General features: G+C 50.0%; 1 protein-coding gene across 1 annotated transcript; it reads left to right on the top strand.

Annotated features, from left to right (window-relative positions):
- The first annotated feature begins 15,513 nt into the window (after positions 1-15,513).
- acat2 (acetyl-CoA acetyltransferase 2) lies at positions 15,514-68,479 on the top strand. The gene is made up of 9 exons (XM_072265947.1): positions 15,514-15,606; positions 22,480-22,614; positions 28,857-29,038; positions 29,633-29,750; positions 45,096-45,239; positions 46,510-46,632; positions 46,734-46,888; positions 58,986-59,096; positions 64,245-68,479. Exons 1-9 carry the CDS (start codon positions 15,555-15,557, stop codon positions 64,413-64,415), a joined length of 1,191 nt encoding a protein of 396 aa, XP_072122048.1. The 5' UTR covers positions 15,514-15,554; the 3' UTR covers positions 64,416-68,479.
- Positions 68,480-106,954: the final 38,475 nt, after the last annotated feature.

The raw sequence follows: 106,954 nt of genomic DNA, 5'->3' as shown, positions 1-106,954 counted from the left end.
GGACCTCCTCCGACTCCAGGCATATGTTTCCTCTGCTATTCTTGATCAGTCTAGTCATCCTTCTGTTCTTCACATACGTGTAGAATGCCTTGGAGTTTTCCTTAATGCAGCTCACCAAGGCCTTCTCATGGCCCATTCTATCTCTCTTAAGTCCATTCTTCAGCTCCTTCCTGACTACCATGTAGCTCACTAGAGCCCTGTCTGATCCCTGCTTCCTAAATCTTCTTTCTTCCTCTTGACTAGATAGATGTTCCACATCTCTTGTCAACCATGGTTCCTTCACCTACCATCCTTTCCCTGCCTCCATGGGACTCCATGCTAGTGCTCCCTAAACAACTTCCACATTTCTGTTGTGCATTTTCCTGAATACATCTGTTTCCAATTTACACTTCCAGGTTCCTGCCTAATTGCATCATAATTCACCCTTCCACAATTAAATACTTTCCCATATAGTTTGCCCCTATCCCTGCCCAAGACTAGGTAAAGGTCAGGGTGTTATGCTCTCTGCCCCAAAAGACTCACCCACTGAGAGATCTGTCACCTAACCAGGTTCACTGCCTCGTACCAGAACCAGTATGGCCTCTCAGTCTGTGTCAGGAATCCTTCCTGGACACACCTACTTTCACAAATTCTGCCTCATCTAAACATTTTGCATATGGTGGTGTCAATCAATATTAGGGGAGTTAAAGTCACTCATGATAACAACCCTGTTACTTTTGTGCCTTTCCAAAAGCTGCCTCCCAATCTGTTCCTGAGTGTCTCTGTTGCTGTGGGAGGAGGTGTTAATAGAATACTCCCAATAGAGTGATTGCTCCCTTCCTGTTTCTGACTTCCACCCACACTGATTCAGTAGACAATCCTTCCACGACTTCCTGCCTTTCTGCAGCTGTGACACTATTTCTGATTAGCAATGCCACGCCCCACCTCTTTTACCCTCCTCCAGATCTGTTTTGAAATATCTAAACCCTGGATCAAGCAGCATCCATTCCTACCCTTGTGACAACCACATCTCTGTAATGGCCACAACATTGTAGTTCCATGTACCAACCCATGCTCTTGTTCCTGATACCTTTTGCATTATATATATATATAATATATATAGCTCGAACTGGCAACCTTCAAATCACTAGACGAATGCCCTAATCTTTTGCATTAAATTTTACACATATTTCAGACTATTCAACTGACCATAATTATGCCCTTCCTACATGCTGCAATTATCTTTACAACAACTGCCCCATCCTCTGACCTATCACACTTGCCCCCATCCCCCTTCCAAATGCAGGAGGAGAGAGAGCAGCGCGCCGTGCGTGCGCAGCCCTCCAGTGAAAAATGATATCATATTTGTTAAATAGGAGCCGTGGACAATTCTGATTTGATGGAGATGGACGTGAAAACACAGAGGAACATCTGGAAAAATTTCTGAAACGCTGCTGTCGTTACTGCGCGGTCGGGAATCTTTTGGAGGGTAGTCCTCAAAATCCCTGGCTTTGCCTGCTGTTGGCGACCGAGAAGGGGGCCAAATCATTCGGATAGTGATGGCACTCAGTACTCGGTGTCGGAGAGCTGATCAGAGCTCGAAGTTTTCGGATGACTCAGAGTCGGATTGTGGTCGGGCATGGCAGAGAGAGTTTTTCTTCCCTCTCCCGTCTGCGTGAGATGTGGGACATTTGAGTGACTTTGAACATTACTGTGCTCACGGACTTCTTCATCAAGTTATGGTATTGTTGCACTGTTGTAACTATATGTTATAATTATGTGGTTTTGTTAGTTTTTTTCAGTCTTGGTTTGTCCTGTGTTTTGTGATATCACACCGGAGGAAATATTGTATCATTTCTTAATGCATGCATTACTAAATGACAATAAAAAAGGACTGCGTGTCTTCATAATCTAAAAACGTGTTAAACCCCTCCCCAACATCTCTAGCAAATCTGCCCACAAGGATACCAGTTCCCCTCGAATTCAGTTGTAACCCATCCTTTTTGTAAAGGTCATACTTTCCCAAAATACTGTCCTAATGATCACAAATCTGAAATCTCATCCCCCAGCACCAATTCTTCAGCTACAAGTTCATCTACCAAATCATCTTATTCTCACCCTCAGTGGCAGCAATCTGTACTACTCTTGATGTCCTGGTTTTTTAGCTTCCTACCTAACTCCCAATATTCTCTCTTCAGGACACCATCCCTTTTCCTACTAGATACCAATATATACCATGACTTCTGGCTGCTCACCCTCCCCCTCTAGAATGTTATGGACCTCATCTGAGATGTTGCTGACCCTCACACGTGCTCCCCTAGCTAATGAATACACTATCACCACTGCACCCCTCTTCCAACCCACCTTCACTGCTGAGGCACAAAGCCAGACTCAGTGCCAGAGACCCGGTCACTGCAGCTTTCCCCTGGTAGGTCATTCCTCCCGCCACCATATCCAAAGCAGTATGCTTGTAATTGTGGAGAACAGCCACACGGGTACTCTGCACTATCTATCTATTCCCTTTCCTCTCCTGACTGTCAGCCAGCTACTGTCTCCTGCAACTTTAACAGTGTCAACTGAGTCTGCGTCCCTTATACTTACAGGCATTGAGTTCCATAGTTTAAATTGCAGCTCAAATCTTGTTTATTTACCCTTGCTTTTAGCTAACATCGATCTGTCTTTTATTTTCACGTCTGCTCTTTATCCCACTGTAAAGCACTGAACTACATTGTTTGTATGAAAAATGTTCTATAAATAAAGTATTATTATTATAATTATTCCTTTATATGCTACAAAAGCCCCCTCTGAATTCAGCTTCCTAAATCTTATGTATTGATCCTTATCCTTTTTGGTAAAATTTGCCACGTCTTTCTTGTCATGCAGGGTTTTGGGACCTTATTAACCTTGTTTTTCTTCCTCAAAGGAACATGTTGATCCTGAATTCTAACCGGCTAGACTTTGAACAACTTCCCCACGTCAAATGTGGACCTAGCCAATAACAGCTGCTCCCGATCCACTCTCACCCATTCCAGCCTCATACTGTTAAAATTAGCTTTTCCCCTAAACAACCCACCGGGTTTCTCCACAATGTGTATTCTCTGTCGAAGTGACAGGTGACTGCTACTGCTTTATGACCAACACTTTGTGGTGCACTGGTGTATTGGTCTTAGCTCAATTCTGCTCCTCTGATCTAAAATATCTATTCATAAAATGCCTTCACTTTTACCCATCAAGGGACTTCTACCATCTTGTTGGTGATCCACATGCCACTGCTAACCATCATTAAGGTGGCACTGGACAAATTGTGCTCAGCTCTCAGCTCTCCTCAGACGGCAAACTCTGATGCCCTATTCACCATCGCTGGGGATTTCAATCAAGTAGATTCAGGAAAGTAGTCTCCAGATACCACCAGCAGGTCTCTTATTCCAGACCATCAAGCATGCCTACCACTTCATCCCTCACCCTCAATTCAGCCAGTCCAATCATTTGTCTGCTGACTGAAAGAGCATTAACGCAGTGCTGTGAGGAGGCTGAGATTCTGATCCAGGTCTGCCTTGGCATTATTTATTTTATTTAGAGATATAGCTCAGAAAGAAAGCTTTTGGTATGCTGGCCTACACTTGGTGGACATGAGTTGAGAGTTGAGAGTTAAAGGGCAAAAGTTTAGGGGTAAGATGAGGGGGAACTTCTTTACTCAGAGAGTGGTAGTTGTGTGGAACGAGCTTCCAGCAGAAGTGGTTGAGGCAGGTTCGATGTTGTCGTTTAAAGTTAAATTGGATAGCTATATGGACAGGAAAGGAATGGAGGGTTATGGGCTGAGTGCAGGTCGGTGGGACTAGGTGAGAGTAAGAGTACGGCATGGATTAGAAGGGCCAAGATGGCCTGTTTCCGTGCTGTAATTGTTATAGGGTTATAACAGGCTGTCCTGGGCCACTGAACCACAATGCCCAGCAACCCACCTATCTACAGACTAATAACAGAACAATTTACAATGACCAATCAACCACCTGGGATCAATAACATACTTATTATTATTTTAAAATTATTATTATTAACCTACTGACAGGTACATCTTTGGCCTGGGGGAGGAAACCCACGAACTTCAAGTGCAGACAGGGAGAATGTACGAACCTGTTACTGACTGCTCTATAATTGAACTCTGAACTCTGGAAAACCCGCACTGTAATAGCGTAACGCTAACCGCTGTGCTACGGTGACACCCCACTGATGACGGACTACAATATATGCTAGACCACCTGAATGAGAATACCTTGGTCATCACCAGTTAGATCTAGAAATGTGTTATTGTCTGCGTTCCAGTGAGTTGATCCTCACCAGAAACGTTGGATGAACAGAGAGATCCTCTCTCTGCTTAAGTCCTGATCTGAGGCTTTCAGGACAGATGACTCCATAATTGTACGAGAAAGCTAAGTATGATCTCTATAAAGCCATCAGGAAAGCTAAGAGAGAATATCAAACAAGTTGGAGGCTCAATTTAATTGGGTAGGTGATAGATGTGTGACTGTGACTTGCCCAGACTATAACCTCTGGAGTGATTTCTGGCAGTGAATCACCTCCACTGAATGAGCTCAATGCTTTTTATGTCTATTTTGAGCAAGTAAACGAAGTAACACACCCCTCCCCTCCACCGGCCCTGCCTCCCATCATGACCAAAGTAACACATTTTGGATAAGGCCCTTTTAACTTGGAAAACTAAGGGAATAATAACTTTTTCAGATTTGTTTTTGGGGGACTGTTTCATGTCTTTTTCTCAGTTAGTGGATAAATATGATTTATCTAATGTACACTTTTTTAGATATTTACAAATTAGGAATTTTTTATGTGGTTTGTTGCCAAATTACCCTTCTGCTTATCCACCTAGTATGACAGATGCTCTTTTTCAGTTTAAACCATTTCAAAAAGGGTTGATAGCTATAATCTATAAAAGGTTATTGAACTCACGAATTATATTTAATGACATAATTAAACATGCTTGGGAATCAGAATTTCAAGAGTCATTTTCAGATAATCAATGGAGTAAAATTTTTCATTTGGTTAATAACTCATTTACAAATGTTTGTACTTGTGCCCGTCATTCCTTGATACAGTTCAAGGTGGTGCATTGGGCCCATGTGTCAAAGGATAAACTAGCACGTATTTTTTCCAATATCAATCCTATTTGTGACAGATGTAATAGTGAGGTGGCCACTTTAACTCATATATATTGGTCTTGTATAAAGCTAGATAACTTTTGGAGAGATGTTTTTAAAATGCTAACAGAAGTCTTGGATCTGGATCTACAACCTAATTTGCTTACGGCAATTTTAGGGATTATCCTATTTGAAGCAGGAAATATTCCTGTTTCTGCTCAACGTATGATATCCTTTTCAACTTTATTGGCTAGGACAGCCATTTTAATGAAGTGGAAGGATTCTAATCCACCCACGGTCTTTTATTGACTTTCCTCCATTATGTCCTGTTTATGTTTAGAGAAAATAAGAAGTTGGACATTTGATACATCCATTAATTTTGAGCAAATCTGGCGACCTTTCATCCAATACTTTCATTTAAATTGATTTATTACTCTTCCAATTTTTTTTCGAAGTTTTAGATTTGATCAGAAAGTCTTTCTTTTTTTTTGGTCGTATCCTCAAAATGGACTGCTCAGTCCCTTTTTTTGTGTTTCTTTTGTTTTATAGTGTAATGGGTTTTTTTCTTCATTTAAAATTTGATGTTTTTTCCTTCCTTTTCATGAATTGATAAGAGGAGAATTGCTGGTTTCTTTTTTTATCATATATTTTACACTAGTTTAACAATATGTATGATTTTGATAATGTCTATCTTAATCTCGGTTTGTATTGTTATTGATATATATATATTTGAGATAATTCTCCTCTTGTTTGTACTTATGTTTCTTTTAAATCAATAAAAAGACTAATAAGGAAAAGAAAGAAAGTAACACACCACTCCCCCTCCACTGGCCCTGCCTCCCACCATGACCAAAGTAACACACCCCTCCCTCTCCTCTGGCCCTGTCTCCCACCCAGTGGCGTATCTAAGGTATGGCAGGTATGGCACGTGCCCTGGGCACCAGTTGAAGGGGGGTGCCACTGAGCAGTTTCTATAAAAGTCAGACAAGCCATCCTCGGATAGTGAAAAAAGAATTTTCTTCAGATATATGATCTGTCTTTGATTACCATGGGTGAGAAGAACTGGGATGGCCTTATTTCAGAGCATTGTGTAGGAAGATGATGAAACGTTTCTTCACGAAGAAAAAGGAAAGTGGAGCTGAAGGACAGAAGAGACAAAAATTGGAGGCGGAGGAAGCCAAGAAGTCGAGCAAGTTCTTCATGCCCTTCTTTGAAAAGCCCGGAACAAGTAGCTTGACATGTTCCATGGAGTCGCCTGCACCTGCTACAAGTTTGTTCGAATCCGAAGGTGAATCAAGTACAAATGCGTCACAAGCCGAGGAGGAAGTCAAGTCAGATAAATCAGAGTATGACGAGATTAAGCGTGAGGCTGCCACAGAAAACATGGACATGACAGGAGGGGAAGACGACAGTGGTGGTGGTGATGTTGAGTTTATCGACTAGAATTTACTTGACGAGATTGAACCTGACGACACTGAACCTGGTGAACTGGATGGTGTCAAAGAGCCTCGAACTGTCATACCAGAAGTGATTGAACAGCATGACATTGGACTTCTGAAGTTCGACAAGGATAATGGAAAAGCAATTCTGCCTGACGTGTTGAGAACAGAAATAATAAAGCTGGGTTCTAAATATTTCCAGAACAGTGAGGGGCCTTTCCTACCAACAAATAACCAACTCAATGAATAAAACTTGGTTCAAGAGGAAATTGGGAAGTGGTCGTGGTGAGGAAGTGACTGGCTCATGGCTGGTCTATTCCCCTTCTAAAAAGTCTACATTTTGTATCTGTTGTCTTCTCTATTCCCGGTCAGACCATCAATCCTCATTGGAGCAGGAAAGTGGATTCAACCAGTGGAAAGCACCTGAAAGGATTTGTGTTCATGAAAATGCCAAGAATATTGAAGTTGAAAGATGTCAGAGACGAAAGAAATGAATGGCTGATGAGAACTCGAGAGACGCTGGGTTAACAGCTAAGGAGGAAATGGAAAGAGTCATGAAGGGAACACTCGACCGTCTTCACAGAGAAATGGACGGAAGGTTCGCTCGTTTGCACAACACTGACACCAAGTTTGGGTTCCTTCTCGATGTCAAGGGACTGTGTTACGGCGCCAATAGTAACGACCCAAAGAAGAAGTGCAAAAATTTGGGCAAATTGTACAGCTCTGATGTTGATAGACAGCAGCTATATGAAGAAATTTTGGATTGCAGAATGTTGCTATCAAGGTGGGTCAACAGGAAAATATCAAAACCTGAAGAGCTTCTTGAATTTATTGTTCAGTATGGAGATGAGAGCATCTTCCCCAGTCTTCGCATTGCTATTCAGATAATGCTAACCATCGCAGTTTCCATCGCCAGCTGTGAGAGATCATTCAGCAAGTTAAAACTAATACTTTCGTATTTGAGAGCCTCCATGGGTCAAGGCAGACTCTGTGATCTTGCTCTGCTGAGTGGAGAAAGAGAAGAAACTGAAAAAACTGACTTTGACTCATCTTAGATCAATTTGCATCAGTGAAAGCAAGGAAGGTGCAGTTATAATTTTCATGTAGTGCCATAATTTGTTAATTAAAAGATTAACGAGCTTGACTTGTATTTTTGAGCTGAATTATGGTAAAGTTATCTAAAAGGTGGGTGTCAGATGTTTGGACAGGGGCGCAATTTCAGTGCTTGCCATAGGTGCTATTTTCTGACTGCTCCCACCATGACCAAAGTAACACACCCCTCCCCCTCCACCGGCCCTGCCTCCCACCATGACCATTCCTTTGGTTTGACAGATGATGCAAGAACTTGGGAGCCTAGATGCCCAGTCGCAAGACTAACTTCTTCCCCATTGCTATCTGACTCAAAGTGATGGAGTGCCACAGCAGTGTAGCTGTATGTGCATTCCAGAGTTTGGTGTTCAGTTTGGCGTTCTGTAAAGAGATTGCATGTTCTCCCCATTGAACTTGCTTGAAGTTCCTCCAGGTAATCCGGTTTCCTCCCACAGTCAATGTACTGGTTAATTAGTCATTGTAAATGTCCTGTGATTAGGCTAGTGTTAAAAAAGGTGGGTTGCTCGGCAGGGCAGTTCATTGGCATAGAAGGGCCTGTTCCATGTTGTATCTCAAAATAAATAAGAATTAAATAATACAGCATGGAAGCAGGCGATCTGGCCCAGTTTAACCATGCCAGCCCTGGTGCTAGCCCCACTTGCTTGCAGTTGGCCCATATCCCTCTAAACCCCTCCTAACCCTTTTAAATGTTGTTATTGTACCTTCCTCAATCACTTTCTCTGGCACCTCAGATCTCTTTCAGATCCTTCACCTCTCAGCTTAAACATATGTCCTTCAGTTTTGGTTCCCCTTCTATACTCTATCTATACACTTCATGATTTTATACACAGCTATAAGGTCAACTCTCAGTCTTCTGATTGATACAGGCCAGCATGCAAAGGATTTCTTCAACCTGTCTAGCTGTGATTAGTGCATTGCTCATCCATGGTAGCAATATGGGTAGAAAGCATCGTGAAAAAGGTGCTTTAGCACTCTGGCCTTCATCAGTCAGGGCATTGAATATGGGGGTTGGGACATTATGTTGCTGCTGTATATGTCAATCATTGGTAAGGCACACTTGGAGTACAGTGTACAGTTTTGGTCACCCTATTATGAGAAAGGTACAGTATTGGGAAGGATACCGACAGGGAGACATTCACTAGGCTTTGGAGTGCAAGAGAATGAGTGTTTTTCCAAAATATAGATTGAGAGGTTTATAAAGTCACAGAGAGCATAGATAAGATGGATGGTGCCAGTCATTTCCCCAGGGTAGGATAGTCCACAACTAGAGGGTATAGATTTAGGGTGAGAGGGGAAGGATTCAAAAGAGACTTTTTCACACAGAGGATGGTGAGTACATGGAACAAGCTGCCAGAGGAAGTGGTTGAGACTGGTACAATAGTATCACTTAGGACTCACTTGGTATGTGGTGTGGTAGGGTTTAGGATTTGGGCTAATGGGGAAGAGCTGGTAGGGCACTCTTGTCAGCCTGGAAATGTTAGGCCTAGGAGGCCATGCCTGTGCTATTTTGCTCCACGACACAGGTTAAAGTTTTAGATCGAACTTTGTCTGAGTTTGGAGCTATTAGACCGGATCTTACAGAGGTTGATTGGTTGGGACTGTTTGGCGATAGAGTGATGATTGGTTAGTGTGAGCCTTTTAAAAACGTGGTATCAAGAGTACCGGGGCAGCATGTTCCGACTAGGTTGAAGGGCAATATTTGCACATTACTTGGAGATACAGTGTGGCCCTTCCTGTCCAGCAAGTCGTGCCTCCCAGCATCCCAGCTATTTAACACTAGCCTAATCACAGGACAATTTACCAATTGACCAACTAACCGGTATGTCTTTGGACTGTGGGAGGAAACTGGAGCACCCGGAGGAAACACACACAGTCACAGGGAGAATGTACAACCTCCTTACAGAGGGTGCCAGAATTGAACTCTGAACTCCGATGCCCCGAGCTGTAATAGCATCGCACTAACCGCTACCCTACCTTGGTGCCAGTTCCACTCAAACTACAGCTGCTCCAAAATGGCCGATCACCACTTTCACATCTCCTTCCTTGTGGTGCTGTCACATTCCTGGGATCAGAACTCTACCTCTTCCATTATTGTCACTTCAGGCATGGTCCTGGAGGATAGGAAAATTGCAAGTGTTACTCCACTCTTTAAGAAGGGAGGAAGACAAAAGAGAGGAAATGATGGGCCAGTTAACCTAACTTCAGTGGTTGGGAAAGTGTTGGAGTCCATTATTAAGGATGAGGTTTCAGGGTATTTGGAGACTAATGATAAAATAAGTCAAAGTCAGCATGAGAAGTCAAGGAAAATCTTGCCTGACAAACTTGTTGGGATTCTGTGAGGAAGTAACAAGCAGGGTGGAAATAGGAGAGGCAGTGGATGTCATTTATGTGGATTTTCAGAAGGCATTTGATTATAGTGCCTCATATGAGGCTGCTTAACGAGATAAAATCCTATGGTGTTACAGGAAAGATACTGGCTGGATAGTGGAATGGCTGACAGGCAGGAGACAGTGAGTGGGAATGAAAGGGGCCTTTTCTGGTTGGCTGCCAGTAACTAGCAATGTCCTCAGGGGTCAGTATTGGGACCACTACTTTTCACATTGTTTGCCAATGATTTGGATAATGGAATTGATGGCTTTGTGGCAAAGTTTAAGTATGATACGCAGATAGGTGGAGGCTTAGGTAGTGCTGAGGAAGTTATACGATTGCAGTAGGACTTAGACAATTTGGAAAAATGGGCAAAAAAGTAGCAGATGGAATACGATGTTGGGAAATGTATCATAATGCATTTTAGTAAAAGTAACAATAGTGCGGACTATTATCTAAATGGGGAGAAGGTTCAAATGTCAAAGGTGCGGAGGGACTTAGGAGTCCTCATGCAAGACTCCCAGAAGGTTAATATACAGGTTGAGTCTGTGGTAAAGAAGTCAAATTCAATGTTGGCGTTTATTTCAAAGGGAATAGAATATAAAAGCAATGAGGTAAGCAAACCTTTATAAGGCACTAGTCAGGCTGCACTCGGAGCGTTGTCAACAGTTTTGGGTCTCTTATCTCAAAAAGGATGGGTTGTCATTGGAGAAAGTCCAGAGGAGGTTCACGAGGATGATTCCGGGAATAAAGGGGTTAACATATGAGGAGCATTTGGCAGTTTTGGGTCTATACTCACTAGAATTTAGAGGAATACTTGGGGATCTCATTGAAACCTACCGAATGTTGAAAGGACGAGATAAGGTGGATGTTCCCTCTGGTGGGGGTATCCAGAACTAGAGAACACAGCCTCAAAATTGAGGAGTGAGCATTTAGAACAGAAAAGGAGGAATTTTTTAGCCAAAGATGAGCGATTCTGTGGAATGCTCTGCCACAGACTGCAGTGGAGGCCAAGTCCATGAGTACATTTAAAGCGGAGCTGGATAGATTCCTGATAGGTTGGGGCATCAAGGGATTTGGTGGGAGGGCAGGTGTAGGATCCGGGATCAGCCATGATGAATGGCGGAGCAGACTCAATGGGCTGAACAGCCTAATTCTGCTCCTATGTCTTATGGTCTTCACATTTGGTTTTGCATGGCCTCAGTCTCTGCACCATTCTACTGCATTGTGCTCAATGGTGTGCTTCTTATTACCATGTTCCAGCTTACTTGGTAAGCTTCACACGAACAAGGAATTTCACTGTATATGGCAATTAACTAATATCACTAATATCTGTGTCAGTAATATCTGTTTTATTTGAAGTGAAAGAGCATAAAACAAAAGGAGAAAACAGGTGAGCAATAATCTTCGATTAACACATCATAATAAAATTCGGATCAATTTGTTAAACTAAGAGTGGAAAACATAGAAATGATGTTTCATGGATGTCTGTGCAGAGTATGAATTCTCAGATTGTATACTGTATTCATTCTCTGATACTAAATAAACCTTTGAACCAAATATTAGTTGTGATATTGGGTGTTTCATACACAGGAATTAGAGTAATGGGGTTAACATGGCAGACATGGGAGACGATAACTTCATGTAGACTGGACAAATTGCATTTGCTGTTATAAGGAGAAAACTGAATTCGTGGAATGTTTATGAGAGATATTTTATTGAATTCTCTTTCCATTATTGAACATTAAACATTCAACATTACAGCACACAAACAGGTCCTTTGCCCTACAATGTTACGCCAAACTAATTAAACTAATAAATAAATAGCTAATTAAAAGAAGCAGCACAATATTGTAGCAGTTAGCATAATGCTATTACAGTGCCAATGACCTGAGTTCATTTCTGTCACTGTCTGTAAGGAGTTTGTACATTCTCCTCATGACCGTGTGGGTTTCCTCCGGGTGCTTCAATTTCCAAAGACATATGCGTTAGCAGACTAATTGGTCACAGGGGTATAATTAGACGGTGCAGGCTCTTTGGGCCGGAAGGGCCTATTAATGTGGTGTATTTCTAAATAAACTAGTCCCTCTGCCTACACAATGTGAACCAACAAGCTCACGGACAGCTTCTATCCCGCTGTAAGAAGACTATTGAACAATTCCCTAGTACTGTATTACATATTTTGACCCTCGTTTTGTCTCTATCTATATTTGTATCATGTCTCCCCTCAGCCTCCGACACTCCAGAGAAAACAACCCAAGTTTCTATTGTGACAGGAACACACATAGATTAAGATGTTAGCTGTCCTGTGGAATCAGCAGTTGGTCTGCCACCTGTCTTCAGGAGAGAGAGAGATAAGGAAAACAATAGAGCAGCACTTGGAGATGTGTAATGAAGGGACGGGAGAGAGAGCTGTCTAGAGCGGCTCCCCCTTTGAACCCTGAACTGTTTGAAGTGATGGACAGGCGATACTCCAGCAGGGGGATAAAAAGGGACAGGTTCGCTAAGGCAGCACACACGACACCCGAGATAACGAGACCCTGGAAGCAGTGCGCCTCTCACAAGTCGGTGGGAAGCTTTTGGACGGCTGATCGCAGGATCAAGCCTTAGACGCTCAGGGTGGAAAGGCACGATCGGCGGGAACCTGGTGTGTGTCCACCCCTGCCTGGGTGCCAGGTTCAGCGCAGGGAAACAATCGTATCTAGAAACGGAGGGGTCACGGTCGGTGGCTTCAGATGACATCACAAAGGACTCACCCGAAAGCTGACTGCGAAGGTCTGTGTGTGGAAGCTGTTTTGAATATTCATTCGTTTTGCTCTCTCTCCTCCCCCCCCCCCCCCCCACACTGTCCATCTCCCACGGCAGCGATTACTGTGAACTGAACTGAACTTTGCGTCATTTTGAAACTGGTCATTTACTCCTAGACAACGATAGAGTTGGATTGATCCTGTGATCTTAATTCTGTGTACATGTATGTTTATCATTGCTGAACTGTTGCATTCATTATCCTTTTAATTAGAGTACTGTGTTGCTTGTTTCTTTAATAAAACTTTCTTAGTTCTAGTAATCCAGACTCCAACTGAGTGATCCATTTCTGCTAGTTTGGCAACCCAGTTACGGGGTACGTAACACTATAATCCGGGCAACGTCATTGTAAACCTCCCCCGCACCCTTTCCAAAGCCTCCACATCTTTCCTTTAATGGGGCAACCAGAACTGAACACAATTTTCCAGACATGTCATAACCAGTTTCATAAAGCAGCAACACAACTTGCTCACTCTGGAAATCATTTCCTCAACAAATAAAGGCAAGCAGGCCATATAATTTCTTTAAAGCCTTATCATCTTGTTCAGCCACTTTCAGAGAGCTATGGATGATCCTAGGATCCTCTGTACATCAATACTGTTAAAGATCCTGTTATTAACTGTACTGTCTCTTTACATTTGAGATTTCAAAGAGCAACACCTCTCACTTGTCAGATTAACCTCCCTCAGTCATTTCTTCAACCATATCTGCAATTGATCTATATCCCACAGTATTCTTAGGCAACCTTCCACAATATCCACAACACTAACCTTTGCATCATCTGTGAACTAGTCCATCATGGGTAGAGCACTCCCCACTATTGAGCACATCTACATGAAAACCTGTTGAAGGAAAGCAGCATCCTTCATCAGGGACCCTCACCACCCAGGACATGCTCCTTCTTGCTGCTGCCATCAGGAAAAAGTTACAGGAGCTTCAGGACATGCATCACCAGGTTCAGGACCAGTTATTACCCCTCAACAATCAGGCTTTTGAACCAAAGGGGACAACTTCACTTGTACCATCATTAAGATGTTCCCACAGCCAATGAACTTACTTTCAAGGACTCTTCATCTCATGTTGTCAATATTAGCTTATTTATTTATTATTATTATTATTTCTTCTTTTTTGTATTTGCACAGTTTGTTGTCTTCTGCACTCTGTTTGAACACCTAAGTTGGGCGGTCTATCATTAATTTGGTTATGATTATTATTTTATAGATTTATTGAGTATGCCCACAAGAAAATGAATCTCAGGATTGTATATGTTGACAAATATGTCCTTAGATAATACATTTTCCTTGAAGTACTGTTTTCTATTGGCAAGCTAATTCCGAATCCGAAGAAATCAAACCACCATAGATCCTATGCCTGTGTTTCATTGTATTTGTGACAATAAACTTAATTTGAATTTGGGCAGAACTGATGGTGATTTGGAGAGAAGTAAAACAGAATCATTGTAAGTGGGCACTGGTTGGTTGGTGCAGACTCTGAGATGAAGAGCCTGTACTTGGTGAAAAAGGCGAATGGTATGCTGGCATTTATCGCGAGAGGATTCGAGTACTGGAGCAGGGAGGTACTACTGCAGTTGTACAAGGCCTTGGTGAGACCACTCCTGGAGTATTGTGTGCAGTTTTGGTCTCCTAATCTGAGGAAAGACATCCTTGCCATACAGGGAGTACAAAGAAGGTTCACCAGATTGATTCCTGGGATGGCAGGACTTTCATATGAAGAAAGACTGGATGAACTAGGCTTGTACTCTTTGGAATTTAGAAGATTGAGGGGGGATCTGATTGAAACGTATAAAATCCTAAAGGGATTGGACAGGCTAGATGCAGGAAGATTGTTCCCGATGTTGGGGAAGTCCAGAACAAGGAGTCACAGTTTGAGGATAAAGGGGAAGCCTTTTAGGACCGAGATTAGGAAAAACTTCTTCACACAGAGAGTGGTGAATCTGTGGAATTCTCTGCCACAGGAAACAGTTGAGGCCAGTTCATTGGCTATATTTAAGAGGGAGTTAGATATGGCCCTTGTGGCTACAGGGATCAGGGGGTATGGAGGGAAGGCTAGTGCAGGGTTCTGAGTTGGATGATCAGCCATGATCATAATAAATGGCGGTGCAGGCTCGAAGGGCCGAATGGCCTACTCCTGCACCTATTTTCTATGTTTCTATGTTTTCTATGTACTGTGCCACATGGGTCTGTAACACCACCAACAAACGACTGGCCTACGATTGACCACTGCAGGTCATATGCAAGCAGCCATTGCATTGAAGATATATTTCATTATATTGTGTACAGACACATTAGGAATAGGAGTAGTCTCTTGGCCCCTCGAACCTTTGCAATTCATGGTTGATTTGATAATGGTCCGGGCATCCCATTTCAATCTACCTGCAGTAATCCTTTCCCCTTTCTCTGTGTAAGTCAGCATTTTAAACTGTTGTTAGATTCCGCTCCCACCCCCTTTTCGACGAAGGCTCATTTCCACACACTCCTAGGGTAAGGGGTGCCCAGTCTTTGCTTACACCAGTCACCGAGAAGGGATGCTCGGAGCTGGGGCGGACTTGGAGCGCCAGCGCCACGGTGCGCACGCCTCCTCTGATGGACAGGCGGGAGGCGGGAGGCGGGAGGCGGGAGGCGGGGCCGTGCTCGGCACTCCGGGGTGGGACAGGCGCTAACCCAACCCACTCCGCTTCAGCACCATGAACGAACAGGACGCTGTGGTGATTGTTTCGGCTGCGCGCAGTCCCATCGGTGAGTAGGCCCGCCGTCAGCAGGGGCCGCGGCACCTCGGCTCCCCGGCTCCGGCTGCTACCCTGCGCTGCCCGACCGGCCACTTTACCCGCTTCGCTTAGGCCTATCGTCACTGCTCAACTGAGGGAAATGTCAGCCAATCAGACCCTGCGGCATGGCTGGGATGTTGGCAGGCCGCGCGGTGATTGGCTACGATAGATCCTGCTGTGCAGTGATTGGTTGCGCCCGATAGGCAGTTTGAGAGTGGAGCACGGTGATTGGCGGAGAACTGAAGGGGTGGCTGTCAAGCTGGTGTCGGGGGTAGTGCCCGCCGCTGGCAGCTGACCGGGGGCCCGGTTGGATCCGGGTCCGGGGACTGCGGGGCAGGACGAAGGCGGAGTACTCTGGGTGCAGGCAGACAGTGAAGGTTCTCCGTAGGCGCTGATTGAGACGGGTGCTTTGCCCTGGATGCAACAAAGGAAATAGGAGCACGGTTAGTCCACTCGGCCCTTCCACTGCCACCATTCCATATGATCCTGCCAGGTTATCTACACTTTAATTTGTTTTTATTTTGAAGTACAGTATGTTAACAGGCCATTCTGGCCCAGTTACATCCATGTGACAAATTATCCTACTAACCCGTTGGTCTCAGAATGTGGCTGGAAACTGGAGCGCCCATGGGAAACCTGTGCAGTTACAGGGAGAATGTACAGACAGCGGCGGGAAGTGAACACGGTTGCGCTACGCTAACGCTGTGCTACCGTGCCGCCCCAAATTCAGCCTCTTGTTCCATCGAACGCTTGAAAATTTAATGACAGGGTTTCTATTAGCCTCTGTGATAAGGAATTCCACAAGCTCACCATTCTCCAAATGAAGAAATTGCTTGTTTCTGTCCTACATTTCTGCCCCCTTATAGTAAACAATAAATTCAACGGATAGACAAGGAAATCTGCAGATGCTGGAAATCCAAACAACACACACACACACACACAAAATGTTGGAGGAACTCAGCAAGTCAGGTAGCTTCTATGAAAGAGAGTGAACAGTTGACGTTTTGGGCTAAGACCCTTCATCAGGACTAGAGAAAAAGATGAAAGTCAGAGCGAGAAGGTGGGGGAGGAGAGGGAGAAGTACAAGGTGGTAGGTGATGGGTGAAACTGGGACAGGGGGAGTGTGAAGTAAAGAGCTGGGAAGTTGATTGGTGAAAGAGATAATGGGTTGGAGAAGGGGGAATCTGATAGAAGACCATGGATGAAAGGGGAGGTGCACTAGAGGGAGATGATGGGCAAGTAAAGAGATAAGGTGAGAGAAAGAAATGGGAATGGGGAAGGGGGGCAATTACTGGAAGTTCAAGAAATCAATGTTCATGCCATCAGGATGGAGGCTACCCAGATGGAATATAAGAAGTTGCTTCTCCAACCTGAGTGTGGTCTCATTGCGGCAGTAGAGGAGTCCAAGGATTGGTATGTTAGAATGGGAAGTAGAATTGGAGTGCGTGGTCATCGAGAGATCTTGTTTTTTCTGGGCAGATGGAGCATAAGTGCTCAGTAAAGCGGTCTCCCAATCTACATCGGGTCTCACCGATATACAGGAGGCCACACTGGGAGCACTGGATACAGTAGATAACCCCAACAGACTCTCAGCTGTTGCCACACCAGGAAGGACTGTTTGGGACCATGAATGGTAGTGAGAGAGGGGCAGGTGAAGCACTTGTTCTCCTTGCAAAGATAAATACCAGGAGGGAGATCTGTGAGGAGGGATGAATGGACAAGGGAGTCGTGTAGGGAGTGTTCCCTGTGGAAATTTTGGTGGGGGAGGAGGGAAAGGTGTGCTTGGTGGTGGGATTCCTTTGGAGATGCTGGAAGTTAAAGAGAATTTTGTGCTGGATGCGGAGGCAGGTGAGGACAAGATGAACCTATCCCTGATGGGATGAGGGCAGATGTGCACGAAATAGAAGAGATGCAGGTGAGGGCATCATTGATGGTAGAGGAAAGAAAGCCCCTTTCTTTGAAGAAGGAGGACATCTCGTTAGTTCTGGAATGGAAAGCCTCACCCTGAGAATGGATGCAGCGAAGACTGAGGAGCTGAAAGAAGGGGATGGCTTTTTTTACAAGTGATAGGGCGAGAAAAGGTATAGTCCAGATAGCTGTGAGAATCAGTGGGTTTATAAAAGATATCAGTAGATAAACAATCTCCAGAGATAGAGAGAGAGAGATCAACAAAGGGGAGGGAGGTGTCAGAAATGGACCAGGTAAATTTGAGGGCAGGGTGGAAGTTGGAGGCAAAGTTGATGAAGTTGGCGAGCTCCGAATGGGTGCAGGAAGCAGCACCAATGCAGTCATTGATGTAGCGTAGGAAAAGTTGGGAAGTGACACCAGTGTAGACTTAGAACATAGACTATTCCATGTAGCCAACAAAAAGGCAGGCGTAGCTAGGAGCCATGCGAGTGCCCATGGCTACACCTGGTTTTTGGAGGAAGTGGGAGGAACTGAAGGAGAAATTATTGAGAATGAAGACCAGCTTCCCCAGATTGAAGAGAGTGGTGGTGGAGGGTAGCTGGTTGGGTCTGATGTCTAGAAAGAAATGGGGAGCTTTAAAGCCCTCCTGTTGGGGGATGAAGATGTATGGGGACTGCACATCCATGGTGAAAGTGAAACGATCAGGGCCAGAGAACTTGAATTCATTGAAAAGATCCAGAGTGTGTGGAGTGTCATGGATGTAGGTATGAAGGGACTGAACCGGGAGGTATAAGACTGCGTTGAAGTATGCAGATGCAAATTTGATGGGGCAGGAACAAGCAGAAATAATGGGTCTACCTGGACAGGCAGGTGTGTTGATCTTGAGTAGGAGGTACGGGGTCAGGGAACTATAAGGTTACTGGCAGTTTGGAGATCCCCAGAGTTCATACAGTCAGTGATGGTGTGGGAGACAATGGCCTGGTGCTCCTTAGTGGGATCCTGTTCGAGGGGTGAGTAAGAGGAGGTGTCTGAGAGTTGTTGCCTGGCCTCAGCAAGGTGGAGGTCAGTTCAGCAGTCTGCTACAGCACCCCGCTTAACTGCGGGTTTGATAGTAAGGTTAGGATTAGTGTAGAGAGGTAACATCCTCAGTGTGGAATTGTGTGAATTTCGGAAGGAGTGAGGTTGGAATTGGAGACAGGAGTGGTGAAGTCGAGACGGTTGATGTCTTCTTGGCACTTAGCAATGAAAAGATCCAGAGCAGGGTGTCCGGGAAGAGGAGGGGGGTTGAAGATGAGAGAAGAGGATGCTGGAAATCTTGAGCAGCAAGAGCGAACCAGTTAGTAGGTTACTTACTCATTGTAAATTGTCCTGTGATTAGGATGGGTTAAATAGGTGGGGTGCTGGGCAGTGCGCCTTGTTGGGACAGGAGGGCCTGTGTGTGCCGTATTTCTTAATAAATACATAAGCCCAAAATGTTGGAGGAACTGAGCAAGTCAGGCAGAATCTATGGAGGGAAATGAACAGTTGACATTTTAGAAGGGGGTTGAATATTGATAGCTCAGGTTGAGGTGTTTGATGTTGCAGTGATTGCTGAGCTTGGCAAGCAACTTGCAGACTTTTCAACACCAGTCAAGGTGACATCCTCAGTGCAGAATTGTGTGAGTTTCTGGGAGTGCTTGTGTTTATGTAGATTTCCATTCACTTGCCTTGGTCCTTCAGTTGACTTTTCAACTCTATTGGCTCGCATTTCCTGGGCTTCTAGGGGTTCGTAGATGGTTTCGACTCCGATACGATTGTTTGCAGAGTTATCAGAAGAGAACCACACTTCTAAAAATTCCCGTGCCTGCTTCATGTTTCCCTGCGCCAGAACCTCCGCGGTGTTTCAGTTAAAACGGTGGCCTTCTTGGTCTTCATGTACCGAGATCCACAAAAGTTTGTGTTCCCATAAAAGGTGTCACTTAGAGAGCGATCCCAACAGAAAGTAGAGAGCGGTGCTGTTCCCATAAATGAACTGCCGGTGCAGAAACATTCTTTCTTGGAGTAGGACAGGGGTCGGCAACCTTTTTGCCTCTGTGGGCTGGATTGCATATTAATGAGTGGACGGTGGGCCAGATAAATGCCTTAAAAAACTTGAAATATGGGAATTATCCATTTAAATACATCTAGTTATGTTTTGCCTCAAATTAATGAATAACGCATGTTAGAAAATTATTTGTGCTTAAGGTTGCCTACCCCTGGATTAGGAGATCAAAACTACACTCCACACGAACTACTTCTCGTCAACTTGATTTCTGTGTTCAGTAAGAGTGCTGATTCTGTCCCCTGTGAAAGACGTTTTCTGTGTTAACTGCTTCCTGTGAGTGATTGGTGTAGAATCTGTTGTTGCTTATCATCTATGTTAGTGATGTAGTGAACTGATCATGTTGTAAACTGGATCAGCAAATTTGCAGACAACACCAATCCTGGGATCTAGTGGTCAGCAAGGAAGGCTATCATAGCTTGCAGTGAGATCTGAACCATTTGGGAAAAGGGGCTGAAAATGGCAGGTAGAATTTAATGCAGACAAGTGTGAAATATTACGCTTTGGGAGGACCAACCAAGGTAGGACTTATAGTGTATGGTGAGCAGTAGGCACTAAAGAGTGTGGTAGAACAGAGGGATCTGGAAATACAGGTCCATAATTCCTTGAAAGTGGCATCACAGGTGGATAGGGTTATAAAGGAGCCTTTGGTGCATTGCCTTTTATAAGTTTATTGAGAGAAGCAAGGGATGAATTGAATGGGGCCTTGACTAGATGTTTTGGATCTTCTCGAGCTACAGACAAGGTCCCAGAGGACTGTCAAGTCCTGTTAAGGAAGGGTATTCCTGGAAAGTGTAAACCTGTGAGTCTCACCTCAGGTGGGGAAGTAATTGGTGCAGATTTCGAAGAATAAGCAATTGGAAAGCTATGGCCATTAGGGGCAGTCAGCATGGCTTTACGCAGAGCAAGTCAGGTCCTAAAACTTGATTGAGCGTTTTCAGAAAGTGGCAAAGCTGATTACATAAGAACATAAGAAATAGGAGCAGGAGTAGGCCATTCGGCCCATTGAGCCTGCCCCACCATTCAATAAGATCATGGCTGATCTGTCCGTAAACTGAGCTCCACCTACCTGCCTTTTCCCCATAGCCCTTAATTCCCCTACTATGTGTCACAGAAAAATCTCAGGAGCAGCAGATGGAACAAATCAGGCCGACTCAAAGAATTGTTTCAAACTAAAGGACTTTATTTATACGTTATATAACAGAGAGCCTCTTTTCCTAAAAGCGGTGTTCAGAAGCTCTGGTTAGCTTTCAGACATGCATCATTATATAGACACAGCGTACGTAACTAAAAGCACTTAACAATAACATTGCTTGACTGTGAACTTAGGCCTAAAATCTGTACAATTTGCTTTTCCACTCAGTTTAGTGTCATCAGCAAATTTTGCTACACTACACTCAGTCCCCGCTTCCAAATCATCAATGTAAACGGTATACAGCTGCGGACCCAGTACAGACCCCTGCGGCACCCCACTCACCACTGACTGCCAACCGGAGAAACACCCATTTATACCAACTCTCTGCCTTCTATTGGTTAACCAATCCGCTATCCATGCCAAATCACTTCCTCCGACTCCATGCACCTGTATCTTATTTATAAGTCTCTTGTGCGGCACCTTATCGAACGCCTTCTGGAAATCCAAGTATACGACATCCACCTGTTCCCCTCTATCCACTGCACTCATTATGTCCTCAAAGAACTCCAGTAAGTTTGTCAAACAGGACCTGTCCTTTCTGAATCCATGCTGCGTCTGTCTAATGGAACCGTCCCTTTCTAAATGTTTTGCTATTTCTTCTTTAATGACAGCTTCAAGCATTTTCCTGACTATAAATGTTAAGCTAACTGGCCTATAGTTGCCTGTCTTTTGCCTACATCCCTTTTTAAAAATTGATGAAGGTGGAACTGTGTATGTTGTCTTCATGGATTTTAGTGAGGCATTTGACAAGATTCCTCACGGGAGGCTCATGCAGAAGATTATGCATGGGATCCAAGGTGACTTAGGCATTTACAAACAGAGTTTGCTTGCCTTTAGAAGACAGAGGGAATTACTTTGGCTGGAGGCCTGTAACTCGTAGTGTTCTGAAGGAGTAAGCACTGGGACCTTTGCTGTTCGTGATATTTATACTGTAAATAACTTGGATAAAAATGTGGATGGGCGGGTTAGTAAGTTCACAGTCAACACAAAGATTGATGGTGTTGTGGATAGCGTAGAAGACTGGCAAAGGATACAGCGGGATATGGATCAGTTACAGATAAGGACAGAGATGTGGCTGATGGAGTTTAAGGTGTTGCGCTTTGGGAGGTCGTATGTGAGGGGTAGTGCACAGATAAAGGCAGGACTCTAAACAGTGTTAATGTCCATAGCTCCCTGAAAGTGGGTATGCATGTTGATCGGGGGTAAAAAAGATATATGACATACTGGCTTTATTAATTGAGATATTAGTTCCAGAGTTAGAAAGTTGTGTTGAAGCTTTATAAAACTCTGGGACTCTGTCTCATCAGTATGGTCCACTACGGTGGTGTCACCTGCACACTTAATGCAGTTAGAGGGAATTTGGCCATACAGTCACAAGGATTAAAGGGTAAAGTCGTGTTCTGAGGACACATTGAGAATAGGCTGGTTGGGTGGTCATTGGCCGTTTTTTGTGAATCGGACACATGTGGACAACACTCCACATGATCAAGTGGAGTTCGGCGTTGTAATTGTCCTGAAACTCCTACTCCACTTTGAACTTGGAGAAACTGGTGAATAGGAAGTAGAGAAGCAGTTTCATTGTAAAATCCAGGCCCTTTATATTGCATTTTCTTCCAGTATCTGAGTGAATTTGGATGCTATGAACTTGTTTGTCTTTCTAGGTTCCTTCAATGGCTGTCTATCGAGTCTGGCTGCCCATCAGATCGCATCAGTGGTGATAAAGGAAACCCTGAAGAAAGCAAATATACAACCAGAAGATGTGTCTGAAGTGATTTTAGGGCATGTTTTTACTGCAGGTACAGTACAGCAAGTGGGTCGTAATGAAGGTGGGGTTGTACCCAAGAACCCAACAGCACATTTGAACTGAAAGAAAAATGAATAATTGCAAATGCTGCAAATCTGAAGTAAAACCTGAAAATGCTGAAAACACTCAGCAAGTTAGGCAGCATTTGCAGAGAGAGAAGCAGAGGCAGCATCAGCAATCCTTTGTCAGACTGCGAATTAGAAAAGGTACTTGAAGTTGTAGAGAGAATGGAGGCAGGAAAAAGGAAGATTATTGCGAGGACGTGTCGTCTGGTCACGTGGATTATCGGAGTAGACAGAAGGCGATACGAGAAACAATGTGCCGCTAACAGTGGGGCTGTGGGGCATGGCCACTGGACCATGCTGTATTCAGGAGCCCGAGTCACAGAGAGGTGGCTTACAGTAGGAAGTCAGCTTTCTGGTGAGTGTAACGAGTGTGGGAATGGGTCTCTGGTGAGATGGCAGAGAGCAGGGGATCCTAAGACCATAAGGCATAGGAGCAGAATTAGGCCATTTGGCCCATCGAGCCTGTTCGGCCATTCCATCATGACTGATTTATTCTCCCCCTCATCACCATTCTCCTGCCTTCTTCCCATAACCTTTGACGCCCTTACTCATAAAGAACCTGTGAACCACCACTTTAACTATACCCAGTGACTTGGCTTCCACAGATGCACCAGAGGGATGTCCGTCTAATCTGAGGCCATGCCCTCTGGTTTTATACTCACCCACTATAGGGGACATCCTCTCCACATCCATTCTGGTTAGGCCTTCCAATGCCTTATTAAGCCACATCCTTGCCTTTATATTCTATTCTGTTCAAAATGATTATTCCTCCATAAAGGTAGGACAGTCTTTTAAAGGCAGAGGTAATACTGATACATCGGAATTTATCTCACCCTCTCAATCTGCAGGGTGAATTCTATCATATGATCACTACTTTCTAAGGGCAGTGGCTCAGAATCTGGTTCAGAATTGCCTTTTCCCTAGTGAGCTCAAATAGAAACTGCTCTAACAAACTTCTCGTATGCATTCTACAAATTCCCTCTCTCGGGATCCAGTACCAACCTAATTTTCCCAATCTACCTACATATTGAAATCCCCCACAACATGCCCTTTTTACACGCCTTTTCTATCATCCTTTGTATTTTGTACCCCTCATCCTAGCCGCTGCTCGGAGGCCTGTGTATAACAGGGTTTTTTGCCCTTGAAGTTTTTTTTTTACTCACAACAATTCTACATCTTCTGATCTTATGTCACCTCTTTCTAAGGATTTGATTTCACCCTTTTACCAACAAAACTACCCCTTCCCCTCTGCCTAACTGCCTGTCCTTTCAGTACAATGTGTATGCTTGGATGTTAGTGCTCAACTGTGATCTTCCAGCCACAACTCCGTGATGCCCACAGCATCATACCTGCCAATCTCTAACTGCACTACAAGATCATCTACATTATTCCATATACTGCATGCATTCAAATACAACACCTTCAATCCTGTAATCCTCTCACTTTTTTAATTTTGCCCCCATGTTACACTTAAACTCTTCTCACTGACTACAATTTTGCCCTCTCAAAAGGGATTCTGTTGATAACAGTTGTTCTGTCAGTCACATTTTGTTATGCTTTGAGTTTTGATAGGTTTCTCCTCAGAGCTGCAGGCGGTTTATGAGCATCTGTGACTGATCCAGTGTAGTGATTGCGAAAAGTACCACGTTGGTCAAACGGGAAAAAAAGTATCGATGAAGCTACACGAGCGTCAGCTAGTGAGCAGAAGGCATGACCCACTCTCGTTAGCGTCAGTTCATGAAGATGAAGAAGGACACCATTTCAACTGGATGACAGCCAGAGACTTGACTCAAGCAAGAACAAGAAAAGAATGAGAATTTCTTGAAGCGTGGTTCTCTACAGAAGGAGCCATTAGCTAGCACATTGACATAGATCCAGCATATGAATCCTTACAGAGAAAAGAGAAATAACGACATCAACAATCAACAAATTGCCAGTAATCTCAGGACCTGAATAGTGAAGCAAAAACTTCCAATGTACCTCCCTCGAAGCTAGCCAGTCAGAATCTTCTCCTGCTAAACTGTCCAGAGTGTTTTGAACAAGCCAACCAGCCTGTGATGTCTAATCAATATCTATCTGGACCCCAGAGGAGTATGTAAGCCAGCATTTTGAGGAGAGAACACCCTCAACTGCACACCTAGTAGTTGCTTACTAGAACTAGGGGACATAGGCTCAAGATTTGGGGGAGTAGATTTAGGACAGCGGAGGAACTGCTTTTCCCAGGGCATGGTGAATCTGTGGAATTCTCTGCCTATGAAGCAGTGGAGGCTACCTCAGTAGATGTATTTCAGGCAAGGTTGGATAGGTTTTTGCATAGTAGTGGAATTAAGGGTTATGGGGTAAAGGCAGGTGGGTGGAGATGAGTCCATGGTCAGATCAGCCATGATCTTATTGAATGGTGGGGCAGGCTCGACGGGCCGGATGACCAACTCCTGATCCTATCTCTTATGTTCTGATGATGGCTTCTCGATTGGAGCGGAAATGTCTGCAAACATTTTGCCAAGCTCAGCGTTCAGCCAAACTTCCAAATAGCCTACCAATATTCCGTAATATTTCAAATCTCTATTCTTTGTTGTTTTGGACTGGAGTACTCCGATAGATTCAAACTAATTTGAGTAAATGGTGAGACTGGAAGGGTTTAGGAGAGATGTCTTTCTTTAAGGTACCACAGGCAACCTGGAGGACTGGTTCCACTACCCGTTCTCTCCCCGGACACAAACAGCTCCAACCTTTGAACAACTTGTTCCTCACTGGTTTTCTGATTGTTCGGATCTTCCGTCTGATAAGTGTGAAGCGTGAATAGGGTAAATGCCCACAGTCTTTATCCCGGGGTTGGGGAATCAGAACTAGAGATTTAAGGTGAGAGGGGAGACATTTTGGAGTGCCTAGGGGCGACTCATGTAGCAGCAGAACTCTCAATGGATACGATTAAATATTCTCGTTTCAGCCTGATGCAGCTAAGAAGCACAACTGCTTCCAAGGTCAGTACAGTCAACAAAGATGTCTTAATGAGTTTAAATGAACTTCCGCTGCTTAAAACTGACAGAAACAATGCTGATTGTGGACAGATTTGTCCTCGTGGGATTCCACGCAGGAAGGCATACAAGTGTGTTTAAGGAAACGGGGTTTTAACCTCCCAATACCGATTATCTCAGAGTTTTCAAAGGTACATTTAATGTCAGAGAAATGTATACAATATACATCCTGAAATTCCTTTTCTTCGCAACCATCCACGAAAACAGAGGAGTGCTCCAAAGAATGAATGACAGTTAAATGTTAGAGCCCCAAAGCCCCCCCAGCTCCCCCCTCCTCCCGTGCATAGGCGGCAGCAAATAACCAACAATTATCTTGCTGGCAAACGTGCAGTCTCTGGTGAATAAAGTCGATGATCTCAGAGTTAGGAAGGATGCTGAATCAGAGGGACATTAGGATCGTGTGTGTCCTTTGTTTCACAGAATCCTGGTTAACCCCTTCTGTACTGGCTGCAGCGATTCAGATCGACGGGTTTACTGTACACCGTCAGGATAGATCTATAGAGTCTCTCAAAAGCAGAGGTGGAGGAGTATGCCTCATGATCAACTCATCTTGGTGCACAAATGTATCAGTGCTGTCCCAATTCTGCCCACCAGACCCGGAATATCTAGCAGTTAAGTGCTGTCCTTTTTACCCACCATGGGAGTTCTCCGGGGTCACTCTGGTAGCAGTATACATTCCACCTCAGGCCAATGTCAATCAGGCTTTAGATGATCTGAGCAATGGGGTCAACATACATGAAACAGTGCACCCTAACGCCGTCACCATTGTTTTGGGGAATTTTAACCAGGCCAGTCTGATAAAATCACTAAGCGATTACCATCAACAGATCACTTCCAATACCAGAGGAAGCAACACACTGGACCATTGCTACACCACCATCACAAATGCCTACTGGGCTATTCCATGCCCTCAGTTCGGGAAGTCTGATCCCCTGGCTGTACTTCTACTCCCTGAGTATAAGCAGAGACTGAAGACTGCAGCACCAGTAGTGAGGACCAAGAAGGTATGGCCAAAGGAAGCACAGGAGCGCCTACAGGAATGCTTTGAATCGGTGGACTGGACTGTATTCAGGGATTCATCTTCGAACCTGGATGAGTATGCTGCAGTTGTTACCGACTTCATTAAACCCTGTGTGGATGAGTGTGTGCCCACAAAGACTTACTGTACATTCCCAAACCAAAAGCCGTGGATGAACCAGGAGGTACGTTGTCTCCTGAAGGCTAGATCTGTGGCATTCAAGTTTGGTGACCCAGGCCTGTACCAGAAAACCAGGCATGATTTGCGGAGGACTATTTCAAGGGTGAAGAGACAATTTCGAACAAGGTTGGAGGCGACATCTGATGTACAACAACTCTGGCAGAGTCAGACATTACTTCCTACAAAGCGAAACCCAATAGCATGAATGGCCTTGAGAGGTTGGTCACGACTAGACTGAACTCCTGCCTCAGCAAGGACCAAGACCCATTGATATTTGCCTATCGTCACAATAGGACAACGGCAGATGCAATCTCAATGGCTCTTCACACAGCTTTAGACCACCTGGATAACACAAACACATACATCAGGATGCTGTTCATCGACTATAGCTCAGCATTTAATACCATCATTCCCACAATCCTGATTGAGAAGTTACAGAACCTGGGCCTCTGTACCTTCCTCTGCAATTGGATCCTTGACTTCCTAACCGGAAGACCACAATCTGTGTGGATTGGTGATAACATATCCTCCTCGCTGACAATCAACACTGGTGCACCTCAGGGGTGTGTGCTTAGCCCACTGCTCTACTCTCTCTATATCCATGACTGTGTGGCTAGGCATAGCTCAAATACCATCTATAAATTTGCTGACAATACAATTGTTGGTAGAATCTCCAACGGTGACAAGAGGGCGTACAGGAGTGAGATATGCCAACTAGTGGAGTGGTGCTGCAGCAACAACCTGGTACTCAACGTCAGTAAGATGAAAGAGCTGATTGTGGACTTCAGGAAGGGTAAGACGAAGGAACACGTACCAATCCACATAGAGGGATCAGAAGAGGAGAGAGTGAGCAGCTTCAAGTTCCTGGGTGTCAAGATCTCTGAGCATCTAACCTGGTCCCAATATATCGATGTGGTTATAAAGAAGGCAAGATGGTGGCTATTCTTCATTAGGAGTTTGAAGAGATTTGGTATGTCAGCAAATACATTCAAAAACTTCTATAGATGTACCATGGAGAGCATTCTAACAGTCTGCAGATGGTTGTAAATCTATTCAGTTCCATCCTGGGTACTAGCCTACGAAGTACCCAGGACATCTTCAAGGAGCAGTGTCTCAGAAAGGCAGCCTCCATTATTAAGGACCTCCAGCACCCAGGGCATGCCCTTTTCTCACTGTTACCATCAGGTAGGAAGTACAGAAGTCTGAAGGCACACACTCAGCGATTCAGGAACAGCTTCTTCCCCTCTGCAATCCGATTCCTAAATGGACGTTGAACCCTTGAAAATTACCTCACTTTTTTAATATATATTATTTCTGTTTTTTGCACATTTTAAATCTATTCAATATACGTATACTGTAACTGATTTACTTATTTATTATTATTTTATTTTGTTTTTTTTTCTTTTATAATATGTATTGCATTGAACCGCTGCTGCTAAGTTAACAATTTTCACGACACATGCTGGTGATAATAAACCTGATTCTGATTTAATAGGACCTGATGGGCAATACATTTTTCTTCCACCCAGAGGAAGGTCCATTTATGGAATGAGCTGCCAGAGGAAGAGGCTGAGCAGAACATGTTAAAAAAGACCTTGGACATGTACACGGATAGCAGTGGTCCATGGCATATAAAAGGTTGTGAACCCTTGGTTTAAAGGGGTTGGGACCAATGCTGTAAGACGGGATTAATTCAGAGGGAAATCTTGGTTGGCAAGGCCCAGGGCCTGTTTTTGTGCTGTACATGGTCATGACTCACTGTGGCACCCACTCTAGTTTTATTAAACACTTTGTTGGCACTGCACTTGACCATGGAGATTTACTGTTGTATTTTGTCCAATGCAATGATAATTGGGAATCACCTGTTGCATGTGAGGCACTCTGCTTTGGTCAGTTCCTGCAGTTTTCCTACCTCTAACCTTCCTTTGTTCTGTAGGCGAAGGACAGAACCCTGCCCGCCAGGCTAGTGTGGCTGCAGGGATCCCCTATCAGGTCCCAGCGTGGAGCTGTCAGATGGTGTGTGGTTCTGGACTGAAGGCGGTGTGTCTGGCTGCTCAAGCCATCCTGACAGGGTGCTCTGACATTGTGGTCGCTGGAGGCATGGAGAGCATGAGCAAGGTATGGGCACCCTCAGCTCTGAAAATTAACCTTACACATCACTGGAGCATCCCCTGTGCTGCCCCTCCCGAGTCGGTAGTGACGGCTTTGGAGAGTGGCGGGAGCCTGGTGCTGAGGGATTGACGGGGGGTTGGCGTCAGTAGTTAGTGTGACAATTGACTTTCCTAAATAAATTTTTGAAAAATGCTGAGAGAAGTATATAACCCCTCACCCCACCACTGCCCAGCAATGTGAGGCAGAAGGTGGTGTTTCAGCTACAGTGAGGTACTGCTTTGTAGAAGGTTGCCTAAAGTTCAAAGTAAAATTTATTTTCACCACATGTATGTATTCTGATAATAAATTTTACTTTGAACTTTCTACAGCTGGAAGCTCTGGGATTTGGGGCAGAGAGCAGACAGACATGAGGGTCAGGTGGTGATCACAGACTGAGAGCAGTTAGCCGGCATACAGTCTGGGTACCAGGGTCATGGGGTTACTGTCTGCAGACACTCCTGTGCTGCATCTCCACCCTTTCATTGAGTGCGTCACAAGCATCTGTACCAGACAGACCCGTGCCAGTGTGGCTGTAACAACTGCTGGACTTTTCGTCCCCAGGCTCCACACATGGTGCAGATGAGAGCTGGACACAAAATGGGCAACGCCTCCCTTCAGGACAGCATTCTGTGCGATGGGCTGACGGATGCATTTCACAGTTACCACATGGGAATCACAGGTAAGCTTGCCACCATATCCTCTAGTCGTGACTGCTGTCTTGGGCACAAACACAACTTTAACACCTTGGCAGTGACTCATTGGAAGAATATAAGAGGAATTTAATCTTGTAAAACACTGCTGTCTCTCACTGCTCAATCCCGTTTGAGGAATTTGACTGTATAATCCAAGCCAGAATTCACTGCAGCTTTAAGGGAATACGCTGGTCTGGAGGTGCCTCCTGTCTCTAGTCCTTTAGTGTGACGATTGGAACTGCACACAGCACTCCTTCTGTGACTTCCAAGCTTCACCAAATCTTGTACCATATCCCTCTTCTTGTATACCCTCTGCTCCAGAGAACGAGGCAAGTCTTTGATGTCCCCTCTTTACCCCATTATGTACCTGTTACCTTTGGACTTTAATGCCAAGCTCCCTCTGTTCCTCAATACTTCCCGGGGATCTATCATTCCCGTGTATCCCTCACCCTGCTTCGACTTCCTAAAATGCATCACCTCACTCTTATTAGGATTCAATTCAATCTGCCAATGCTGTGACATTTTTGTCAAGGATGAGGTTACAGAGTACCTGGAGGCACATGACAAGATAGGCAGAACTCAGCATAGATTTCTTAAAGGAACATCCTGTTTGACAAACCTATTACAATGTTTTGAGGAAATTACAAGTAGACTAGACAAGGGAGATGCAGTGGATATTGTATATTTGGATTTTCAGAAAGTCTTTGACAAGGTGCCACACATGAGGCTACTTAACAAGATAAGAGTCCATGGAATTATGGGAAAGTTACATACGTGGATAGGGCGTTGGCTGATTGGCAAGAAACAGACAGTGGGAATATTCTGCTTGGCTGCCAGTTACCAGTGGTGTTCCACAGGGATCAGTGTTGGGGCCGCTTCTTTTTACATTGTACATCAATGATTTAGATTATGGAATATAGAAACATAGAAACATAGAAAATAGGTGCAGGAGTAGGCCATTCGGCCCTTCGAGCCTGCACCGCCATTTATTATGATCATGGCTGATCATCCAACTCAGAACACTGCCCCAGCCTTCCCTCCATACCCCCTGACCCCCGTAGCCACAAGGGCCATATCTAACTCCCTCTTAAATATAGCCAATGAACTGGCCTCAACTGTTTCCTGTGGCAGAGAATTCCACAGATTCACCACTCTCTGTGTGAAGAAGTTTTTCCTAATGTAAGTCCTAAAAGGCTTCCCCTCTATCCTCAAACTGTGACCCCTCGTTCTGGACTTCCCCAACATCGGGAACAATCTTCCTGCATCTAGCCTGTCCAATCCCTTTAGGATCTTATACGTTTCAATCAGATCCCCCCTCAATCTTCTAAATTCCAACGAGTACAAGCCCAGTTCATCCATTCTTTCTTCATATGAAAGTCCTGCCATCCCAGGAATCAATCTGGTGAACCTTCTCTGTACTCCCTCTATGGCAAGGATGTCTTTCCTAAGATTAGGGGACCAAAACTGCACACAATACTCCAGGTGCAGTCTCACCAAGGCCCTGTACAACTGCAGTAGTACCTCCCTGCTCCTGTACTCAAATCCTCTCTCTATAAATGCCAGCATACCATTCGCCTTTTTCACCGCCTGCTGTACCTGCATGCCCACTTTCAATGACTGGTGTATAATGACACCCAGGTCACATTGCACCTCCCCTTTTCCTAATCGGCCACCATTCAGATAATAATCTGTTTTCCTATTTTTGCCACCAAAGTGGATAACTTCACATTTATCCACATTAAATTGCATCTGCCATGAATTTGCCCACTCACCCAACCTATCCAAGTCACCCTGCATCCTCTTAGCATCCTCCTCACAGCTAACACTGCCACCCAGCTTCGTGTTATCCGCAAACTTGGAGATGCTGCATTTAATTCCCTCATCCAAGTCTTTAATATATATTGTAAACAACTGGGGTCCCAGCACTGAGCCTTGCGGTACCCCACTAGTCACCGCCTGCCATTCTGAAAAGGTCCCGTTTATTCCCACTCTTTGCTTCCTGTCTGCTAACCAACTCTCCACCCACACCAATACCTTACCCCCAATACCGTGTGCTTTAAGTTTGCACACTAATCTCCTGTGTGGGACCTTGTCAAAAGCCTTCTGAAAATCCAAATATACCACATCCACTGGTTCTCCCCTATCCACTCTACTAGTTACATCCTCAAAAAATTCTATGAGATTCTATAGATGGCTTTGTGGCTAAGTTTGCTGACGATACGAAGATAGGCGGAGGGGCCGGTAGTGCTGAGGAAACGGAGAGTCTGCAGAGAGACTTGGATAGATTGGAAGAATGGGAAAAGAGGTGGCAAATGAAATACAATGTTGGAAAGTGTATGGTTATGCACTTTGGCAGAAGAAATAAACAGGCAGACTATTATTTAAATGGGGAGAGGATTCAAAGTTCCGAGATGCAACGGGACTTGGGAGTCCTCGTACAGGATACCCTTAATATTAACCTCCAGGTTGAGTCGGTGGTGAAGAAGGCGAATGCAATGTTGGCATTCATTTCTAGAGGAATAGAGTATAGGAGCAGGGATGTGATGTTGAGGCTGTATAAGGTGCTGGTGAGTCCTCACTTGGAGTACTGTGGGCAGTTTTGGTCTCCTTATTTAAGAAAGGATGTGCTGACGTTGGAGAGGGTACAGAGAAGATTCACTAGAATGATTCTGGGAATGAGAGGGTTAACATATGAGGAACATTTGTCCGCTGGACTGTATTCCTTGGAGTTTAGAAGAATGAGGGGGGACCTCTAGGGTTAGGTTGAGAGTATGCGGGCAGTGGGCAGATCAGCCCTCTTGTGCTTTTTGATCTCCTCACTTGAGATTCAATTTCACGCAACCCTGCCACTTTGATCTGGTGCATGCCTTCATTAACCAGGTCCAACACTTGCTTTTCTTGGATCTTGCCCCTCCTGACAAGGGCAATCGGGTTTGTGGGGGTGTGGCCAGGATTAATCGGGGTATGCCTAGGGTTTGTGGAGGTGTGCCCAGGGATAATCAGGATGTGCCTGGGTTTGTGGGGGTGTGTGCCCCCTTGGACGTTAGGATTAGGTTTGAGTGATGGGCTGGTGGATGTATATGTGTATTAGGGTTAGGGTTAGTGTTAGGTTGAGAGTATGCGGGCAGTGGGCAAATCAGCCCTCTTGTGCCTTTTGATCTCCTCATTCAGATTCAATTTCACGCAAACCTGCCACTTTGATCTGACCCACGCCTTCAGTAACCAGGCCCAACACTTGCCTTTCATGGATCTTGTTCCTCCTGACAAAGGTAATCGGGTTTGTAGGGGTGTGGCCAGGGTTAATCGGGGTGTGCCTAGCATTTGTGGGGGTGTGGCAAGGGATAACCAGGATGTGCCTAGGGATTGTGGGGGTGTGCGCCCCCTTGGACTTTAGGATTAGGTTTGAGTGATGGGCTGGAGGATGTATATGTGTGACCGGGAGAGGTAATACTGCAGAGATTTGAGTGGTGAGGTATCAGGTGCTATGGGGATAGGCTCGTGTGGTGAAGCCAGGTTAATCTGGCCTATGCCTTTCATTATCGTGGTCTGACACCACTTGGTTCAATGAACCGGGTGTGCACTGGGACACATCATCAGTAATGCATCCTCGGATCATCAGGTGTTTCGGGTCTTTAATCATTAGACACCCTCCCCGAGGTGACCCAGCCGGAGTTGATCAAGCTCGGCTTGTGTTTTCCCATGGACCAGGATAATGAGGGGCATGTGATTCTGAGGGTAATGATATTTTTAAACATGATTACCTGGCACCTGTATGCCTGGGATTGCATGGGTTAAATTGACAGTGTTTACCGGGCATTCGGTGTCTCTGCACCTGAGTTTAGTGGTGACTTGTTTTCTGTGGACCCAGCTTGAGTTTAACTTACTGGTTCTCTCTCGCCTTTTGGGTATCTGGGCTTTTATATTGGTGTTTCATGGACCTGGAGAATGAACAGCGTGTCACTGTAAGGCTAGGTTGAGAGTATGCGGGCAGTGGGCAAATCAGCCCTCTTGTGCTTTTTGATCTCCTCACTTGAGATTCAATTTCATGCAACCCTGCCACTTTGATCTGGCGCATGCCTTCATTAACCAGGTCCAACACTTGCCTTTCTTGGATCTTGCCCCTCCTGACGAATGTAATTGGGTTTGTGAGGGTGTGGCCAGGGTTAGTCAGGGTGCGGCCGGGGTTAATCGGGGTTTGTGGGGGTGTGTGCCCCCTTGGACGTTAGGATTAGGTTTGAACATTGGGCTGGTGGATGTATATGTGTGTCTGGGAGAGGTAAGGCTGCGGAGTTTTGAGTGATGAGGTATTAGGGTTAGAGTTAGGGTTAGGGTTAGGGCTAGGGCTTGGGTTAGGGTTATGGCTAGGGTTAGGGCTAGGGTTAGTGTTAGGCTTAGGGATAGGGATAGGGCGAGGGTTAGAGTTAGGGGTGGGGCTAGGGCTAGGGTTAGGTTGAGAGTATGTGGGCGGTGGGCAAATCAGCCCCCTTGTGCTTTTTTATCTCCTCACTTGAGCTTCAGTTTCACACAACCCTGCCACTTTGATCTGGCCCACGCCTTCATTAACCAGGTCCAACACTTGCCTTTCTTGGATCTTGCCCCTCCTGACAAAGGTAATCGGGTTTGGGGAGCAGTAGGCAGGTAGTGCAGGAGTCCCCTGAGATCATCTCCCTCCTAAACAGAAATACTGTTTTGGATACTATTGGGGGAGATGTCTCATCAGGGGAAGGCAGCAGCAGCCGAGTTCATGGCACCATGGGTGGCTCTGCGGCACAGGAGGGAAGGAAAAGGAGTGGGATAGGGGATTCGATTGTAAGGGGAATAGATAGGCATTTCTGCGGCCGCAAACAAGACTCCAGGAGGGTATGTTGCCTCCATGGTGCAAGGGTCAAGGATGTCTCTGAGTGGCTGCAGGACATTCTGGAGTGGGAGGGTGAACAGCCAGTGGTCGTGGTGCACATAGGTACCAAAGATATAGGTAAAAAACAGGATGAGGTCCTACAAGGTGAATTTGGGGAGTTAGCAGATAAACTAAAAAGTAGGACCACAAAGGTAATAATCTCTGGATTACTACCAGTGCCGTATGCTAGTCAGAGTAGAAATAGGAAGATATATCAGATGAATATGTGGCTTGAAAAATGGTGCAAAGGGGAAGGATTCAAATTTCTGGGGCATTGGAACCAGTTCTGGAGGAGGTGGGACCGGTACAAACAGGACGGTCTGCACCTGGGCTGGACTGGAAACAATGTCCTAGAGGGAGTGTTTGCTACTGTTGTTCAGGAGGATTTAAACTAATGTGGCAGGGGGATGGGAACAAGTGCAGAGAGACAGAGAGGTATAAAATGAGGGTAGAAGCCAAAAGTAGTAAGGTGAAAAGTAAAAGTGGCAGGCAGGCAAATCCAGGGCAAAAATCAAAAAGGGCCACTTTTCAACATAATTGTATAAGGGCTAAGAGTGTTGTAAAAGGCTTTGTGTGTCAATGCAAGGAGCATTCGTAACAAGGTGGATGAATTGAATGTGCAGATAATTATTAATGAATATGATATAGTTGGGATCAGAGAGACATGGCTCCAGGGTGACCAAGGATGGGAGCTCAACATTCAGGGATATTCAATATTCAGGAGGGATAGACATGAAAGAAAAGGAGGTGGGGTAGCATTGCTGGTTAGAGAGGAGATTAACGCAATAGAAAGGAAGGACATTAGCCGGGAGGATGTGGAATCGATATGGGTAGAGCTGCATAATACTAAGGGGCAGAAAACGCTGGTGGAAGTTGTGTACAGGCCACCTAATAGTAGTAGTGAGGTTGGGGATGGTATTAAACAGGAAATTAGAAATGTGTGCAATAAAGGAACAGCAGTTATAATGGGTGACTTCAATCTACATATAGATTGGGTGAACCAAATTGGTAAGGGTGCTGAGGAAGAGGATTTCTTGGAATGTATGCGGGATGGTTTTCTGAACCAACATGTCGAGGAACCAACTAGGGAGCAGGCCATTCTGGACTGGGTATTGAGCAATGAGGAAGGGTTAGTTAACAATCTTGTCGTGTGAGGCCCCTTGGGTAAGACTGACCATAATATGGTGGAATTCTTCATTAAGATGGAGAGTGACATAGTTAATTCAGAAACAAAGGTTCTGAACTTAAAGAAGGGTAACTTTGAAGGTATGAGACGTGAATTAGCTAAGATAGACTGGTAAAGGATACTTAAAGGGTTGACAGTGGATATGCAATGGCAAGCATTTAAAGATCGCATGGATGAACTGCAACAATTGTTCATCCCAGTCTGTAAAAGAATAAACCAGGGAAGGTAGTGCACCCGTGGCTGACAAGGGATATTAGGGATAGTATCAATTCCAAAGAAGAAACATACAAATTAGCCAGAAAAAGTGGCTCACCTGAGGACTGGGAGAAACTCAGAGTTCAGCAGAGGAGGACAAAGGGCTTAATTAGGAAAGGGAAAAAAGATTATGAGAGAAAACTGGCAGGGAACATAAAAACTGACTGTAAAAGCTTTTATAGATATGTGAAAAGAAAAAGATTGGTTAAGACAAATGTAGGTCCCTTACAGACAGAAACCGGTGAATTGATTATGGGGAACAAGGACATGGCAGACCAATTGAATAACTACTTTGGTTCTGTCTTCACTAAGGAGGACATAAATAATCTTCCGGAAATAGTAGGGGACAGAGGGTCTAGTGAGATGGAGGAACTGAGGGAAATACATGTTAGTAGGGAAGTGGTGTTAGGTAAATTGAAGGGATTAAAGGCAGATAAATCCCCAGGGCCAGATGGTCTGCATCCCAGAGTGCTTAAGGAAGTAGCCCAAGAAATAGTGGATGCATTAGTGATAATTTTTCAAAACTCTTTAGATTCTAGATTAGTTCCTGAGGATTGGAGGGTGGCTAATGTAACCCCGCTTTTTAAAAAAGGAGGGAGAGAGAAACCCGGGAATTATAGAACGGTTAGCCTGACATTGGTGATGGGGAAAATGCTAGAGTCAGTTATCAAAGATGTGATAACAGCACATTTGGAAAGTGGTGAAATCATTGGACAAAGTCAGCATGGATTTGTGGACGGAAAATCATATCTGACGAATCTCATAGAATTTTTTGAGGATGTAACTAGTAGAGTGGATAGGGAAGAACCAGTGGATGTGGTATATTTGGATTTTCAAAAGGCTTTTGACAAGGTCCCACACAGGAGATTAGTGTGGCAAACTTAAAGCACACGGTATTGGGGGTATGATATTGATGTGGATAGAGAACTGGTTGGCAGACAGGAAGCAAAGAGTGGGAATAAGCGGGACCTTTTCAGAATGGCAGGCAGTGACTAGTGGGGTACCGCAAGGCTCAGTGCTGGGACCCCAGTTGTTTACAATATATATTAATGACTTAGGCGAGGGAATTAAATGCAGCATCTCCAAGTTTGCGGATGACACGAAGCTGGGCGGCAGTGTTAGCTGTGAGGAGGGTGCTAAGAGGATGCAGGGTGACTTGGATAGGTTAGGTGATTGGGCAAATTCATGGCAGATGCAATTTAATGTGGATAAATGTGAAGTTATCCACTTTGGTGGCAAAAATAGGAAAACAGACTATTATCTGAATGGTGGCCGATTAGGAAAAGGGGAGGTGCAACGAGACCTGGGTGTCATTATACACCAGTCATTGAAAGTGGACATGCAGGTACAGCAGGCGGTGAAAAAGGCGAATGGTATGCTGGCATTTATAGCGAGAGGATTCGAGTACAGGAGCAGGGAGGTACTACTGCAGTTGTACAAGGCCTTGGTGGGACCACACCTGGAGTATTATGTGCAGTTTTGGTCCCCTAATCTGAGGAAAGACATTCTTGCCATAGAGGGAGTACAAAGAAGGTTCACCAGATTGATTCCTGGGATGGCAGGACTTTCATATGAAGAAAGACTGGATGAACTGGGCTTGTACTCGTTGGAATTTAGAAGATTGAGGGGGGATCTGATTGAAACGTATAAGATCCTAAAGGGATTGGACAGGCTAGATGCAGGAAGATTGTTCCCGATGTTGGGGAAGTCCAGAACGAGGGGTCACAGCTTGAGGATAGAGGGGAAGCCTTTTAAGACCGAGATTAGGAAAAACTTCTTCACACAGAGAGTGGTGAATCTGTGGAATTCTCTGCCACAGGAAACAGTTGAGGCCAGTTCATTGGCTATACTTAAGAGGGAGTTAGATATGGCCCTTGTGGCTACGGGGGTCAGGGGGTATGGAGGGAAGGCTGGGGTGGTGTTCTGAGTTGGATGATCAGCCATGATCATAATAAATGGCGGTGCAGGCTCGAAGGGCCGAATGGCCTACTCCTGCACCTATTTTCTATGTTTCTATGTTTCTATGAGGAAAAACTTCTTCACACAGAGAGTGGTGAATCTGTGGAATTCTCTGCCACAGGAAACAGTTGAGGCCAGTTCATTGGCTATATTTAAGAGGGAGTTAGATATGGCCCTTGTGGTTAAAGGGATCGGGGGTATGGAGAGAAAGCAGATACAGGGTTCTGAGTTGGATGATCAGCCATGATCATACTGAATGGCGGTGCAGGCTCGAAGGGCCGAATGGCCTACTCCTGCACCTACTTTCTATGTTTCTATGTCCACATAGGCAACATTCACTGCCTTGCCTTCATCAACTTTCCTGGTAACTTCCTTGAAAAACTATAAGATTGGTTAGACATGACGTACCATCCACAAAGCCGTGTTGATTATCCCTAATCAGTCCCTGTCTATCCAAAACTTGCATATCTGGTCCCTTAGAATACCTTCCAATAACTTAACCCCTACTGATGCCAGGCTCACCAGCCTCTAATTTCCTGGCTTGTTCTTCGAGCCTTTCTTCAACAATGGAACAACATTAGGTTTACTCCAATCATCTGGCACCTCACTCGTTGCTAAGGATGGTTTAAGTGCCTCTGCTCGGGTCCCTGCAATTTCTGCACTATTCTCCTAAATGCAAACTTATCAGTCTTTACCTTCTGTGTTCATATCTAGTCATGAGTGTACAATACAAACAGTGAGAGGTCTCAGCACCACTCCTCACGGCACACCAGTCTTCATAGATTTCTAGTCACAAAAACAACTCTCCACCATCACCGCTGCCTCCTATTACCAAACCAAGTTTGGATCCAGTTTGCCAACTTGCCTTGAATCCCATGGGATCTAACCCTATGGCTCTCGCTTCTTTTTAAAATACACTCTATATATCATCCTAAAGGTCTTCTCCTTTTCAGTACCTGGTGGTGTTCTATGATTCCATTTCTTTCTTTATCCAGCCCTTGATATCATCCAGACTATCCTGGCTTGCTGTCGTTTCCTTTCGCCCTAATGAAATACCGTAGCCCTGAGCTCGTACTATTTCCCAATTAAGTGCTTCCCATTCACATCGTGGTCACTCTCCAGAATGCTCTCCCACAATAACGCTACATTTTCGAAGGTTAGGTCCAATACCGATCTTTCTTTTGTCTACATACTGGCTCCCAAATCTCTCCTGTATGCATCTCAAAAATTCCACCTCCTTTGAGCCTTTCACACTCTGGTGATGGTAGTTAATCTCACCTGTACCCCTGCACCTCTCTTTGTGAATGATCTCCCTCAATGCTTCTGTTTCTCCTGACCCCAAAAACAAAGTGATTGACACTTCTTTGTTCCTAAGTTCTACCCTTGCACCTTATCTGAAGAGCTTTGCCACCATGATGGACCCAGTCTGTGTTGCAGTGCCACTTCTCCTCTACAACCCTCCTGCGTTGCCTGGGGATTCCACACCCCGGCATGTTGAACCACCAGTCCTGTCTCACTCACTGCAACAATATTTCATTCTCCTGTCCTGCTACCTCTAATACTGTCCCCGGCACTGCACTGAACCGTAAACACTTTAAACCACTCTTTGTACTGCTGTTTACATTGTAAATACACGCAGGTATTTATGTATTTACGAACATTTTATTCCTTATCCATACTTTAACCTCTAACTTCGTTTTTTATAAAATTCTTCATTATTGATAGTTGTTGAATGTTGTTTCTGTTACAAGTCGCACCCTGACCAACACACCATGGCAAATCCATAATATATGTAAATATATATGGTGGATAAAGTTGATCCTTGATATTTCATCCTCTTGTATTAAATAAATACAGTATCTATTTGCATCCCTCCCATGTGCCTGATCACACCCAGACAAGCTCTCTCTGTAGGAACAACTTAGTTTCCCGTCAGTATCTACCCTGTTCGGTGTGACCTTGCTAAGCTAATTTAAACCCTCTCCAGCTGCATGAACAAACTTTGCCGCAAGGGCTTGGGGATCCTCCTCTCCACTCCAGATGTAATCTGTCCAGTTCCCTGTGATCCAGAAGCCTAAAGCCCTCTCTCCTACACCTCACATTCCTGTCACCTCTCCTCTTGCTCCTATAGTCAGTAACGTTTGCACTGTAACTGATCCAGACATTAGATCCTTAAAGATTGTCTTCTCTAGCTCTCGATATTCCTGTGGCAGGATCTCCTGTCTTTCTTTTACAACCTACAGTACTGTGTGAAAGCCTTAGGCACGTATATTTGGCTAGGGTACCTGAGATTTTTGCACAGTACTGTATTTGACAATGTGGAGCAGAGAGCGAGTCTGCAAACCTGACCAGAGCAAAGGATGTTGGAAATGGCAAGGGTGGAGCCACAGGAGGGGTGTGGGACAGGTGGCATAGAAGGAGTGCCAGGGGCATTGGGTGTGGTGAGGGTGCAGACACATCGAACTCTGAGACACCAGGCAAGGTTATTTGATTCCAAACAATTGGTTTATTGATCATTACACATCGTCTCTCTGGTGTTTCCGCTCCCTCCCCTCTCCCTTCCTCTTTTCCCAACCATAATTCCCCTCTCCTTGCCCCCTTCCCACTCTCACTCCACAATAGAGACCCATATCAGAATCAGGTTTATCATCACTCACATATTTCATGAAATTTGTTTTTTTTGTGGCAGAAGTACGGTGCACTGCATAAAGTTATTACAGTACTGTGCAAACATCTCTGCCATCCTATCTACATACATATATATATACACACACACTTAAGACTTTTACACAGTACTGTATGTTGTTAGTACCATGACCTCTGCTGTTCACCCTCCAGAATGTTATCAGATGTCTCTGACCCTGACACCATGGAGGCAACACACCACCGAGAGTCCCACTTGCAGCCAGAGAAACATCTGTTATCACTGAGTTGATTTCAACTGGGATAATTATGAGGTGATACATTCTAGACAGTCAGACCAGGCTAGGACTTGTACAGTGAATGGCAGGGCAGTGATGAGTATTGTGGAACAGTTTCACTGAAACTGGCCACAAAAGTAGAAAGGCTGGTGAAGAAGGCATTCAACATCATCTGGTCTTCATCTGCCAGGGCAGTGAGTTTAGGAGCAGGGATGTTATGTTGCCGTTATACAAGTTGTTGTTGAGGCTGAACTTGGAAGTTTATAAAATCATGAGGGGTATGGATAAGGTGGGTAGTCTTTGGTCTTTTCCCCAGGGTTGGGGAGTCCACAACTGGAGGGCACAGATTCAAGAGAGGAGAGATTTAAGAGACCTGAGAGGTAACTTCCTTTCTCAGATGTTAGTGAGTACTTTGAATGAGCTGCCAGAGGAAATGGTCAAGGTGGATACAACTGCAACATTTAGGTATGTCCACGAAGGGAAAGGGCTTGGAGTGTTCTGGGTCCAATGTGGGCCACTGGGACTACTAGCAGGGAGGATGCAGTGGTTGGCATAGACCTGTTGGGCCAGAGGGCAGGCTTCTATGCTGTATTACTCTGAATACTCTAACTTTAGAACTCTCTTGGTCTTTCTCTTCCCCTCCTGTGGAACAGGGACGCTATAGTGTCACAAATTTGACTATTACTGCCTTCCCCAAGGGGCCATTCTCTGTACCCCATCGCAAAAGTGTCTTTTCATCTGCTCAGAGGGGTGGGAGCCACAGTGGACACATGCATTATCTGCAGTTCCTGACCTGCTTGGTGATCACCCATCTCCATTCTGGGCAGTGATCACCGCACCCCGTGTACTCAGTTCGAACTCAGCAACTCCTGAGTCTGTCAGGAGCAGCAGCCGGACACACAATATCGCCCTGACAGAGCAGGAGGAAGAAACTGCAGGGCAGAGATTCCTGTCATGGATGACCTTCGGTAACTAGTTTCAGAAAGGGCTAATTCCTCAGAGCACAACCAACAACTATCTGAAGACAGAAGCATTTCTGCAGATGCTGGAAATCCAGAGTAACACACACAAAATGCTGGAGGAACTCAGCAGGCCAGGCAGTATTTATGGAGGGAAATAAGCAATCAACATTTCTAACCTACTGTAAGATCAATTTAACCTTTCCTTCCCACAGAACCCATTTATTTTTCTTACATCTATGTGCCTACCTAAAAAGTCTCTTAAATGCCGCTATGTATCTGCCTCTACCACCATTCCATGCACCCATGCTGTGTTTAAAAAAACTACCTCTGACATACCACTATACTCTAATCACTGTAAAATCATGCCTTTTGTCATCTTTTACATCTCTCAACCTCCTTTGCACCATAGAGAAAAGCCCTAGCTCTCTCAGTGCTCTCGTAGGACATGCTGTCTAATCCAGGCAGCACCCTGATATATTTTCTACATCCTTCCCTCAGTGAGGTGACCAGAATTGAACACGATATTCCAAGTGTGGTCTAAGCAGAGTTTTATAGAGCTGCAACATTACCTCATGGCTGTTGAACTCGGTACCCTAACTAATGAAGGCCAACACACTATACAACGCTCTATTAATTTGCACAGCAACTTTGTGTGAACTAAGGATGTGGACTGTTAGATCCCACTGTTTTTCCACGCTGCTAAGAACCCTACCATTAACCCCGTATCTGCCTTAAAGTACAACCTTCCAAATTGTATAACTTCATACTTTTCCAGATTGAACTCTCATCCCAGCTCGTCATCCTGTCAATGCCCCATTGTAGCCTCTGATACTCTTCGATGCTATCCATAACACCACTAACCTTCGTGTCATCTGCAAACCTACTAATCCACCGGTCCACTTCCTCATCCCAGTCATCTATAAAAATCACAAAGAGCAGTGGTCCCAGAACAGATCCCTGAGGAACACCACTGGTCACCAAACTCCAGGCAGAATACATTCCATCTCCAACCACCTTTTGGCTTCTGCAGGTAAGCCAATCTGTGTCCACAGAGCCAAGTTTCCCCGGATCCCGTGCCTCCTGACTTTCTGAATGAACCTACCCTGAGGAATCTCATCAAACTCCTTACTAAAATCCATATACACTGGTCTACCTTCATCATTATGTTTGTCACTTCCTCAAAGAATTCAGTTGCATGTGATAGCCATTCTGACTATCCCTAATCAGCCTTTGTTCACCAAATGTTCGTAAATCTTGCCTTTAAGAATCCTCTCCAATAGTTTGTCCACCACTGATGTAAGACTCACTAATCTGTAATTCCTATGATTATCCCTACTACCTTCTTGAACAAAGGAATACCAGTTGCCATTCTCCAGTCTTCTGCTCCTACTGCTGTGGTCAGTGAGGATGCAAAGATCATCACCAAAGGTGCAGCAATCTCTTCCCTCGTGTCCCATAGTTCCTAGAGTTTTCCCATCCTGCCCCAGGGACTTATCTATCCTGATGTACAGTATTTAAAAAGTTCTGACACATCTTTTTTTCTTAATGTTTGACATGTTGTGGCATATCAGTCTGTCTTACGCTGCCCTCACAAACATCAAGGGCCCTCTCACTGGTGAATACTGAACCAAGGTTTTCATTAAGGACCAGCCCTACCTCCTCCGACTCCAAACAATTCCTCTTATCCTTGATTGGTTCTTCCCTCGCTCTAGTCGTCCTCCTGTTAACATGTACATGTAGAGCACCTTAGGGTTTTCCTTAATTCTACTTGCCAAGACCTTCTCACGCTTCCTTCTAGCTCTCCTAAGTCCATTCTTCAGCTCCTTCATGGCTACTTTGTAACTCTCTGGAGTCTGGTCTGATCCTTGCTTCCTAAACCCTAGGTAAGCTTCTTTCTTCCTCTTGACTAGATGTTCCACATCTTTTGTCAACCATGGTTTCTTCACCCTACCATCCTTTCCCTGCTTCAGTGGGACAAACCTGACAAGAACCCCCAGCAAGTGCTCCCTAAAGGTCTCCCAGTTTCTCATATCTTGCATGAGCAGCACTCTACTGACCCAAGCTCCATCTCACTACTCTAACTAGACACTAATGGATAAAGAAAGAGAGACTTGATAGAAACCTCACCCTAGCCTCCTCTCTCTTGCCCAGGTCTCTTGAGCCAGAGCCTCAGTTCCCCAGTCTAACTCTGTCCCACTCCAACAATAGCTGCTCCGCTTAAACCTCAGTTCCCCAGTCTAACTCTGTCCCACTCCAACAATAGCTGCTCCACTTAAACCCAACTTCTTTTTATTGGCCCTTGCCAAATGCCTAGTAACCCACTCAATCTCCAGCTCTGCAGAAAGTCGCACAGGTCCTGCTCGCTTTTTAGGTCAGCAGCTTTTCTCTCCATGAGTAACTGTTCCTGCGATCTCAAGCTTTGCAGTGCTGGGTGATTAGGTCACAGGGGGTTCATTACATCTGAACTGAAGATCGGACAAGAGGGTGACAGTCTGATCACCACAGGCGACTAGCTAGTCCGCTTGTTATGTACCTGACATTAACAGTACTGTTCAGGAACGGGCACTTTGACCCATGATCTTGTGCTGGACTAATTGAATTAACAACCTTACCCATTCTGGCTGCATATGGTCCATATCCCCCCATTTTCTGCCTACCCATGTGTCTGTCTCAGAGCCTCTTGAACACTGCTATAGTATCTGCCTTCACCACCATCCCTGGTAGCACATTTCAGGGACCCATCACTGTGTGTGTGTGTGTGTGTGTGTGTGTATTAAAAAAAAACAAAAGTGGCCTGCACATCCCCTATGAACTTAGACCCTCTACGTCCTGTCCACGGCCTCCATATCCTTCCTATAACAGGGCATCCAGAACTGAATTCAGTACTCCAGATGCAGCCAAACCAGAGCTTTATAAAGCTGCAGCATAACTTCCAGGTCCTTGAACTAATAAGGAGAAGCATGTCAAATGCCTTTCTTACCACGCTATCAAAATTGTGCGGCCATTTTCATGGAGCTGTGACTGGACCTGAACATCCCTCTGGTCATCAACACTGCCATTAACCGTGTACTGTCCCTCTACATTTGAAATAGCTGGTGACTGAGTAACTTTTTGTTTGCTAGTGTTTATTATATCGTTCTTTCATTCCTCAGCGGAGAATGTGGCCAAATCATGGAGTGTGAGCCGGGAAGCCCAGGACAGGTTCGCTCTGCAGTCTCAGGAGAGAACTGAGACAGCACAGAAGTCTGGATTTTTTGTGAAAGAAATTGTCCCCATCTCTGTGCCATCCAGAAAAGGTACTGACTCAGTTCATTGTGCAGTAGCTTCGATCTCCATCAATGATCAACAGCCGTCTGTGGGTTCAGAGATTTAAAATGCATTTATTATCGGAGAATGTATAAATTATACAACCTTGAGATTTGTTTGCTTAACAAGCAGTCGCAAAGCAAGGAACCTGAAGGAATTCAATTTTAAAAAAAGACCAACCTCCCTTCCCCGTGCCCACAGAAACAGGAAAAAAAACAAATCACGCAAATAGAAGTGATCAACAACAACAGCATTGCAAACCAAATTGAGTCCTTAGATCCAAATCCCTGGAGCAGCCCGGAGTAGGCCCAAATCCTCGGTGTTCGGTTCATCATATTAGCGGGATTCAGAGAGGGGCCTAAACTGCAGCAGAGATGCCCTCCATCTCCACGTAATTCCCCACCTGTCCAAACTGCTCAGGGACCTGTCAGTCTTGCAGGCTTATTGGCTGGGCCTGATGTTCGGGTGGCTGGAACTTTGCTAGCTCTGACACACTTCAGGCAGCAGGAATTTTTGCTGTGCTTTATCCTGCCTCGGTGTGCAAGGATGTGGCTCAGTGCTCAGAGTTACAGCCACTGTTTGCAGATTATCTGTCCAGACCGCGCAGGTACACAGTAAGTGCAGATGCACATAGAGCTCCATACAGACATTATGTTGAGTGCAGTAACCCTCTGAACACTGATCTTTACTGCGGAAAATACTATTCCCGTCAGACTGTTAATCAAACCTTAAGTGTTACTTCATTTGAATGAAAACCCCAACTGTAATCTTAATGCAACAGCCCTTTGTGTTTTAAACATCTTAACTACATTTATAAAGATTTTATAGAAGTATCTTTTCTGCAGGGTTGAAACATCTAATACCAGGGCGCATGCATTAAGGTGAGAGGGGTTAAGTTTAATTTAATGTGATTCATAAATTAAATTAATAAGTTAATAAAAGATTATTTATGTAGTTATAAAATCAAAACCACACTTCAGCCTCTATTAAACCAAACATGTGTAGGAGATCTTTTGTTGATAATGAGATTTTTTCCCCTCTGGTTCTTGACCTAAAGCTCAGTTTTCCATCCGTCTTTCATCTATTTCTACGAGCTGTGTTCAGACTTGTTAACGGGTTGTTCCTCATAGCATAAGTGAAGTAAACATGATCTGTACAAACCCGGTTTTACGTCAGAGATTCTGCCACAGATATATACTGCTTGCTTTTGTCCCGGTTACTTGCTGTGGGTTTGCGGTACTGTCCTTACTCTGTCTTTAGGCACGATCGAGGTGGTGGATGATGAGTTCCCCCGTCATGGGAGTAGCTACGAAGCCATGTCAGCTCTGAAGCCATGCTTCTTAAGAGATGGGACTGGCAGTGTCACTGCTGGTAATGCCTCAGGTGAGTGAGCAAGTTCCCTACCCACCGTCTCCAATACAGTGTCTGCCCCCCCCCCCAAAGAAACTGAACTGATTTTATTGGCTCCTGTTCCTACATTCCAGGAATAAACGATGGGGCTGCAGCTGTGATTCTGATGAAGAAATCAAAGGCCCTTGAGAAAAGTCTGACACCTTTGGCACGCATCGTATCCTGGGCCCAGGCAGGTTTGGATCCTGCAGTTATGGGCACAGGCCCTATCCCAGCCATAAGGAAAGCGGTAAGACAAGTTTTCATAAAGCTGGAGATTGGTTTAGTATGGGAAGGTGACACTGAGGTAAAAGATCACTCCTGATTATGTGGAGTGGAGGAACAGACGGGAAGAGGCAAATAGCCTTCTGCTTCTGCCGCAGGAAAGGTGCCAGTCAGCTGGAAAGAGTGCAGGAGATTTACAAAGATGTTAGAACATGTAACAGGCCCCTCTCATCTCCAATATTGTGCCAAGATAAATTAGTTAATAATCATGTGCACAACTAAACCGATTATTTCCACCTACACAATATCCATATTCTGTTGCTGCAAATTCACGTCTCGATAGCCACTATTGTAATTATCTTCGCCACCATTCTAGGCACCCACCATTCTCTCAAAAACATGTGTTGTGATGGAAATGGGACAGGTTCCTTGGGTCTCAAGGCAAGGATTCTGGACATGCATTTTTAACAATAAGGAGTTTAATTACAAGGGGAGAAGAGCTTGGGGACAACACAAGCGGCTACAGTATTCACAAAAACGCGCTTAGAATAGACGAGTGTGGGAAAAGTCGGTCGGCAGTACAATACATGGGAAAACAGTGTGGGGACAGAGTACAAGTACATATACAAGCAAGGGAAAAGTAACTATGATACCTGCCCCCCTTGACTATGGGCAGACGTGGCTCTCTGCTACAGGGACAACAATAAATGCTCCTAAAACCCTATTCAATGCACAGCTCACCATGTGTCTCCAGTGCTGTTCTGCAATCTTCAGCCTGGAATTAAGCAGGGTGGTCCCTCGAGGATGGCAAAAAAGAGACCGAGCCAAGCACATGTAGCACCCTTTATAGGTCGGGGGCTGGAGGGTCCAGCCCAGGTGATTCACCGGGGGTGGGGGGGGGCGCGTAACGGCTTGGTGCTAGACGGGTTAATCCAGTTAAGGTAGCCAGTGGTTAAGTGTACATTGATGAGTTGGGAGGGGTGAAATGTTGACTGGCATGTGGTGTGTCTTCCGACTAGGTAGAGGGCAGTGCTGAGCCGTGACAGGCACCGCTCTCTGGCTACAGCATGCCCCACATATCTTGTTTGAATTTAACCCCTCTCACCTTAATGCATTCCCTCTGGTATTAGACATTCAAACCCTGCAGAAAAGATACTGGCTCTTCGCCACTCAATCTGACAAACCTCTATCAGATCTTCCCTCAACCTCCATCGCTCGAGAGAGAACAGCCCAAGTTTGCCCAGCCTCTCATTTTAGTACATGCCCGCTAACCTAGGCTGCATCCTGGTAAACCACTTCTGCACCCTCCCCAATAAAAGGGACGGCCAGAACTGTATGTAAAACTCCAGATGCAGCCTAACTAGAGTTTTGTGAGATTGCAACATAACTTCCCAACCCTTGAGCACATTTCCTTGTGCATGCCATAGGCCATTTTTACCACCCTTATCAGCCTGTGTAACTTCTTTCAGGTTGCTATGAACTTGGACCCCAAGATTCCTCTACTCATCCACACTGTTAAGGGTCCTGATATTAACAAAGTACTGTCCCTTTATTGTTTTCCCAAGGTGTAACATTTCCCACTTGGCTGGGTTAAGCTCCATTTCTCTGCCCATATCTTCTTTTGATCTCTATCTCACTGTAACATTCGCCCATCTTCTACTCTATCCACAACACCACTAATCTTCGTATCCTCTACAAATTTACATTTTTATCCAGGTCATTTGTATATATCATAGACAGCAGAGGTCCCAATGTGGATCCCTGCAGAATACCAATATTCACAGACACCTAGCCAGCACAAGTCCCATCGGCCATTACCTCTGGACAAGCCAATTCTGAATGCAAACAGCCAATTCACCATGGTCTCATTCATCTGTAATTTCTGGATGATTCTACATGAGGGAGCTTGTCAAATACCTTACTAAAATTTGCATAGACAATCTCTACAGTTCTACCTTCATCAATCATCTTCACCATCTTCCCTAAAAGCTCAATCAAGTTAATAAGATCCAACTTGCCCTGCACTAAGCCATGCTGACTATCCCTAATTAGCCCCATGGTTTTCCAATTGCTCATAAATCCTAAATCCTCTTCAGCAATTTCCCAACCACTGATTCAAGCCTCGTCAGTCTATATCTTCTAGGATTATCCATGTTTCCTTCCTTGAATGATGAAATAACATCAGCTACTTACCAGTCCTTTGGGACCTCGTCTGTGGCTAGAGAGCATACAAAGGCCCAAGGAATCTCATCACTTGTGTCTCATTTTTCTCATTTACTGTATCTGGGATATACCCCATCAGGCATTGAGGAATTATGCATCTTAATGTTCTTCAAGAGACCCAATCCTACCCCCTCCTTTATCTCAACACACCCTATCATATTCCACAATGATCTCCCTGCCTTCCACGTCCTTTGCCGTGACGTAAAATAATCATTTAGGACCCCACCACATTCTCCAGCTCCAGGCACATGTTCCCTTCTTTATCCTTGCTCTTGATATGTATACAATGCCTTGGAATTCTCTTCAATCCTTGTTGTCAAGGACTATTCGTGGCCCCTCCTAGCTCTCCTAATTTCCTTCTAGAGTTATTCTCTGGCTGCTTTATTGTACTTCAAGAGTGCTGTTTGAACTTACTTCCTATACCTTACTGACATCTCCTTTTTCCTCTTGACTAAATTCATCAGTTCGCTTGACATCCAAGGATCTTTTACTTTGCCATCCTTGTCCTTCCTATCTGATTGGAACATACCTGTCCTGTTCTCTATGCAGTTGTTCTTTAATTACCCTCCACATGTCGGGTGTGCACTTGCCCAAAAACAGATGTTCCCAATGAACTCTCCCTAGGTCCTGCCTAGTAGTCTCATAATTCTCCCTGTTCCAGTTTAATTCTCTCCTGCGGGGTCGATACTTATCCTTATGTATAGCTGTTTTAAAATTTATGGAGATGTGATCTCTGTTTCCTAAATATTCTCCTACTGAAATTCATTCATTTGGCCAGACGCACTTCCCATTATCAGGTCCAGCATGACCCCTCCCCTCGTTTGACTGTCTGCATATTGATTGAAGGAACCATCAGGGATGCTCCTAAAGAATTCTACCCCATCTAAGCATCTTGCACTAGGGAAGTCCCAGTGTAATTTAGGGAAGTTGAAGTTACCCATGACAACAACCCTGTTTTTTTTACACAATTCCCTACTCTACCTCCAAATCTGTTCCTCAATGTCCCAGTTGCTATTTGATGGGGGTGGGGGGAGTCTGTAGTATGATCCTATACTTTTCTTATTTTTGAGTTGACCCACATACTCAATGGATGAGCACTCTGTTATGACCCCACTGATTGTCTCTGTGATGTTGTTCTTAATAAACTCTCCACACACCTCTCCCCACCCCATCCTTTTACCTCCTCTTTCTTTTTGAAAGAATTGAAACTCTGGAACATCAAGCACCCATTCCTGTCTCTCTCAGCCAAGCTTTTCTTATTCAAGATTGTTTAATGTCATTTCCAGTACAAAAGTGTAATTGTTACTCCGGATCTGATGCAGCACAAAAAAACACAATAAGATAAAGAACCTCATCTGGGCCAGGTGCTTTCCATGGGTTCACCCTCCTGAAGAAGGCTCTCATGTCGACCTCAGAGACTGAAATCGCAGGGTTATCGGGGGACTGTGGAAGTTCGTGAAGGTTCCTCCATGTTTTGACGGTCAAAGCAAGCATAGACAGCTTTGAGTTCATCTGGAAGCAAAGCCCTGTTGCTTGTAAGAGGTAATAGCATTCACGCTCTGCCGCAGCTGTCGAGCATCCTTCAGTGGTTCAAATTTCGAATGGCATTGTCACTTTGCCCATGAGATGGCTTTCTGGACATCGTACCCAGATCACATTAAGATATCCAGATATCTTACTTGCCAAACCTGAGTGCCTGTGATCTGGCCCTTAGTAGATTGCACATCTCCTGGTTCAGCTAGGGCTTCTGGTTGGGGAAGACTGAATAATTTTGTGGGGACACACTCATTTACAACTGCTTTTATAAAGTCCATGACCACAATGGTGCATTTGTTCAACTCCTCTGACAAGTCCACCAACTTGAAGCAATACCATAGTCACTCCTCACCTCCCATGACCACCTCTTTTTTGTCCTCATTCTGGAGCCTTGCTCTTTAGTCTCTGCCTGTATGCAGGTAGGCGAAGGACTGCCAAGTGATCAGATTTCCCAAAATGTGGTCTAGGCATGGAATGGTAGGCATTCCTTATCATAGTATTGTGGTGGTCTAGTATGTTGGGACCTCTGGTGTTACAGGTTATCTGCTGATGGTAATTGGACAGAGATTCTTCAGATAAGCCTGGTTGAAGTCCCTGACTAGATTTGAAATGCTTCGGGGTGCTTCTTGTTTGGTGATGGCAGCATGCAGTATCTCAAGTACCTGATTAGTATGCTGATGGTGGTATGTAAACAGCGATCAGGATCACGGAGGAGAACCTTCTTGGTGAGTAGAATGGTCGGCACTTGATCATTAGGTGTTCTAAGTTGGGGAACACGAGTTCAACAAAACCGCCACCTCGGAGCATCATAGGAAGTTTATCATGAAACACACACCCCCACCTTTTGTCTTTTACAAATTAGCGATTCAGTCCATCCTGTGTATCGAGAAGCCTCCGAGTCTAGTCGGCGAATCTGGCATGCTCAGAGTAAGCCACGTCTCAGTAAAACACAGAGCACAACAATTTCTCATTTCCCTCCGATACCGCAATTTTGCCCTCAGTTACTCTATCTTGTTCTCCAGCGACTGCACAGTTGCTATCAAGATACTGGGCAGAGAGAGGAGGGGTCTCATTCCACTGTGTTTCAGCCTAGCTTGGAGTCCCCCCACCACAATCCTGCCTCACCTTTGTCCCTTTAAAGGTGCTGTACCTGCTTGCTTGAGAGTTTAGCCACCGAGTCGTCCAGAAGATTGTGTAAATTGTAGATCATTAAGTTGATTTTAAAGTGCATTGCTTAAAGGGGAATCACATGCTGTAGACTTCAGTGAGAATAATTCAAAAGAAACTTTGGAAGCAGCCTGGATATTGCCATGGTTCACTGGCTCTATCTTTCATAGGCACATTAATGTGTATTGTTCAGCTCTCTTCAGCCTCCTCAGAAAGTAGAGGCATTCGTGATTTGTGGGACGAGTTCTGGGACTGTTCTGAGTGGTGCAAGTTCTCCTGAAGCCGGTAAACATCTCCTTAGTGGTGTTGCCATTCAGGAAGAGGTTTATTTGCTTGGCACCAGGCATTGGGCTCTTCTCCTCTCTGTAGATTGTCCCATCAGTGTTGGTGATGAGCCCCACCACTGTCAAGTCATTGGTGAACCTGACAATGGGATAGCTTGGTTGTTTGGCTGTGCGGTCATGTGAGAGCAGAGCATACAGCAATGGGCTCAGCACACAGTCCTGGGGGGCACCGTTTTGTGAAAGATGGGGAGGGAGGAGCATCTATCTGAGGTCTGTGGGTTAGGAAGTCCAACACCCAGTTACAGGGGTGTGTTTAGACTGAGGAGTAGGAGTTTGCTCACCAGGGTCTGTGGGACAATAGTGTTGAATGCTGAACTGAAACCCAGAAGCAGCATCCTGACACACGAGTCCTTGTTTTCTGAGTGTGTCAAGGCCAGGTGCATGATAGAAGCTACGGCATCTGTTGTAGAGCGGTTCTGTCAGTGAGCTTATTGGTGAGTGTCCAGTGTGGCAGGAATGGAGTATTTGATGTGTGCCATTACCAGCTGTTCAAAGCACTTCATGACGATTGGAGTCAGTGTCACTGGGCAGTAGTCATTTAGTTCTGAATCTGTAAGAGTTCTTTGATACAGGGATGATGGTGGCTGATTTGAAGCCTGTGGGGACAGCAGCCTGGATGAATGAAGTGTCGAAGACATCAGTGAGCTGGTTGCACACTCCCCGAGTACTTGGCCTGGGATGTTGTCTGGCCCCCAGCTTTAAGTGGGGGGGGGTAGCTTTCGTGGCTGGCATTGTGTTGCATGCCTCATTTGTTTAGAGCATCAGGGAGGAAGTCATCACTGGTACAATCAACCACAACGTCATAATACCATGTACTGAACTATGCTCCAAGTTCATCACATTTAACCAAAATATTCCATAGGACCTTAAGACATTGGGGGCAGAATTAGGCCATTCAGCCCATGAAATCTTCTCTGCCATTCCACCATAACTGATTTATTATCCCTCTCAACCTCATTCCCTTGCCTACTCCCTGTAACCTTTGACATACTAATTAATTTAACCTCTGCCTTAAGTATACCCACAGCCATCTGTGGCAATGAATTCCACAGATCCACCACCCTCTGTTCTGAGGCTGTGCCCTCTGGTTCGAGACTCTCGCATTATAGGAAACACCCTCTTCACATCCACTCTATCGAAGCCATTCAGTATCCAATATGTTTCAATGAGATTCCCCCCCCATTCTAAACTCCAGTGAGTACAGGCCCAGAGCCTTCAAATGCTCCCCATATGTTAACCCTTCCATTCCCAGTATCATTCTGTGAACCTCCTCTGGACCCTCTCTAAGGCCTGCACATCCTTTCTTAGATAAAGGGTCCAAAACTGCTCACAGTACTACAAATGCAGTCTGACCAATATCGTATAAAACCTCAGCATCACATCCTTGCTTTTGTATTCTAGTTCTCTGGAAATGAATGCTAACTTTGCATTTGCCTTCCTCACCACCGACTCAACCTGCAAGTTAACCTTCAGGGAATCATGTACGAGGACTCCCAAGTCCCTTTGCAGCTTTATCTTTTGAATTTTCTTTCCATTTATATAATACTCCACATCTTTATTCCTTCTACCAAAGTAAATGATCATTCATTTCTGTAGCCTATATTCCATCTGCCATTTCTTTTCTCTTTCTGCTTCCTTCTGCAGACAGCCTGCTTCCTCAATACTACTTGCCCCTCCACCTATCTTCGTATTGTCCTCAAACTTGGCCACAAAGCAAACAATTCCTTAATTAAATAATTGACAAATAATGCCAAAGGAAGCTGTCCCAACAGCAACCCCTGCAGCACACCACTAGTCACTGGCAGCCAACCAGAAAAGGCCTGGTTTGCTCCCAGTCTTTTCCTTCTGCCAGTCAGCCAGTGTTCTATCCATGCTAGTTTCATTTCCGTAATACCGTGGCTCTTGTTAAGCAGCCTAACATGTGGCACCTTGTCAAAGGCCTTCTGAAAATCCAAATAATATCCACTGACTCTCCTTTGTCTATTGTGCCTGTTATTTCTTCAAAGAATTCCAACAGGTTTGTCAGGCAAGATTTCCCCTTCAGAGAATCATGCTGATTTTGGCCCATTTTATCATTTGCCTCCAAGTGCCCCGAAACCTCATCCTTAATAAAGGACTCCAAAAATCTTCTCAACACTGAAGTCAGGCTAGGTGGCCTACAATTTCTTTCTGCCTTCCTTCCTTTTTAAAGAGTGGAGTGACATTTTCAATTTTCCAGTCCTCTGCAACCATTCCAGAATCTAGTGATTCTTCAAAGATCATTACTAATGCCTCCACAATCTCTTCAGCTACTTCTTTCAGAACCCAGGGGTATACACCATCTGGTCCAGGTGACTTACCTACTGCCAAGACTTTAGTTTCCCAAGCACCTTCTCCTTAGTAATAGTCACGACACCCACTTTTGCCCCCGACATGCTCAAATTTGTGACATACTGCTGGCGTCTTCCACAGTGACGCAAAATATTAAGTTCATCTGTCATTTCTTAGTCTCCCATTACTGCGTCTCCAACGTCATTTTCCAGTGGTCCGATATCCACTCTCTCATCTCATTTACTCTGTATCTAGCTGAAAGAAACTCTTTGTACCCTCTTCTATATTACTGGCTAGCTTACCTTCATCTTTTTTCTCTTTATGACTTTTTTTAGTTGTCCTGCTGGTTTTTAAAAGCTTCCCAATCTACTTTCTACTATTTTTTACTCTATTATAAGCCCTTTCTTTTCCTTTTATGCTATCTTTGACTTCCTCTGTCAGCCACGATTGCCGCATCGTTCCTTTGGGATGTATCTTTGCTGCGCCCTCCGAAATGCTCCCAGAAACTCCAGCCATTGCTGTTCTGCCGTTGTCCGTGCTGGTGTCTCCTTCCAATTAATTTTTGTCAAACTCTCTCTCATGCCTCTGTAGTTGTGTTTACTCCACTGTAAAACTGATACTTCTGATTTTAGCTTCTCGTCCTCAAACTGAAGGGTAGATTCTAACATATTATGACCACTGCCTCCTAAGGCTTCCTTTACCTTAAATCTGTAATCAAATTTGGGTCATTTCATAATGCCCATTCCAGAATTGCCATTTTCCTAGTGGGCTCAACCACTAGCTGCTCTGAAAAGTCATCTTGTAGGTATTCTACAAATTCCCTCTCATAGAATCCACCACCAGCCTGATTTTCCCCACCTACCTGCATGTTGAAATCCATGATGAGATTTACCTTTTTACATGCCTTTTCTATCTCACATTGTTATTTGTAGCCCACATCCTGGCTACTGTTCGGAGGCCCGTATATAACTCCATCTAGGTCTTTTATAACTATCCTCAAGGATTCTACATCTTCCGATCTATGCCACTCCTTCCAAGGGATTTGATTTTGTTTTTTACCAACAGAGCCACCCATCCCCTCTGTCTACCTGCCTGTCTTTTCGATACTAAGTGCATCATTGAATGTTTAGCTCCCAACTCAGATCTTCTTTCAGGCACCACTCAGTGATGCCCACAACATCATACCTACCAATCTGTAACTGTGCTACAAGATGATCTACCTTATTCCGCATGCTGCGTGCATTCAAGTAAAACACCTTCAGTCCTGTACTCATCACCCTGTTTGATTTGGCCCCCTGTTGCATTTTCACTCATCCCACTGAGAGAAATTTTGCCTTATCATCTGCCCGTCGTTCCTCGCAGTCTCGCTACACACTGCATCTATCTGTATACCAACTGCCCCATCACACTGGTTCCCATTCCCCTGTCCAAATTAGCTTAATCCCCCTCCCCACAACAGCTTACATGTACGACCCTCACTGGAAGTTGCAGGCCGCTTTCCAGACATGATATGTGAAAAGAAAATGGAATAAATTGGTGAGGGAGCAAGAATGTTTAGACATGCAGGGAGGCAGAGTGTGAACTAATAGGTCGCTGGCTGATTGAATGTTTACTGTAGTGATGGCCACCCTTGAAGTTTTGAGTGTTGTTTAGCATGAAATTTTGTCATTTTTAAAAATTTCAATAAAGAATTGAATAACTGTGTTGTAACGAATCGGCACTGTGTGGGGTAGCATTTTGCAGGGTCTGACTGTACCCTGCAGGTCCTTTTTCAGCGTTTTACCCAACTCCCTGTATTTTCTCTTCAGGACTTCCTCACTTTTCCTGCTTCTGTCATTTGTACCAGTATGTTTCATGACTTCCGGCTGTTCACCCGCCCCCCTCGAGAATGCTGTGGATACAATCCAAGATGCTCCTGACCCTCACACCTGGGAGGCAGTATACTGTACTGTCTGGATGTCCCTTTCGCATCCACAGAATCTGCTGTCTTGCTCCTCAGATTATGGAATCCCCTATCACCACTGCACTCCTCTTTCCCCACCTTCCTTTCTGAGCCACAGAGACAGACTCAGTACCAAGGAACAGGTGGGTCATTCCCCCCACCCCTCCGCAACAATATCCACAGCAATATACTTATTACTGAGGGGAATGGTCACAGGGGTACTCTGCATTGGTTGCTGTTCATTTTTCCTCTCCTGACAGTCACCCAGGTACCTGCCTCTTGTAACTTAGGAGTGACTATCTCCTGTAGCTCCTGTCCATCACCACCTCATTTTCCCACATGAGCCGAATGTCATCGAGCTGCAGCTTTCGTTCCTTAATACATTCTCTGAGGAGCTGCAGATGTAGTTATTAGAGAGACTGGAGACCTCCCAAGGTTCCCAGATCTCACACAAGGAGCGTATCACTAACCCTGCACCCGTTCTCAGTGCACCAGCTGTATATGAACAGAAAAAAAACTCCTAGCATTAAAATACATACTGCACTTCAATTCATCTGTTCCTTTGTGTCTTCTACCTTACTCCTGCCTGTTCTTACTACACATGATGTCTGCCTCCCTCTCAATCCTACTTTCTTACCTGGTCCTCTGAGACTATCGGCCCTACCAAGTGAATTTAAACCCTCCTGGCCAGGATATCAGTTCCCCTTCAGTTCAGGTGCAACCCGTCCCTTTTGTAAAGGTCACCCTTGCCTCAGACGAGGTTTCAGTGATCCAAGAACCTGAAACCCTGCCCCACTAGCCACTCATTCACTGTTGTATCTTTCAATCCCTGCCCTGACTAGCATTTGGCACTAGGAGTGATCCAGAGATTACTACCCTTGAGGTCCTGTTCTTCAGCCTTTTTCCTAACTCCCTGTACTCACTGGGCAGGACCTCTTCCCCCTTTCTGCCCAAGTCATTGGTGCCAGTGTGAGCTCACGCCCTCTGTCTGATGACCTTCCTTTTGAGAATGTTCTGTGGATATGCTGTGACATCCCTGACCCTGGCACCCAGGAGTCAACACACCAATCTTCCACAAGCACAGAATCTAATCCTCTTGCAATGTGGGAGTCCCAGTCAACATGTGGGACATTAAAATCATCTGCTATCACATTATCATTGAGATCTCTTCTGGGGAAGGTACGATCTATACATAAAGGACGGGTTACACCTGAACTTGATGGGAAATAATATCCTTGTGGGCAAGTTTGCTAGAGTTTATACTAATTTGGCAGGGGAATGGGAATTGTAGTGATGGGGCAGAAGATGAGCCAGTCGATGCAGTGTGTAGTGAGACTGTAAGGAAGGACAGGCTATTGATAGGGCAGTTATGGTAACTGCTACACTACGGAGCTGGCAAAAACCTAATGTGATATTTGCTGTTTTGTGGCAGCGGTACTGTGCAAAGACAAAACTGCCACAAATTACAAGAATAGATAGTTCAGCAAAACAGGAATAACAAGGGGGTGTTTGTGGACCCTTCAGAAATCTGACGGCAGAGGGCAGGAAGCTGTTTCTGAATCATTGAGTGTAAGCCTTCAGGCTCCTAAAGTCTGCCAGGTTTTAAGGATTGATGGTTCACTTGAATAGGTTGGAAACAATTCAGTCTCTGGGGTGTTAGATTTCAACTATCAGAGTTCCTTTCGGGAATATTTGATGATTCCCTCGGGATCTGCACCTGTTCCGCTTCATTTCTTTTCATCCAGGACTACCAGGTGAGGGTGTTAAACATTGACATATAGATTCCAAGTTAAAAGCATTGTACGGTTAAACTTCTGTTGTGTTCTCACCCAGTGAGCAGACTGTCATGATAGAAAAATCAGTTTGTCCGGTTTCTTACTGCTGATCTCTCTTTCTGATACGATGCCTTTGCCTTACAATGCGATTCCCCCAACTTGCTCAGCGCTGCCATTAGATAACCCTGCAGAAGGCTTGGTTGAGAAAAGAGAAGTGCTACAGTGGGTGGCGGGGTGCAGATACGTCTCTATCAAAGGAGGTGTAAGGCACTCTTTCTCTCCGCCAGCCTGCAGGTCACCCTTAGAAAAGGTGTAGCACCTGCTTAGCCGCCCTGGCCCCGATCAGGGTCACGTGAAGCCATGGGAGGAGGTGGTGGATGGTGGTATGAGCAGCTGGTGTACATCACAAGTCCTGATTATGCGACCTCTAATGCCAGGCAGACAATCTCTGAAGATAATCGATAATGACTGGGGTCACCCGTCTTGTAAAGTCACTGCCCAGAAGAAGGCAATGCCAAACTACTCTTCTAGCAAAATTTGCCAAGAGTATTCATGGTCATAGAGCATTATTACCCACGTCATACGTCATGGGACAGAATGATGATGATGACTGGGAAAGCTCACCACCCAGAATCCATATGCACATGGGTTATTCATTTCCTTGTGGCTGGTGCACCCATGAAGGTGAATTCGCAAGTGACAAAGCTTAAAGGCATTTAGCGAGAGTTATTTTAGTATTGTTTTCAGTTCTCAGGTGAAGCCAGTTTGTGTAAAATAGCTGAGTTCCATTTGATAAACCCACTGACATTTTTAAACAATTCACAGGTGGAGAAGGCCAAGTGGAATCTGGAGAAAGTTGACCTGTTTGAAATTAATGAAGCTTTTGCAGCGCAATCGATCGCTGTTATAAAGGAGTTGGGTTTGGACCCGGACAAGGTGAGTAATTGATACAAAACTCACCTCAGAAGTGTGGGGCTTACTTGGGAAAGGTGGGTAAAACTAGAATTTGTGATGAGGTTTATCATCTTCAGAAGCTGCAGGGGATTACATGGAGATATTGGAGGTGACTTCTGCTCGCACCTCTCTCTGTTACTGGAACTGGAGGGTTTGAGTTATGAGGAGGGACTGGATAGGCTGTGGATTTTGCTCCTTGGAGTGAAGGAGACTGAGGGTGTGACCTGATACAGACGAATAGGATCAGGACGGACACAGACAATAAACACAAGAGATTCTGCAGATGCTGGACATCCAGGGCAACACACACAAAGTGCTGGAAGAACCCAGCAGGTCAGGCAGTACCTACAGAAATGAATAAGCAGTCAACATTTCAGGTCGAGACCCTTCATTAGTCCTGACGAAGGATATTTGCCCAAAATGCCGACTGTTTATTCCTCTCCTTTGATGCTGCCTGACCTGCTGAGTTTCTCCAGCACTTTGTGTGCGTTACTCTGAACAGAGATGAAGTGGTTGATCACAGTCCTTTTTCCCTACGGTAGGAAAGTTTAAAGCATAGGTTTAAGGTGAGAGGGGCAACCTTTCCACACAGACGGTGGTGGGTATATGGAGTAGGCTGTCAGAGGAAGTGGTAGTCACCAGGATTGAATGGTATGTCATATGGCATATTGCTCTGGGCCTGTATTCATTAGAACTCAGAAAAATGTGGGGTGACCTCATTGAAACCTATATTTGATAGAGTGGATGTGGAGAGGATGTTTCCTATGGTGGGAGAGTCTAAGACACAGGCTCAGCCTTAGAACGGAGATAAGGAGGAATTTCTTTAGCCAGAGAGTGGTGAATCTATGGAATTCTTTGCCACAGGTGCTGTGGAGGCCAAGTCTTTATGTATATTTAAGGCAGAGGTCGATGGATTCTTGCTTGGTCAGGGCATGAAGGGATACGGGGAGAAGGCAGGAGATTGGAGCTGAGAGGAAAATTGGATCGGCCATGATGAAATGGCGGAGCAGACTCGATGGGCCAAATGGCCTAATTCTGCTCCTATATCTTATGGTCTTACATTGGTATAGTTACAATGCTTTAAAGACTTATGGACAGACAGATGGATAGGAAATGTTGAGAGAGTTGTGGGTCAAATGGAACTAGCTCTGGATGGCTCATTGGTCAGATAGACGTGGAGTTGAAGGCTTGTTTCCATTTTGTAGAAGTTTATGACTAAAGCATTGGAAATCTGTACATTGGCAGTCTGACATTCTTGCTACAAAAATTGAAAATGAAAAGACAGAAGATACGGAAAATCTGAAATTACAGTGGAAGTTTGAGCGAGCTGGGGCTTTTCTCTTTGGAACAAAGAAGATGAGAGGTGACTTGATAGAGGTGTACAAGATGATAAGAGGCAGAGATAGAGTGGACAGCCAGAGACTTTTCCCAGGGTGAAAATGGCTAATATGAGGGGCATAATTTTAAGGTGACTGGAGGAAAGAATGCGGGGGGGGGGTGTCAGAAGTATTTATTTTTAACTGTGTGGTGGTAGAGGCAGATGCATTAGGGGTATTAAGAAAGCACATGGAAATGGGGGCTCATGTGGGAGGGAAGGGTTAGATTGATCTTACAGTAGGTTAAAAGGTCGGTACAATATTTTGGGCTGAGAAGCCTGCACTGTGCTGTAGCTTTCTATGTTCTATACACTCTCAGGGAAAGAAAGAGTTAATATTTTATATCGTAGACCCTTCACTGAAACTGAGAAGGAGAGAAAAGTGTAATTCAAGGTTTGTACAGAGTGTGTGGAGGGATGGATAGGACAAAGGGAATATTGCTCGTAGGATAAAGCCAGAGCTTGCTGAAGTTAGTGAGTTGATGGGTTAATGTTGGGAGAGGGAGAGGGGGAGGCTGCAGGCAATGGCCAGCATAGATGCCCACAGATTCCCAAAGCAGCTCTGAGCCTGACCTGACCTCGGGGCTGTTTATGCGGAGTTTACATGTTCTTCCTGTGACCATGTGTGAGCTTCCCGTGTGCTCCATTCATCTCCCACATCCCAAAGGTGTGCTCAGTGGTAGGTTAACTGGCTGCTGTAGGAGAATTGGGAGATAAAGGTGGTAGAACACTACATCACAGAAACAGGCCTCATGACACATCTAGTCCATGCCAAGCTATTAATCTGCCTAGTGCCATCGACCTGCACCCTCCCTCCTTGTACCTATCCAAATTTCTCTTAAGTGTTCAAATCAACTCAGCGTCACTCTCACCACCCTCTAAGTGAAAAAGTTTCCCCTCATGTTCCCCTTAAACATTTCACCTTTCACCCTCAACCCATGACCTCTAGTTCTAGTCTCACCCAAACTCAGTGGGAAAAAGCCTGCCTGCATTTACTCTGTCTATATCCCTCCTAATTTTGTATACCTCCATCAAATCTCTCCTCATTCTCCTTTGCTCCAGGGAGTAACACCCTAACCTGTTCAGCCTTTCCCTCTAACTCAGATCCTCAAGTCTGGCAACATTCTTGTAAATTTTCTCTGCATTCTTTCAATCTTATTGATATTGTTCCTGCAGGTAGGGGGCAAGAACTGCACACAATATTCCAAAATAGCCTTCACCATTGTCTTATACAACCTAGATATAACATCACAACTCCTGTACTTAGTACTTCCACTTATGAAAGCCAATGCGCCAAAAGCTTTCTTTGTGACCCTATCATCTACCTGTGACATTACTTTATAGGGATTACGAATCTGGATTCACAGATCCCTCTGTTCTACCACACTCCTTGAAACCCGACCGCTTGCACTGTAAGCTCTACCCTGGTTTGTCCTCCCAAAGTGCAATATTAACCCTTTTATTCCTGGAATCATTCTCATCAACCTTATGTGGACCTCTCCAATGCCAGGATATCCCTTCTTAGATAAGCGACCCAGAACTGCTCACAATACTCTGTGTGGACTGACAACTGCCTTATAAAGCCTCAACATTACATCCTTGCTCTTGTATGCTAGTCCTCTCAAAGTGAGTTCTTTGCATTTGCCTCCTTTAGCACTGACTCACCGTGCAAGTTACCCTTTAGGAAATCCTGCACAAGGACTCCCAAGGCCCTTTGCACCTCTGATGTTTGAATTTTCTTCCTGCTTAGAAAATAGTCTCCACCTTTGTTCCTTCTACGAAAGTGCATGGCCATACGCTTACTGACAATGTATTCCATCGACCACTTCTTTGCCCGTTCTCCTAATTTGCCTAAGTCCTTCTGCAGAGTCCCCATATCCTCAACACTACCTGTCCATCCACTTATCTTTATATTGTACCAAACTCGGTCACAAAGCAATTAATTCCGTCATCCAAATCATTGACATGTAATGTGAAAAGATGCAGGCCCAACAACAACCTCTGAAGAACACCACTCGTCTGTGGCAGCCAGCCAGTCTTTGCATCCTGCCAATCTTCTATCCATGCCGGTATCTTCCCAGTAACACCACAGGCTCTTATCTTGTTATGCAGCCTCATGTGTGGCACCCTGTCAAAGGTCTTCCAAATAACAACATCCACTGACTCCTTTGTTTATCCTGCCTGTTATTTCTTCAGGGAATTCCAACAGATTTGTAAGGCAAGATTTCCCCTAAAAGAAACCATGCCTTATTCGGCTCTAGTTTATCATCTGCCTCCAAGTACCACACAACCTCATCCGGAATAATGGACTCCAACATCTTTCCACCACTAAAATCAGGCTAACTGGTCTATAATTTCCTATCTTCTGCCTCCCTCTCATCTTAAAGAATGGAGTGACATTTGCAATCTTCCAGTCCTCTAGAACCATTCCAGAATCTAGTGATTCTTGAAAGATCATTAGTAATGCCTCCACACTCTCTTCAGCCACCTTTTCAGAACTCGGGTGCAGTCCATCTACAAACGTAGTCCAGGTGAGTTATCCACTTTCATATCTTCCAGCTTCCAAAGCACCTTCTCCTTAGTAATAGCAACTACACTCACTTCTGTCCCCTGACACTCTCGAATGTCTGGCATACTGCTAGTGTCTTCCACAGTGAAGACTGATGCAAAGTATTTATTAAGTTCGTCCGCCATTTCTTTGTCCCCATTACTACCTCTCCAGCGTCATTTTCTAGCAGTCCAATATTCACTCTTGTCTCTCTTTTATGCTTTATATATCTGAAAAAAAACTTTTTGTATCCTTTTTTATATTACTGGCTAGCTTACCTTCGTATTTCATCTTTTCTCTCCTTATGGTTTCTTTAGTTGCCTTCTGTTGGATTTTAAAAGCTTCCCAGTCCTCCAACTTCCCACTAATTTTTGCTATATTATACAGAATGCCCTCTCTTTTGCTTTTGTGCTGTCTTTGTCAGCCATGGTGGCCTCATCCTTCCTTTAGAATACCACTCTGTCTTTGGGATGTATCTGTCCTGCGCCTTCTGAGTTGCTCCCAGAAACTCCAGCCATTGCTGTTCTGCCATCATCCCTGCTAGTGTCCCCTTCCAATCAATTGAGGCCAGCTCCTCTCTCTGCCTCTTGAATTGCCTTTAATCCACTGTAATACTGCTTTCTTCTCCCCCTGAAACTGCAGGGTGGATTCTATCATATTATGATCACTGCCTCCAGAGGATTTCTGTACCTTAAGCTGCCTAATCAAATTGGTCCATTACATAACACCTAATCCAGAATTGTCCTTTCCCTAGTGGGCTCAACCACAGCTGCTCTAAAACTCCATCTTGAAGGTATTCTACAAATTCCTCCCTTGGGGTCCAGCACCAACCTAATTTTTCTCCATCTACCCGCAAATTGAAACTCCAGTCGCCCTCTGCTGTACTGCCATTCAGCCAGTCACCCTCTGCTGCACTGCCATTCAGCCAGGAGCCCTCTGCTGCACTGCCATTCAGCCAGGAGCCCTCTGCTGTACTGCCATTCAGCCAGGAGCCTTTCCCTGTCACCCTCTGCTGCACTGCCATTCAGCCAGGAGCCCTCTGCTGCACTCTGCTCTAAAGGGTTCATTCTGCCAGTGAATAGGGGGAAGCAGAGGGACACAGTCAGGCACAGGCAGATGGGATTGGATAGATTGATAAGACATGGTGGGTGGGAAGACCCGTTCCTTTGTTCTACTCTTTTACGTTTTCTGTTCCTTTTGTCTACAGGTGAACATCCAGGGTGGTGCCATTGCCTTGGGCCACCCCCTGGCAATGTCCGGCTGCCGTATCCTCGTCACGCTGCTGCACGCACTGCAGCGGACAGGGGGAACTCGTGGGGTGGCTGCTCTGTGCATCGGTGGTGGTATGGGGATAGCCATGTGTGTTGAAACTCTGTAAATCCAGCAAGAGGCTCGGCAGCAGACACCAGAAGGCTTGGTAGAGGGGGCAGGCATTTCACACAAGGGACTGATTGCAAGCTGCATCAGTCACTGACACACTGGCCCAGAACACACTGTAGAGGTAATGGCAGGTTCACAGCCCATGACTTTGTGGAAAAGTACTTCTTGGTAAGGAAGACGTGCAGACGGATGGTCATAGAGTGATGCGCAGGACAGGTCCTTTGTCCCCTTCATGGCCGTGTCAACCATCAAATACCTGTTTACACTGATTCCACTTGTTCGGTACTTCTGAAATACTTCAGAATATTTCATCACTTCCTCAGGCGATGTGTCCAGATACCAACCTTCCTCTTGGTGATCAGGTTCTTGACATCTCTTCTGAGCCCCTCTTACTCCTCACCTTAATTCAGAGCCCTCTAGACCTAGGCACCTCACCAGAGAATGTTTCACTCGCCCCTGATCTATAGAGGATCATTTTGTATAGCTCCCTCAGCTTCCCTCTGTCTCCTCTGGTCCCAGTCAATCTAGTATTTTACCAACATTCCATCCCAGGCAGAGTCCTGGTGACTCTTCTCGTCAACCCCTCCAGTGAAATCATGGCCTTCCTGTAGTGCACAGTATTCTAGTGTCTTTTATAAAGTCATGCCAGGACCTCCCAGCACTTAGTCGTAGGATCATAGAGTGAGGAAGCAGCCCTTTGCTAAACTGCTCTTTGCTGACCAAGATTCCTATCAAAGCTTGTCACATTTGGCCCACAGACCTTCAAACCTTTCTTATCCACTCACCTGGCCTAATACCCTTTAAGTTGTGTGCACCTTTTAATGCACCTTCCTCAGTGACTTTGTCTGGCAGCTCGTTCCATATACTGACCACACTCTGGATGAAAAAAGTTGCCCCTCAGGTTTCTATTAAATCCCTTCCCCTCACCTTTGGTTCTTCATTCACTAACCCTGGAAAAAAGGACTCTGCATGTTGACCCTATCAATCCGTCTCTTGATTTTATACACCTCAAAAATATCATCTCCCATTCTCCTATGCTTCATGAAAAAGTCCTAGCCCCTCAAGTTCCAGCAACATCTCTTCAAATCTTCTCTGCACTCTCTTTCCTAGAACTGGGTGACCAAAACTGAATGCAATATTCCAAATGTCTTTGACATCAATCTATTCTACAACTGTGACACAACACACGCCACTTTCTGTACTTGGTGCCCTGAGTAATGAAGATGAGCCCGCACCACCCTATCTGCCTTTGATGCCACTTCCAGGGAGCCATGTACTTGTGCTCCGTGTTCCTTCTTTTCCACAACACTCCTCAGGGCCCTACCGTTCACTGTGAAAGTCTTACTGTTATTTGTCTTCCCAAAATTCAAAACCCCTCACTTAAGGTGAATTAAACTCCATTTACCATTCTCAGCTGGCCAAGATCCCTCTGTAATTCCTGATTCCCAGCTTCACTGTCCACTTTAGTGTCACCCACAGACTTGTTACCCATGCCTTGTACGTTCTCATCCAAATCACTGGTATATGAAGGTATGAATTGATATAGGGCAAAGGGACGAGCATCAAGCCTTTGGGATTCAGTTTGAAAAACAAACAACCACCATCAGTGTCTGCTTCCAGCCATCAAACCAATTGTCTATCCAATTTATTCTGTACCCTACCTATCCCTCCATGCCTTTACCCCACCCTATCTACCCTATCTGTCCCTCCATGCCTTTACCCCACCCAACCTACCTATGCTCTCACCTTCAGTACACGCTGGGTCCCTGTTAATCATGGTATATGTCCGACCCCTAAACTGTACCTCCTCCATTTATCACGATTAAATTCCTCGTGCAGTTGCACTGCTCAATTAATCAGCTGTAACCTCTGAGCACCCTCCTCACCATCACCACCCCTGCCAATTTACATGTCATCTGCAAACTTTATTAGTCATCTCTCTACATTGATAACCAAGTCTTTAATGTGGAATATATATTTTGAAAGAAGGGTCCCAGCACAAGTCTCTGTGGTACATCACTGGTCAGAACAGTAGCCCTTCATCATCCCTGTGTCCAGTTTCCCAACGTGCCTCGAGTCCCATGGGCCGTAATGTTTTGGACCAACCTTTGTGAAAACATTTACTCGTTCACACACACACACAAACACCCGTCTAACCCCTTACACTTCGTCCCTTTCGAGCTTTCCTGGTCTTTATCCTCTCCTCCTCTGTAACAGTTGTTGTTATGCTGTTCCCCCTACAGTATGTCTGTCTGAGAGGACGGTGGCGATGATGTTCTCCAGCACAAGCTGTGCCAACCTACTTCTCTGCCATTGTGGTTAGCCACTGCTCTTTTACCCGTGCAGTGTGAGCAGCTCACTGGAAACACCATTCACCATGTCCACAGGGTTGCAGCTGCTCTGTGTGCACATCCAGGAGGAACGACTGGATGTACTTCCTGCACACATGGTCACTAGGGACACGGACATGTCCCTGAGCTCCAACACATCACAGGAGGAGGCCTGAGTTTCCTTGCCCCAACCTTGGACTCAATACTTCATGATCTCTGCCCCTGTAATCTACAGCCAAAGCTGCATCCTGCCATTGGGTCCTGATTTTGTGACACCTCTCACCTCTGACAGTTTGCGATCATGTCCTGGACTTACATAGTTAAAACCGTTCAGCAAGATTCAGTGGAAGAGGTGGGCTTCTGTGGAGAGGTTTAGATGTAAGACTCTAAGACATAGGAGCAGAATTAGGCCATTTGGCCCATCGAGTCTGCTCTGCCATTCTATCATGGCTGATTTATTATCCCCCTCAATCCCATTCTCCTGCCTTCTCCCTGTAACCTTTGACACCCTTGGTAATTAAGAACCTATCAATATCCACTTTAAATATACCCAGTGACTTGGTCTCTACAGCCGTCTATGGCAATGACAGATTCACAACCCTCTGGCTGAAGAAATTCCTCCTCATCTCTGTTCTAGGCCCTCTGGCCCTAGACTCCCCCACCATAGGAAACATTGTCTCCAAGTCCACTCTATCTAGGTGTTTTCAATATTCGATGTTTCAATGAGATCTCCCCTCATCCTTCTAAACGCCAGTGAGTACAGGCCCAAAACTGTAAAATGCTGCTCATACATAAACCTTTCATTCCCGGAATAATTCTTGTGAACCTCCTGTAGACCCTCTCCAATACCAGCACAGCATTTCTTATATAAGAGGCACAAAACTGCTCATGATACTCCGCAGGTGTGGTCAGACCAATGCCATACAAGCCCTCACCACCACATTGCTCACATATTCTAGTCCTCTTAAAATGAATGGTAACGTTGCATTTGCCTTCCTCATCACCAACTAAAGCGGTAAGTTAATCTTCCGGAATCCTGCATGAGGACTTGCAAGTCCTGTAGCATGACCATACACTATATTCCATCTGTCACTTCTTTGCCCATTCTCCCAATCTGTCTAAGTCCTTCTGCACCTCCCTGCTTCCTCAACACTACCTGGCCCTCCAACTATCTTTGTATCACAAAGCCATCAGTTCCATCGCTTTCCCAAGCTGTGAGTCTTGACAGCTAAGTACACACCCACAGAAAACTTGGGGATGAGCAAGAATGGAAATTTGGGGAAAGGCATGCAGCTAGTGAGAGATTTGAAAAGGTGGAGATGATTTGAAGATGGTGGCTGGACAGAGAACCAGTTGTCAGCAAGGAGAGTGGGAAGGGAACTGTTGGGTGAACTGATATGAACAGAGAAGGGGAAAGTCACTGGTACTGCCACCTCATCGTTATTGACAGCCAGTAACATGGGAGTCCGGAAAATATAATCCAGCCCAGCCTGCCGGCAGATTCTGTGTCACTGTGAACATGGAGGGTGGGGTTGGTGTATTAAATGGTGGCTGTGTGTGAACATGTGGGACACCTACTGTGATTGCTTCTTAAAGTCTGTTAGCAGCTGTGAGCCTATTTGTGATGCTGAGTAATTGAAACTGGAGAGAATGGATCACTTTTGGGGTGTCTGGCATGTTTGTCGAGGTGGCCTCTTTCTGCAACAACAAAATAAAGCTGTGAATTAAAGAATTCAAATGGAGCTGTGTGAATATCGAGGCAACGTGGTGTCCTGTACAAGGAGCAGGAAGACAGCACACTGTGGTGTGGGGAATCAGTGAAGTCACTGAGCAGCCATTTGTGTGGACAGCAGCTCAGACTACAACAGTGGGGGTGTGGAGGGGTGGGGGTGCTGAGGGAGGGGTGGGTCAGTGGGTGGGGGTGTGGAGGGGTGGGTCAGTGGGTGGAGGTGTGGAGGGGTGGGTCAGTGGGTGGGGGTGCTGAGGGGTGGGTCAGTGGGAGGGGGTGTTGAGGGGTGGGTCAGTGGGTGGGGTGTGGAGGGGTGGGTCAGTGGGTGGGGGTGCGGAGGGGTGGGTCAGTGGGTGGGATGTGGAGGGGTGGGTCAGTGGTTGGGTGTGCTGAGGGGTGGGTCAGTGGGAGGAGGTGTGGAGTGGTGGGTCAGTGGGAGGGGGTGTTGAGGGGTGGGTCAGTGGGTGGGGTGTGGAGGGGTGGGTCAGTGGGTGGGGATGCGGAGGGGTGGGTCAGTGGGTGGGATGTGGAGGGGTGGGTCAGTGGTTGGGTGTGCTGAGGGGTGGGTCAGTGGGAGGAGGTGTGGAGTGGTGGGTCAGTGGGTGGGGGTGTGGAGGGGTGGGTCAGTGGGTGGGTGTGTGGAGGGGTGGGTCAGTGGGTGGAGGTGTGAAGGGGTGGGTCAGTGGGTGGGGGGTGCTGAGGGGTGGGTCAGTGGGTGGGGGTGTGGAGGGGTGGGTCAGTGGGTGGAGGTGTGAAGGGGTGGGTCAGTGGGTGGGGGGTGCTGAGGGGTGGGTCAGTGGGTGGGAGGTGTTGATGGGTGGGTCAGTGGGTGGGGTGTTGAGGGGTGGGTCAGTGAGTGGAGGTGTGGAGGGGTGGGTCAGTGGGTGGGGGTGTGGAGGAGTGGGTCAGTGGGTGGGGGTGTGGAGGGGTGGGTCGGTAGATGGGGGTGGGTCAGTGGGTGGGTGTGCGGAGGGGTGGGTCAGTGGGTGGGGGTGCTGAGCGGTGGGTCAGTGGGTGGGGGGTGCTGAGGGGTGGGTTAGTGGGTGGGGGTGTTGATGGGTGGGTCAGTGGGGGGGGTGTTGAGGGATGGGTCAGTGGGTGGGGGTGCTGAGGGGTGGTTTAGTGGGTGGGGTGTGGAGGAGTGGGTCAGTGGGTGGGTGTTGAGGGGTGGGTCAGTAGGTGGGGGTGTGGAGGGGTGGGTCAGTGGTCGGGGGTGCTGAGAGGTGGGTCAGTGGGTGGGGGTGTGGAGGGGTGGGTCAGTGGGTGGGGGTGTGGAGGGGTGGGTAGGTGGGTGGGGGTGTTGGGTGGGTCAGTGGGTGTGGAGGGAGGGGTGGGTTAGTGGGTGGGGGTGTTGAGAGGTGGGTCAGTAGGTGGGGGTGTGGAGACAGGGGTGGGTCAGTGGGTGGGGGTGTGGAGGGGTGGGTAGGTGGGTGGGGGTGTTGAGAGGTGGGACAGTAGGTGGGGGTGTGGAGAGAGGGGTGGGTCAGTGGGTGGGGGTGTGGAGAGAGGGGTGGGTCAGTGGGTGGGGTGTGGAGGGATGGGTCAAAGGATGGGGGTGGGTCAGTGGGAGGGAGTGTGGAGGGGTGGGTTAGTGGGTGTGGTGTGGAGGGAGGGGTGGGTCAGTGGGTGGGGGTGTTGAGAGGTGGGTCAGTGGGTGGGGGTGTTGAGGGGTGGGTCAGTGGGTGGGGATGTTGAGGGGTGGGGTGTGGAGGGGTGGGTCAGTGGGTGTGGAGGGTTGGGTCAGTGGGTGGGGGTGCTGAGGGGTGGGTCAGTGGGTGGGGGTGTTGAGAGGTGGGTCAGTGGGTGGGGGTGTTGAGGGATGGTTCAGTAGGTGGGGTGTGGAGGGGTGGGTCAGTGGGTGGGGGTGTGGACGGGTGGTTTAGTGGGTGGGGGTGCGGAGGGGTGGTTTAGTGGGTGGAGTGGAGGGGTGGGTCAGTGGGTGGGAGTGTGGAGAGAGGGGTGGGTTAGTGGGTAGGGGTGTGGAGGAATGGGTCAGTGGATGGGGGTGGGTCAGTGGGAGGGGGTGTTGAGGGGTGGGTCAGTGGGTGGGGGTGTGGAGGGGTGGGTCAGTGGGTGGGGTGTTGATGGGTGGGTTAGTGGGTGGGGTGTTGATGGGTGGGTCAGTGGGTGGGGGTGCTGAGGGGTGGGTCAGTGGGTGGGGGTGTGGAGGGGTGGGTCAGTGGGTGGGGTGTTGATGGGTGGGTCAGTGGGTGGGGTGTTGAGGAGTGGGTCAGTGGGTGGAGGTGTGGGGGGGTGGGTCAGTGGGTGGGGGTGTTGAAGGGTGGGGTTAGTGGGTGGGGGTGTGGAGGGGTGGGTCGGTGGGAGGAGGTGTAGGAGGGGTGGGTCAGTGGGTGGGGGTGTGGAGGGGTGGGTCAGTGGGTGGGGGTGTGGAGGGGTGGGTAGGTGGGTGGGGGTGTTGGGTGGGTCAGTGGGTGTGGAGGGAGGGGTGGGTTAGTGGGTGGGGGTGTTGAGAGGTGGGTCAGTAGGTGGGGGTGTGGAGACAGGGGTGGGTCAGTGGGTGGGGGTGTGGAGGGGTGGGTAGGTGGGTGGGGGTGTTGAGAGGTGGGACAGTAGGTGGGGGTGTGGAGAGAGGGGTGGGTCAGTGGGTGGGGGTGTGGAGAGAGGGGTGGGTCAGTGGGTGGGGTGTGGAGGGATGGGTCAAAGGATGGGGGTGGGTCAGTGGGAGGGAGTGTGGAGGGGTGGGTTAGTGGGTGTGGTGTGGAGGGAGGGGTGGGTCAGTGGGTGGGGGTGTTGAGAGGTGGGTCAGTGGGTGGGGGTGTTGAGGGGTGGGTCAGTGGGTGGGGATGTTGAGGGGTGGGGTGTGGAGGGGTGGGTCAGTGGGTGTGGAGGGTTGGGTCAGTGGGTGGGGGTGCTGAGGGGTGGGTCAGTGGGTGGGGGTGTTGAGAGGTGGGTCAGTGGGTGGGGGTGTTGAGGGATGGTTCAGTAGGTGGGGTGTGGAGGGGTGGGTCAGTGGGTGGGGGTGTGGACGGGTGGTTTAGTGGGTGGGGGTGCGGAGGGGTGGTTTAGTGGGTGGAGTGGAGGGGTGGGTCAGTGGGTGGGAGTGTGGAGAGAGGGGTGGGTTAGTGGGTAGGGGTGTGGAGGAATGGGTCAGTGGATGGGGGTGGGTCAGTGGGAGGGGGTGTTGAGGGGTGGGTCAGTGGGTGGGGGTGTGGAGGGGTGGGTCAGTGGGTGGGGTGTTGATGGGTGGGTTAGTGGGTGGGGTGTTGATGGGTGGGTCAGTGGGTGGGGGTGCTGAGGGGTGGGTCAGTGGGTGGGGGTGTGGAGGGGTGGGTCAGTGGGTGGGGTGTTGATGGGTGGGTCAGTGGGTGGGGTGTTGAGGAGTGGGTCAGTGGGTGGAGGTGTGGGGGGGTGGGTCAGTGGGTGGGGGTGTTGAAGGGTGGGGTTAGTGGGTGGGGGTGTGGAGGGGTGGGTCGGTGGGAGGAGGTGTAGGAGGGGTGGGTCAGTGGGTTGGGGTGTGGAGGGGTGGGTTAGTGGGTGGGGGGTGTGGAGGGGTGGGTCAGTGGGTGGGGGTGTTGAGGAGTGGGTCAGTGGATGGGGGTGTTAAGGGATGGGTCAGTGGGTGGGGGTGTGGTTGGGTGGGGGTGTGCAGGGGTGGGTCAGTGGGTGGGGGTGTAGAGGGTTGCGTCAGTGGGTGGAGGTGTGGAGGGGTGGGTCAGTCGGTGGTAGCGTGGAGGGGTGGGTCAGTGGGTGGGAGTGTTGAGAGGTGGGTCAGTGGGTGGAGTGGAGGGGTGGGTCAGTGGGTGGGGGTGTGGAGGGACGGGTCAGTGGATGGGGGTGGGTCAGTGGTCGGGGGTGTTGAGGGGTGGGTCCGTGGGTGGAGGTGTGGAGGGGTGGGTCAGTGGGTGGGGTGTTGATGGGTGGGTTAGTGGGTGGGGTGTTGAGGGGTGGGTCAGTGGGTGGGGGTGCTGAGGATTGGGTCAGTGGGTGGAGGTGTGGGGGGGTGGGTCAGTGGGTGGGGGTGTGGAGGGGTGGGTCAGTGGGTGGGGTGTGGAGGGATGGGTCAGTGGGTGGGGGTGGGTCAGTGGGTGGGGGTGCAGAGGGGTGGGTTAGTGGGTGGGGTGTGGAGGGGTTGGTCAGTGGGTGGGGGTGTGGAGGGGTGGGACAGTGGGTGGGGTGTGGAGGGGTGGGTCAGTGGGTGTGGGTGTGGAGGGTTGGGTCAGTGGGTGGTGGTGTTGAGGGGTGGGTCAGTGGGTGGAGTGTTGATGGGTGGGTCAGTGGGTGGGGGTGCTGAGGGGTGGGTCAGTGGGTGGGGGTGCTGAGGGGTGGGTCAGTGGGTGGGTGTTGATGGGTGCGTTAGTGGGTGGGGGTGTGGAGGGTTTGGTCAGTGGGTGGGGTGTGGAGGGGTGGGTCAGTGGGTGGGGTGCTGAGGGATGGGTCAGTGGTCGGGGTTGCTGAGGGGTGGGTCAGTGGGTGGGGGTGTGGAGGGGTGGGTCAGTGGGTGGGGGTGTTGAGGAGTGGGTCAGTGGGTGGGGTGTGGAGGGGTGGGTTAGTGGGTGGGGTGTGGAGGGGTGGATCAGTGGGTGGGGGTGTGGAGGGGTGGGTCAGTGGGTGGGGTGTTGAGGGGTGGGTCAGTGGGTGGGGGTGTTGATGGGTGGGTCAGTGGGTGGAGCTGTGGAGGGTTGGGTCAGTGGTCGGAGGTGCTGAGGGGTGGGTCAGTGGGTGGGGTGTGGAGGGGTGGGTCAGTGGGTGGAGGTGTGGAGGGGTGGGTCAGTGGGTGGGTGTGTGGAGGGTTGGGTCAGTGGGTGGGGGTGTTGAGTGGTGTGTCAGTGGGTGGGGGTGTGGAGGGGTGGGTCAGTGGGTGGGGTGTGGAGGGGTGGGTCAGTGGGTGGAGGTGTGGAGGGGTGGGTCAGTGGGTGGGGGTGTGGAGGGGTGGGTCAGTGGGTGGGTGTGTGGAGGGTTGGGTCAATGGGTGGGGGTGTTGAGTGGTGTGTCAGTGGGTGGGGGTGTGGAGGGGTGGGTCAGTGGGTGGGTGTGCGGAGGGTTGGGTCAGTGGGTGGGGTGTGGAGGGGTGGGTCAGTCGGTGGAGGTGTGGAGGGGTGGGTCAGTGGGTGGGGGTGTTGAGGGGTGGGTCAGTGGGTGTGGGTGTGGAGGGGTGGGTCAGTGGGTGGGGGTGTTGGGTGGGTCAGTGGGTGGGGTGTGGAGGGGTGGGTCAGTGGATGGGGTGTTGAGGGCTGGGTCAGTGGGTGGGGTGTGGAGGGGTGGGTCAGTGGGTGGAGGTGTGGAGGGGTGGGTCAGTGGTCGGAGGTGCTGAGGGGTGGGTCAGTGGGTGGGGTGTTGACGGGTGGGTTAGTGGGTGGGGTGTTGAGGGGTGGGTCAGTGGGTGGAGGTGTGGAGGGGTGGGTCAGTGGGTGGGGGTGTGGAGGGGTGGGTCAGTGGGTGGGGGTGCGGAGGGGTGGGTCAGTGGTGGGTGTGTTGGGTGGGTCAGTGGGTGGGGGTGTTGAGGGGTGGGTCAGTGGGTGGAGGTGTGGAGGGGTGGGTCAGTGGGTGGGGGTGTTGGGTGGGTTAGTGGGTGGGGTGTGGAGGGGTGGGTCAGTGGGTGGGGGTGTTGGGTGGGTTAGTGGGTGGGGTATGGAGGGGTGGGTTAGTGGGTGGGGGTGCGGAGGGGTGGGTCAGTGGGTGGGGTTGTGGAGGGGTGTGTGAGTGGGTGGAGGTGTGGAGAGGTGGGTCAGTGGGTGGGGGTGCGGAGTGTTGGGTCAATGGGTGGGGGTGCGGAGGGGTGGGTCAGTGATCGGGGGTTCTGAGGGGTGGGTCAGTTGGTGGAGGTGTGTAGGGTTGGGTCAGTGGGAGAGGTAGCGGAGTGTTGGGTCAATGGGTGGGGGTGCGGAGTGGTGTGTCAGTGGGTGGGGAGTTGATGGGTGGCTCAGTGGGTGGAGTTGTGGAGGGGTGGGACAGTGGGTGAAGGTGTGGAGGGGTGGGTCAGTGGGTAGAGGTGTGGAGGGGTGGGTCAGTGGGTGGGGGTGCGGAGGGGTGGGTCAGTGGGTGGGGTGTGGAGGGGTTGGTCAGTGGGTGGGGGTGTGGAGGTGTGGGTCAGTGGGTGGGGTGTGTGGATGGGTGGGTCAGTGGGTAGGGGTGCAGAGGGGTGGGTTAGTGGGTGGGGTGTGGAGGGGTTGGTCAGTGGGTGGGGGTGTGGAGGGGTGAGTCAGTGGGTGGGGTGTGGAGGGGTGGGTCAGTGGGTGTGGGTGTGGAGGGTTGGGTCAGTGGGTGGTGGTGTTGATGGGTGGGTCAGTGGGTGGGGGTGCTGAGGGGTGGGTCAGTGGGTGGGGGTGCGGAGGGGTGGGTCAGTGGGTGGGGTTTTGATGGGTGCGTCAGTGGGTGGGGGTGTTGAGGGGGGGGTCAGTGGGTGGGGGTGCGGAGCGGTGGGTCAGTGGGTGGGGGTGTGGAGGGGTGGGTCAGTGGGTGGGGGTGTTGGGTGAGTCAGTAGGTGGGGGTGCTGTGTGGTGGGTCAGTGGATGGGGGTGTTGAGGGCTGGGTCAGTGGGTGGAGGTGTGGAGGGGTGGGTCAGTGGGTGGGGGTGCTGAGGGGTGGGTCAGTGGGTGGGGGTGTGGAGGGGTGGGTCAGTGGGTGGGGTGTGGAGGGGTGGGTTAGTGGGTGGGGGTGCGGAGGGGTAGGTCAGTGGGTGGGGGTGTGGAGAAGTGGAGAAGTGGGTCAGTGGGTGGAAGTGTGGAGGGGTGGCTCAGTGGGTGGTGTTGCGGAGGGGTGGGTCAGTGGGTGGGGTGTGGAGGGGTGGGTCAGTGGGTGGGGGTGCTGAGAAGTGGGTCAGTGGGTGGGGTGTGGAGGGGTGGGTTAGCGGGTAGGGTGTGGAGGGGTGGGTCAGTGGGTGGGGGTGTGGAGGGGTGGGTTAGTGGGTGGGGTTGTTGATGGGTGGGTCAGTGGGTGGAGGTGTGGAGGGTTGGGTCAGTGGTCGGAGGTGCTGAGGGGTGGGTCAGTGGGTGGGGGTGTTGAGGGGTGGGTCAGTGGGTGGAGGTGTGGAGGGGTGGGTCAGTGGCTGGGGTGCTGAGGTGTGGGTCAGTGGGTGGAGGTGTGGAGGGTTGGGTCAGTGGGTGGGGGTATTGAGGGGTGGGTCAGTGGGTGGGGGTGTGGAGGGGTGGGTCAGTGGGTGGGTGTGTGGAGGGTTGAGTCAGTGGGTGGGGGTGTTGAGGGGTGGGTCAGTGGGTGGGGGTGTGGAGGGGTGGGTCAGTGGGTGGGTGTGCGGAGGGTTGGGTCAGTGGGTGGGGTGTGGAGGGGTGGGTCAGTGGGTGGAGGTGTGGAGGGGTGGGTCAGTGGGTGCTGGTGTTGAGGGGTGGGACAGTGGGTGGGGGTGTGGAGGGGTGGGTCAGTGGGTGAGGGTGTTGGGTGGGTCAGTGGGTGGGGTGTGGAGTAGTGGGTCAGTGGGTGGGGTGTTGAGGGCTGGGTTAGTGGGTGGGGGTGTGGAGGGGTGGGTCAGTGGGTGGAGGTGTGGAGGGGTGGGTCAGTGGTCGGAGGTGCTGAGGGGTGGGTCAGTGGGTGGGGTGTGGAGGAGTGAGTCAGTGGGTGGGTGTGTGGAGGGTTGGGTCAGTGGGTGGGGGTGTTGAGTGGTGTCTCAGTGGGTGGGGGTGTGGAGGGGTGGGTCAGTGGGTGGGTGTGCGGAGGGTTGGGTCAGTGGGTGGGTTGTGGAGGGGTGGGTCAGTGGGTGGGGGTGCGGAGGGGTGGGTCAGTGGGTGGGGGTGTGGAGGGGTGGGTCAGTGGGTGGAGGTGTGGAGGGTTGGGTCAGTGGGTGGGGGTGTGAAGGGGTGGGTCAGTGTGTGGGTGTGTGGAGGGTTGAGTCAGTGGGTGGGGGTGTTGAGGGGTGGGTCAGTGGGTGGGGGTGTGGAGGGGTGGGTCAGTGGGTGGGTGTGCGGAGGGTTGGGTCAGTGGGTGGGGTGTGGAGGGGTGGGTCAGTGGGTGGAGGTGTGGAGGGGTGGGTCAGTGGGTGCTGGTGTTGAGGGGTGGGACAGTGGGTGGGGGTGTGGAGGGGTGGTTCAGTGGGTGGGGGTGTTGGGTGGGTCAGTGGGTGGGGTGTGGAGTAGTGGGTCAGTGGGTGGGGTGTTGAGGGCTGGGTTAGTGGGTGGGGGTGTGGAGGGGTGGGTCAGTGGGTGGAGGTGTGGAGGGGTGGGTCAGTGGTCGGAGGTGCTGAGGGGTGGGTCAGTGGGTGGGGTGTGGAGGAGTGAGTCAGTGGGTGGGTGTGTGGAGGGTTGGGTCAGTGGGTGGGGGTGTTGAGTGGTGTGTCAGTGGGTGGGGGTGTGGAGGGGTGGGTCAGTGGGTGGGTGTGCGGAGGGTTGGGTCAGTGGGTGAGGTGTGGAGGGGTGGGTCAGTGGGTGGAGGTGTGGAGGGGTGGGTCAGTGGGTGGGGGTGTGGAGGGGTGGGTCAGAGGGTGGAGGTGTGGAGGGGTGGGTCAGTGGGTGGGGGTGCTGAGGAGTGGGTCAGTGGGTGGGGTGTGGAGGGGTGGGTCAGTGGATGGGGTGTTGAGAGGTGGGTCAGTGGGTGGGGTTGTTGATGGGTGGGTCAGTGGGTGGAGGAGTGGAGGGTTGCGTCAGTGGTCGGAGCTGCTGAGGGGTGGGTCAGTGGGTGGGGTGTGGAGGGGTGGGTCAGTGGGTGGGGGTGTTGAGGGGTGGGTCAGTGGGTGGAGGTGTGCAGGGGTGGGTCAGTGGGTGAGGGTGCTGAGGTGTGGGTCAGTGGGTGGAGGTGTGGAGGGTTGGGTCAGTGGGTGCGGGTATTGAGGGGTGGGTCAGTGGGTGGGGGTGTGGAGGGGTGGGTCAGTGTGTGGGTGTGTGGAGGGTTGGGTCAGTGGGTGGGGGTGTTGAGGGGTGGGTCAGTGGGTGGGGGTGTGGAGGGGTGGGTCAGTGGGTGGGTGTGCGGAGGGTTGGGTCAGTGGGTGGGGTGTGGAGGGGTGGGTCAGTGGGTGGAGGTGTGGAGGGGTGGGTCAGTGGGTGCTGGTATTGAGGGGTGGGACAGTGGGTGGGGGTGTGGAGGGGTGGGTCAGTGGGTGGGGGTGTTGGGTGAGTCAGTGGGTGGGTGTGTGGAGGGTTGGGTCAGTGGGTGGGGGTGTTGAGTGGTGTGTCAGTGGGTGGGGGTGTGGAGGGGTGGGTCAGTGGGTGGGTGTGCGGAGGGTTGGGTCAGTGGGTGGGGTGTGGAGGGGTGGGTCAGTGGGTGGAGGTGTGGAGGGGTGGGTCAGTGGGTGGGGGTGTGGAGGGGTGGGTCAGTGGGTGGAGGTGTGGAGGGGTGGGTCAGTGGGTGGGGTGTTGAAAGGTGGGTCAGTGGGTGGGGTTGTTGATGGGTGGGTCAGTGGGTGGAGGAGTGGAGGGTTGCGTCAGTGGTCGGAGCTGCTGAGGGGTGGGTCAGTGGGTGGGGTGTGGAGGGGTGGGTCAGTGGGTGGGGGTGTTGAGGGGTGGGTCAGTGGGTGGAGGTGTGCAGGGGTGGGTCAGTGGGTGAGGGTGCTGAGGTGTGGGTCAGTGGGTGGAGGTGTGGAGGGTTGGGTCAGTGGGTGGGGTGTGGAGGGTTTGGTCAGTGGGTGGGGGTGTTGAGGGGTGGGACAGTGGGTGGGGGTGTGGAGGGGTGGGTCAGTGGGTGGGGGTGTTGGGTGGGTCAGTGGGTGGGGTGTGGAGTAGTGGGTCAGTGGGTGGGGTGTTGAGGGCTGGGTTAGTGGGTGGGGGTGTGGAGGGGTGGGTCAGTGGGTGGAGGTGTGGAGGGGTGGGTCAGTGGTCGGAGGTGCTGACGGGTGGGTCAGTGGGTGGGGTGTGGAGGGTTGGGTCAGTGTGGGGGCGTTGAGTGGTGTGTCAGTGGGTGGGGGTGTGGAGGGGTGGGTCAGTGGGTGGGTGTGCGGAGGGTTGGGTCAGTGGGTGGGGTGTGGAGGGGTGGGTCAGTGGGTGGAGGTGTGGAGGGGTGGGTCAGTGTGTGGGGGTGTTGAGGGGTGGGTCAGTGGGTGGGGGTGTGGAGGGGTGGGTCAGTGGGTGGGGGTGTTGGGTGGGTCAGTGGGTGGGGTGTGGAGGGGTGGGTCAGTGGGTGGGGTGTTGAGGGCTGGGTTAGTGGGTGGGGGTGTGGAGGGGTGGGTCAGTGGGTGGAGGTGTGGAGGGGTGGGTCAGTGGTCGGAGGTGCTGAGGGGTGGGTCAGTGGGTGGAGTGTTGACGGGTGGATTAGTGGGTGGGGTGTTGAGGGGTGGGTCAGTGGGTGGGGGTGTTGGGTGGGTCAGTGGGTGGTGGTGTTGAGGGGTGGTTTAGTGGGTGGGGTGTGGAGGGGTTGGTCAGTGGGTGGGGGTGTGGAGGGGTGGGTCAGTGGGTGGGGTGTGGAGGGGTGGGTCAGTGGGTGTGGGTGTGGAGGGTTGGGTCAGTGGGTGGTGGTGTTGAGGGGTGGGTCAGTGGGTGGAGTGTTGATGGGTGGGTCAGTGGGTGGGGGTGCTGAGGGGTGGGTCAGTGGGTGGGGTGTGGAGGGGTGGGTCAGTGGGTGGGGGTGTAGAGGGGTGGGTCAGTGGGTGGGTGTGTGGAGGGTTGGGTCAGTGGGTGGGGGTGTTGAGTGGTGTGTCAGTGGGTGGTGGTGTGGAGGGGTGGGTCAGTGGGTGGGTGTGCGGAGGGTTGGGTCAGTGGGTGGGGTGTGGAGGGGTGGGTCAGTGGGTGGAGGTGTGGAGGGGTGGGTCAGTGGGTGGGGGTGTGGAGGGGTGGGTCAGTGTTGGGGGTGTTGGGTGGGTCAGTGGCTGGGGGTGTTGAGGGGTGGGTCAGTGGGTGGAGGTGTGGAGGGGTGGGTCAGTGGGTGGGGGTGTTGGGTGGGTTAGTGGGTGGGGTGTGGAGGGGTGGGTCAGTGGTCGGAGGTGCTGAGGGGTGGGTCAATGGGTGGGGTGTTGACGGGTGGGTTAGTGGGTGGGGTGTTGAGGGGTGGGTCAGTGGGTGGGGGTGTTGGGTGGGTCAGTGGGTGGGGGTGGTGAGGGGTGGGTCAGTGGGTGGAGGTGTGGAGGGGTGGGTCAGTGGGTGGGGGTGTGGAGGGGTGGGTCAGTGGGTGGGGGTGCGGAGGGATGGGTCAGTGGGTGGAGGTGTTGGGTGGGTCAGTGGGTGGGGCTGTTGGGTGGGTTAGTGGGTGGGGTGTGGAGGGGTGGGTCAGTGGGTGGGGGTGTTGGGTGGGTTAGTGGGTGGGGTATGGAGGGGTGGGTTAGTGGGTGGGGGTGCAGAGGGGTGGGTCAGTGGGTGGGGTTGTGGAGGGGTGTGTGAGTGGGTGGAGGTGTTGAGGGGTGGTTTAGTGGGTGGGGTGTGGAGGGGTTGGTCAGTGGGTGGGGGTGTGGAGGGGTGGGTCACTGGGTGGGGTGTGGAGGGGTGGGTCAGTGGGTGTGGGTGTGGAGGGTTGGGTCAGTGGGTGGTGGTGTTGAGGGGTGGGTCAGTGGGTGGAGTGTTGATGGGTGGGTCAGTGGGTGGGGGTGCTGAGGGGTGGGTCAGTGGGTGGGGTGTGGAGGGGTGGGTCAGTGGGTGGGGGTGTAGAGGGGTGGGTCAGTGGGTGGGTGTGTGGAGGGTTGGGTCAGTGGGTGGGGGTGTTGAGTGGTGTGTCAGTGGGTGGTGGTGTGGAGGGGTGGGTCAGTGGGTGGGTGTGCGGAGGGTTGGGTCAGTGGGTGGGGTGTGGAGGGGTGGGTCAGTGGGTGGAGGTGTGGAGGGGTGGGTCAGTGGGTGGGGGTGTGGAGGGGTGGGTCAGTGGGTGGGGGTGCGGAGGGATGGGTCAGTGTTGGGGGTGTTGGGTGGGTCAGTGGCTGGGGGTGTTGAGGGGTGGGTCAGTGGGTGGAGGTGTGGAGGGGTGGGTCAGTGGGTGGGGGTGTTGGGTGGGTTAGTGGGTGGGGTGTGGAGGGATGGGTCAGTGGTCGGAGGTGCTGAGGGGTGGGTCAATGGGTGGGGTGTTGACGGGTGGGTTAGTGGGTGGGGTGTTGAGGGGTGGGTCAGTGGGTGGGGGTGTTGGGTGGGTCAGTGGGTGGGGGTGGTGAGGGGTGGGTCAGTGGGTGGAGGTGTGGAGGGGTGGGTCAGTGGGTGGGGGTGTGAAGGGGTGGGTCAGTGGGTGGGGGTGCGGAGGGATGGGTCAGTGGGTGGAGGTGTTGGGTGGGTCAGTGGGTGGGGGTGTTGGGTGGGTTAGTGGGTGGGGTGTGGAGGGGTGGGTCAGTGGGTGGGGGTGTTGGGTGGGTTAGTGGGTGGGGTATGGAGGGGTGGGTTAGTGGGTGGGGGTGCAGAGGGGTGGGTCAGTGGGTGGGGTTGTGGAGGGGTGTGTGAGTGGGTGGAGGTGTGGAGAGGTGGGTCAGTGGGTGGGGGTGCGGAGTGTTGGGTCAATGGGTTGGGGGTGCGGAGGGGTGGGTCAGTGATCGGGGGTTCTGAGGGGTGGGTCAGTGGGTGGTGGTGTGTAGGGTTGGGTCAGTGGGAGGGGTAGCGGAGTGTTGGGTCAATGGGTGGGGGTTGCGGAGGGGTGGGTCAGTGTGGGGGTGTTCAGGGGTGGGTCAGTGGGTGGAGGTGTGGAGGGGTGGGTCAGTGGGAGGGGGTGCGGAGTGTTGGGTCAATGGGTGGGGGTGCGGAGGGGTGGGTCAGTGAGTGGGGTTCTTGAGTGGTGGGTCAGTGGGTGGGGGTGTGGAGGGGTGGGTCCGTGGGTGGGGAGTTGATGGGTGGGTCAGTGGGTGGAGTTGTGGAGGGGTGGGACAGTGGGTGAAGGTGTGGAGGGGTGGGTCAGTGGGTGGAGGTGTGGAGAGATGGGTCAGTGGGTGGAGGTGTGGAGGGGTGGGTCAGTGGGTGGGGGTGCGGAGTGTTGGGTCAATGGGTGGGGGTGCGGAGGGGTGGGTCAGTGAGTGGGGTTCTTGAGTGGTGGGTCAGTGGGTGGGGGTGTGGAGGGGTGGGTCCGTGCGTGGGGAGTTGATGGGTGGGTCAGTGGGTGGAGTTGTGGAGGGGTGGGACAGTGGGTGAAGGTGTGGAGGGGTGGGTCAGTGGGTGGAGTTGTGGAGGGGTGTGTCAGTGGGTGGGGGTGCTGAGGGGTGGGTCAGTGGTTGGGGGTGTTGGGTGGGTCAGTGGGTGGGTGTGTGGAGGGGAGGGTCAGTGGGTGAGGGTGTTGGGTGGGTCAGTGGGTGGAGGTGTGGAGAGATGGGTCAGTGGGTGGAGGTGTGGAGGGGTGGGTCAGTGCGTGGGGGTGTTGAGGGGTGGGTCAGTGGGTGGGGGTGCGGAGGGGTGGGTCAGTGGGTGGGTATGTGGAGGGGTGGGTTAGTGGGTGGGGGTGTGGAGGGGTGGGTCAGTGGGTGGGGTGTGGAGGGATGGGTCAGTGGGTGGGGGTGAGTCAGTGGGTGGGTGTGTGGATGGGTGGGTCAGTGGGTGGGGGTGCAGAGGGGTGGGTTAGTGGGTGGGGTGTGGAGGGGTTGGTCAGTGGGTGGGGGTGTGGAGGGGTGGGTCAGTGGGTGGGGTGTGGAGGGGTGGGTCAGTGGGTGGGGTGTTGAGGGCTGGGTTAGTGGGTGGGGGTGTGGAGGGGTGGGTCAGTGGGTGGAGGTGTGGAGGGGTGGGTCAGTGGGTGGGGTGTTGAGGGCTGGGTTAGTGGGTGGGGGTGTGGAGGGGTGGGTCAGTGGGTGGAGGTGTGGAGGGGTGGGTCAGTGGTCGGAGGTGCTGAGGGGTGGGTCAGTGGGTGGAGTGTTGACGGGTGGATTAGTGGGTGGGGTGTTGAGGGGTGGGTCAGTGGGTGGGGGTGTTGGGTGGGTCAGTGGGTGGGGGTGTTGAGGGGTGGGTTAGTGGGTGGGGTGTGGAGGGGTTGGTCAGTGGGTGGGGGTGTGGAGGGGTGGGTCAGTGGGTGGGGTGTGGAGGGGTGGGTCAGTGGGTGTGGGTGTGGAGGGTTGGGTCAGTGGGTGGTGGTGTTGAGGGGTGGGTCAGTGGGTGGAGTGTTGATGGGTGGGTCAGTGGGTGGGGGTGCTGAGGGGTGGGTCAGTGGGTGGGGTGTGGAGGGGTGGGTCAGTGGGTGGGGGTGTAGAGGGGTGGGTCAGTGGGTGGGTGTGTGGAGGGTTGGGTCAGTGGGTGGGGGTGTTGAGTGGTGTGTCAGTGGGTGGTGGTGTGGAGGGGTGGGTCAGTGGGTGGGTGTGCGGAGGGTTGGGTCAGTGGGTGGGGTGTGGAGGGGTGGGTCAGTGGGTGGAGGTGTGGAGGGGTGGGTCAGTGGGTGGGGGTGTGGAGGGGTGGGTCAGTGGGTGGGGGTGCGGAGGGATGGGTCAGTGTTGGGGGTGTTGGGTGGGTCAGTGGCTGGGGGTGTTGAGGGGTGGGTCAGTGGGTGGAGGTGTGGAGGGGTGGGTCAGTGGGTGGGGGTGTTGGGTGGGTTAGTGGGTGGGGTGTGGAGGGATGGGTCAGTGGTCGGAGGTGCTGAGGGGTGGGTCAATGGGTGGGGTGTTGACGGGTGGGTTAGTGGGTGGGGTGTTGAGGGGTGGGTCAGTGGGTGGGGGTGTTGGGTGGGTCAGTGGGTGGGGGTGGTGAGGGGTGGGTCAGTGGGTGGAGGTGTGGAGGGGTGGGTCAGTGGGTGGGGGTGTGAAGGGGTGGGTCAGTGGGTGGGGGTGCGGAGGGATGGGTCAGTGGGTGGAGGTGTTGGGTGGGTCAGTGGGTGGGGGTGTTGGGTGGGTTAGTGGGTGGGGTGTGGAGGGGTGGGTCAGTGGGTGGGGGTGTTGGGTGGGTTAGTGGGTGGGGTATGGAGGGGTGGGTTAGTGGGTGGGGGTGCAGAGGGGTGGGTCAGTGGGTGGGGTTGTGGAGGGGTGTGTGAGTGGGTGGAGGTGTGGAGAGGTGGGTCAGTGGGTGGGGGTGCGGAGTGTTGGGTCAATGGGTTGGGGGTGCGGAGGGGTGGGTCAGTGATCGGGGGTTCTGAGGGGTGGGTCAGTGGGTGGTGGTGTGTAGGGTTGGGTCAGTGGGAGGGGTAGCGGAGTGTTGGGTCAATGGGTGGGGGTTGCGGAGGGGTGGGTCAGTGTGGGGGTGTTCAGGGGTGGGTCAGTGGGTGGAGGTGTGGAGGGGTGGGTCAGTGGGAGGGGGTGCGGAGTGTTGGGTCAATGGGTGGGGGTGCGGAGGGGTGGGTCAGTGAGTGGGGTTCTTGAGTGGTGGGTCAGTGGGTGGGGGTGTGGAGGGGTGGGTCCGTGGGTGGGGAGTTGATGGGTGGGTCAGTGGGTGGAGTTGTGGAGGGGTGGGACAGTGGGTGAAGGTGTGGAGGGGTGGGTCAGTGGGTGGAGGTGTGGAGAGATGGGTCAGTGGGTGGAGGTGTGGAGGGGTGGGTCAGTGGGTGGGGGTGCGGAGTGTTGGGTCAATGGGTGGGGGTGCGGAGGGGTGGGTCAGTGAGTGGGGTTCTTGAGTGGTGGGTCAGTGGGTGGGGGTGTGGAGGGGTGGGTCCGTGCGTGGGGAGTTGATGGGTGGGTCAGTGGGTGGAGTTGTGGAGGGGTGGGACAGTGGGTGAAGGTGTGGAGGGGTGGGTCAGTGGGTGGAGTTGTGGAGGGGTGTGTCAGTGGGTGGGGGTGCTGAGGGGTGGGTCAGTGGTTGGGGGTGTTGGGTGGGTCAGTGGGTGGGTGTGTGGAGGGGAGGGTCAGTGGGTGGGGGTGTTGGGTGGGTCAGTGGGTGGAGGTGTGGAGAGATGGGTCAGTGGGTGGAGGTGTGGAGGGGTGGGTCAGTGCGTGGGGGTGTTGAGGGGTGGGTCAGTGGGTGGGGGTGCGGAGGGGTGGGTCAGTGGGTGGGTATGTGGAGGGGTGGGTTAGTGGGTGGGGGTGTGGAGGGGTGGGTCAGTGGGTGGGGTGTGGAGGGATGGGTCAGTGGGTGGGGGTGAGTCAGTGGGTGGGTGTGTGGATGGGTGGGTCAGTGGGTGGGGGTGCAGAGGGGTGGGTTAGTGGGTGGGGTGTGGAGGGGTTGGTCAGTGGGTGGGGGTGTGGAGGGGTGGGTCAGTGGGTGGGGTGTGGAGGGGTGGGTCAGTGGGTGGGGTGTTGAGGGCTGGGTTAGTGGGTGGGGGTGTGGAGGGGTGGGTCAGTGGGTGGAGGTGTGGAGGGGTGGGTCAGTGGGTGGGGTGTTGAGGGCTGGGTTAGTGGGTGGGGGTGTGGAGGGGTGGGTCAGTGGGTGGAGGTGTGGAGGGGTGGGTCAGTGGTCGGAGGTGCTGAGGGGTGGGTCAGTGGGTGGAGTGTTGACGGGTGGATTAGTGGGTGGGGTGTTGAGGGGTGGGTCAGTGGGTGGGGGTGTTGGGTGGGTCAGTGGGTGGGGGTGTTGAGGGGTGGGTTAGTGGGTGGGGTGTGGAGGGGTTGGTCAGTGGGTGGGGGTGTGGAGGGGTGGGTCAGTGGGTGGGGTGTGGAGGGGTGGGTCAGTGGGTGTGGGTGTGGAGGGTTGGGTCAGTGGGTGGTGGTGTTGAGGGGTGGGTCAGTGGGTGGAGTGTTGATGGGTGGGTCAGTGGGTGGGGGTGCTGAGGGGTGGGTCAGTGGTCGGAGGTGCTGAGGGGTGGGTCAGTGGGTGGGGTGTGGAGGGGTGGGTCAGTGGGTGGGGGTGTAGAGGGGTGGGTCAGTGGGTGGGTGTGTGGAGGGTTGGGTCAGTGGGTGGGGGTGTTGAGTGGTGTGTCAGTGGGTGGTGGTGTGGAGGGGTGGGTCAGTGGGTGGAGGTGTGGAGTGGTGGGTCAGTGCGTGGGGGTGTGGAGGGGTGGGTCAGTGGGTGGGGGTGTGGAGGAGTGGGTCAGTGGGTGGGTGTGCGGATGGGTGGGTCAGTGGGTGGGGGTGTGGAGGGGTGGGTCAGTGGGTGGTGGTGTGGAGGGGTGGGTCAGTGGGTGGGTGTGCGGAGGGGTGGGTCAGTGGGTGGGGTGTGGAGGGGTGGGTCAGTGGGTGGAGGTGTGGAGGGGTGGGTCAGTGGGTGGGGGTGTGGAGGGGTGGGTCAGTGGGTGGGGGTGCGGAGGGATGGGTCAGTGTTGGGGGTGTTGGGTGGGTCAGTGGGTGGGGGTGTTGAGGGGTGGGTCAGTGGGTGGAGGTGTGGAGGGGTGGGTCAGTGGGTGGGGGTGTTGGGTGGGTTAGTGGGTGGGGTGTGGAGGGGTGGGTCAGTGGTCGGAGGTGCTGAGGGGTGGGTCAATGGGTGGGGTGTTGACGGGTGGGTTAGTGGGTGGGGTGTTGAGGGGTGGGTCAGTGGGTGGGGGTGTTGGGTGGGTCAGTGGGTGGGGGTGGTGAGGGGTGGGTCAGTGGGTGGAGGTGTGGAGGGGTGGGTCAGTGGGTGGGGGTGTGGAGGGGTGGGTCAGTGGGTGGGGGTGTTGGGTGGGTTAGTGGGTGGGGTATGGAGGGGTGGGTTAGTGGGTGGGGGTGCGGAGGGGTGGGTCAGTGGGTGGGGTTGTGGAGGGGTGTGTGAGTGGGTGGAGGTGTGGAGAGGTGGGTCAGTGGGTGGGGGTGCGGAGTGTTGGGTCAATGGGTTGGGGGTGCGGAGGGGTGGGTCAGTGATCGGGGGTTGTGAGGGGTGGGTCAGTGGGTGGAGGTGTGTAGGGTTGGGTCAGTGGGAGGGGTAGCGGAGTGTTGGGTCAATGGGTGGGGGTTGCGGAGGGGTGGGTCAGTGTGGGGGTGTTCAGGGGTGGGTCAGTGGGTGGAGGTGTGGAGGGGTGGGTCAGTGGGAGGGGGTGCGGAGTGTTGGGTCAATGGGTGGGGGTGCGGAGGGGTGGGTCAGTGAGTGGGGTTCTTGAGTGGTGGGTCAGTGGGTGGGGGTGTGGAGGGGTGGGTCCGTGGGTGGGGAGTTGATGGGTGGGTCAGTGGGTGGAGTTGTGGAGGGGTGGGACAGTGGGTGAAGGTGTGGAGGGGTGGGTCAGTGGGTGGAGGTGTGGAGAGATGGGTCAGTGGGTGGAGGTGTGGAGGGGTGGGTCAGTGGGTGGGGGTGCGGAGTGTTGGGTCAATGGGTGGGGGTGCGGAGGGGTGGGTCAGTGAGTGGGGTTCTTGAGTGGTGGGTCAGTGGGTGTGGGTGTGGAGGGGTGGGTCCGTGCGTGGGGAGTTGATGGGTGGGTCAGTGGGTGAAGGTGTGGAGGGGTGGGTCAGTGGGTGGAGTTGTGGAGGGGTGTGTCAGTGGGTGGGGGTGCTGAGGGGTGGGTCAGTGGTTGGGGGTGTTGGGTGGGTCAGTGGGTGGGGGTGCGGAGGGGTGGGTCAGTGGGTGGGTATGTGGAGGGGTGGGTTAGTGGGTGGGGGTGTGGAGGGGTGGGTCAGTGGGTGGGGTGTGGAGGGATGGGTCAGTGGGTGGGGGTGAGTCAGTGGGTGGGTGTGTGGATGGGTGGGTCAGTGGGTGGGGGTGCAGAGGGGTGGGTTAGTGGGTGGGGTGTGGAGGGGTTGGTCAGTGGGTGGGGGTGTGGAGGGGTGGGTCAGTGGGTGGGGTGTGGAGGGGTGGGTCAGTGGGTGGGGTGTTGAGGGCTGGGTCAGTGGGTGGGGGTGTGGAGGGGTGGGTCAGTGGGTGGGGTGCAGAGGGGTGGGTCAGTGTGTGGGTGTGTGGAGGGTTGGGTCAGTGGGTGGGGGTGTGGAGGGGTGGGTCGGTGGGTGGGGGTGCGGAGGGGTGGGTCAGTTGGTGGGTATGTGGAGGGGTGGGTTAGTGGGTGGGGGTGTGGAGGGGTGGGTCAGTGGGTGGGGTGTGGAGGGATGGGTCAGTGGGTGGGGGTGAGTCAGTGGGTGGGTGTGTGGATGGGTGGGTCAGTGGGTGGGGGTGCAGAGGGGTGGGTTAGTGGGTGGGGTGTGGAGGGGTTGGTCAGTGGGTGGGGGTGTGGAGGGGTGGGTCAGTGGGTGGGGTATGGAGGGTTGGGTCAGTGGGTGTGGGTGTGGAGGAGTGGGTCAGTGGGTGGAGTGTTGATGGGTGGGTCAGTGGGTGGGGGTGCTGAGGGGTGGGTCAGTGGTCGGAGGTGCTGAGGGGTGGGTCAGTGGGTGGGGTGTGGAGGGGTGGGTCAGTGGGTGGGGGTGTAGAGGGGTGGGTCAGTGGGTGGGTGTGTGGAGGGTTGGGTCAGTGGGTGGGGGTGTTGAGTGGTGTGTCAGTGGGTGGTGGTGTGGAGGGGTGGGTCAGTGGGTGGGTGTGCGGAGGGTTGGGTCAGTGGGTGGGGTGTGGAGGGGTGGGTCAGTGGGTGGGGGTGTAGAGGGGTGGGTCAGTGGGTGGGTGTGTGGAGGGTTGGGTCAGTGGGTGGGGGTGTTGAGTGGTGTGTCAGTGGGTGGTGGTGTGGAGGGGTGGGTCAGTGGTCGGAGGTGCTGAGGGGTGGGTCAATGGGTGGGGTGTTGACGGGTGGGTTAGTGGGTGGGGTGTTGAGGGGTGGGTCAGTGGGTGGGGGTGTTGGGTGGGTCAGTGGGTGGGGGTGTTGAGAGGTGCGTCAGTGGGTGGAGGTGTGGAGGGGTGGGTCAGTGGGTGGGGGTGTGGAGGGGTGGGTCAGTGGGTGGGGGTGTTGGGTGGGTCAGCGGGTGGGGTGTGGAGGGGTGGGTCAGTGGGTGGGGTGTTGAGGGCTGGGTTAGTGGGTAGGGGTGTGGAGGGTTGGGTCAGTGGGTGGAGGTGTGGAGGGGTGGGTCAGTGGTCGGAGGTGCTGAGGGGTGGGTCAATGGGTGGGGTGTTGACGGGTGGGTTAGTGGGTGGGGTGTTGAGGGGTGGGTCAGTGGGTGGGGGTGTTGGGTGGGTCAGTGGGTGGGGGTGTTGAGAGGTGCGTCAGTGGGTGGAGGTGTGGAGGGGTGGGTCAGTGGGTGGGGGTGTGGAGGGGTGGGTCAGTGGGTGGGGGTGCGGAGGGATGGGTCAGTGTTGGGGATGTTGGGTGGGTCAGTGGGTGGGGGTGTTGAGGGGTGGGTCAGTGGGTGGAGGTGTGGAGGGGTGGGTCAGTGGGTGGGAGTGTTGGGTGGGTTAGTGGGTGGGGTGTGGAGGGATGGGTCAGTGGGTGGGGGTGCGGAGGGATGGGTCAGTGTTGGGGGTGTTGGGTGGGTCAGTGGGTGGGGGTGTTGAGGGGTGGGTCAGTGGGTGGGGGTGTTGGGTGGGTTAGTGGGTGGGGTATGGAGGGGTGGGTTAGTGGGTGGGGGTGTGGAGGGGTGGGTCAGTGGGTGGGGTTGTGGAGGGGTGTGTGAGTGGGTGGAGGTGTGGAGAGGTGGGTCAGTGGGTGGGGGTGCGGAGTGTTGGGTCAATGGGTTGGGGGTGCGGAGGGGTGGGTCAGTGATCGGGGGTTCTGAGGGGTGGGTCAGTGGGTGGAGGTGTGTAGGGTTGGGTCAGTGGGAGGGGTAGCGGAGTGTTGGGTCAATGGGTGGGGGTTGCGGAGGGGTGGGTCAGTGTGGGTGTGTTCAGGGGTGGGTCAGTGGGTGGAGGTGTGGAGGGGTGGGTCAGTGGGAGGGGGTGCGGAGTGTTGGGTCAATGGGTGGGGGTGCGGAGGGGTAGGTCAGTGGGTGGGGGTGTTGGGTGGGTCAGTAGGTGGGGGTGCTGTGTGGTGGGTCAGTGGATGGGGGTGTTAAGGGCTGGGTCAGTGGGTGGAGGTGTGGAGGGGTGGGTCAGTGGGTGGAAGTGTGGAGGGGTGGGTCAGTGGGTGGGGTTGCGGAGGGGTGGGTCAGTGGGTGGGGTGTTGAGAGGTGGGTCAGTGGGTGGTTGTGTGGAGGGTTGAGTCAGTGGGTGGGGGTGTGGAGGGGTGGGTCAGTGGGTGGGGGTGTGGAGGGGTGGGTTAGTGGGTGGGGTGTTGAGAGGTGGGTCAGTGGGTGGGGTTGTTGATGGGTGGGTCAGTGGGTGGAGGTGTGGAGGGTTGGGTCAGTGGTCAGAGGTGCTGAGGGGTGGGTCAGTGGGTGGGGTGTGGAGGGGTGGGTCAGTGGGTGGGGGTGTTGAGGGGTGGGTCAGTGGGTGGAGGTGTGGAGGGGTGGGTTAGTGGGTGGGGGTGCGGTGGGGTTGCTGAGGTGTGGGTCAGTGGGTGGAGGTGTGGAGGGTTGGGTCAGTGGGTGGGGGTATTGGGTGGGTCAGTGGGTGGGGGTGTGGAGGGGTGGGTCAGTGGGTGGGTGTGTGGAGGGTTGAGTCAGTGGGTGGGGGTGTTGAGGGGTGGGTCAGTGGGTGGGGGTGTGGAGGGGTGGGTCAGTGGGTGGAGGTGTTGAGGGGTGGGTCAGTGGGTGGAGGTGTGGAGGGGTGGGTCAGTGGGTGCCGGTGTTGAGGGGTGGGACAGTGGGTGGGGGTGTGGAGGGGTGGGTCAGTGGGTGGGGGTGTTGAGGGGTGGGTCAGTGGGTGGGGTGTTGAGGGCTGGGTTAGTGGGTGGGGGTGTGGAGGGGTGGGTCAGTGGGTGGAGGTGTGGAGGGGTGGGTCAGTGGTTGGAGGTGCTGAGGGGTGGGTCAGTGGGTGGGGTGTGGAGGAGTGAGTCAGTGGGTGGGGTGTTGATGGGTGGGTTAGTGGGTGGGGTGTTGAGGGATGGGTCAGTGGGTGGGGGTGTTGGGTGGTTTGGTGGGTGGGGGTGTTGAGGGGTGGGTCAGTGGGTTGGGGTGTGGAGGGGTGGGTCAGTGGGTGGGGGTGCGGAGGGGTGGGTCAGTGGGTGGGGGTGTTGGGTGGGTCAGTAGGTGGGGGTGTTGAGGGGTGGGTCAGTGGGTAGAGGTGTGGAGGGGTAGGTCAGTGGGTGGGGGTGTTGGGTGGGTTAGTGGGTGGGGTGTGGAGAGGTGGGTCAGTGGGTGGGGGTGTTGGGTGGGTTAGTGGGTGGGGTATGGAGGGGTGGGTTAGTGGGTGGGGGTGCAGAGGGGTGGGTCAGTGGGTGGGGGTTTGGAGGGGTGTGTCAGTGGGTGGAGGTGTGGAGAGGTGGGTCAGTGGGTGGGGGTGCGGAGTGTTGGGTCAGTGGGTGGAGGTGTGGAGGGGTGGGTCAGTGGGTGGCGGTGCTGAGGGGTGGGTCAGTGGGTGGGTGTTGATGGGTGGGTTAGTGGGTGGGGGTGTGGAGGGTTTGGTCAGTGGGTGGGTTGTGGAGGGGTGGGTCAGTGGATGGGGTGCTGAGTGGTGGGTCAGCGGTCGGGGTTGCTGAGGGGTGGGTCAATGGGTGGGGGTGTGGAGGGGTGGGTCAGTGGGTGGGGTGTGGAGGGGTGGGTTAGTAGGTGGGGTGTGGAGGGGTGGGTCAGTGGGTGGGGGTGTTGATGGGTGGGTCAGTGGGTGGAGGTGTGGAGGGTTGGGTCAGTGATCGGAGGTGCTGAGGGGTGCGTCAGTGGGTGGGGTGTGGAGCGGTGGGTCAGTGGGTGGGGGTGTTGTGGGGTGGGTCAGTGGGTGGAGGTGTGGAGGGGTGGGTCAGTGGGTGGGGGTGCTGAGGGGTGGGTCAGTGGGTGGAGGTGTGGAGGGTTGGGTCAGTGGGTGGGGGTGTTGAGGGGTGGGTCAGTGGGTGGGGATGTGGAGGGGTGGGTCAGTGGGTGGGGTGTTGAGTGCTGGGTTAGTGGGTGGGGGTGTGGAGGGGTGGGTCAGTGGGTGGAGGTGTGGAGGGGTTGGTCAGTGGTCGGAGGTGCTGAGAGGTGGGTCAGTGGGTGGGGTGTTGATGGGTGGGTTAGTGGGTGGGGTGTTGAGGGGTGGGTCAGTGGGTGGGGGTGTTGGGTGGGTCAGTGGGTGGGGGTGTTGAGGGGTGGGTCAGTGGGTGGAGGTGTGGAGGGGTGGGTCAGTGGGTGGGGGTGTGGAGGGGTGGGTCAGTGGGTGGGGGTGTGGAGGGGTGGGTCAGTGGTGGGGGTGTTGGGTGGGTCAGTGGGTGGGGGTGTTGAGGGGTGGGTCAGTGGGTGGAGGTGTGGAGGGGTGGGTCAGTGGGTGGGGGTGCTGGGTGGGTTAGTGGGTGGGGTGTGGAGGGGTGTGTCAGTGGGTGGGGGTGTTGGGTGGGTTAGTGGGTGGGGTATGGAGGGGTGGGTTAGTGGGTGGGGGTGCGGAGGGGTGGGTCAGTGGGTGGGGGTGTGGAGGGGTGTGTCAGTGGGTGGAGGTGTGGAGAGGTGGGTCAGTGGGTGGGGGTGCGGAGTGTTGGGTCAATGGGTGGGGGTGCGGAGGGGTGGGTCAGTGATCGGGGGTTCTGAGGGGTGGGTCAGTGGGTGGAGGTGTGTAGGGTTGGGTCAGTGGGGGGGTAGCGGAGTGTTGGGTCAATGGGTGGGGGTGCGGAGGGGTGGGTCAGTGTGGGGGTGTGGAGGGGTGGGTCCGTGGGTGGGGAGTTGATGGGTGGGTCAGTGGGTGGAGTTGTGGAGGGGTGGGACAGTGGGTGAAGGTGTGGAGGTGTGGGTCAGTGGGTGGAGTTGTGGAGGGGTGTGTCAGTGGGTGGGGGTGCTGAGGGGTGGGTCAGTGGGTGGGGGTGTTGGGTGGGTCAGTGGGTGGGTGTGTGGAGGGGTGGGTCAGTGGGTGGGGGTGTTGGGTGGGTCAGTGGGTGGAGGTGTGGAGAGATGGGTCAGTGGGTGGAGGTGTGGAGTGGTGGGTCAGTGCGTGGGGGTGTTGAGGGGTTGGTCAGTGGGTGGGGGTGCGAAGGGGTGGGTCAGTGGGTGGGTGTGTGGAGGGGTGGGTTAGTGGGTGGGGGTGTGGAGGGGTGGGTCAGTGGGTGGGGTGTGGAGGGATGGGTCAGTGGGTGGGGGTGGGTCAGTGGGTGGGTGTGTGGATGGGTGGGTCAGTGGGTGGGGGTGCAGAGGGTTGGGTTAGTGGGTGGGGTGTGGAGGGGTTGGTCAGTGGATGGGGGTGTGGAGGGGTGGGTCAGTGGGTGGGTTGTGGAAGGGTGGGTCAGTGGGTGGGGTGTTGATGGGTGGGTCAGTGGGTGGGGGTGCTGAGGGGTGGGTCAGTGGGTGGGGGTGCTGAGGGGTGGGTCAGTGGGTGGGGGTGTTGGGTGGGTCAGTGGGTGGAGGTGTGGAGAGATGGGTCAGTGGGTGGAGGTGTGGAGTGGTGGGTCAGTGCGTGGGGGTGTTGAGGGGTTGGTCAGTGGGTGGGGGTGCGGAGGGGTGGGTCAGTGGGTGGGTGTGTGGAGGGGTGGGTTAGTGGGTGGGGGTGTGGAGGGGTGGGTCAGTGGGTGGGGTGTGGAGGGATGGGTCAGTGGGTGGGGGTGGGTCAGTGGGTGGGTGTGTGGATGGGTGGGTCAGTGGGTGGGGGTGCAGAGGGGTGGGTTAGTGGGTGGGGTGTGGAGGGGTTGGTCAGTGGATGGGGGTGTGGAGGGGTGGGTCAGTGGGTGGGTTGTGGAGGGGTGGGTCAGTGGGTGGGGTGTTGATGGGTGGGTCAGTGGGTGGGGGTGCTGAGGGGTGGGTCAGTGGGTGGGGGTGCTGAGGGGTGGGTCAGTGGGTGGGGTTTTGATGGGTGGGTCAGTGGGTGGGGGTGCGGAGGGGTGGGTCAGTGGGTGGGGGTGTGGAGGGGTGGGTCAGTGGGTGGGGGTGTTGGGTGGGTCAGTAGGTGGGGGTGCTGAGGGGTGGGTCAGTGGATGTGGGTGTTGAGGGGTGGGTCAGTTGGTGTGTGGAGGGGTGAGTCAGTGGGTGGGGTGTTGATGGGTGGGTTAGTGGGTGGGGTGTGGAGGGATGGGTCAGTGGGTGGGGGTGTGGAGGGGTGGGTCAGTGGGTGTGGGTGTGGAGGAGTGGGTCAGTGGGTGGGGTGTTGAGGGGTGGGTCAGTGGGTGGGGGTGCTGAGGGGTGGGTCAGTTGGTGGGGGTGTTGATCAGCCTGACTGTTTGGCGAGAGTGACTGTTTTTGAGTCTGCTGGTCTGGGTGAGGATGCCTGTCTGATGGGAATGGGGTAAATGGTCCATGAGCAGGGAGAGTTGGATCCTTCATTGATATTGCTGGCTTTTTTTCCGGCACCTTTCTGTATGTGTGTCTTTGATGGGAAGGGTCAGTGTGATGATGCGTTGGACAGTTTTGACCACCCATTGTCGAGCCTTCCTGTCTGTCGCAGTGCAGTTTCCGTATCGAGCAGTAATGCAGCATTTTCGGCCCCTTGAGATCTCCCCCTTTACTTTCCCTGCTCTGAGAACATTCATAGCTTCTCCAGTCCTGCAGACGCTCCAGGTAACACAGCTTCACTCCTCACTCTCACTGTGTGCAGCCCAGAGCTCCAGGATCGAACTGGTAAATTGTCATAACTGTCCAATACAGCACCTTGCTTCTTAGAAAAGAAATACACAACTTTATAACACCCTCAATATTCAAATAGCTTCTGTGTCCATTTCATCAGTTACATCTCTTTCTTATTACCAACAGAAACAGCTACAAAGTTCTCAGCTGTAAGTTTTAAAACAGGTCATTACAGCACAGTACAGTACAGGCCCTGCGGCCCACGATAATCAGTCTAAGCATTTCAGAGACAGTGGCCACAACTTCCTGACTTTTACCATTGTTTTGGAGAAGGGTAGGAGCAAATGGTATGGGAAAGCAGGGGATGGGAATTAGAATGCTATTAGTCAGCAACTGGGGAGCATAAATTGGGAACAGATGTACTCAGAAATGCAGAAAATAAATGTGGAGATTGTTTCAGGAGCACTTTCACTGGGGTTAGAGGAAACATGCTTGGAGTCAGAGGAGGTAGGGGTGGTCCTTATTAACACCTTGCTTCAGTATTCACCAGTGAAAGAGACCGTGATGTTTGCGAGGAGAGTGCAAAACAGGCTGAAATGCTGTTGACATGTTGATGTCAAGGAAGAGGCTGTGCTACATCTTCTGAAAAACAGGTTAGATAAGCCCCCAGGGTCAGATGGGATTTTTGCCCAGGCTACTACAAAATAAAATTGCTTTGCCTTTGGTGATGGTCTTTGCTTTGTCACCGGCCGCAGGATTTGTACTAGATGAGTGGACAGTGGCTAATGTTATTTTTTTTCGAGGAAGAGAGTAGGGATAACGCTGGGAGTTATGTGTGGCAGACTTTAACATTGTAAATCAGCAAGTGTTTCTTTTTATCTTGTTAGTTTCCCCTGTTTCTGTGTGACACCTTCCTGGCCCTTAATTGGGAGGGGGTTGGGGGAGAGAGAGAGAGAAAGAGAGCCTGTGGTACGCTGAATTGTCCGGTGAATGATTAGTTTTTGTTGTACTGCAGTTCGTGGTCATTCTTGGGGGCTTTGATATTGCTTGCTTGGTGAGAGGAGGGTGCTGATGGTTTTGATGGAGTAAGAAGATGAGGGGGAGGGTTGAGGCTTTGCTGATGCTTGTGTGTGGGAGGGGGTCATAGGGTGGGCACTTTGGGGCCCTAATGTCCTTACTGTCACCCATTCTTTGGGGCGCCCTTCTGTCTTTGTGGATGTCTGCAGCAAACAAGAATTTCCAGTTGTATTTTGTGTATATTCTCTGATATTAAATGGAACTATTGAACTATAGAACAGTGAGTCTTACCTCAGTGGTGGGAAAGTTATTTGAGAGGGCTCTTAAAGACAGGATTTACAACTATTTGGAGCAGGGGTTCCCATCCTGCGGTCCACAGGTTAATCGTATTGGTCCGTGGCATCAAAAAGGTTGGGAGCTTCTGATTTGGGGCAAAGTCTGATTAGGGGTAGTCAGCAAAACTTCGTGTGGGGCAGCTCATGTCCCAGCAGCCTGTCTGACTTCTTTGAGAATGTGACAGAGCACATTGATGAAAGTAGAGCAATAGATGTGGAGTATATGGACTTTAATAAGATGTTTGTTAAGGTTCCCCATGATAAGCTTATTCAGAAAGTCAGGAGTCATGGAATTCAAAGAAACCTGTCTCTGTGGATTCCAAATTGCCTTACATATAGAAGGTAGAGGGTGATTTTGTATGGAGCAAAGTCTGTCGGGAGATCGGTGACCAGTGGTATTCCGAAGGGATCTGTTCTGGAACCCCTGCTCTTTGTGATTGCTTTTAAATGGTAAGTTTGCAGATTACGAATGTTGGTGGAGTTGTGGAGGGTTCTTGTCGGTTGCAAAAGGGCATTGACAAGATGCAGAGCTGGGCTGAGAAGTGGAGAATGGAGATCAACCTGAGAAAGTGTGAAGTGATTAATTTTAGATGGTCGAATTTGAAGGCAGAATACAGGGTTAATGGTAGGATTATTGGCAGTGTGGTGGAACAGAGGGATCAACGTCCATAGATCTGTCAAAGTTGCTGTGCAAGTTGATAGTGTTGTTAAGAAGGTGTATAGCATGTTGGACTTCACTAGTCAGGGAACTGAGTTCAAGAACCGTGAGGTAATGTTGCAGCTCTACAAAATCCTGGTTAGACCGTAAGACATACAAGTAGAATTAGGTCAGTTGTCCCGTCTTGGAATACCACGCTTGGAATATTGGGTTCAGTTCCAGTTATCTCATTACAGAAATGAAGCTTTAGAGAGGGTGCGGAGGAGATTTACCAGGAGCTGCCTTGGCTAGAGGTTATGCCTTAGGAAGATAAGTTGAGCAAGCTAGGGCTTTCCTCTTCAGACTGAAGGAGAAGGAGAGGTGACTAGATACAAGATGAGAGGCATGGATCGAGTGGTTAGCCAGAGATTCTTCCCCAGGGTAGAAATGGCTAATACAAGGGGGATTATTTTAAAGTATATTGGTAAGTTCTTTAGACAGAGAGTAGTGGGTGTGTGGCATGCCCTGCCAGGGGTGGTGGTAGTGGAGGCAGATACATTAGGGACATTAGTTTGCTTCTATCCCTCTCCAAGGCAATGGTAAAAGCCAGGAAGTTGTGGCCACTGTCTCTGAAATGCTTGGCCACTGGGAGATCTGACACCCGACCAAGTTCACTGCTGAGCACCAAATTCAATATGGCCTATACTCTGGTCAGTTTGTCTACGTAGTGGGTCCGGAATCCTTCCTGGACACACCTAACAAATTCTGCCCCACCTAAACATTTTGCACAATGGAGGTGCCAACTAATATTAGAGCAGTTGAAGTCCCCCATGTCAAAAATCCTGTTATTTTGGCACATTTCCAAAATCTGTCTCCTGTGTCTCTGTCGCTACTGGGCAGTCTATAGAATACTCTCAATAGAGTGATTATTCTCTTCCTGTTTCTGATGTCCGCCTATACTGAGTCAGTCGATGTCCTCCCTCTTCGTAGCTGTGATACTATCCCTGATGAGTAATGCCACTCCCGCTCCTCTTTTACCACTCCCCCCACCCCATCCCTTTTGAAACATAGAAATCCTGGACCCATTCCTGCTCTTGTGACAGCAAAATCTCTGTAATGGCTGTAACATTGTAGTTCCACTTACCAGCCCATGCTCGAAGTTCATCACCCTTGTTCCTAATACTTCTTGCATTAAAACAAAGACTTCAACCCATCTCGCCGATTACAATTTGTCCTCTCATCAGTATATCCTTCCTCACAGACCTTCTACATGTTGCATCTACCCGTTAACAACTACTCAACCCTCTGACCTGTCTCTCGGGTTCCCATCCCTCTGCCAAACTATAAACCTTTCCCAACAACACCAGCAAATCTGCCCGCAAGGATTTCCATCCCCGTCAAGTTCCGGTGTAACCAACCGATCCTTTTTGTACAGAGCATACCTTCCCCAGAAGAGATCTTTCGTTTTGTAACTAATCGAAAGAAAAATAATGGGAGCTGGGAGATGCGTGTCGACTTAGTTTTTCACTAGAGTGAGGCTTGTAACGTGGTGATGGATGCCATTCAAGTACTTCGTACATATAACCTGTAATGAATTACGTAAACAACAAAGAATGCTTAATCAAACAATATATTTACAATATTACTGAAATATTAAATACACTAACACCAAAGATCCTGAAATCTGAAACCCTACTCCCTCAGCCATGCATTCATCTGCCAAATCATCCTATTCTTACCCTCACTGGCACATTACACATTAAGGAGGTTAGTGTCCTTGAGGTCCTGCTTTTCAGCTTTCTACGTAACTCCCTACATGCTCTCTTCAGGACCTCATCTCTTTTAGTACCTATGTTGTTGTACCACAACTTCTGGCTGCTCACCCTCCCCCTTTAGAATACTGTGGATCTGATCTGATACATTCCTCCTTCTGGTACCTGGGAGGCAACATACCATCTAGTTGTCTTATTCACATCCACAGAATCTTTTGTCTGTTCCCCTATCTCCAGTGTACTGCTCTTTTGCCAACCTCCTTTCTGAGCCACAGAGCCAAACTCAGTAATAGAGACCTGGTTGCTGTAGTTGTGGCTGTTAGGTCGCTCTCCATGACACCATAACCCCCAGCCCCCACCCCCCACCCCCACACCAACAGCACGGAAGCGGTAGACTTGTTATTGAGAGAATAGCTACAGGACACTGTCTTCCTATTCCCTTTCATCAGTGGTGTCTGGCCACTCAGAAAGACTGGCTTTCAAAACTCCCCTCAGCCATTTGGTGGGCACCTTCACCACCCCCCTAGCAGGACCTTGATCAGAACCCAACCAGTCAAAATCTGCGATCTGCAAAAAAGCAAGTCTATACTTCAGCGGCCAGCACGAACCCATAATGCATCTATAGAAAAGAGTACACAGTCGATGTTTCGGGCTGAGACCCCTCATCAGGAAGACTCTTTGTGTCCTGAGGAAGGATCTCAACCCGAAACGTCGACTGTTTACTCCTTTCCATAGATGCTGCCCGACCTGCTGAGTTCCTCCAGTATTTTGTGTGTGTTGCTTGGATTTCCAGCATCTGCAGATTTCCTCATGTTTGTGTTATGAGCCAATAATGTTCAAGATGCCTCTTTACTGGAGGAGTCTATTACTCATATAATCTGGCGCACTGCAAGTGAACATAAATTAATTTAACAAGCAGCACAGGTTATCAGAATACTGACGAATGTCTAAGTGTGATACTGTTGGATCCGACTGTTTGATTCTCGGATTAGCGAACTGAAATAATGTAAGAAAGTGCGGCTGCGATTTCAAGTGGGTGGTCCTGCTAGTAATGCTGGTGCTGGCATTTTGCCCTGGGAAACACCTACATCTGAAGCTCCACCCGTGGAATTACAGCTCACAGCGAGCAATCTCCCTGTATGGCACCACCATTAGGATTCCAGAGAATTAGAACCCATATCAGACAGTTCTCTGAGACAGCGCCACCATCCGAACTTCGAGGAATTACAGGATGATCATGACATGGACTCTACAGTGGTCCCTAGCGACTAAAGTGAAGATTACAGTGATGAAACAATAAGATTGACAGCTACACATACAAAATGCTGGAAGAACTCAGCAGGTCAGTCAGCTTCTATGGAAAAAGTACAGTCAACGTTTCAGACTGAGACCCTTCAGCAGGACCGGAGAATAAAAGATGAGGAGTAGATTTAAAAGGTGGGGGAGTGGAGAAAGAAACACAAGGTGATAGGTGAGACAGGGAAGGGAAGGGGAGGGGAGGGATGAGCTGGGAAGTTGATTGGTGAAAGAAATACAGGGCTGGCGAAGGGGGAAGTCTGATAGGAGAGAACAGAAGGCCACGGAAGAAAGAAAAGGGGAGAGGAGCACCAGAGGGAGGCGATGGGCAGGCAAGGAGTTAAAGTGAGAGAGGGAAAAGGGAATGGAGAAGGAGCATTACCGGAATTTTGATAAATTGAAGTTCATTTCATCAGGTTGGAAGTTACCCAAACGGAATACAAGGTGTTGCTCCTCCAGCCTGAGTGTTGCCTCATCGCGACAGTAGAGGAATGGCAATAGGAAGTGGAATTAAAATAGGTGGCCATTGGGAGATGCTGGTAATGCCCCCCACCTTCACCATTCTCCACCTCCTTTCCCTCTTTCACTCTATCTTCTTTCCTGCCCATTTCCCCCCTCTGATGCTCCTCCCCCTTTTCTTTCTTCCACAGACTTCTGTCCTCTTCCATCAGACTCCTCTTTCTCCAGTCCTGTATCTCTTTCACCAATCAATTTCCCAGCTCTTTACTTCTTCCCTCCCCCTTCCTGGTTTTTTCTATCACCTCCCTTCCCCCACCTTTTAAATCTACTCCTCATCTTTTTCCCCCCAGTCCTGCCAAAGGGACTCAGCCCGAAATGTTGACTGTACTTTTTTTTTCCCATGGATGCTGCCTGGCCTGTTGAGTTCCTCCAGCATTTGTTTGTGTGTTGCATTTCCAGCATCTGCAGATTTTCTCTTGTTTGAAGATTTGACAGCTATGTCACTGCTTGCTCCAACAAAGACACACAGGAGTGAAGATGTTAATGTCAATACATTGATAATCAATATATTGATAAGATAGTGGCAGATCCATCAACTATTGCTCAACCACTCAACAATCTGCTTATCTTAATGAAGAACAACTGAAAGTGTTCAAACTTTAAAGGTGACATTATGTACTGCACCTGCATTAAGAATCACTGATGCAGGTAGACAATTTACCCTGCATGTTAGGAACATAGAAACATAGAAAATAGGTGCAGGAGTAGGCCATTCAGCCCTTCGAGCCTGCACCGCCATTTATTATGATCATGGCTGATCATCCAACTCAGAACACCGCCCCAGCCTTCCCTCCATACCCCCTGACCCCCGTAGCCACAAGGGCCATATCTAACTCCCTCTTAAATATAGCCAATGAACTGGCCTCAACTGTTTCCTGTGGCAGAGAATTCCACAGATTCACCACTCTCTGTGTGAAGAAGTTTTTCCTAATCTCAGTCCTAAAAGGCTTCCCCTCTATCCTCAAACTGTGACCCCTCATTCTGGACTTCCCCAACATCAGGAACAATCTTCCTGCATCTAGCCTATCCAATCCCTTTAGGATCTTATACGTTTCAATCAGATCCCCCCTCAATCTTCTAAATTCCAACGAGTACAAGCCCAGTTCATCCAGTCTTTCTTCATATCAATCTGGTGAACCTTCTTTGTACTCCCTCTATGGCAAGGATGTCTTTCCTCAGATTAGGGGACCAAAACTGCACACAACTCCAGGTGTGGTCTCACCAAGGCCTTGTACAACTGCAGTAGTACCTCCCTGCTCCTGTACTCGAATCCTCTCGCTATAAATGCCAGCATACCATTCGCCTTTTTCACCGCCTGCTGTACCTGCATGCCCACTTTCAATGACTGGTGTATAATGACACCCAGGTCTTGTTGCACCTCCCCTTTTCCTAATCGGCCACCATTCAGATAATAATCTGTTTTCCTATTTTTGCCACCAAAGTGGATATCTTCACATTTATCCACATTAAATTGCATCTGCCATGAATTTGCCCACTCACCCAACCTATCCAAGTCACCCTGCATCCTCTTAGCATCCCTCACAGCTAACACTGCCACCCAGCTTCGTGTCATCTGCAAACTTGGAGATGCTGCATTTAATTCCCTCATCCAAGTCATTAATATATATTGTAAACAACTGGGGTCCCAGCACTAAGCCTTGCGGTACCCCACTAGTCACCACCTGCCATTCTGAAAAGGTCCCGTTTATTCCCACTCTTTGCTTCCTGTCTGCTAACCAACTCTCCACCCACACCAATACCTTACCCCCAATACCGTGTGCTTTAAGTTTGCACACTAATCTCCTGTGTGGGACCTTGTCAAAAGCCTTCTGAAAATCCAAATATACCACATCCACTGGTTCTCCCCTATCCACTCTACTAGTTACATCCTCAAAAAATTCTATGAGATTCGTCAGACATGATTTTCCTTTCACAAATCCATGCTGACTTTATCCGATCATTTCACCGCTTTCCAAATGTGCTGTTATCACATCCTTGATAACTGACTCCAGCAGTTTCCCCACCACCGACGTTAGGCTAATCGGTCCATAATTCCCCAGTTTCTCTCTCCCTCCTTTTTTAAAAAGTGGGGTTACATTAGCCACCCTCCAATCCTCAGGAACTAGTCCAGAATCTAACGAGTTTTGAAAAATTATCACTAATGCATCCACTATTTCTTGGGCTACTTCCTTAAGCACTCTGGGATGCAGACCATCTGGCCCTGGGGATTTATCTGCCTTCAATCCCTTCAATTTACCTAACACCACTTCCCTACTAACATGTATTTCACTCAGTTCCTCCATCTCACTGGACCCTCTGTCCCCTACTATTTCTGGAAGATTATTTATGTCCTCCTTAGTGAAGACAGAACCAAAGTAATTATTCAATTGATCTGCCATGTCCTTGCTCCCCATAATCAATTCACCTGTTTCTGTCTGCAGGGGACCTACATTTGTCTTTACCATTCTTTTCCTTTTTACATATCTATAAAAGCCTTTACAGTCCGTTTTTATGTTCCCTGCCAGTTTTCTCTCATAATCTTTTTTCCCCTTCCTAATTAAGCCCTTTGTCCTCCTCTGCTGAACTCTGAATTTCTCCCAGTCCTCAGGTGAGCCACTTTCTCTGGCTAATTTGTATGCTTCTTCTTTGGAATTGATACTATCCCTAATTTCTCTTGTCAGCCACAGGTGCACTACCTTCCTTGATTTATTCTTTTGCCAAACTGGGATGAACAATTGTTGTAGTTCATCCATGCGATCTTTAAATGCTTGCCATTGCATATCCACCGTCAATCCTTTAAGTATCATTTGCCAGTCTATCTTAGCTAATTCACGTTTCATACATTCAAACTTACTCTTCTTTAAGTTCAGAACCTTTGTTTCTGAATTAAATATGTCACTCTCCATCTTAATGAAGAATTCCACCATATTATGGTCACTCTTACCCAAGGGGCCTCTCACAACAAGATTGCTAATTAACCCTTCCGCATTGCTCAAAACCCAGTCTAGAATAGCCTGCTCTCTAGTTGGTTGCTCGACATGTTGGTTCAAAAAACCATCCGGCATACATTCCAAGAAATCCTCTTCCTCAGCACCTTTACCAATTTGGTTTACCCAATCTACATGTAGATTGAAGTCACCCATTATAACTGCTGTTCCTTTATTGCACACATTTCTAATTTCCTGTTTAATACCATCTCTGACCTCACTACTACTGTTAGGTGGCCTGTACACAACTCCCACCAGCGTCTTCTGCCCCTTAGTGTTACGCAGCTCTACCCATATCGATTCCACATCTTCCTGGCTTATGTCCTTCCTTTCTATTGCGTTAATCTCTTCTTTAACCAGCAACGCCACCCCACCTCCCCTTCCTTCATGTCTATCCCTCCTGAATATTGAATATCCCTGAATGTTGAGCTCCCATCCCTGGTCACCCTGGAGCCATGTCTCTGTGATCCCAACTATATCATAATCATTAATAACAATCTGCACTTTCAATTCATCCACCTTATTACGAATGCTCCTTGCATTGACACACAAAGCCTTCAGGCGCTCTTTTACAACTCTCTTAGCCCTTATACAATTATGCTGAAAAGTGGCCCTTTTTAATGCTTGCCCTGGATTTGTCAGCCTGCCACTTTTACTTTTCTCCATAGTACTTTTTGCTTCTACCCTCACTTTACACCCCTCTGTCTCTCTGCACTGGTTCCCATCCCCCTGTTGTGAACTAACCTCCTCACGCCTAGCCTCTTTAATTTGATTCCCAACCCCCAACCATTCTAGTTTAAAGTCACCTCAGTAGCCCCCGCTAATCTCCCTGCCAGGATATTGGTCCCCCTAGGATTCAAGTGTAACCCGTCCTTTTTGTACAGGTCATGCCTGCGCCAAAAGAGGTCCCAATGATCCAAAAACTTGAACCCCTGCTCCCTGCTCCAATCCCTCAGCCACGCATTTATCCTCCACCTCATCGCATTCCTACTCTCACTGTCACGTGGCACAGGCAGGAATCCCGAGATTACTACCTTTGCGGTCCTTTTTCTCAATTCCCTTCCTAGCTTCCTATATTCTCCTTTCAGGACCTCATCCCTTTTCCTACCTATGTCATTGGTACCTATATGTACCATGACCTCTGGCTCCTCACCCTCCCACCTCAGGATATCTTGGACACGATCAGAAATATCCCAGACCCTGGCACCAGAGAGCCAAACTACCATCCGGGTCTCTGGACTGCATCCACAGAATCTCCTATCTGACCCCCTTACTATCGAGTCCCCTATCACAACTGCCCTCCTCTTCCTTGCCCTACCCTTCTGAGCTACAGGGCCAGACTCTGTGCCGGAGGCACGGCCACTGTCGCTTCCCCCGGGTAAGCTGTCCCTCCCAACAGTACTCAAACAGGAGTACCTGTTGTTAAGGGGCACAGCCACCGGGGTACTCTCTATTACCTGACTTTTCCCCTTCCCCCTCCTAACTGTGACCCACTTGTCTGCCTCCCGGGGCCCCGGCGTGACCACCTGCCTGCAAATCCTCTCTATCACCTCCTCACTCTCCCTGACCAGACGAAGGTCATCGAGCTGCAGCTCCAGTTCCGTAACGCGGTCCCTTAGGAGCTGCATCTCGATGCATTTGGCGCAGATGTAGACGTCTGGGAGGCTTGTAGACTCCAGGGCCTCCCACATCCGACACCGAGAACAGCAAACTGCCCTCACACTCATACTGCTCCTCTCCTCAAATAACAACAGAAAATGAATGCCAAACCTTCCTCGCCCGTTTCTGCCTAAGCCCGTTGAGCCGAAGCCCTTAAGTCTTCACTCTGCTCCCGGCTCACTCCGCAGCCCGCAAACTACGCTGCCCGCTCTATGAGGCTCTGCTCTTTTTAAATCTGCCACGCTGTACAGCCCGACATCACACGCCTGCGCAGTCCCACCTCTCAGAACGCCGATGGAGAAAAAAAATAACGAAAATTTCAAAAATGTCTTTCTCGGCACTCCCACTCAGACTCCTTCTTCGAATGTTAATGAGAAACAGATGATAGCAGTATTAACTTAATAATATGAAGACCAAATGCATTATTACTCTGCCAAAAATCTGATTCTGTACACTGATAGCTCCTCAGTGACTGACAGAGGAATTTGAAGGGCTGATGGAGCAGGGAGATATGGCAATAGTCGTAGATAGTAACACTGCAGTTACAAGAAAACATTTATGAACCCTTTGCAATTACCTGCTTTTCTGTATTAATTACTCATAAAATGTGGTCTGATCTCCATCTGTCACAATAATAGACAAACACAATATGCCTAAACTAATAACACACAAACCATTGTACTACTTCTTATGAATACTGAATACGCCATTTAAATAATCATGGTCTAGGTTCAAAGAAGTATTTGAACCTTCTGCAAAAGCTATTTGGAGCCAGGTGTTCCAATCAATAAGATGAGATTGGAGCTGTGGGTTGTAGAGATGCCCTACCCTATAAAAAAGACACACAAACTCAGATTACTGACAGACACTGCCCTTCTCAAGAAAGATCTCTTTATGTGCACCATGCTTAGATCAAAACAACTTTCAGAGGACCTTAGAAGAATTGTAGAGATGCATGAAGCTGGAAAAGGCTACAAAAGTATTTCTAAAGACCCGAATGTTCACTGTCTCATCTGTCCATAGTAAGAGGAATTGTCTACAAATGGAGGAAATTCAGTACTGTTGCTATCTCCCTAGGAGTGAGCATCCTGCAAAGATCACAGCAAGAGCACGGTGTGCAATGCTGAAGGAGGTGGAAAAGAACCCAAGGGTAGCAGCAAATGAACTGCAGAAATCTCTAGAACTTGCTAAAGTTTCTGTTCATATGTCCACTATAGAAAAACACTGAACAAGAATGGTGTTCATGGGAGGACACAACAGAAGAAACCACTGTTCTCCAAAACAAAACATTGCTATATGTCTCAAGTTTGCAAAAGACCACCTGGATGTTCCACAACACTTCCGGGACAATGTTCTGTGGACAGATGAGACAAAAGTTGAATTTTTTGGCAGAAAATGTTTGGAGGAAAAAGGACACTGCACGTCAACACCAGAACCACATCACAACTGTGAAGCAAAGTGGAAGGAGCATCATGGTTTGGGTCTGCTTTACTGACTAAGTCCTTGACAGCTTGCAATTGTTGAGGGAACAATGAATTCAAAATTGTATCAAGACATTCACAGGAGAGTGTAGCAGTCTGTCACCTAAAGCTTAACAGAAGTTGAATGATGCAACAAGACAATGATTTGAAACACAAACAAATCAACAACCGGATGGTTTAAAAAGAAGAAAATTTATGTTTTGGAATAGCCAGACCTTAACCCAATTGAGATGCTGTGGTATGACCTGAAGAGGACTGTTCATGCAAGATATCCCAGAAATATTGATGAACTGAAATAGTTTTGTATGGAGGAATGGTCTAAAATTCCTCCTCACAAGTTTGATCAGCAGCTATAGGAAACGTTTGGAGGTTATTGCTGCCAGTGAAGGTTCTCCAGGTATTAAGTACAAGGTTCACATGCTTTTTTCGGCCTGGATTGAGAGTGATTAAACAATGTGTTCAATAAAGATATGGAAAGTACACTTGCTTGTGTATTATTAGTTTAGGCAGATTGTGTTTGTCTATTATTGTGATTTAGATGAAGATCAGACCACATTTAATGAATAATTAATACAGAAAACTATGCCATTCCAAAAGGCTTACAAAACCTTTTCTTGCTGTAATGATGCTTTCTTATCTGGCACAGCAAATACACCCTTTAGCACACTGATCAACTGATTCTCCCATTGATGGTGGAATCCAAAGTTCAGGGCACAAGCTTGACAAGCTTTTGAAAGATGCATGGCATGTCAGAAAACAAATCTTGGAACAGTGAAAAATCTACAATTCAGTACTCCTGCCCTGCCTGGTTCATTTTTGCATCTACAAGTGGATTAGATCATTTACCAAAGAAGTACTGGCAATAGTGGGTAAGTTTTCAAGATTGGTGGAAGTTATTCCAGTAAGGAAAGCCACTGCCACACTTACAGCAAAAACTCCAATCAAGGACGATATTCCTAGATGGGAATTGCCATGTCACATCAACTCTGACCAAGGAACACATTTCACAGGGAGTGCTTGTCTGATGAACATTGAATGGTCTTTTCATTGTCCACACCACCCAAAATCATCAGGAAAAGTCAAACAAATGAACGATTTAACAATGATTAAGTATCATGAAGAAGGTGTACCATGGCCCACAGTTTTTCCTATGGTCTTATGTAGCATCTGAGCAACACCAAGCAAGAAAACTACATAGTCTATTCAAGGTGGTTAACAGGGCATCCCATGTTACAGCCAGAACCCTCGATCTCAGAGGCTGATGGAGACATTATGGCCGACAGTTTAGTTAAACATTGTGTGAAATTAACCCAACTATAGTCTGCTTCCCAACAGGTTTCTGGTGATTGTTGTGATCCAACAGGAGGACGACTCGCCCTGATTCCTGGTGAATGGGTCCTGATTAAGGAACCACATAAGAAGCCACTGGGAGTTCAGTAGGAAGGTCCTTATCAAGTGCTGTTGATTACTAATTCAGCAGTGAAAGTAAGTGGATACATGCCTGCCACTGTAAGCAAGCGAAAGTGGTACCCAGAAGGCCAGTAAGCACTGTGGTTAATGTGCTGGAAATCTCTTGGTCATAGTGCCTATACTACTGGGCTAGTGAGCAAATCACTAACCAACCAGAAGACTTCAAGCAAGTCGATAACTACTGGACATTAGCAAGTTTATTCTAATATTATTTGTAATATTTTTGTCACTTTTCCCTACTCCTGATGCGCCAGTCAAAATGACTCAATGTATTCTTGTATCACGTGAATTTGCTGATGCTATTAAAGTCTCTAGCAGTTGGACATGGCAATATATATGGCACACTTCAAAATATTCACCAATGTTCAGCACTGCTGCAGATCCAGAACAAATGCGTGCTCTTCTTTCCA

Source organism: Mobula birostris, chromosome 8, assembly GCF_030028105.1.
Source record: "Mobula birostris isolate sMobBir1 chromosome 8, sMobBir1.hap1, whole genome shotgun sequence".
Classification (NCBI taxonomy): Eukaryota; Metazoa; Chordata; class Chondrichthyes; order Myliobatiformes; family Myliobatidae; genus Mobula; species Mobula birostris.
This window is presented reverse-complemented; position numbering and strand designations above follow the sequence as displayed.

Excerpts from the sequence above, each read along its gene's own strand:
- acat2 (XM_072265947.1), top strand. The coding sequence starts at position 15,555 with ATGAACGAACAGGACGCTGTGGTGATTGTTTCGGCTGCGCGCAGTCCC. Across the intron at positions 22,615-28,856 it reads AGGGCATGTTTTTACTGCAG|GCGAAGGACAGAACCCTGCC; the intron begins GTACAGTACAGC and ends TTTGTTCTGTAG. Across the intron at positions 59,097-64,244 it reads TGGGTTTGGACCCGGACAAG|GTGAACATCCAGGGTGGTGC; the intron begins GTGAGTAATTGA and ends TTTTGTCTACAG.